Here is a 128,651-nt window from a genome sequence, read left to right as displayed (position 1 = left end):
TGTTGCTATGGTGACTCATTAACAAACTTAGTGCTGACCTCAGCAGGTTGGACTCGAATTGAACCTTGAACAGAACAACAAAAACTATCACAGCACAATATGTCATTACTATCAGGCAATTACAGTTCAAACTAGACGTTGTCATAGCAATGAGGAGCATCCCAGACGTGACATGTAGTTATATGTAGCAAGTTGTACAAATGAACAAACTTACCCCAATACAATATGTAGTCAGTTTTGACTACACGGGCAATAATGTTACTGAAATTCTAAGTAGAACAAGCAAATTCGTTGAATTGATATCCCCCACCAAAATGCTTCTGGACACAAAAGTGTTATATTTGACACTCAAAGAAGCATTTTTTCAAAAGGGCCGTAACTCCGTTATTAACAGATGGTGTACAATGCCATTTGGCGTGCATCATCATCTTATCCATATATATACTCACACCAAGTTTCAAAGAAATCCGATAAAAGGAACTTCCAAGATATGGCTCCGGACGGAAAGACAGACGGACGGACAACGCCAAAACAAAACGTCAAAAGTGGAATGATTTGTAAGGTAGGACGATACGAATCCCACATGCACAATAATTTAATGTGTTTTTTTTGTTGTTAAAAAACTGACATACGATACTTACAGCCATGGGGACTCCAGTAAACCCTCTTTTACTTGGTAACAATATTGTATGCAGTGATGTAGCAATAAGCAACTGCCAAAAATGTTTCAATCATGTATATTTTAAGTCTCAAAATTAAACACCAAGGGAAATACTGATAGGTTTAAGATAAAATTTAATGTAACTTTAGTAACCAGTTTATTGCCAACAACACTTTACAGTTAATTTTTTTTTTCTAAATTTGCTGTTATTCCTTCCAATATATCATCCATTTATAATAATCAAGATAACCCCACACAGATAAAGAGACTGTACCATTACGTACCACATCCTGCTTATTCCTAGCAGTCTTCGTTGTGTCATTCAAAGCCACTGTGATTAGCTCCTGATCGTTATTCATGAAGTGTAACTCTGACTGCGCCTGCCATGACAGAGTTGTCCCCCTGTAAAGACTCTTCTTGGTGTGAGGTATGAATGCTGCACTTGCCACTGCACTCTTACTTACAGCAACATGGCAAACAGTGGTGTTGGGTCAGAGGGGCGAAAGACAAACACTGAAATTATCATAATGACTTAAATGACCAAAACAAAAGTTTAAACAAGGTCTACACCTTACAATTGTTTGTATATCACTTATAAAGGTTGATGTTTTATATGCCAACATCAATATCAATATAACGACAGACATCAGTACTCGACAACTAGATGACAAGATGATGCCACTCTTTGGCTATCTACAGTCATGAAAATATAAACTTTTTTCAAGTAATGTAATATACCAGTCGTGATATTTTAATCAATATAAACAAATTATTGTAAAAAAATACGGTATTTTAGAACTTTTCTTTTTTTGTCGTTTGCGGTTGACAGTCCCTTAAACAATTAATACAAGAATGTTTGTTTCTATTAAAAACAGTTTTGCAATGTTATGTCTCCATGACAAAAAGACAGCATAGTTATTTGTCTGTGTGTCAACTTACAGTCCTTGTTTGCGGTGAAGAGAGCCATGACATCAGACAAGGGATCCTGGGCCACACACTGCACGCTGATATCCACTGTCCATAGGACTGCAAGCAAACCATCAACACACTGTTAGGAGCTGCCTGATGAGAAAATAAAGCTTACTGCATGAGCATAAAGTGTCGTCCCTGATAAGCCTGTGCAGTCTGCACTCTCTACTTAGAGAGCATTTTCGTTTAGAAGAGACTTCCCTTAAACAACAAATTCCATAAAATGGGAAATGTCATCCTCACAGGCTTTTTCAGGATGACCCTTTATGCCCACACGTTAAATCATCTTTCCCGGAGCACGACTCCAATCAACCCACTGCTTATCGCTCAATGACTTACATTCATTATGTGATTTCTTAGCGAAAAATCCACATGTGGCAACTATATGAGTTTTTGAACAAACAATTAAAAACTTAAGTATCCGTTTTCTTCATTTTATTTGTCGAACATTAAGAAAACATACCTACCACAAGAAAAGAGCATTCAGTTTCAACTAAACAAAATAACACTTCATTATGAAAAAAATAAAACATATGAGACTTAAGTATAAAATACTCCTAGAACCACATTCATTTGTAGCTAATATCATCTAAATAATTTTATTAGTAAAAATATATCTTGTGAATTTTCTAAATAAATATGAGCCTCAGTTTTTAAACAAAAGCATCGCATAACGGGTGCCACGCTCTGCTGCGGGTGCAGATTTGAATAAATGAAAGGCTGTCAGATTTTTTTGTTTTTTTAGAGGTCACAGTGACCTTGACCTTTGACCTAGTGACCAAATAAGGGGTGTGGCATGTAGAACTCATCAAGGTGCAGCTACATATGAAGTTTCAAAGTTGTAGGTTGAAGCACTTTGATTTAAGAGCCAATGTTCAAAACCTTAAAATGTTAAGGTTTTAGCACGACACGGACGTCGGACGACACGACAAGCTGGCTATAACAATACCTCGGGTTTTCTCCGAAAACAGCCGAGCTAAAAAGAGATTTAATGCATGTGCGTACAGTGCTGTCCCAGATTAGCCTGTGCAGTGCCCGCATGCTTATTAGGGCTGACACTATATACCTAGACTGAATTTTCATTAAGATGAGACTTCCTTAAAACAAAAATTCCATAAAAGTGGAAAGAGTTGTCCCTGATTAGCCTGTGCGAACTGCCATTGCTCATAATCTGTGAATATTTTTACTAAACATGTTTGTAACCAAGGAGTTTTCACTCACTTCCACATGTGATGAGACTCCACACTGTGAGATTGTTCTGTGTGGTACTCAACAGGTACTGGCTGCAACCATGACGACCAAACATCACGTGTCTGAAATGGAACACATTTTATACAAGTACTCCAACATCACATGTCTGAAATGGAACCCAGTTTATACAAGTACTCCAACATCACATGTCTGAAATGGAAACCCAGTTTATACAAGTACTCCAACATCACATGTCTGAAATGGAAACCCAGTTTATTCAAGTACTCCAACATCACATGTCTGAAATTGAAATCCAGTTTATACAAGTACTCCAACATCACATGTCTGAAATGGACACCCAGTTTATACAAGTACTCCAACATCACATGTCTGAAAAGGAAACCCAGTTTATACAAGTACTCAAACATCACATGTCTGAAATGGAAACCCAGTTTATACAAGTACTCAAACATCACATGTCTGAAATGGAAACCCAGTTTATACAAGTACTCTAACATCACATATCTGAAATGGAAACCCAGTTTATACAAGTACTCCAATATCACATGTCTGAAATGGAAACCCAGTTTATACAAGTACTCCATTAACCATTAACACTCAGATACGTATTTGACTCATTTACAGTCGCTTAGAAAGTCAAATCAAATTTAAGAGCTTTCATATTAGATTTATGTTTTTAGACTTTATTTCCATCCAAAAGATACTGATGAGCAGCAAACAAAATTAAACAGACTGTAAGTTACTCCCAGACATGATGCAATTTTCACTTTGCTTCTGAAAGCATTATACAAGTTTTCCAATAACCAAGAAATATTTTCATTGACAATGCTGCTGTACTCGCATAAAACATAAATTGAGAAAACTCCTGAATATATAAAACTATAGCATACAATAATTTAATTGTGATTGAAGTTCGAACTTACAACAGTTATATAATCTGTGTTATACAAATCCCTGATTTACATCATTTAATGTTTAGTTTATGTTACCTTTCAATACCCATTCACTAACATTAAATAATACCTATGACACAATGCAGTGTTGGGAGGGAGAAATAAACAATCATTCTCTATCTAATCAACCTAAGCAATTCCCTAATTCTTACTTGACACAGTGTGAGGAAGTGTTGGAGACCAGGGTGTGCCTGAGGAGATTATTGTCTGGTTCCCACAGTGTGATGCAGGGCCCAAACATAACAGCCAGCAGGGAACCATCGTCCGAGAACTCCACACTTCCAGCTGCCAAGTCTCTATAGAAACCCACAGACTCGCATGTCCACTTCGTGTTGGATCCTGCAAACATGGCATTCAATGAGCTTCTTTGAAAAACTGTGCTAAATCAATGAGTGAAGTGATTAGCCTTTTCAATAAGCGCAGGCTAATCTTGGACATTTTCCATCTACACTTGATTTCTGCTGAAAAGAGACTTCCTTCAAAGGAAAAATACCATAAAAGCAACAAGAGATGTGTTTGTCAGAAACACAATGCCCCCTACTGCGCCGCTTTGATACATGTTTTTTTACCCTTGACCTTGAAGGTTGACCTTGACCTTTCACCACTTAAAATGTGCAGCTCTATGAGATACACATGCATGCCAAATATCAAGTTGCTATGTTAAGGGACATAGAAGTTATGAGCATTTTTCGAAACGTAAATGCGAAACCTAAATGCAAAAAGTGACGGAAAGACAGACAGACAGACGGACGGACGGTCCGATCACTATATGCCCCCCTTCGGTGGCATAAAAAGTGTCATCCCAAATCTTGGTGTACACACCAAGCTGACAGCTGACCCATTTCAAATCTAACAAGAGCACCGCATAACGGCTGCGGCTGCAGTTTTGAATAAATGAAAGCTTGTCAGATTTTTTAATTTTTTTAGAGGTCAGTGACCTTGACCTCTGATTAAGTGACCCAAAAATGGGTGTGGCGTGTTGAACTCTTCAAGGTGCATCTACATAGGAAGTTTCAAAGTTATAGGTGGAAACACTTTGATTAAAGAGCCAATGTTAAGGTTTTAGCACGACGCCTACGGCGGACGACACGACACGCTGGCTATGACAATACCTCGGGTTTTCTCCGAAAACAGCCGAGCTAAAAGTCACATATGGGAACAACTATAATTATTTGACTGAAACTACCAGTGGTAAACAAAATTTGCCAGCCCTGTTTGTAACTACTGATAAGATGAATTTCCAAAATTCTGGAGGTCTACATAACTAAATGAAAAAGTTTATATTGCAGAACAATACAGACTACTCACAAAACATTTTATGTGCATTATCATGATATATCAAATTATCTGCCTCAGCAGTCATCGCATTTTTGTTAGTATAATAGCAATTATATTCATTTCTAGCTATGATGCTCATGTACTTGTTTGTAGGCTATAAAGTCATGTGTATGCTTTTATTCTCACACATGTTTCCCACTCAAACCCACCCACTTACTGTAGATATCAGTGACGTAAGTCACCCACTTACTGTAGATATCAGTGTCATCAGTCACCCACTTACTGTAGATGTCAGTGTCATCAGTCACCCACTTACTGTATATAGCAGTGTCATAAGTCACCCACTTACTGTAGATATCAGTGTCATCAGTCACCCGCCACAGTTTGAACTTTCCATCAACGCTTGCAGTCACTGCCGTGGCCTTTAAACCCTTGACCTCTGACATGACATGTGACCCCTTGACCCCTGACCCAGGCCTCATGTTCAGTGTGTGCACTGCCTCCATGTGTGGTGCCTCCACTGTTGTGTTCAGTACATAGCTGCAATCAGAAGGTATTGGTCTTCAAAGTCCCTTATAAAAGAACTAGATAACTGAACACATTTAGTCAACTTTACAAGGTCGTTGTGGTGTAATGGACATGGTGTCTGCCTAGTGACCAGGAGGTCACAGGTTCGATCTCCACCCTGATAGCGTTGTTTAGATCTGCCAAAAAGACACCAAGTACTGGTTCTAGGCCCAGGCAATTGACTTGAGAGCGTTACAAATAAGTAGCAAAAAACATAGATTTAAACTAAACTTAAACTACATATGAAATACTAGATACCTGAGCGCAGCTACTTTAAAGTACTCCATAACTGAGCACAGTTATTTCCCTTATAATGTACTACATAACTGAGCCAAGTTTAACAAACCTTTAAGGGGTTCTTAAACTAACATGCTGTTAACTTAAGATATTAAATAATAGAACATGTTATACATCTGAGAAAATGTGAAGCAGTTGATAATGTTTTTAGTATACCTTATATATTGAAGTCAATGCATAGTTTTGTCATTTAATTCATAACAATTATTTTTTATATTTTTTATTAAAATAGTTCAGGTAATTTAAAAAATGCTCGAGGCTGATGGCACAATATGTCTTATAGCCTATTTATTTTAGCTCGATTACATCAAAAGCCTAAGGTTTATTGTGAAACTCTCGATTCCGTTTCCTGGGAAGAACCAGTACTTGGTATCTATGGAGGAGATAATGAGAACGCTTTCCGAGTAGGGATCGAACCCACGAACTCCTGATCGCTAGGCGGACACCAAATCCATTACACCACCGCGACCTTCAATTATATTGTATATTATTGAAACTATTGCAGTATTGCTCTCTCATTATACACTAACATGTGGTCCTTTATTTATCGCAAGTGACCAATGGCCCAAACCGCACTGCACGATTAAAGAAACAGCATTGTACAATACAAAACAACATGCAAACATAATCAAATAAAGCTGGGGTCACCGCCTACTGGCATGTGCTTTTTCTAGCTCTTGTCATTTTGCATGTAAATAAATGAAGTATATTTACTGCTGGCCTCGTGCAACACAATTAAAGCATGTGTTTTTTCTAGCTCTTGTCATTGTGCATGTGAATAAATGAAGTATATTGACTGCTGGCACCGTAAAACACAATTAAAGCATGTGCCTTTTCTAGCTCTTGTCATTTTGCATGTGAATAAATGAAGTATATTGATTGCTGGCCTCATAAAACACAATTAAAGCATGTATTTTACCTAACTCATGTCATTTTGCATGTATATATATATATATATATATATATATATATATATATATATATATATATATATATATATGAAGTATATTGACTGCTCGTGGCCTAAAACACAATTAAACGTTATGTTTCTTCTAGCTCTTGTCATTTTGCATTTGAATAAATGAAGTAAATTGACTGTTGGCCTCGTGAAACATAATTAAATGATATGTTTTTTTCTAACTCTTGTCATTTTGCATGTAAATAAATGAAGTATATTGACTGCTGGCCTCGTTCAACACAATTAAAGCATGTGTTTTTTCTAGCTCTTGTCATTGTGCATGTGAATATATGAAGTATATTGACTGCTGGCACCGTAAAACACAATAAAAGCATGTGTTTTTTCTAACTCTTGTCATTTTGAATATGAATAAATGAAGTATTATTGACTGCTGGCACCGTGAAACACAATTAAAGCATGTGGTTTTTCTAGCTCTTGTCATTGTGCATGTGAAAAAATGACGTATTATAGTATTGACTGCTGGCAGCGTGAAACACAATTAAAGCATGTGTTTTTCTAGCTCTTGTCATTGTGCATGTTAATAAATGAAGTATATTGACTGCTGGCACCGTGAAACACAATTAAAGCATGTGCTTTTTCTAGCTCCAGTCATTTTTCATGTGAATAAATAAAGTATATTGACTGCTTGCACCGTGAAGCACGATTAAAGCATGTTTTTTTTCTAACTCTTGTCATTTTTGGACTTTGATGTTCAATGCAAACGACTTTGCGACACCCTTTGCGACAAAACTCCTAACTCTTGTAGTTGTGTATGAGCGAGTGCCTAACTATTTACAAATAACGCTAACCCAATTTTACTTCCGCTAAAGTTGTTGTTGTTATACTGTTTAAAAAAGTTGGATTTTCAAGTCATTAGAGTACATCGGTCTGTGTTTAGAGCGATGATAAATGTTGAAGACAACATAAACGTTTGATGAAATTTTGTTCAAATTCGACGGAAACCTCTGAAACACGTCCGCTACGACGCCATTTTTAAGGTGATTTCTTTGGAGTTAAGGGAGGTGTCTACGTCCCTTAACTTTTAAGGAAAAAACGGTGAACCTAAGGCGTATTTCTAAGGTTAGGAGGTTTGTGAATATGACTTAAGGCATTTCCTCAAATTTAAGGGAAAAACGGTAAAAACCTAAGGCAAAATGACAACCTTAGGTTATTTTTTTTCCCTTAGGTGCTTTATGAATACCGGCCCTGGACAATAATACAACACGACAGAAACAGTACACTGATTAATGCATGGATCACACCATTAGATGGTCATGGCAAATCATGTGGGAGTTTTGGCCGGCTTAATGGCGCGCAAAGCCTCACACGTAAAATCACACGTATACCAGTCATTTTCTCATCAGGAACACTACGCAATATACAACATAACAAGGGCCAAACAAACACATGATATTCTGCGATATATCAAAGGCTTTCGACCGAGTCTGGCATCATGGTCTCATCACAAAACTTTCGTCTTTTGGAATATGCGACTCTCTACTTGACTGGATTATGTCTTACCTGTCAAATTGCAAACAACGCGTTGTGTATGCAAATTATACATCATCCTGGTGCCATATACAAGCAGGCGTCCCTCAAGGCTCCATCCTTGGCCCCTTATTCTTCCTCGCCTATATTAACGATATCGTTTCTGCTGTCAACTCAAACATCCGGCTCTTTGCCGACGACACCAGTCTCTACATTATTGTAGAAGATCCAATAACTGCATCAACCACGTTAAACAACGATCTTGTATCCATACATTAGTGGTCCCTGTCTTGGCTTGTATCGTTTAACCCTGAAAAAACTGAATCTATTATTTTCAGCAGAAAAAGGAGTAAACCGCAACACCCACCTTTAATAATGAATTCACTTAATATCGAAGAAGTTTACACCCACAAGCACCTGGGTCTTAACCTTTCCTATGACGCAAAATGGAACGCACATATCTCAATTACTCTGACAAAAGCTTGACGACTTATCGGTATTCTCAGGTCGCTTAAATTCTTCCTAAACCGCTCCTGTCTCGAAAAAATGTATTATTCACTTATCCGCCCTACACTTGAATACTCTGATGTTGTCTGGGACAACTGTAGCGAATACCTAAAGCAAGAACTCGAATCAGTTCAAGTGCAAGCTGCCCGCATATGTACAGGAGCAACAAAATATTGCAACATCCAAAAGCTACTGAACGACATCAAATGGGACACACTCTCAAAAAGAAGGTAACAACATATCCTACTTCTATTTTACAAAATGGCACATGGATTCTCTCCACCCTACATGACAGATCTAATTCTACATACTAATCAACCCCAACCAGACGGATACAACTTAAGACATATTCGACATGCCAGAGCACGCACGCAAGCATATAGTTTATCCTTCTTACCCAAAACAATACGTGAGTGGAATCAACTGCACATAACAATACAAAATTCACCAGATGTATAATCATTCAAAAACGTCCTAAATAAAGCTAAAAAGAAATCCTCTCCTCTTTTTAACTGCGGTTCACGAACTGGACAAATCCTACACACACGTCTTCGACCCGACTGTAGCGGTCTGAACCATGATCTGTACAGAAGGTCTCTAGTAAACTCCCCCTTATGTTCCTGTGGATCTTCAGAAACAATCGAACTTTTTCTCTTAAGATGTCCACATTATACAAACCTCAGAACCCACTGCTTTGCCGATATACGGTGCCCTATTACTACAAATAATCTCGGCTATGATCGATTCTCTCTTGCAGAAAACGAATTTCTGCTCCGCGCTGTACAGCGATATATCATAGCAACGAAACGTTTTGCGACATACGTTTAATCGGCTCTCTACTGCTCTACAACAGACCGTGTAACAAGCTTACATATAAAATAACGTTTTTTCTTGTTTGTTTTTTTGCTTTCCTTTTTTTTTTTAAATACTTCTCTTAGATATTGTCTTCTCCTACCCTTTTCACATGTAATCTAAACACTTACAGTTCGACTTCTGACCACAATGATTACAGTCGCAACTCCACACAAACGGAGAGGAATTTATATAAGTGCCACATCGACCTTGTTTTCCAATCACATTTCGAATAATGTTTACATGTGTACATGTTTACATGCACTATTTGCTTGAAATAAAGTTTAAACTAAACAAACACATATACCATACATAATGTATTATAGTGTCATATTATTTTAACCGTCAAAGCAAAAAACAAATTCGGGGGCTTAAACCGGTTTGATGGTGCACCGAACCTCTCTGACCCAAGTGTTTGATTTAACCGTAAGGTCATATAATAAAGCAACACAGTAGAATTTAAATCGGTGTTATTGCATTTTAATTTATCACCGGTTTAGTATGCACACGAACAAAATAATAACAACTTTCTGGGAAATGGCACAATACAGTAAGTACAAATATGAACTATAAGCATTCTTGTTGAAAAGACGTGAGAAAGAAGCATCATAATGTAACAACTCCCATACGATCTTAACGCATCTACGGACGAAACTTTAATGCCAGTTTGCCAAAGGACCCAACCAACTAGCTCCAAATATATCAGAATGAAAACAAATATAATACCATAACCTTTTGAACAAAAAAAACACTAAGAAAAATATAGTGTTGTAATCCAAAACACTACTCTTAGAAATTTCACACTGGCATTCAGTGGAAATCACGGCGGACAGTTTCTCACGGGAAAAAAACATCTAAAAGATCAGAGGCTACATCGAAGAAGAAAGGGATTGTTTCTTTATTTATAACATTCATACCGACACGTAAGTATTAAAACATGTCATTTAAATTGTGGATTACACATTCATACCCTAAACCATTGCCGTGGGTGCTTATTATCAAACTGGCAGCATTTAAACTTTGTGTAAGAATTCCGAGGTTGCGTATTTGTAGCCTCTAAATGAGCAAACACAACCCTATCAAATGTGAATAAAACACATTTTACTTACATGTGATCGGTTCCAATAAATAACACGAAATGTAATGGTCCTGATTTGCAGATTTATTAGCAAACAATACTTACACTAAATATTTTGGCTAATAGCGCCAATACATTAGCCCAAAAACATATTTGATGTGCGTCTTGGAAAAATAAATTAAATACAAACTAAGCAAGCCTTTTGAATTTTAACAGACAAAGCATTTTCAATGCATACAGAAGAATTAACAGCATTTATGCTCTGAAACAGGTTGTCATGAGATCTCGAAGACGTTCGAAATGTTATTCGCATATCAATGTCTGATAAGAATTATCAGTCTTCATGCATACCACGGCCTGTCGATTGAAGTGATGAACTTCCTTTCCATCAGGGTGAAGCAAGCATCAGTCTGCATGTGATGGTGGGTGTTATGTTTCAACGAAATGTTTTGTATGCAGAACTCAAATCACCCCATGACAGTCACAACAACATATATAAATACTATTTAGCTCGTCTTTTCGAAGAAAAATGAGAGCTATGCTACTCGCCCCGGCGTCGGCGTTGGTTTAAGTTTTTTATTAAGTCAAAACATTTTAACACAATGAAAGATAATTAACTCAAACGTGGCATACTTCTTTAAGGCAACAATACCTTTGTGTAGGTCAAGGTGCATAACTCTGTCAGCATTATTTTTAGAGTAATGTCCCTTTTTATACTAAGAAAAGTGAACATTTGGTTAGTTTTGTGTTTAGGTCCACTTAATTGCTAAAGTATCAAAGCAATTGCTTTCATGCTTACAACACTTACTACCTATCATAAGGGGACTGTGCAGGCAAAGTTATGTAACTCTGACTGGCATTTTGACAGTAATTATGGCCCCTTTTTTGACTTTGCATATTTTGTTAATTTTTTGTGTTTAGATGCGCTTTACTCCTGAAGTATCAAGGCTATTGCTTTCAAACTTCAAATACTTTCTTACTATCATGAGGGTACTGTACCTGGCACGTTGAATTTTACACTGACCTTTGAATGACCTTGAAACTCAAGGTCAAATAAATAATTGTTGCTTTAATTGCCATAACTTCTTTATTTAGGATCATATTTGATTCATACTTTGACAAAACAACACTTACCTGACATACCAGAATGGACTCCACCCAAACCATCCCCAACGCCCCAGCCCAGAATCACCCCCTCCCCCCAAAAAAGGTTTTCCTTTTTATGCCCCCAAAGGAGGGCATATATTGATCGCACTGTCCGTTTGTCCGTCCGTCCGTCTGTCCGTCCGTCTGTCTGTCCGTCACACTTTGCATTTAGGTTTCGAAAAATGCGCAGAGCTTCTATGTAGCTTCAGATGTAACCTTCATATTTGGTATGTATGTGTATATGGACAAGGCCTTTCCATTCGCACACACATTTTGACCCCTTTGACCTTGACCTTGAATTAGGGTCCGCGTTAAGGTTTCGAAATCTGCGTTAAGGTTTTGAAAAATGCTCACAACTTGTATCAAAACGTTTATCGGGGGCATATGACATCCTATGGAGACAGCTCTTGTTTTTTTTTCTTATTTTTGAAATATCATCTGATAAATGACCACACCCTCACATTATTCCCCCTTTCCACCCCCACACACAAAAAGAAATGTGTATGCCCCCGGATCGAATGATCGGGGTATATTGTATTTGGTCTGACTGCCTGCCTGCCTGCCTGCCTGTCTGCCTTCCTGTCTTCCTGTCTGCCTGCCTGCCTGCCTGTCTGCCTACCTGCCTTCCTGCCTGCCTGCCTGCCTGCCTGTTTGTCTGTCTGTCTATCTGTCTGTCTGTCTGTCTGTCTGTCTGTCTGCCTGCCTGCCTGCCTGTCTGTCTGTCTGTCTGTCTGTCTGTCTGTCTGTCTGTCTGTCTGTCTGTCTGTCTGTCTGTCTGTCTGTCTGTCTGTCTGTCTGTCTGTCTGTCTGTCTGTCTGTCTGTCTGTCTGTCTGTCTGTCTGTCGTTGTATGTGTTATTTGTTTGTTTTATGTCTTTTCAAATGATCCATAGATTGTGGAAAATGTACCTGAACTCAGAATCGTCTATAATGTACCACTTCTTTAAAACATAAGCGATCAATATGTTTCGAGTATGGTCATCTTCCATTTAGAATATGACTATATTACAATGTAGATTGACCATATTGAATATTAACAATATCCCCATGATGGCTAACGTTATACTATCAAGCACTCGAAAAGTCGAGCGCGCTGTCTTCTGACAGCTCTTGTTGTATATACAATCTTACCCAAGCAATTTTCACAGCCCGATATAAACATTTAGGCATTTTAACCTGGAATATAAACGGACTATTGAAATATAAAAATGACGCTGAAGTCAAGCACTTTTTAAATAACTACGATATTTGAGGCTTATTAGAAACTTGGAGTAATCTTACTGGGGAATTTGATACTTTTCTAAACTCGTTGTCCACTTTGATTCTGTTCGATCCAAACCTGTAAATGCTATTCGAAATAGTGGTGGTGTGAGTGTTTTTGTTAGAGAACATTTAATCCAGTCAACTTTGGTGAGAAGAATTAATAATGATATTGTTGATGGTATTGTTTTATATATTAAGTCGAGTATTTTTCATGCCATACATAATAGTATTTTATATATAATATGTTTCCCCTGAAGGTTCTCCTATATATTTAAAAGAAAATGAAAGTAATGGTATTCTATTGCTTGAAAGCAATATTTCTCTTTTAAAATCTAGCTATCCTGAGTGTAACTTGTATTTGGCGGGAGACTTTAATGCAAGAACAAAAGATTGTCTAGATTATATCCCTTTTGATACATTAAAGCATATTTTTGATGTTGAGGTAGAGTATGACGAAGATTCTTTTAACATGCCTAGGGAAAATAAGGATAATATGTATTATAAAAATTTTGGAAAAACATTAGTTGACGTACGCATAATATTCACATTTTAAATGGCAGGTTGCATTCGGATAAATTTGGAAATTTTACATGCGTGGCCAATGGGGGCCACAGTGAAGTAGATTATCATATTGTTTCTACAGAATTATTTCCATTTGTTTCTAACTTTAATGTAGAACCATATGATATTTCTTATCATTTTCCTGTATACTGCCAATTACAGTTTAAAGGCTCCCTTAATCACGAAAAGCATGATGCCGATTCTTGACCAAACGATACTCAAAACTATGACACTTATAAATGGACTAAAAAACATTGTGATTCATTAAAAAAAATATTGACAGAAAACTTACAAAGATGCCGCGATTATATTTTAAATTGCATAAATGAAAATGTAAACGATGCTGTGCAAACGATTATATCTATTTACAAAACCGCCGCGGAGGATATGCACACAAGAAGGCGCAATTTTAATAAATACCAAAATAATCCGCTCTGAGGGGATAGCACGTGTAGTAAGGCCAAGCGAGAAAAATATTCGTTGCTCAGGCGTTTTCGTTGGTCGAATGAACCGGTCGATTTTGATTTGTACAAATATGCACGTCGGTCTTTTAAAAACTTATGTAATGCAAAAAAAAATTCTATACCAAAATAAAAAACGTAAAGTTTTAATTGACTCCCGTAAAGATCCGCAGTATTTTTGGTCGGTTATTAAAAAAAAGGTTTTCAGCAACAACTCATGCACCTATCAATCCAAATGAGTTGGTTAAATACTTAAAATCTTTGCTATTTAAAGAATCAGAAAACCCACTACTAAATTTTGATGTACATGCAAATGCGTATAATAATGACCAGGCCGATTATATATTAAATTCGCCAATTACGGACGATGAAATAAAAACAAGTATCAGTAAGCTTAAACGTGGAAAATCTCATGGTAAAGACGGGATCGGGGCGGAATTTTACATAAATACTAAACACGTTATAACTCCTATTTTAAATGTACTTTTCAATAAGATTTTATCTTCCAGCAGCTTTCCTGATGCTTGGAGTGAAAGTATTATCGTAACTTTATATAAATCGGGTTCGCGAAGTGATCCTCCAAATTATTGAGGTATATCTATAGTTGACGTTATGAACAAGATATTTTCAGGCATCATAAATAATAGATTAACCAGGTTTGCAAAAGAATTAGATTTAATTGATGAGGCGCAAGCTGGGTTTAGAGCAGGATATTCGGTTACCGATAATATGTTTATTTTACAGAGCTTGGTGCAAAAATATTTCTAAGCCTGGGGGGAGATTCTATGTGTTATATGTGGATTTTTTAAAAGGCGTGCGATTCCTTGGTGCATCATAAACTGTTCATATGCTTTATGCGTAAAGGAATCCAGGGCAACGTACTTAAAGTCTTGACCTCAATGTATTCTAAAGTTATGTACGTACGAGCCCCGGTGCTATTTCGAGCCCGTTTACTTGTAATATCGGCACTAGACAGGGCGACTTGTGCTCGCCGATTATTTTTATTTTATATATAAATGATCTGTGTTCATTTATTCGACAAAAGTGCGATACTGGAATATTTGTAACAAGCGATATCCCTGACATCTTTTGTATACTTTTTGCTGATGATATTGCAAATTGTGCAGATACTGATGTAAATCTTCAGTTGCAGATAAATGCTATTGCAGAATTTTGTACCTTAACAAGCATGAATTTAAGGGTATTTAGAAATGGGGGTTCATTACGTCACTATGAGAAATGGTATTTCAATAATTGTCCAATAAATAAAACGTCCGTCTATAAATATATGGGCATCCTATATACCCCAAAGTTATGCTGTTCGGCTGCAAAAACTAAATTAGCCGCTCAGGGGCGAAAAGCATTATTTGCCATTAAAGAATACCCAATTCCGTTCGGATATTTCTGCTGTACAGAGTTCTTTAAATTATTTGATTCCATGGTTACACCCATACTTACATTCCGATCAGATAGTGATTCAATAGAGCGTGCACAAATTGAAGCTTGCAAGTACTTTCTGGGCGTAAAAACTACGGTCAAGAACTGTGTAGCTTTAGGAGAATGTTGGTCATTTATCACTCAAAATGTATAAAATACTGGTGTAAACTTCTCCAGATGTCTGATAAAAGATATCCAAAAAACTGTTATAAAATGTTAAAGTCATTAGATGATATTGGAAGGCGAAATTGGGCTACGGATGTAAAGGAGCTTCTTTTTAAATATGGGTTCGGCTTTTTTTGGCTCTCACAGGATGTTGGTGATATTGATTTATTCATGCTCCGTTTTAAACAACGCCTGACTGATTGTGCAACTCAAACCTGGCACGAAAATATAAATGACTGTTCAAGATGCGATACTTACAGACAATTTAAAAGTTTATTAAACACGGAACGATATTTAGACATAACAATGCCATTTCATTGCAGACAAGCGTTCGCGAGATTTCGTTGTTCAAGCCATAGGTTTCAAATAGAGTTAGGTAGACAATTAGGAATACCAAGAAATCTTAGAATATGTGCACATTGTCAATAAGAAAATGAATCTGTAAAAACAGAGGATGAATATCATGTATTTTTTTAATGCTCCAAATATGCTGACATTAGGCAAACATATTTGAATAATTGGTATCATGGCAGGCAAACTGTTTCTAATTTCTTTGATCTGTTATGAAATGAAAATGAGTTTGTTATTCAAAAATAGCCTTTTATGTTTACCATTTAATACGTTCTTCATATGGAACGTAATACTTGTAGTTGAAGTATGTTTGTTCGTATTTGTTTTTTTGTTTTCTCCATTCAATGATATTGTATATATATATATATATATATATATATATATATATATATATATATATATATATATATATGTAGGGACAACTCTCTGTATTATCTGTATATATATATATATTGTAAACATGATGTATTATGGGCCGGAGGCCTTTGTTTTCAATAAACTTACTTACTTGTAGTGTAACCTCTAACCTAGTTTAACCGGGCTTTCGGTGTGGCTCGTTAAAAATTAAAATTTAAAGTTTTTTAAAGCATATTTTTAAATAAACTTTAGTGCAACTGGATGCAGAAGAACGTAGTTGAGCTTCTATAATCGGTAACTCAAGATAAAAAGTACACAAACAGTCAAATTTTGACAATTTGTGTAATTTTCAAATGTGATCAAGTTCACCAGACGCTTGGACTAGAAATTACACGTCTGAGTGAGACTGACACAGAATCAAGCGCCTTGTTGAAAACTGACTGTTGCTGTCACTTTCATCTTTTAACAATGTAGTAAAAGTAAGGTCACTTCCAACAGCCTTGCTGTTGGGCTAGCTCTTAAGCGACGTGATTAAAGTGTCTGACTACCACTCTGGAGGTGGTAGGTACAATCCCCGGCCTGAGCTCAGTATTTTCACAATAATGGAATATTCACCCAGTAGTACTTGGCTTCTGGACTGGCGAGAAATTCCTTCATCAGGCTCTTTTCCCTTTAACAGCCACTCGATAATAATGGTCAAATCTTTATCCTTGCTCTGCTCAACCTGTAGTTCTTCCAGGTTTTCTTCCAGGGTAAAACCCCAACACGTAGGTATTTCTGCAGTACTTTCTTGCATCGCCTTTACATCACACACTTTTACGCCCTGATTACTCACGTTGATGATATCAAAATGGGCATCACTCAATCCTAAATCCTCACAATGGACTAAAACATTGTCTTTTACTTGCGCACTGAAACTGGAACTTGTACTTGATACAGTTTCCACCAAAACCTTCTTAACCTGGTTATTTGCGAAATTTGACAAATTAACTGCATCCTCCACATTTTCAGTGAAACTACCCCATTGCTCATCCGCACGTTTGCAGTAATGACAAACCCCACATGGCAAGTGCTCTGGACTAATACCCGCTACGTAAAACGAACAGGGAACCAGATCATCAGGCCTTCGGGATAAACTGTCTGCATTACCGTGTTTCTTACCCGGCCGATGTTGAATAACCATATGGTATTGGGACAACTCTTCAATCCATCTAGCCAACTGTCCTTGAACTTCAGTAACCACGTCAGACTGGAATGATCTGTTCGCACTGTAAACATTTGCCCCAGCAAATAATACCGAAAATGACTGGTAAATCTTACAATGCTCAATAGTTCCTTTCTGGTTGTGCAATACTTTCGCTGTTCTGGGGTTAAAGACAGACTGCTATAAGCAATAACTCTTTCTTCCCCGTTTTGCAACTGGATAAGTTCAGCACCAATTGCCACGTCTGAAGCATCTGTATCCAAAATAAATGGATCTTTACTGTTTGGAAGGCTCAATACTGGCGGATGAGTAAGTGCCTTTTTTAATGCCTCAAAAGCCTCTTGTTCTTCCTCATACCACCGAAATTTATTATTTCCTGTTAAATTGTATAAAGGCTGAGCCAATTGTGCAAAGTCCTTAACAATTGAACGATGGTAATTAGCCAATCCAAGGAACCTTTCTACATCATTCGATGAAACTGGAACGGGCCACTCAGCAACTGTCTGTATATCTTTTGAAGTCATCTTCAGCTGGTTACTGGTAACTGTCCGGCCCAAAAACTCCACTTCCAGTTGAAAGAGAATACATTTCCGGGGCTTCAACTTTAAACCGTTTTGTCTGAACCGACGTAAAGTGTCTACCAAGTTTCTCAAATGACTATCGAAATCTTGACCTAGGACCAGAACATCATCTAGGAACGCAAGCACCGTCTTCCATGTAAGCCCACGCAACACCAGGTTGATAACCCGGGAAAATGTGGCGGGAGAATTGCTCATTCCAAAACCCATACGCGCATGTTCAAACAACCCATATTTGGTCACAAACGCAGTCTTTTTTCGATCTTCAGGATTGACCAGAACCTGCCAATAATCGGAATTTGCATCCAATTTTGAAAACCACAGGTTTCCCGCTAGGGTGTCTAGGCAATCATCAATCAACGGTAACGGAAATGTATCTTTTACGGTCACACCATTCAAGGTTCTGTAGTCGATACACCACCGGACCGAACCATCTCTTTTCAGTATGAGAACTGGCGATGACGCCCAATCAGAAACAGACTCTTGAGTAACGCCTGCATCTAGCATTTTTCTTAAATTCCCTTTTCCTCATTTACAAAACAAGCCGGTGTGCGTCTCATGCGCTGCTTAATTGGCTTTGCATCTCCGGTATCGATTTTGTGGTCGATTCCCGTAAAAGGTCCCAAATCGAAATCATTTTGTGCAAAGACATCTTGATATTCCGATAAGCATGCATACAATTTCTGGCTTTGTTCTTCATTGCGGCATGTAATGGATGACTCATAAAGGCCTTTAAGATGTTCTGGAAGGCTAGTTTTAGATTTCCCATCTGTTTCTGGTATTGGGAGCTGAGAACAAGATTTCTTCATCTCCCCTAACTGGTTCTCACTTACTGCGGAGACATTTAACCCTGAGTTACTATAAGAAACATCAGGTTCTTGTGACCCTTCAAGGTAACTAAATACCTCACAAGCCATTGTAATCAACGTGTTTTTCCTCAATGTTGCAAAAGTCTCTTTAACATTGATAAAACACACCAATGGATCCCTGTTGGCTGCCATAACTGTCCTTGGCATCAGAACTTTTAGTGTCCCCAACGATTCGACAACGTAGTCACTGGGCATGGGTGCATCTAACTTACAAGGCAAGCGTACCACTGAATAAGGTGGGACCACCACTTTCTTTTTCAACATCACTCTAGCCACCGTCGGCTTCCCTTCTTTAAAACTAGGGTTAACTGGTATTCTTTCCCCATCCAGTATCAACGTGTCTGATTGCATATCTAACAATACTCCAAGATGAAGCAAAATGTCGTGCCCTAAAAGCATTTCATCGACGATATGAGCCACATAAATCCTTTCTTTGAAGCAACGGCTGCCCAATTTCATACTTATAGATGCTGTTATGAACCCTTTAAGAGCAGTTTCTGCGTCAGCCATCTGCATTACTACATCTTGGACCTTTTTCGGAGCTTTCTTCAACTTATCATACATTCTTGAAGAAAGAATCGTAATTTCTGCCCACGAATAGAACTTTGCATTCAGTAATAAATCACCAACCGTGATTTGCACTACAGAAGAACCTGCCTGTACCCGGCATATCTTTATTGAGTCACTTGGCCCTCCGGAGCTTGTCCCCTGCTCAGTGGAATCCTTATCTTTACCGTCATCACTTTGACTCAAACTTGACTGTACTTCCTGTTGACTCTATGTTTCCTTCTGCATTTGCTCTTTCCTTGTAGGCGAGCCACAGGCCCACCTACAGGAATTCTTACTGAAACTGGCGGAGTATACTGTGAGCTATTCTGACTGCTCCCCTCTTCTACCTGTTTTGGTACTTCTAACATGTTTGGCGAGTCAAAGACCCTACCGCATGAATCTGTAACAGCTGATTGATTCACTTGTGGTCCGCAGTTAACTGGTCGTTTAGGAACATCAACGCTCTTTATACTTTGTTGTTGTTTTTTTGAGATCCATTATTGTGAACATACTGAGCTCAGGCCGGGGATTGAACCTACCAACTCCAGAGTGGTAGTCAGACACTTTAACCAGGTCGCTAAAGAGCTAGCACAACAGCAAGGCTGTTGGAAGTGACCTTACTTTTACTACACTCCTCCCCCTTTTAATGTTTCAAGGCCCAGACACGCCCGCTACAGCATGTCTTGCTACCGCATGGCCCACCCAGAAACCATTAAACAGCTCAGACCAGTTCCTGCATTCACAGTATCTCATCCTCATCGCCATTATTTTGAAAATACTGAGCTCAGGCCGGGGATTGAACCTACCACCTCCAGAGTGGTAGTCAGACATTTTAACCACGTCGCTAAAGAGCTAGCCCAACAGCAAGGCTGTTGCAAGTGACCTTACTTTTACTACAACAATACAACTAAGCGTCCTGTAATAGGTAGACCATGGACACATATTGGTTCCAGCGTCGCATTTTAACGCTAACAATTCTCGTACATATCTACAATGTCTCACAAAGGGAAACGTACTATTTGAATACAGTTCCAGTAGATGAAAAATATCAAGTATCATTCAACAGCCTGAACATTCACGTTAAGAGGAACAAAAATAATGCTTCTTTTGCAAATCACGATGAATCATTATTTCAATGTATTAGTCAACCTGGAAATTAAATATCTGAACAGTATATATATAAACTCAATAGAACAACTTTAGTTTTCAACTTGTTTGACAGTTATAACATTCTACTGTCACGCAGCACTTTCAACTGTGATAGATTTTGTGAACTATACTTTCACGTAAAATATTCTTCAAGACCGCCTAGTGCTATAAATGCTGGACAATTAACACGTTTTATTATTCTCCTGGCGGGGGATGTGGCCATGAACCCAGGTCCGGTGCAGAACTCTGGCATCAACAAATCTTCAAAAACAAGAACGCCAAAGAACCCGTGTCCAGTGTGCGAGAAAAGAGTGATACGAACCAGCAAAACCATGGACTGTTATGATTGTGAGAAAAGAACTCATATTAAGTGTGTAAACAAAAAACTGTTAAATGTAAAAGAACATAAACATTTTAAATTTTTGTGTAAGTTGTGTACTTTAAAATGTTTACCATTTTATCAAATTTTAGATGAGCCATTTTATGAAAATAAGATTTTAAGACCGATTTCAGTGAAGTAAATGATATTTCCAATTTGCATGACTTTAACTCAACTTATTATGATTGGTTTAAAATGCGAGGTATTCATTTTGTACATTTAAATGTGCGTTCATTATTACCTAAACTCTCCGACATTAATTTTTTTGTTAATAATACAAAAATCTCTATGCTTGCCATATCAGAAACATGACAGCTCAGTAACAAACTCTGAGGTTTCTGTGGATGGTTTCAATATTATACGAAGAGATAGAGATAGACATGGGGGTGAGGTTTGTATTTATAATAAGAGTGATTTGGCTTTCTCAGAAAGAACTGATTTACAAAATGATAGCCTTGGAGTTTGTTGGATAGAACTATATTTTCCTAAAACAAAACCAATATTAGTGGCAGCATGCTACAGACCTCCAAATCAAAATGATTTCTCGGATTTACTTGAAGAGGTTTTGTCTAAAATCAGGACAGACATAGAATGGTATTTGCTTGGAGACTTTAATATTTGTTTAAAACAGAAAAGATCTTTTTTATTTAATAAGTTTGAGGATATTTTACGCCTTTTTGACTTGAAACAAATTATTACAGAGCCCACTAGAATAACACCCGTGACATCCTCTATTATTGACCTGATTTTATGTAATCATCAAAATAAGATTTTTCAGTCTGGAACACTTTCCTTTGGGGTTAGTGATCATTTACCAATTTTCTTTACTCGTTTACCTGTTAAAGGTCAATTTAGTGTAAGTAAAAGAACCACAATTAGGTCTCTTAAAAATTACAGAAAAGAAAGTTTTTTGAAGTTATTACAGGAAACCACGTGGGATAGTATTTTTACTGCCAGTACTGTGGAGTCCTCCTGGGATAACTTAAGAAATATTTTCCACAAAGTTTTAGACTCAGTTGCTCCAATAAAAAGTGTAAGACTCAAACAAAGGACAGAACCATGGCTTACTTCTGATATTCTTTTATATTAATTAAAGAGCGTGATCGCCTTCTATATATGTTCAAAAAAGAAACATTTAAAAGATCTAGGCTATAGCTCCAAATCTCAGTCTTCTGCAAAAGTTGTTTTAAACATAGATGATAAAATCTGTTTTGATGACAAAAAGATTGCAAATTATTTTAATGACTTCTTTACCAATGTAGCATCAATGCTTGTTAGCAAACTACCGGCATTCCCAAATGTATTTAAAGCCCCATCTAGTATCTTTAAAGAATACTATAGTAACAAGGTTCCATCAGAGAAAAAATTCTATATTAAAACAGTCAGTGAAGAGTATGTTTATAAAGAACTATGTTCATTAAATCCTATGAAAAGTACTGGGTTAGACAACATTCCAGCACGGTTTATTAAGGATGGGGCAATTTTTCTATAAATACCTATTACCTTTATTATAAATAAATCAATAGTTGATAAAGAAGTTCCAACAGAGCTAAAAGCTGCTAGAGTAAAACCTCTTTTTAAGAAAAATATCCAGACTGATGTAGGTAACTATAGACCTGTCAGTATTTTATGTATTGTTAGTAAGGTACTAGAAAGGTGTGTATATAACCAACTTGAATCTTTTTTAGCGAAAAAAATATAATTTATCAGTTTCAATCAGGTTTTAGAACAAATTTTTCAACTGAATCATGTTTGGTACATTTAACAGATTTCGTCAAATCGCAAACTGCTTAAGGGTTATACACAGGCATGATTATGCTCGATTTACAAAAAGCATTCGACACAGTAGATCACACTATACTGTGTGAAAAACTTAAGATCATGGGGGTTCAATCTGTAGAATGGTTTCACTCATACTTAACTGGGAGAAATCAAACAATGCATGTAAATGATACTTTTTCAGACTCGGAAACAGTAACATGTGGTGTCCCTCAGGGTAGTATTTTAGGACCTCTTCTTTTTCTATGCTATGTAAATGATATGGAAATAAGTATAAGCAAAGATTGCAAACTACTTTTATATGCTGATAATAGCGCCATAATTTTCTCACATCAAGATCCAAATGTCATAAGTAAAAAATTAGGATGTGAATAAGCAAACTGCAATAACTGGCTAGTTGACAACAAGTTGTCTCTTCATATAGGTAAAACAGAATGTATACTTTTTGGAAGTAAGCGAAAAATTAAAAAGGTTGAAAATTTCTCAGTCATATGTAATAATCAAACTATAAAGTCTCAAAAATTGGTGAAATATTTAGGTAATGTTCTAGATAACACCCTGTCAGGTAATACATGTGCAAATGACATCATCAGTAAGGTAAACTCGAGACTTAAGTTCATGTATAGACACACCAGTGTTCTGGATTTTAACACTAGGAAAACCCTCTGTAATTCACTAATTCAATGCTTATTTGACTACGCTTGTTCGGCCTGGTATAATAACTTGGGGAAAACTCTTAAGTCTAAATTACAAATTACACAAAACAAGGTTGTGCGATTCATTTTAAATGTTCCACCAAGAACCACACTGACCTGCTCAGATTTTTACAAACTAGGAATATTAAAACTTAATGATAGAGTTAAACAACTGAGTCTAAATCATGTACATAAAAAAATTTATGATAAATGTCTAGTGTTTATGAAAGAAAACTTTATAAAGAAATCTGATGTTCATAGCTACTTCACACGAAAGAGCAAATGTAATTTCTATGTTCCTGTCACAAAATCAGCGATAGCTTCAACTTTTTATTATAATGGTGTTTTAACCTGGAATGCTCTTCCAGAATCTATTCAATGTATAAATAGTCACTTCAAATTCAAAAAAGAAGTCAAAAAACATTTTCTTAACAAGTACCTTTAGGTTTTGAGCATGGCAGACGGTGTTGTTTCTTTTAAGTATTTAGATATCCCATGTCTTTGTTAAGTAACGAGTTTATATAATCATGTGCTCGCTCAAATTGTTGAACGCATATATACATTTTGTAAATTTTAGATATGCTAACTAAAGTATAAAATAATTCAATAACCATTTAACATAATATGACTATAGCTAGCTGATATCTAGTTTATGTGCTGTATGAAGCAGTAATGTAAAGGACCCCTTTAGAAATAAGTCGCAAGAATTTCAAGGGCTTTCCTGGCAGTACATGTCCGTATATCAGACTAAAATAAACTATAAGTAAACAGTCTAATGTAAATGTACCTATAATTGTATACCACATGAAGTCAATTTAATCTGTGATATTTTTGTGTTCAATGTATGTGATTGTCTTAAGCTGAATTTGGGTTAAACTTCTTTGTCAAAATTGTAAATTTTATTAAGGTATGTAAATGTACCTCAAATTTTTACCTCATTGAGTCAATTTTAATTCTGTGATGCTAAATATATGTGTTTTTCTAATCTAATTTTGTTTTAAGCATCTAAGAAATTGTATTAAGGTATTGTAAATGTAACACACATGTATACCTTATGATTTCAATTCTATCTGTGATATTTTTAGTGCTCAGTATATGTGTTTGTTTTAAATTTATCTTGTTCTTATGCAAAATGTGATAAATTGTTTATGTTATTATTTGACATGTATATGCCGAATAAATCTATCTATCTATCTATGTACTACTAATTTTCATAATCAATGTGGACGATAAACCAAAACGTCCTTGTACACGTCCTGGCATTTAAACCTTTGTATGCACTTCACGTGATTTTACAAGATGCTATCATGTATGTCATGAGGTGATGTGAAGAAAAGATAATTTAAATAGTATCTGTAATACAGCTGTTGGTTTTCCATTTATAGTACATGGGATGATTAGATCAAATTGCCCTTTCCCTAACATGTTATATACAGACAAAGGGCAGGCTGCACAATATTTTCACAGTCAGCATTTTGTATATGTTTGCACGTTTATTTAACTTTTTTTTATTTGCATTATACACTTGACATAGTGATTCCACGAATAGTACCAACTAGAATTGTATTGAGATGAACGTTGAATGACGACTCTTTCCCACGGGATTCGTAGTTCACAATTTTGCTACAAGTAACTTGTCTGACCAGGACAGTTTAATTCCTCAACCATTCGCAAAATGGCATTGCTTTCTCATAAATGTTCACGGTTGTTTCAAATAAAATTGTATTTCAAGCTGTTTTACCATGAATTGTCAATCACCGAATTTTTGTGAAAGTCGTTCGCTCTTTTGACAAACTTAAAAATTATGCCATTTCCAAAAGAATAAGAAAAACGACACATGTTCCAATATAAATTTTGATTGGAAGACGACTTTGTTCGTGAATGATTATTTTCGCACGCTTTAGTTTGTTCAGGACAAACGATATAAACAACAAATTTTATATTTGTTGACATAATTAGTTAACATCACGTGACCAATGCAACTCTGAAATGCGTTCCAAATAACACATGTAATTATAGGTTTTAGAAAATACTTAGAGGAATAACGTCTTACTTGGTAGAACAATGTTTAACATATGTATATAACGTTTAATATTAGATGCAACCACACAAAGTATGTGAAGAACATGTTTTTACATTAACTGTGCTTATGAATATATATTTACATGAAATACCTGACAATATTTATTGCGATCCTTGGATCCCAAAAAACGCGATCATTAGTGTATTTACATATAAATAAATTAGTAGAAACCATATAATAAATGAACGTGATTTTGGTTAAGGCTTGTTTTCATGTTTACTCGTCGCCTGGAATCCAAGCTGCCCTTTTATTAGTTAAACAAACCCGGTGCACTGTTTTTCGGCACAACTAAACACAAAATATTATACATATAGCCGTATTGCGTAAAATAAAACGACTTACGCGACATTGTATGTATTCAAGTTTTAAACACGTCAACTGATCCTGAAAATGTGTACGTTTTTGCGATGGACAACGCCGATATAGTCCGCATTTTAAATATGTTAGTTGATATAACCCAACGAAAAACTTCAACCACTTCTTGCGTGCGGTGTCTATTGACACAACATGTACCAATAAACCTATTGCAAGGATACTACTTACATAGAATGTTTCCTTATTCAAACCACGCGTTATTAACTATAAACTTTTGACTCCCGGACGATCAGACGCTATGGTTAACTATCAATTACAAAATCGTCTAAAGATCTTTCAATCAATGAGCATGACACCAATTACAATTCATTTTATTGAAAAAAGAATACACAGCAGATGATTTTTAAATTTTCAGTTTTAATATACTTAACTGGTAAAAATTTTGAAATTATTCTTATTGTCTATTACATGCTTTATATTATATTCCTGGTAACAGTAACAGAAGAATCCACCAGCAATTAAGCGGTCCAAGGGTAGCCCCTGAATTGACCATAATTACTTCAATTATTGTCCAATCCAATTCAACACATTTCACAAAGAGCAGGGTAACTGCTGAACACAACTCGCAAATGTCAAAGTAAAATGTTCATCAAATGTATCTAAAACAATTTGGATAGTCATATATACAATAAATGCTGTAGAAATCAAAAACCACTTCATTCTATTGTGCTTCGTTTTTAGAGATTATGCAATCCAACTGGTCTAACGTTACTTAATTTCACATATTTTAGATTAAATAAAATTTAATAATGAAACATGTCGCCTGTTTAATTGTAGATGCTTTGAAATTCCGAGAGGAGTTATGACACTCAAGAATTAGCATGTTCCGAACTATCGCGATTCATGTCGTTTTTATGATTTGCGTAATCGATGTCGAACATACGGAAACAAAGTGAAAATATTGTTCCAATCCATACTAAACCGTCTATAACAGTCTGGGAGATGACGAAGTTTCCAAAGTGAACTTTCCAGTTCGGATCGGCTGAATTGCAGGTTGACTTCATTTCTGTATAGTATCCTGAACACCAAACAATTTCTGCAATAGATGTGTAGCATTTACAGGAAAATCAGTTTATTACTATTTACGTGTGCATTTGTTTTTCATATCTTCAATATCAAATATATCTTTATCTTTTGTTAAGCTTGTTCCATTTTTAATTTTCTGATAGATAAATGCTTTCTTTGATCAGATATATTTACAATCTGTAAAACAAACGTTTTAGCTTACCCAAAACAAGTAGCACAAACTCTGTCAGCGTAAATACATAGACATATATTTCGAAACAAGGGTTGATACTGGCACGTTCAACCATGTCAAAAAATCGGAAGATCACCAACGGTGCCCAAAGCATGATCAATTCTATAAAACCCTTCGTGACCAAAAGTATTGAGGCGTATTTTTCGATGGTGCATAATGTCGTGCTAACCTCCACCAAACCTAAAAAGAAATGCCTCGTTACTTTAGATTTAAGTGTTACATTTTATACACTATACCATATATTCGATTTAACAAACAACACATCATTTTACGGAACATAACTTCGAAAGGTTTCGTTCGCTATTTTTTAACCAAAAAAAATGTTAAATACAATAAACGTAGTCTTCAAAACATCAAAGAAATTTGATGTAAGGAGAACCCACGCAAAATATACATATTTCTGAATATTGAAGTTTTAATGAACATGTACATATAACATAACGGTGCACGGTCTTACCATATGTCAGTCGAGTAATTGCAAATGCAACACCAAAAGCTATTACCAGCTTATCTGGAAACAGAAAAGCATTACATTTTCTTAAATACAGTCTTAAACGTTGTTAACATTTATCTGGTTTGTTTATCGGTTAAATTATTTGTAACACCTGAATCAATTCAAACTTAAAATTGCGACATCACGCAAAGTTTTGAAATGTTTGTTTTAAAAGTTCTTTTTGTTCTTAAGAAAGTGCGCAAATAAGTGTCAAATATGACGGACAGATCGGTGCACGAATGATCATGGTTGATAATAGATGCAACTATTGTCATAATTGTCGATTAGAACGAACGTGCAGAAGCAGCATTTTAATTGTTTACAATACGTTTTGAACAAGTGCTACATACGAGAAAAGAAGTCCTCTAAGAAATAGTGGTACACGTTCCTGGGAGAATTGATCGACGGACATCTGGAAACGTTGAAATATTATCAACCAGAAACATAAATTACTACATTAAAATGCCAGTTATTTACGACACCGTGTAAAGAACAACAATTACTTGGCGGAATTTTGCACATAAGGAACGCTTTTTACTCTGAAATCATCGTCCATATGCTTAAATACCTCTCTTTGCTATTCCTTATTTAAACTCCCTCAAATTCAGACTTTGAAGTTATTAGAAAACAGTATTAATACACACAATTATTTCTTAAATGCTGTTCTCAAACATTAAAAACAATTTAAATATATAACATCATTCAAAACGGAATTTCTTTTTTGGTACATATCTACATCTCAATATAAAATTATGTTATGTTATGCACAAAGTTGAATTTGATGATCAATCAGAGTTGACAAAATATGTTTTGAAATACACACCCTGCCATGTTGTAGTGATTGCTTTTTCGAGTTTAAGCTATTATATTGTTCTGAAATAAGACACCAAACAATATGTTTATACATCGAACTTCAAATTCTTTGCATGTGAAGGTTTCTTTTGATAGACTTGTTCACATATATTTATGCATATCTTGAAGATTACCACTAACATGAAATTTAATGATGTATTCTAAATATTCAAAAATAAATTATAAAGAGCTAAGTGTAAATAAAAAATAGCATATTATTGATATTACAAAACAACGGAAGATACTAGTCACATTACAATTAAAAAATAAGTGGAAGAAGAATTATTGTTATTAAATTATAATAAGAATTATTATTATTATTATTATCAATTTTTATTATTATTATCATTATTATTATTATCATAATAATAATAATAATAATAATAATAATAATTATTATTATTAGTAGTATTATTATTATTATTATATTCATATCACAAAGAGCTTTATACTCAAAAATTGAAATAAAACAACATAAAATAAGTGAAATACCTACAATCTCATCTAACTGACTCTCATGTACTGAACATCCTAAATCTAATCACTGCAACTATCCGTGGTTAGACTTGATTGTGATAACCCAAAATCTTATCATAGCAGCTGCATACTTCTTGCAATTTAGGTTAAAGGGGCATTTTCACAGATTTTGGCATGTATTGAAGTGTCTCATTATATGCCTTATATTGATAAATGTTTACATTGAATCTAAAAAGATCTGTTACAAACAAGAATAAAATATAAGCAATCCTTGTAGTGTCGCATACTATAACGACAACAACATAACTCTCCAAATTATTCAATCGTTTCGCGTTGCAACGCTTTATAATTTTCAGGTTTTTAAATCGTCAAACGATGCATATAATCGATATTTGAGAGCATGGTAAATGTTCAGTAGTATTGTTCCTTCACAACATCATAACTACAATGAACATTTACGAATTTGAAAAATATCAACTTTGTCAATTAACCTAAAACGTGAAAAAGTTCCTTTAAATGAGCATAAATTTTACCGCAGTAGCCGGTAGATTATAACATGAACCCTGATATAACCAAAAAAACTGCATAATCCATATAAACTAGTAACAAAAAGATATATTATTCTACCATCCTCGCCCAAGTTCAGTATTAAATGCGGAAATGATTGTCACGTTGAATGTTTGATTTCATCATCGTTTCAAATCTTTGAATAACAAGATCAATATTAAAAAAGCAATTGTTAAAAGTCATAATCCCTTATCGATCCCTATCAATTTTGAGGTTACTGTCAACTCCAAGCGAAGCAAGCTTGCGAGCAAGCCAAGTTTTTTTTATTCGAAACGATATTACTATCTTTTTGAAGCTGTTGAGAAATGTACAAGGTGTGTAGTTTAAACTCATTCCATTGTTTAACCTTCGTACTGAACATGATATCAAATACTATTTTATCAACGTTTACAAGTGTAATATTGTGATAGTTGTCCATTAAAATTTGATAATTGTCTTTGGTGCAGCCAAAAGCGTCAATAATAAGGTTTTATGTAGGTAATATTAGTAATATACTTAAGATAAATAACATACTGCACTTATTTGATCAAATATTTTTATTTTTTTTTTAATTTGAAACAAGCGCACAAGAATTTCTCGTGAAATACATGAGGAATGAAATTTTACAAATTAATAAGACTTTCTTGTTTAAAACTAGAATTATATTTTCATCACACGTTATATCTTGTTTTGTTATAATAGATCTACAGTCAAAACTGTTTTAAACGTTTTAACTTCTACCATATATTATTACGCTATGATTCAAAAAGAATAATATGAAATAATACCATCTCAGTAAACATAATTTTTATTAATCAGATCATTGTTAAATGCGTTTTGCTTCGTTGTTTTTGGAAGGCATGAGCCAGAAATTAGATTTGATATGATCTTTTAGCAAGATGTCATTAGCTGCTTTTACCGTCAATCTTGTCAGAACTAAAAACGTGCGATTAGCATTTGCGATGATTTTTAGTGCAAAACAAAGAAATGAAGAGTGTTAAGCTATCACATAGCATACATTGAGAACAAATCACTTCTTTTGATATATTATTGTTGTTTTTATTTACCTATATCAAGTTATGACGAAAACAATCAGTTTGCATTTGTGACAGCACACGTTTCTGGTTGTTCGCGCATAAATGCACGTTTGGGTTGAACGGTCATGACAAAGCGACTAAACCACGTAAATTGCACGGGCCAACTGTCTGCATTCCTATCATGAGAGAATAAAACTTGCGATAACACGTTTTGATATATTCTGTTTTATTTAAATAACTATACATTATTAAAGTGAAATAAATTGTGCTTAGTCACCAATTGTTTATTAAATCATTGCCTTAAACAAGTTCTGTTTGGGTATGTTCAATATGCAATTAAGTTACGGAGTTATGTTATGACCTATTGATCACGCGCCAATTATAGTTTTGATCAAATATTTGTAAATGGGTGGGGAATGTGATGAGGTTTAGGGTTAATATTTGTTTCATGAAGTCATATAACCATATCTAGCCAGATCCTATTAAAAAAGAAACATAAAATAGTTTTACATCTACATTTAAACCATTTACGTACACGGAGAAATTTGATACTGCCACTCTGTGTCGATGTTGGTTTAAATAATCGTTATGATACATTCCGCATCTTGCAATGTTTAGACAGTGAAACTGTTATTTTCTTCCGCCTTGTACTTGCGATTTCTGAAAATTTACGTACAGTTATAGGAAAAGGATTAGATTTGAAAGTGGAGTGACTTGTATTACTTGTATTCTAGATGTGTGGGATATACTCGTATCTATTGAAATCGAAAGGTTTGAGTTGTGGTTAGAACTTGTAATCAACAATATGGCTACTTGTAGCAGTGACGAGGTCAGGTTGTCGACCACAGAGTTGTGTGATCCCTGCTTTTCTAACTGTAAAGAAATACTTGCAATTCTGTACTGTCTAGATTGTGATGAGAAATTGTGTGAAGTTTGTGGCACTTGTCACAAGAAATCCAAATTGAGTAAGGGTCACATTTTGTCAAGGGTCGCAGAAGCGCCCCCTGGGAAAATTGTTGAATTGCTGAAAGAACTCACCACGTGCCCAAACCATCAGTCCGAAGAAGTTGTAAACATCTGCATCGATGAAGACCAACTCTTCTGCAACCAATGTGCAAATACGAGGCATAGAAAGTGTCGGCAGTTGGAAACAATTGAGCAAAATATGGTAACCGTAAAACCTGAACAAACTACTACGCATCAAATGAGTTATGCACCACAAGAAAAAAGTGAGGTGGAAGAGAATCACGAAAGGAGTTCTTATGATTCTGGTGGTTCTTTTTACAATTCGCAAGTGACACTAACCTTTCCACAAATGCACCAATTTGAAAAAACCAATAGGGAAACAAAAGTTCCAAAGAATATATTACCACAGAAAACTATTAATAAAAACACTGCAAGGCTAAAGTGTCGGAAGTTGGCAGAGATCAGGCACGGAGTTCTTATTATTCTTATGGTTCTTATACCAATCCGCAAGTGACGCGAGACATTCCACATATGTACGAATTTGAAAAATCCGATGGGGAAACATATGCTGCAAAGAACATATTACCAGAGAAAATTGTTGATGAAAAATTAAATCAATTGGATCAACAATTAGCAGAGATTTTGAAACACGACGCAAATGAACGCTCCTTGGTAGTCGAAAGCGTTGTACGAGTTACTGATTACCTTCAGAATTTTCAGGCCATGCTGGAATCAGTGGTCAACTTCCTTAAGACTGAAGTTATTTCTCAAAGTGAAATGCAAAATTGTGTACTTTTGCAAAACTTCGACACTCGACAAACAAGTATCACTTATCTACGAGACCAAATAAGCACTGATCGAGACAGTATCGATGCAATAAAACAACATGGGAACGATAGACATGTTTTTCTACTGCGTCGTAAAATAACGAAGGAAATACGAGATATCGAAAGCCGTACTCAACAATTGAACCAATCCAAGGTAGCGTCAAACATTGAAGTTGTGGAACCAACTCCTGTGGACAATATCGCCCGAACTATCAAAGGCGCTCTACGAGTACAGACAAATGTCCGCGGCGCAGAAGACTACGGTTAGCAATCAAAGGAAGAATATGACGACGATTCCTAAAAAGTGCATTTAAATAAATACAAACAAAAACGGAGAGTAATAAAAACATTGTGAAAATATATTTGTCGTATGATATTCAGCAGAAGAAATTGTGAAGTATGCATGTACTGCCCCAGATGTAAAGCAGCTTAACTAATTAGTTCAGTCAATTACTGCTTTCCCTTAAGTAAACAAGACAGTTTACCAACAAGAAAGTCGAAATATATCTATTAATTCTTTGGCTAGAATAGACACAAGTTAATGTGTATTTAAAAATATATAACCTCATGCGTACATATTTTATTTCAACATCGGTTCCTCTGTTTCTTCAAAATATCGGCTTATTCCAAAAAAACAGGACGACTTGCGCTTGTAAGGTGACTTCATGTAAACTACATTTGGACTCAAATCGAACATCAAATCATTTCTGTCTTCCGTTGTCAAAACACCTATATACTGTTTGATTCCAATAATGTCGCTTTAATGGAATTACCATTTGTATTCATTTGCTTCTTAATATTAAATCACGTAAACTTGTTTTATTAGTAGCACAGCCCCATTAATAATTTTATTTAGGACTGCCCTTGGAATTTGTTCACGTCATTATGTCATTATGGATTTTTGTGACGTCATACGACCGACTTTCCCAGTTGTAATCTACATGCATAGGTCATTGGGTTTATAAAGTTCCATTTTATTTATATTTTCTCTCTGATAGGCGTTTCTTGCTTGATTTAATTATTTTTAATTTGTTTAGCAGTCACATAAACAACCAAACTATGTAATATGGAATTTTTACACCCATTATTGCTGCTTCTTCCTGTATTTGCGCGATGATTATCTGAGATATTAACACTATGATTCTACATTCTCAAATCTTTTCTGTAAAGAAGGAATGTAGTTGACAATTGTTAATAGTTTTATTTGATCGTTCGTCAAAAAGTTGTAATTCTGTTACTCTTGTATCTTCAATGCAATTGAGTAATTAAATAGTAATTAAATTGAATGCGTTTTAATTCCCTTTTATTACTGTTTAATTTGAGTTACAATGCTATGACGTTAAATTTTATTTACACTTAAATGTATTATGAATATTGCTGGGCCAAGTGTGAGGTTGAGCGCTTTATAACCAGGTTTAAACCCCCAATGCTTTACAATTGACCGTTCCAAGGCGGTGACCCCAGCTTTATTCATATTTTGTGCTTATGTTGGTTTGTATTGTGCTGTATTGTGCTGTTTTGTACTGTTTGGGCAATCGGTCACTTGCCTTAAATAAAGGACCAACTAATTGTTTTTAATGAAAATTCAATACTGCTCCAGCAGCTGGAGTTTCACTTCTTTATATTATTATGGACGGTAAGGGTCGCGCTTTGGGTAAACCTAACATGATTTGTATCGGCCGTTTCGTTTGGTTGTGCCGAGCCTTCATTAAGGTATTTGTGTTTTGTTTTATATATTGCCTGTATCGCTTATTACCAGCTGACTCTGACAATAATTAATATCCGGATACCGTTTCTAGAATGATATATTAGCTACATTTAATCTGAAGTCACATATGTTGTAGTCCGACAATTGTTATTTTAGCCATCTCACCGTTGAATCTGATGTGTATTTGTATTATAGAAACTGCAGCTATCGAATGTATAGACAGACTACTTTAAAGTTATTTGAACAGGTTGTTTGTATGCAAATATTCATTTCTGTCATGCATTGTACATTTACTGTGCAGTAAATGTTCAACATTTAATTTCATCTTTTTTTTTTATTGTTCAATGAGACATTCATCAACGATTTTTAGAAAGTGATTAAACATAAGTTTCAAATTGATGTTCATCGACATATAGACATGATTTTACTAATTGTAAACACAGATGATATCCTGTGAGATTCGATAAAAGCTGCTCTGCTAGCATTGGGTATGTGTTACCCACATTGCTCTGTACGAATGATTGTGTGTATTGTTGATGCTGAGAAATTATGGGATGTAGTGTTGATGCCTGCCAATAAGGGTGTTTATTGTAAATGGCAATTGATGAGATGAATTCTTGATGTTTGTCAATTGGATGTATTGTTCATGCATGAATATCCGCACATTCCTAAAATATTGCATTTATTACATGTAGATGTTTTAAACGTTTACAAAACTTACTTTGTGTGAAATATGAATGTCGGTATCAAGCCATAAACATGTGTAAAATACACATGTTGGTCTTATATGTTTGGACTTGATTTTGTATATATTAAAGATATGGCTGGTATCTCGATCTAGCCTAAAACTATATTTGCAAGATTTCTGTGAAGTTCCGTCAGGTTCTTCCCAGTGGTACAGGTGATGTTATGTAAGAAGTTGACTAACGTTACGCACACACAGACACAGACAGACAGACGACGGGTATAACGATATCTCACCACACGGTGAGGTATTGGGATTCTGCTCAGGTGAGCTTTAAAAAAAGAAACAATTAATCTAATATTTGTAGACATTTGGATATATATATGAACGACAAAGGTATCTGCTAGATTAATGTATTAAAACCTCTTACTAGTATTTTGAAGCTTGCAAGTTTTGGACTGGTTTAAAAACCCATTGCTTCTGTAATGACCGCTCAAAGGCGGTGAATCGAGTTCTGGCCATGTGTATGAGTTTGTTATGTAAACGTTTTTCTTGTCTAGTTAACCTGTTTTGTATCTCACTGTTTGGCAATTAGTTCCATGCCATAAATGAAGGACCGTTTTGCAGTATAAGGGTTTTCTCTCGTGCAGCTAATGCTTCACTTTATGTGTATGAAAGTACTGAAACTAAAATCATTAAATATAAACGTCACGGACCTTGGCTTGCTATCACATTTAGGGTGTCTGGTGTGTAGTTTATTATCTATGACAATAAAAAGAAAAGCTGAATACGTATGAAAATTCGTTGTAACGAAATGTATACACATATATAGGAAAGGACCTTATTGTCACGTGAAAAAGAAGTAGCGTATCTGTTTACAAAGGTAAGCTGTAAACATACCTTTTATGTTTTCGACCGACCTATTATCTCCTTGATATCTAGTTACATCAGTTTGTATTCCTATTTCAGCAGTTAGTTTGTTTATTGTATACTAATTGTTACATAATATTTGCACGAAAAGAAAACATGCCTCTGAAACCCCTCTTAAACATCGTATGAGAAATTTAAGTTACGATATAACATTTAAATAAGAAATATTGCTCATCACCAAACTCAATGATAATTACATTTAAGCAATTGTATTTCTATTCTTTCAATATTTCAATACTTCGCATATATTTCACAAGTGTTAATATGTTGCAATAAAAAAAGATTACATGGTTGTTTATCCATCTTGAATTAAAACCATTGTTGTGTTGTTAGATTACAACATATTGTTAGATCAGAGGCGCTAACGCGAAAGTCTTGTACCCGTCAGAAAGACACCACGATAACAAAATCGTTATTTCGCTGATTGTTTTTGGCGTGTTGGACCTCCTAGTTGTCGTTCGTGAGTGATGGGTTTTAAAAGCGACAACACAAGAACAAGCCAAACAACAAATCGGATACCCGCCAAAATAAGTTGGTCGTTAATGTTGTCGTTTTGTAACACTTTAAAACTGTCAACAGGACAAACGAAAGAACGACACATGTCATAGTGTTCTACTTAGCAGGTATCATAAGTACCCTTAGGCTTTTTATATTCTTTTGTTGTCGCTTTTAAAACCCGACACGCCATCTCGATATATTAGAAAACAGACAGTTGAGTTTACAATATGTGTCATATAGTTGGGTTATTCATTGAGAAAAAATGTAAAGAAGGTAAACTATCATGTTTGAAATTGTAAGGTTTTTCGCATTTTAATTACAGTAGATGATATACGTACCAAAATATTAATCTGACAGTTATGTAATTGAACTATATTTAATCAATATAACCGTACCGGATGATTGCGCGATGTGTAATTATAATATCATGCGTAGTGTGGAAAGATATACAACTCGACCTCCTGCTAATGGCGTTAATCAGTCTTAAGACGCAGTTTTTGACGATGCTGCGAATCAGCTCGTCTAAGTTATCATACCATGAAACAATTCTTCACAATGGCGACCTATGTAAAAGACCGAGCCAGTCCGATTGAGATAGCTCGATTTTTCTAATCGGCATACCTTGCTGATTATCATTGATGGAGGTATAGGAAGCTCAGCTATAAATAGGACAGCATATTCTGGGGAAAAGATTTAATAATAGTTTGAAAACGTTTATTTTAAATCAGTTACATTCAATCCGTTATATGTTTATAGATCAATGAAACTATGCATTTTCTGTATTGTATTTGACATTTGTCGTGATTCAGTAAATAAATTGCGAATTACAACGTGTATAATTAACTTTCAACGCGATCATGAGTGTAAAGAAAACGAATTATTTCGAACCTGCCATTTGTAAACGTTGTAGAGACTATGGTATATAAACAGCATAATAGATGTATGGTATTTGTGAAACTCACTCTTATGCGTGCTTTCTCATTTTGCATATTTAATAAACTTTTCAAACAGAAATTACAGAGCCACATCAGTGCACATACTATGTTTGATAATTCATTCGTTTTTTGGATATTGTTTGCTGTTTTAAACACATATTAGGTCATATCGCGGAGATTTAGTTAACCTTACCATGTGTTCATGAGAGAACTCACGTATTCAAGTGCTCTTACGACTATGTGCTCATACCTACTTTCGGGAATCATCATGAAATTATTGCATGTGAAATCACGGACGTACACATAACATCATTAACTTAGGAAAGGAAACAACGAAATATAAAGTTTGGTATGATATACATGTGAAATTAAAGAGGATGGTGTAATTAAAGAGCATGTCAAGTTTGAATTTATATCCTGAAACGTAATGTTATAACCCACAAACGTTTTACTGTAACAGAACGTTTTTTTAAGATAAGTGGTACAGAAAATACACGTCGAATATCTTTTTAAAGATATTTCTTGTTATATTTGATCGAGCATATAACCCGCCTCCCAGTTGCGCTGAATGCATCAAGTTCAGCACGGGTACTGCTTCCCCGTACCCCCATTTTTTTACCCTACATTTTTCGTACGCAATTTTATTCGTACCTATTTCTTTTCGTACCCAAATTTTTGCTCGTACCTATAAAATTTTTCGTACCCAATTTTTTTTCCTACCCAAATTTTTTTTCGTAACAAAATCTTTTTTCGTACCCAATTTTTTTTGGCATATTTTTTGTACCTAAAATTTTCGTACCCATTTTGTTCCAACCCAAAATTATCGTACCCACATACACAATTGTGGTGATGTAGATAAACTTAAATAGATGCTTTTATATCAAACCACTCAAAAGCATCGTCACACCAGTACTGTCCAGTACTTTGATTTAGGACAGGATACTCAGCCCAAAGCTAATTGTCATAATAAGAGTATTAGTTGCAGCGTGATCATGAAAATCAACCTCCTCCTTACACTGTAGCATGAACCAACAAGGGAGGCAAACCGTAATGTCACAATTTGGCAGTGTTCAAAAAGTGGTACTTAATTATCTCGCTCAACATGGGTCTAAATTACGTTTAAAAGCTATTTTCTGATTGGATGAAACAGTCCGAAATCATTCAATAAATAAAGTCGAGATATTTATCTTGCGGAACATTTAATGCCATGCCGCATGCAAGCTATTTAGAAAGTAAAAATCGTAAATCAAAAAGTTTGTTATGTTTTTTTTCGCGGTCATGGACAGTATTCCTGGCTGAAAACGATGCAATATTACTTTTAAATCATTCATGCATTAGTATTTAGCAAGAAAGATGTAGAATATTTGTGTAAAACATAAGAATTTTTATTTAAACTTTTGTCTGCTACAATTAAACGAGTGGTTACGGAAATTACCGATTGTACAGATATATCGATATTCATATGCAAAACGACAGAATAGCTTGCATATTTCAAGTTTATCAGCCTTGAAATCACCAATTAATCAAATGAGAATCGAAATCATTAAAATATAAACCAGTAAAGGTCAGTAACACCAAAATCTTTGAGCACAACCATCGTATTTTCGGAAACCGCGACATATTGTTTTTCAATCGGAACACCTCGGACAATTCCGCCATATCGGCGATCGTCTCTCGGGTGTATTTGGTGGAAGAATATGTCTAACGCCTCTAGGCGGAAGATATTACACCGAAAATATAGTTCGGGTTACACACGAACAAATTTGCACTAAATCAACCGATAATATAGATATATCAAAGCGCTGAAGGCACTGAAGATGTTCGCTATTGCATAATTTAACACGCAATTCATTTTTCAAAATCAATCGCAAGTTTGAAATGAACACACGCCATTCAACTTTAAAAAGTGTGTGTCATAGCGCACGGGTCGAGTTTTGTGTGCACTTTTTATCATCCTTATTATTTTATAGAAATAACTAAGACAAAATAAAAACAGCATGCTTTTTTGGAAGTTCTGAAAGCAAAGAAAGTATGATGAAAATGGTAATGAGAACTTAATATAAAGAAAATTTGCAGTCACCATCATATTAAAGGAATATTTTTTCTAATATCAAATGACTATCTCACCAAGAATATAAATTCATAATGAAAGTTCCGTGTACAAAACTTTTGATTTTTGACACCATATACAAATTCAAAATATACAATAATCTTCGTATCTTGTATATGGAGGAATAAAAGTATATAAACATTGCTGTTTATGCTTTACTTGTTACCCGAGCAGTTCACACGGTGTCAACAACGCTAACATAAACATAGGTATAGAGCACTAATGCGCTTTTAGGCGAAGCTGTTTCAGTTTTCATCTTAGTGACTTTAACATAACACCAACAGACACGCATGAATATTTTCGAATATTTAATAAGCTGAATCGAGATACAACCTCTGAATTTTTGCTACATCACTGCGTATGTGCTCAATTCAAAGGATGTAGCACTGTTCAGTGTAAGGAATTCCGGACTACTCTCTGTATGCTCAAACGACACAAATTGTGGCCCTGTTACAATTACGCGTTACAATCCATCTCGCAGAATTTCAATTTCGCCTCCAAGATGAGAAAACAATCATTAGCGAAATAGTATAGTGTCACGATAAGAGAAAATCGTTTAATTATCATACCACAATGTTTGCCGTACTTGGTCAGCACGTCTGGAAATCATTCCATAATGCGTCGATAGGCTGCCATTATTAACAAGTTTGCTATTTTGAATTCAATTTTGTATCAAAAAGCATTGTTTTTAAATGTGGGATTTTCAATTCGCAATGAGATTTGTAATGACCCTCGTCATGCGAAAATGGGTCTTATTCCATATGCGCCCATCATATAAATAGCCCACTCAGCTATCCCTCCTTCTGGTAAGGAGAAACATAACATATTGAGTGATTTTAAAGCGAACAGCGTCGCCTATGGCCTGACTGCGCAAGAGCACATGTTGGGTTTAACAAACTTGCCGAAACGCATAAGACCCATTTTCGCATGACGGCGCTATTGGCGTGTGATTTAAATGTGACGAAAGAAAACTGCGTTTAAATCAAATATAAACATACGATATATTTCGATAATGAAGAAAGATACTCATAACAAGGCATATGAGGACACATATGAAGTGCTCTCCCGTAGTATATTTTTTATTTACTCACACTAATGTGTGGTTTGACAATGCTAACACACATTTCATGCGGTGAATATGCATCTTACAAGTGAAAAACACAACACAATAGTTTAACTTTTGTTTAATTGTATTCAATTATTTAGAAAAGTAAATTGCTAACTTTATTTCAAAGTCGGCGTATACGCCGACTACATTTTTAAAATTGTTATAAATATATTTAATATAATATATTTAGTTGTTTTTCGGTTTTAGCGATTATAAAGCATTTTCGAGGTTGCCTATAGTATGCCTGAGTAATTGATGAACTCATATCCAACTGTCAATGTATTGAGAACTGTGAATATAAACAAGCTAAACCTTCTACTAAGCTTCTACTATTGCGTTGCTAGCACCCGTAAATACAAAAGATCGCCGCTATGTGTTGAGAACCAAGAACGCTTTCCAGAAATACCCGATGTAGTAGCTTCAACGAGGTTATGAAACAGGTCATTCGTATTATTATTATAAATTATTTGTTATATTCGGGTTAAGCGATTATGATTTTTTTAGTCTATCGTATCGCTGAAGTTATTGTTGAACTTATGTTCAACGTTTTATAAATTGAGAATATAAATAAGCGTCAACTTTTTCCCAAATCTCTCAATTTACGACCTGTACCACGTCATTGAGTTGTATGTGAGAGCGTAACCTATTGCGTTGTTATCGCCCGTAAACTTTCCTTTGTTTATCGACAGGCGCATCTATTAATAGCCTCATATCATGAATGCCAAAACACCCGCGAAAAAGAACCACGTGACCAAATAGGACGCTAAACGCAAATACCATGCGACTACGACTTTAATTATGTAAGAACGCTCCGCAATTCCTCTGAAGCCGGGGCCTTGTGATTGCTTTTACGTACAGAATTGACCTCTAACTGAAGTAAGCAAAGGAAACGCAGCACCTAATTGACCCGACCCATTCCTTCTATGTGCGAAGGCAGATTGAATTTTACTAATGTATGGTTTGCCTATTATAACACACATTAAAATGCGGTAAATATGCGACTAAAAGTAAAAAACACTATAATTAAACTTTTGTTTTTAATTAAGTTATTTAGAATCCAAAATTCCAAACCTTATTTCAAAACAGCAAGACTACATTTTAGAGAATATTCTTGTTATATTTAAATGTTTTTTAACAGTTTCAGCGATAATGAATCATTTTTATGTTGTCTATCGTATCCCTGTAATAATTGTTGAACTCGTGGTCAACGTGTTATTAATTGAGACCTGTGAATATAAACAAGCGTAACCTTATACTAGTGCGTAATTCTCACCCGGACTCCCCTTTGTTTATCGCCAGCCTCAGATTTATGAATGAGATGAGCGAAAATACTACGTCACGCAGACGCAGCAGAAAGTGGACTATTTTAATCATTCATAAACAATCTCCTCCGCGACACGTGCAATACGATCATTGTTTTTTTTATTCTTTTCTATAAAACACCATTCGAAACTATTGCATTTAACACGATATTAATATAATGTTTCCATTTGTGAATAAACATAATTGGAGAACTCAAACCTCTTGCATAAATTATACAACTCTTTCTTCGCGCGTAGTGTAAGCGGGAATTGGGCTAATCATACCCAGGCCGTATCGACCTGAATTTTACATCAAGCACATTAGACGGTCGCTAAAGCGACCATCTAATAATGACCAATATCTGTAAAGAGTAATATAATAGTATATTTATTAATGATATCGTTTAAAATTAGATATTATTGCATGCAAAATATTCAAATTTTAATAAAATGTTAAGAAAGCAAAATAGTTGTTTATTGAAGTGAAAACATCAACATTATTCAAACTTAAGAGAATCAGTATTTCTTAAATTATATTCATTGCAACATTGCTGATGTTCGGCTCCAGGCGACAAACTTTGAGATTTAATCAATATGTTTATGTTCTATACCATAAACAATCGTACAACACTGTACAGTGGTACAGAGAAAACTCTTGGATGTAATTTAAGAAATAGTAAACTCCACATTGGTCCCAATGGCATTATAGTGACCAGCCAGGCAGTCACAAACTGTATATGGACTATAGCCATACAGCCCTCAGTGGGGCTATAATCAGTATTGAGACACCTGAAAGGTTTCATGGAATGGAATGAGTGGGGCTTGATTGAATTTGAAAAAAACGATTATTTCTGTACATTTGATGATTGCAACCATACAGTACTTCTGGCAGATATTGTTTATATTTTATCATAGGCATTTTAATTCCAGATGTTGTTATAATCCCGGCCAGGCAACTAGCTTTTCAAAGCCTTAAACAATCCAGTGCCATTAAAATTAGGGACAGCCTGTTACAATGTTCAGTTTGGTAATATTATTAAATTAAGGCATAACTTTGCCCTTGGAAATGAACTCAATTCAGAATGACCTCTCAAAATAAGACATACTGTATTGGAAATGTTAAAACTGAGCAGTGGTGTTGTAAAAATTTATATTATTTATCTTTTAAGAATCTTTAAGATACATATCACAGGCATGCCCATGGTTTTGGGTCAGTACTCTTTAGATGGGAAACAAAAACACTAAATATGGTTGACAGTGCCGGCAACAATTGTAAAAAGATATTTTCCATCCCTGACTGCCATTACTGACATGAAGTAATTTAACTGTAATATGTCTGGAAACAGTGTCAGTCACACTTTTCTAAATATTGATTTATTCATGCATATGTATATATATGTCATACAAGTACAGATCATACAATACATTCAATTTACAACATTTAATAATTGGAAAACAATTATTACAGGTTTTGGATCACAATGCATTGATATATCACATTTTGAATATCAAAGTCAAAGTTAATCATTTAAATTCAGTTACAAGTAAATAGTAAGTGTATTTAGCAGAGATCTGAAATAACAAGTAGTTACAAGATGTTGAAATCAAGACATAATATATATACCACAGGATGTCTCATGAAAGGTTTGCAACTTATTTCCAATGGGGCCATATAGATGGGTGGAAAATGTACAAAAATGGTGGCATTAATACACATACAAATATCATTAATTTAAACTTGAGACTATAGTCTTGAGATCAAATAGTAATTAGTATGTATTATTAGAGAGCATTAGTTACACAATGTATACTACTATCTTGTCATCACATTTAAATGTACATACAAATACTTTATTGATGACTTATTTGAACAACAGTAATATATATATATATATATATAACAAACCAATCACATAAACATTAATTTAAACAATAAGACTACTAGTAACAAATAAAATCAGCATCTTCTTTAAATTTCAATCATATTGTCTGTGAGAGAAGTTTTCACTCTGTTTTCAAAATCATATTTATTATTTTGTAATGATTTTTACATCAGCAGGTAAACAGTTCCAGTCTTTGATCGTTTATAATTAAAAGTAGTGCTGGTAAAACCATTCACTTGAGGACATTGAGGTAAATCAAAGTTATCTTTACTATGTCTACTGTTATCACTATGTATATCAGACACTAAACTAATATTATTATACAAAAAGGGTCATGTTAGAAGGACATTTCTTGTTAACAATTTTATAAACATGGTTGAGTGTTATTTGCTTAACTCTGTTTTTAACATTTAACCAACCAATACTACTAAAATCTTTTACTTTCAAAGATGTTCTAGAGTCATATCCATGAATAAATTTAACAACTTTATTCTGTACAACTTGTAGTCTATTTTTTAACTGTTTACTTATACCATTGTACTATGAAGAGCTAGCATAGTAAAAATGGCATTGAAGCAATGAGTTACATAACAATTTTCTTAATTCCATATTTGAACAGTGGTTTTGTCTATACAAAAACAGGGTGTAGCTGCTATTACGCACAGCAGGCAACTTTTTTTGAAACATGAAAAAATTAAAATTGCTTCAACTTCGAAAAATGCGTTAAAATGTTGACCCTGAAGGTGGTGAGGTGTAAGAAATCTGCATTTCATATTGACATGATCCTCAGGCAATGGATTCCAAAGGACATATCTTCCAATAATCAACTTTACTTCTTTCTATATAGACATGCAGACAGTATTATTGGAAAGAATTCCCATGGTTTGACTTGTGAATAAGTGAGTGTTACAATTTTAAATGTTTCTCTGTTCCATATTGTTTAAAAATTTAGTTCTTAGGTATAAAGATAATACAGTAAAATTTAGTTCTCTGACATTTAGATAAAAAAGTAAAATATCAAAAAAAATACAGACCAAAGTCTTATATTTTCTTACCTTATTATTTGTCTAGATATGCTTTAAATCTTACCACAGGCGTTATAGGATTTAAACAATTTCCAGGGGGGTACCCCGCACACACACCCTGTTTTTATGTAACATATTCGGGCCTACAGCTCAAAAAATGCTAGCTACGCCCCTGAAGAATCTTATTCTTGAGTTCACCTTTTTAATAATTTTATTAACAATAGATGTAGCAGAAAGATCAGTGTCGCATATTGAACCAAGGTGTTCAACAGATGATTGAGAAACAATAGTGTGATCATTACATTATACATTAAAATTATGAAGTTTAGATTTCCTTTTGGAACCAAACACTATACATTCAGTTTTTCCAAGGTGTAAAGACAGTTTGTTATCCACTAACCATTTAATACAATTTTCAAGTTCTTTACAAAAAACACTACTGATGATACTAGGATCTTTGTGAAAAAAAAGGATGACACTTTCATCAGCATAGAGAATAAGTTTACATAAATACAATAATAAAAAATCACTAATATCCTATATCAGTGTTAAGGCATTATGAAATGGAAATGGGTGTGACAAGCAACAAGAACCCTACACATTTACATCACAAAACATATGATATCAACAATTACTGGATATAATATATATGTTGAAAGTTAATATAAAGAGGGCAATACAAAAGAATGTACAAAAGTAGTAATAAAGACAAAACAAGCAGTTTACAATGTTAAGATTTATGCTGTTGTTGGCAATAAGAGAACAATTACCATTCTTTACTTTGAAATTTGCAAGTGTAAATACATGTATATAAATCAGAACACAAGAATTTGTTTCCCGGTCACTTTGAGCTATATAAGTGCCCAATGTTTACACTCAGTGAATTTGTAAAACCAACTTATATGTGCTAACTGTTTGTCCGAAAACTTAAACATTTCCTATAACTTTTGCAATATTGAATATAGCAACTTGGCATACATGTGTATCTCATGGAGCTGCACATTTTGAGTACTGAAAGGTCAAGATTATCCTTAAAGGTCAAATATACGGCTTCAAAGCGGCGCAATAGGGGGCATTATGTTTCTGACAAACATATCTCTTGTTTTTACATGAAAAACCACAGACATTGTTGGAATTTGCTACAAATAAGGCATTGTGTATACATTTTTAAACTCAATTTTCCACACAATGAAACAACTTTTTTAAAAAGGCACCAACAAATGTTCCTCCATCCCCTTTGCACGCTAAACAAAGAATCAGTTTTTAGCTCCACTGGCTAAATTTGTTCAAATTATGCCCCTGGGTCAAATTTGACCCTGCCCCGGGGGTTACAAAATTGAAAATTGCTTATTTAAGGCATATTTTGTGAAAACTTTCAAAATCTTCTCGTCCATAACCATTGGGTCTAGGGCTATCAAAGTTGGTATGTAGAGACATCTAATAGTCCTCTACCAAATTTGTTCAAATTATGCCCCTGGGGTCAAATTTGACACTGCCCCGGGGGTCACAAAATTAACATATGCGTATATAGGGTCTATTATGTGAAAACTTTACAAATCTCGTCCATAACCATTGGGCATATTGCTACCAAATACGGTACGTAGTGGCATCTTATAGTCCTCTACCAAGTTTGTTCAAATTATGCCCCTGGGGTCAAGTTTGACCCTGTCCCGAGGGTCACAAAATTTAATATATGCTTATAAAGTGCTTATTTTGTGAAAACTTTAAAAATCTTTTGTCCATATCTATTGGGCCTAGGGCTACCAAATTTGGTATGTAGTGACATCTTATAGTCCTCTACCAAATTTGTTCAAATTATGCCCCTGGGGTCAAGTTTGACCCTGCCCCAAGGGTCACAAAATAGAACATATGCTTATATACGGCCTATTTTGTGAAAACTTTAAAAACTTTTTGTCCATAACTGTATGGCATAGGGCTACCAAATTTAGTATGAAGTGACATGTAATAGTTCTCTTCTTAGTTTGTTCAAATAACGCCCCTGGGTCAAATTTGAAACTTCCCCGGGGGTCACACAATTGAATATAAGCTTATAAAGTGCTTATTTTGTGAAAACTTCAAATATATTCTTGTCCGTAGCCATTGGACCTAGGGCTACCAAATTTGGTATGTAATGACATCTTATAGTCCTCTACCAAGTTTGTTCAAATTATGCCCCTTGAGTCAAGTTTGACCCTGCGTCGAGGGTCACAACATTGAACATATGCTTATATACAATGTATGGCCTATTTTGTGAAAACTTTAAAAACTTCTTGTCCATAACTGTATGGCATAGGGCTACCAAATTTGGAATGTAGTGACATGTAATAGTTCTCTTCTTAGTTTGTTCAAATAATGCCCCTGGGGTCAAATTTGAAACTGCTCCGGGGGTCACAAAATTGAATGCTTATAACGTGCTTATTTTGTGAAAACTTCAAATATATTCTTGTCCATAACCATCCGGCCTAGGGCTATCGAATTTGGTATGTAGTGACATCTTATAGTCCTCTACCAAATTTGTTTGAATTTTATCCCTGGGGTCAAATCTGACCATGCCCCAGGGGTCACAAAGTTGAACATATGCTTATATAATACCTTTTTTGTGAAAACTTAAAAGAAAATTCTTGTCCATAACCATTAGGCCTAGGGCTACACAATTTGGTATGTAGTGACATTGTATAGTCCTCTACTTAGTATTTTCAAATTATGCCCCAGGGGTCAAATTTGACCCTGCCCTGGGGGCCACAAAATCGATAATATGCTAATATAGTGCCTATTTTGTGAAAACTTTAAATATCTTCTTGTCCTTAACTATAAGGCATAGGGCTACCAAATTTGGTATGTAGTGACATCTTATAGTTTTCTACCTAGTTTGTTCAAATTTTGCCCCTTGGGTCAAATTTAACCCTGCCCGGGGGGTCACAAAACTGAACATACGCTTATATGGGGCCTATTTTGTGAAAACTTTAAAAATCTTTTTGTTCATAACCATTGGGCCTAGGGCTTCCAAATTTGGTATGTAGTGGCATCTAATATACCTCTACCAAACTTTTTCAAATAATATCTCTGGGGTCAACTTTGACCCTGCCCGGGGGTCACATAATTGAATAAACGCTTATAAAGCGCCTATTTTGTGAAATCTTAAAAAATCTTCTTGTCGAAAACCATTCGGACTACGGCTAACAAATTTGACCCTGACCCGCGGTCACAAAATTGAACATTATATACGCTTATATCTTGCTTATTTTGTGAAAACTGTTAACATATTCTTATCCTTAACTTTAGGACCTAGGGCTACCAACTTTTTTTATGTAGTGAGGTATAGTAGTCCTCTACAAAGTTTGCTCAAATTATGCGTCTGGGGTTAAATTTGGCCCAGCCCAGGGGTCACAAAAGTGTGCATGTGCTTAAATAGGGCCTATATTTAAGTATTTGCACATGCCGAGAATATTTATTTCAGCCTTTTTTCCAGCAGTGGAGCGATACAGGGCCATCGTGGCCCTCTTGTTTATAAGAATATGTCAAAATGGGCAAAAGTCAGGGACAATACTGTCTAAATGCCCTTTTAACAACTCTGGTGACATGCGGCTGTAGTATATTTTCTCTGTAAATTTACAGCCAAACACAAAATGTCATCATCATAAATGTATACCGGGTAGCTTACATGTATATAAATATGATACGAGGTCTTATACAAATTAACCTTGATATTTATGAAAAACACCATCTCCCTGTAAAGTGTAAAGAGAGAAGGCATTTATTCACCAGTAACATTATGTTCAGTACTGGTAAATTGCAAGCAACGAACATGAAAAATTCAGTTCCCAATTTGAGTTTTTAAAAAGTTCAACTTTGCTTAGGTAATAATGCATCAATGTTGATTCTAAAGAAAAAGAGTAATCATTTAATGATTTATGCCTAAACTGTTCTGCTGTCCAGAAGCAAGGACGTCATACACAAGCTTTACAACATTTATAGTTTTAGTTACTAAACAATCTAAAATGAATGTCCATTCTAAGTTTGCTGTCTTATTCTTCCCTCAAATCATACATGTTTCTTGAATAATTGAATGTTCATGTCCATGGATCACAATGTATATTGTAACAAACATTATTTTGAATTATCTTTCACAGTTATATATTTAATATTAGGTTAATTTTGGGATACAATAAAGGAAATATTAACATTTGTCTCAAAATGAATCATCCTCTGAAGCCCCCGATGGGATTCAAACCCATACCTCTTTCCTCTGGAGAGGAAAGTATTCTATCTTAAAATACAAGGGCATGTAAGAGGAAAACTAGCAATTTCAAAGGGACATTTTCACAAATTAGACATGTATTGAAGTTTGTTATTAAATACTTTAAATTGATAAGTAAACATTTTAGCAAAATAACTCAATAAAAAAAAGAAAAAAAGAAAGGAAATCTCCCTTAACTGGGCTCGATCCACTGACCCTTGGAATAAAAGCTTAAACAGATGGGCCATCAGTGCTCCCATATAGTCAGTGGTTTATTTTATACTTTATTAATATATAAGCAATCCTTGTAATGTCACAAAATCTAACTATACCATAAGAACTCCCCAAATTATTTTTGTCATTATAAACTCTATGCTATATTGATAAATGCAAACATTGAATCTAAAAAGCTGCAATAAAAAAAGAATACAATTGAATAAAAATATAAAAGTAACCCTCAAATGGGCTCGAACCATTGACCCCATGGAGTAAAAGTCTACCGTTTGGATCAATCGGCCATCCATGCTCATACAATGAGTGATGTGTTTCATACTTTATCAAGTTTATGTAAGCAATCCTCGTATCTCACAAAATATAACAAAAACAGTCGATTTAATTTTTAAATTTACTTGATGTCAATATTATAAGTACTCCTATCAGTATGTCAGTAATGGCATCTTTAAATTTTAACAAGTTTTTAGTACGTTGTGGGAATTCACAGATCTACATTAAATTAGTACTTAAAGAATGTAATCTTGAAAAAGACGAGCTAAAACACACATTTCAATTTTTCCTCTTTACGAGGGGGCCTCCATCTTGTTTTCTAAAGTAGTTCCAAATCCAATATGACGGCCGCCTACGTACATCAGAGAGACGGTGTGGTGTAGCCCACTGTCCGATGCGTTCAGATTGATTGTTTTTCGGAAACCGACGATCGGTAATTTCCGTAACCATATGGAAATTTCATCACTGACAAGTTTCGTTTCTAATGTTTTTCTCAAATATTCTACCACAAAATTATTGTATACCATTACACAAATGAATAACAAGTAATACTTCCTTTATTTTGGGGAGGGAACTGTCTATAAATGCTTATAAATACGCATTAAGGCTAAACTTAAGTGCATAAAATATTGAAAAAAAAATCATAATTCAATTGTTCGTTCCATCCGATAGCTTCATTAATTCACATAGCTCAGTCACTCAATTATATTGGAAATTATTACGAATATCTGATAAAACTTTTATTATTTATTTTTATCTTTAAACTTCCATTTCATAAATGTTTTTTTTTATAAAAGTCGTCAATTGTATTTAGATTTCTCTATGGTTTGAAAAACATTCAGGCAAATATTACGCATGTAAGATAAAATGCAAATAATTAATAAAATATTTCCTTTTAATCAGTATGTTGGTTTATCGGTCAATAACAATATCGCTTTGAACATTGAATTATTTATAAGTAATAATAAACAGTAAATGTTTTCCGAACAAATGATTGATGACACATATAACAGATTGATATGAAGATATTAACAAATCAAGGTTGCTAGGTTTCCCGCCTAGAATGGTCAGGTTAGTATGGAAGTACTATATATCTAAATTTATTAGCCTTTGTGTGTTGTAAAGACATGAAATATTTAATGAAATATCTCAAAGTGTACAATTATTTTTCATTTAGTAAAAGAAAGGCGACATATAACCCATAAGTGGCTGAGAAGAACTTGTGGCTGAATACAAATAAATAGAGGCTATATGCTTTTTGAAAAAAATAAATGTAAACATCATTATATATGAATTTTCTGATAAAAAGTGTTATTTATAGTGAATAGGAGAAATACATTTTCAAGAATAAACAATATAATTATAAATGTTTTGGTGAAGTGCATCATAGTATTTTATCCCATTTTTATACCGACATTGACGGTTTAACACCTTTTATTTAATGCTTTCCGGTGGTTTATAGAGAAATATCAGTGAATTAAAACTGATAATTTCACTGTTTCAAACAGTGAAAAATATCAGTGAGAATTATCGATAATTTTCATTGTTTACTGTGAAATGACGTCATTTTTTTGACGAAATGACGTCATTATCCCAGCAAAATTCGTTAGTTAAACTCTTGAACAATGTATATAAACTGTGAAAAATGCATTAAATAAAAAGAAAATTTGTTGGATTCGGTGGATTATCGACTTTAATTCACTCGTGATCATAGAAAACATATATTTTCACTCGTGGCTGCGCCACTCGTGAAAATATTATTTTCTATGATCACTCGTGAATTAAAATCGATAATCCACCGGATCCAACAAATATCCTCTATTTATCCTGCCTCTGTTGCAAACATTGACCAAATAAAGCAGGGTCGGATAACTAGTTGATATCCGGCAGTGCAACACGTGACCGTGATCTAACCGTAAGTATGTAGTCCTACGCGCCGATTAACATGTTCTAATATTTGACCTTTGAAATTTATTGGGACGCACCATGAATGTTATCGTTATAGTATATATCATCCTTTTTTTGTTCTTTAAAATATATTACCGAACCAGCTTTCCGTATTTATCATTTACTTGATTACGCAATTTATGACGTATCTAGTGTGACGTCATTTCTCAGACAAAACATACTATCTAGTTTTTCTCAGGATTTTATGGACACAATTTTGACGTGGTAGTTTTAACAGTATTTCTTTTAAATATTTTAAAGCATGGAACGAATCATAAACGTATTTTGGATTGTGTGTTTGTGTTTCATAAGTGTTAACTTCGATAGAAATAAAATAATTCGCTACGACAGGATTACGATTTCGTAAATCGGGTTTTGGGTCAGAATGGTTAGCATTCGATACAAACGCTATCAAAAAATAGTGTGGTTTAAAATACATTTCGTTAATAGAAATGGAAAAACAGAAATGGAGTTCGACAAACTTTGAAAGGGATGGAAGAACAGAAAATGGATGTGTATATCGTTGTAAATTTATTGTTATAAGCAATGGATTAATGTTGTCATTAAGGTAAATAAAATTTAGTTTTTGTTTTGCTGCTGCATATGTTTTCCTTTTTTACCAAGAAAAATATCACATTCTCGATTCTTTTTTTTTTATTTCTTCTCATTTTTTAATAGGAAAGTATTAAAAGGAACAGTTTAATGTGGGACTATTTTTTACGTGACACAATCGGTAGTTATTCGGTCGTCAGGAATGTAGGAGGCCCGACAAGAATAATTATATTGTTATGTAAATTAGTCATTTGTATTTGATAAAATGTGTCAACGGCATGAAGCAGGATAAATCGAATACATGGTTGGCGCCGAGGTGGAGAAAGTTTATCCGGTTTGGCCCGAAAAAGAAAATTAGGGCTCGCTAAAGCTCGCCCTATTTTCTTTTTCTAAGCCTCACCGGATAAACTTTCTCCATCTCGGCACCAACCATGTATTCTCTATATGGAATAAACAAACCTGTATCGCACCTTGTTGAATACACCTGTCGCGTGCACGGACTACTTTTTATTCTACCACTGAATGATTTTTCATAACACGTCTCTAGAGTCGAGAAAACCCTTGCTTTAAAATTATACGACCTTCAATGTTTAGATCTAGTCAAGGGACATAATTTTTTGCCATCCGTATAATGAATAAGCTGATTGATGGCGTCATAAAATGACATACTTATTGCGTCATTTTCCAAAAATATGTGATGTCATATTTTGTTGTACACGAAACAAGTATGCGATGTCTGGGAATAAAACATTGAAGACGCTCATTTTTTTTTCGTGTAAATTTATCCTGAATGTAATTATGAAAAAGTGCATGTTTTATGGACTACTTACCTCGGATGGAACCGGTGAGACGAAGGATTTAGATCTACAGTACATGTAGATCTAGCTTATTCGTGTTGTTGATGTTCAAAATGTGCATTTGAATGTGAATTTGTGTGTGTAGAACATATTGTAATGACCCACCCCCACACCCATTATATGCTTAAATGCTTTATTGTTTACTGTTATACTTACGTGGAATGCAGTTTCCAAAGTTATACTACTAATGATTATGATGATGATGATGATAATTGCACGTACCTTGTTATTCGTGTAAGGCTTACAATGTCCATTGTTTACATCCTTTTAACACAATAATCCATTTCATTTCCATGACTTATTCCGTAATACCACGAATTATTAACTGCACTAACAGAACTATTAGTATTATGTGTATTGTTTCCATTTCGATCCTGTTGTTTATTGACAAGCCATATTTATGCATTATTATGTAAATGTTATGCATAAATCTGACCTGTCATGGCCGCTATGACACAGAATTTGCCAGCATCATTGTGGATTCTGACAGCTCAGGCTGACGGATTCTGATTGGATGATTCCCGAGCTGTCAGAATCCTATTGGTTTATTGTTATTATGCTGGCAGGCTGTCATATGGTCATTGGTCAGTTAAGGTCACGTGGGCACTTTCCAGAAAGTATATAAGGGCGCTAGAATTTGAATTTAGCAGCACAACTTCCATCTTGGTAGCTCCACTTGTCTGGGCAGTAAAGTGAGTAAAAACATCTTGGGTAACTAAAAATAACTTGTAACGTATTTCCGAGAAAGTGTCCACCAAACTTGTCTAATTTTGCAATAACATATTAAACCTACTAAATAAATATATTATTTAAACTGCTACACGTCCTGTTATAAGAACATAATACCCTAAAAGCTAAAAAAAACCATCCTGACGGACGCCACAATATTGATGGGTGTATTTTGGTTCAGTAGTCTATTCGAATTGTTTTGCTTTTGGATTTAAGGTAACGTAAGGGTATTATCTTTAATGAATAAACTTTGTCTTTGTTATTTTATCAAAGAAAGTCTATTCAGTAAGAATAACCCGTTTGCAACATGTGTTTCAAAGTTTAATAGAGTTATGACGGATTATCTTGTGTTGGGTCACAAACTACAGGATGTGAAGGCTAGATCTAGACGCCATCAAAATCTGCAACGTCCATGAAAAAATAAGGCGAGTATAGTTGTTTGATAATTTATGTTTAGAACGACTCTTTGTGTAAATCTACATGTACATGTATGTTGACATCGACATCATTTTGCTAGGAGCAATCGCCGCCATATTGGATTTTGATCATTTTCTTGAAAATAAAATGAATTCAAAATCTCCTTTTGTCGGTCGTAATGTGTTAATATTTGCATGCTGCGTAAAATTGAATCGAGGCTTATGGTGATATTTTTTCTCGATTTACAGTTTTTGTGTGAAATTGTTCAAGACTATTTTGCATACCAGAACAAATACATTATATATCACTACGCATGGTTACTTTCGTTAGATTTTAAGAATGAATTCAAATTATTGTTAAGGTTATTTTATCTATTTATGTTAAATGTCACGTTGAAAAAACACCAAATGGGATAAATAGAATACTAGGATTAGCGTTGAATACAGAGAAGTTTATGTTGCTCGGCTTGAACACCGAAAGCGCTCGCCAAGGCTCTAGCTCCCGGCGTTCTAAGCCTCGCAACATAAACTTCTCTGTATTCAACGCTAACCTAGTATTCTCTATATCATACAACCAGTTTTGGTCGAAAAATCCAATAACATTTTTTAAAGTTGATAACCCCTGGTTGCAAAAAAAAAATCATGAAAAATAGAATTGTCAGAGTAACCTATTAAAATAAAATAAAAAATGCTTTATAAGACCCTAGATATTATCTTTGCAATCATTTTTCATCAATTACATATGTTTTAAACAATTATTGTTTCATGCTACTCATGGTACCAGTATTTTGTCAGAAAATGTATTACATTATTTTAAAATGCGTTACCCCTTGTTGCCAAAAAATTCATAAAAAATATAATTTTCTAAGAAATCCTTTAAAACAAAAAGAAAATGCTTTCTTAAACCTTAAATATTATTCATGCAAGCATTTTTTTACATCAATTATTTATGTTTGAAAAAATCATTAGTTCATGCTTAAGTTACAGTGGGGAGAGAAGGCATTAAGCGCAGTTTGTGAGGACATGCAACTAATTGTACTGCTGATGTTGAAGTTCGTGGTTCAAGATCAGAGTGTGAGAAACTGTATATCAGCTCCTTGCTGTAGATGGTGATAAGGACAAAAGGCACATGATGAGGGGACGTGTGGACGTATGCACCCCCCTTCATATGGTGGAGATAAGGGTGTACGGCGCAAGTTGAAGAGCATGTTACTTAGCCTCATGCTTATTTGGGGTATAACGGAATAACGCACGGACTGCACTTGCTTCTCTGTTACGATACTTCACGCACCCGATTTTCAAAGATCGAGGCTACATTACTTTATAGGACTATCGGTTCATACAAAGGGTAATGTGGACATGTAGACATAAAAGCAATAACAGTTATCAAAATCGTTGATATAGTTACCATTTCGTGCCTACAGAAGATATCGGTAATTTTAGCGAGTCACGTCTTAAGTAAATACAGACTTCACAGCGACACATTTGTTCTTTAACAATGTCCGTCAACATAAAGAATAATGACTTCATTGGAGAACTTGAAAATGTGCTTACACGTTAGTGTCTGAAGAACTGTTAAATCGTAATAAGAGCTGAGGTGCGACATTAATTTTTTTTAATTTGTTACTGCAGATTTCAAGCTTAACAAATCCCCAGTGCAAGGTCACTCTGGCATAGTGTTAAAGTGCCCATGACATATTTATTTGCAAATTTAACGGCCATATGAGCGAACGGCTTATAGACTGAGTCCCATTCAAGTATTTTGTCAGAGTCCTCTCATAGGGAGCGATATCAAGATCCTCCTTTCCGACACCTGAAAGAGACACTAGGGTGACTCAATAATCCTAAAATGCAATCGAGTAAATAGGTTTAAAGTAAAATTGACCAATCGAATGAAACTATATAACGCAGGTTTACAACAAACGATATTGTTTTTAGTCAAGTATCAAGAGTTAAAGGATTGTGAAGATATTTCGCTCTTTGCTCATTTAACAATAACCAACCTATCTGCGTATGTAGAGTTATATGATAATCATAGCTCTTGCGCCAATATCTTAATTTTGTTATAATACTTAAAGCAATTAATTGCTATGATGTCTTGTTTTAACAATTTCGTTTCGACATGGGCCTTATTTTGACTAGATGTTTACAGAGGAATTATCATTAATATGCGGTTATCGGTTTCGTGGTATTTAAGAGAAATATTTTCTTTTTAACGTTAAAATGTGTTGAGTATTATTAGAAGTAACATTTCAAAAGAAGAACACTGTATTGGATTGTTTGCATAATCGTCAATTCCTTTAAAAAGATAAGTGGATAATTTATAGATTTGTATCTGAAATAAAATCAACTTGGATCCGTGCAAACCTTTTCCCGTAAACCAATAAAGTAACGTTCGAGAACTCAATTGAAATTCGGCAATCATTTTAATCATTGCAAACAGTCTGATTATAGAGTTGTATATTGAATAAAATCGGCTAGGATGCGTGTAAAACTTATCAAGGGCGACAATACATGTTTGTAAATGTTTTTAAATGTTTCGGGCGGCGGGAAATCTTTGTCTTGCGAACACCTTTATTAAGAATGGATTATTTATCAGTAATATTATAAGTGGGGGTGTACACTTAAAAACCAAACAGTCAGAAGCGATATGCCGTAAATTTTATTTTATAAAATAAACATACAGTATATCGGCTTTAAAAAATAGTTCTTAAATTTTGTTTTGAGCGTTCACAACATTATCACCATATTAAAGTTTCTTTCATATTGTCAAATGGAAAACATTTCGCACATTGGCCCGACACATAAACGAAAAATAGTTAACAAATTAGAAGTATTCTACTTTTTTCAACAAATGCAAAATCGTATTTCGATGAGAATCGAGTGAAAAAATATTTATGCGATTTATTTGGCAAAAAAAATCAATAACTATTTGTATCGAAACGTTCGACCTACTCTCATGTACGCCTTTTTTAACTTTTCGGAATTTAAAGTGTTATGAATCTATAGTTTACTGTGATTACTTTTTTTTCATTGTACTTTATAGACATTTTGATACCTGTCATTCAGTGAATAACGTAAAAAAGTTTATTTTCGCTTAAACAATGTTTGTGACACACATATACAACCACATTAAAAAATACAGCACTTTGTACATAGCCACTCTTGAAAGTGTTATAAAGACATTAAGATACAAACATATAATTAGTATACAGCTTAAGGAAAACCCCATGAAAAAAATGGAAACATACAAGACTGGTGTGCACGCGGAAAGGGTGAAAACACATATCATTACACAAACTGTAAACTTGTAAAAGTAAGTATTATTAGGAAGAAAGAGGTTATTTAGATTATTTCTACACTTTAGATTATCTACATAATTAAACGATCAATTACAACGATCAACGTTACAATGTGTCTTTACTCTTCCGTCTTCGATGAACACAAACACATACACCGTGTCGCTACTTCGGCGTGAAGTATAACACTTTGGCTTTGTGTCAATTATAGATAATGGGATAAAGAAACATGACTTTGTTTCATACTTTAATAAAGTTTATATTTACTGCTGCCGCGATTTGTTGATTATTGGAACTTTGTAGATACTTACATATCTGATAAAAATATAATACGGCACATGAATAATTTAAACCTAAAACTATCCTAATCAGATCGGTTGTTATTTCAGCAACGATGTGTGTTCTGTTTTATTAAAAACAATGGCGTCAGATAATTTGAGTTATTCGCGGACTAGTAACGTTGTAAAAACTTTATGTGAGCCGTGCATTTCCACCGGAAAAGAAAATGCCGCTGTTTCATATTGTTTGGACTGTGACGAGAAGTTTTGTGACATATGTGGGAATAATCACACAACATACAAGGCGAGCAAAAATCATAGACTGTGTAAACTAGCGAAAGCGCTACCTTCAGATGCGGTCCATCTAATGAGAGAGCTCACCGCGTGTGCCAGTCACCCGTCTGAAGAGGTTATATTCATTTGTATAGACGAAGACCAGCCTTGTTGCAACAAATGTGCTGTTACCAAACACAGAAAGTGTCGGCAATTAGAAACTATTGAACAATGTTTAAACTATGACGCTGTAAGAGATGACCAGCGCAACACAAGGCCATCCATAAGTTGGTATGGTGGTGTCAAAATTCTTGTTAGATCTAAGAATCATGCTTCACGGGAACATATGGATGTTGCAAATGCAAGAATTTCTGAAAAGGGAAATCAGCTAGAAAAACAGTTGGAAGCACTTGTCAAAGACGAAGCTCAACATATGGTGTTTGTGGCAGAAAGTCATGACAATTTAAAGGAATACTTGCAAGAAGTACGCTCGAAGATAGATTCTGCATTCAATCAACTTCATACACAACTTCCGGCTCAGTATAATGCTCAAGCCCAGGCGCTCAATCAAAGGATTCAGCAACAGCAAACAACAGCAGATTCTCTCCGTGATAAAATTCAGGAATATCAAGAGAAATTGAGATATGTTAAAAAACATGGACAAGAAAAACACATGTTCCTTCTTTGCCGTGAGATTGATCAAGCTATGAAAAGTGTAGAAGAAGATGTCAGGACACTAGAGAATAACAAGACAACTTCGACAATTGATGTAAGAGAGTATATTTCAATAGATACTATAGCGAATAATATTATAAAGTCGTTGATAGTTAAGAAAAACAAACCAGATAATCGTAGAAAAGTAGAAAATAGAGAGTCAGTAAAAGTACGTAAGTTAACAGGGGAACAGCCTGAGAACAACATGTCGGACGATTGTGATTGTTGGTATTATTGTGAGTAATATGGTGTATCTGGTTACCTCTTATTTCGTTTACATAAGTTGAATGTATCTGCGAAATTATTCATTATTCTAGCGTGGTTATTAAATCAAAGTTACCTCGTGCACTTGTAAACTTGCAAACATACCATTGTGGAAAACGGTAGACAGTGTTTAGTGCTTTGAAAACAATTAACATAAGGGATTGGATACTCGACTTTCTTATATTCTTATGAGGAATTTGATTCTCGACTTTCTTATATTCTTATGATTGATCAAACATGTTTTAATATTTGTGCCTGTTATCTCCCTCCAATGGGGTCATCACGTTATGTAAATGCAAATGAATTTTTTATCAATTGTTAATTGACGTATACGAGTATCAAAAAAGTGTTCCTTTCTACATTTTAGGCGATTTTAATTCTAGAATTGCAGATATGCCGGATAACATTGAAGGTATTGATATTCTACCAGAAAGAAATTTTGTTGATTATACAAAGAATTCATATGGTGAACTATTTTGTAACTTTTTAATTGACTGTAATTGTTGTATAGTAAATGGAAGAAACTCCCAACTCAATGACTTCACATGTGTGTCAAATAAAAGTTTGTCTGTTGTTGATTATATTGTTGTCCCCTATGAGAATATTGATATGTTGTCAAACTTTTAAGCTGTCAGGGTGTCTGATATTGCTGAAAATTGTACAGAAAGTAGACTTATGCCAGATCACTCTGTATTAATGTGCGATGTTAAATTAAAGAATGTAATTGTTTCAAATGAATGTTGTAGGGACAAAATCGGTAAAGTTAATATTACAAAGAATAAAACTATATATGACACTTGTACAATGCCGCCAAATTTTTGTGAAGGCGAAAACGTTTTGAATGAGGTGGTAGAAAAGTTTAATTGTGTTTCAAACAAATGTAGATGTTCAAAAAAATGTAGATAACATGTATGATATTTTTTGTGCTGGTGTCAAAAATTAAATTAGTTTGAAACTCCCATCCAAGACCGCAACCATAAATTTCAAACGTAGTGCTAAAAAAAGAAAAGTAAAAAAAGATTGGTGGAATGAGGAATTGCAAAGGTTATGGAATAACATGAGTGAAGCAGAAGGTAATTGGGTGAAATGTACCACATCTTGTAAGTCAATCCGTAAACATAATTTTGTTAAAAAAAGGAAAATGTTTGATAAAAAGGTTTAGAGAGCAAAAAGGCGTTACTGGGTAGAACTTCAAGAAAAACTAATAGATCAAGCTGATAATAATAAAGTACATTTTTGAAAAACCATTGGTAGAATATGAGTCAGAGATAACCGAAGTAATGGTATGTCTTTTGAAGTAGAAGATGAATCGGGTTATTTAACAAGTGATGTGACTAAAGTTTTTGACAGATGGAAAAATGATTTGTGTAACCTTTTGAATCTTGTCAGTGATAAAACGGCAAACCATGTTAGCCAGGTTGCCAATGTTATTGTTGAAGATAATGTGTCTGTTGATAATCACTTTTTTTTTGATTATTTTTCAATGTTAGATGAAAAGAAAGCTATTTTAGATGTAAAGAATAATAGAGCAGTAGAGTATGATGAATTACCAGCAGCTGTCTTTAAAAATGATACTGCTGTATACTGTCTGTTCAAGATTTTTAATTACTGCTTTGGAATAGGGAAAATCCCCTAAAGCTGGGGTAAGAGTGTCATAAATCCTATACCGAAAAGTTAAACCAGCAATATCTATGGCGCAATGTCATACAGAGGTATTACCATTACCCCTATTGTATATAAAATCTATTGTTCTTTACTCAATGATAAGCTTAAAAAACCAAATAGAGTCAGAAAAAGTATTGTTTGAAGGTCAGAATGGTTTTATGAAAACGAGGAGTACAATTGATCACTTGTCAACTCTTACGAGTATTATTGATACTAGAAAAAAGAAGAAATTATCAACTGTGTGTGCTTTCATTGATTTAAGTAAGGCCTTCGATTCTGTGAATCGTCACATTGTATGGAGTAAACTCGAAAGTATTAGAATTAATAGTCATTTACTGAAGGCTATTCGGTCTGTGTATGATAATGGTATATGCTCAGTTAGAATTAATGGTTTCCTTACTGACTGGTTCTCTGTTAAAACAGATCTAAAACAAGGATGTCGACTCTCGCCAATGCTTTTTAACATCTATATTAATGATCTAGCAACAATGATTGATGCCCTTGGAAAATGGGTTAAGGTAGCTGATCAAACTTTCTCGATTTTACTTTTTGCGGATGATATCGTTTTATTAGCAGAAAATGCTGATGACCTACAATGTATGTTGAATGAACAGGATGTATGGTGTAAGAATAATGATATGTGTATAAATAGTAGAAAATCTAATATTGTTCACTTTAGAAATGAGTCAGTCCAAAGATTTCAGAAAGTTTTTATGTGTGGTAATAATCCATTAGAATATGTGGCACAGTATAAGTATTTAGGTCTTGTTCTTACTGAACACTTGAATTATGCAATTACAGCAAAAAATGTTGCTCAGTCAGCCAATAGAGCCATTGGACTGCTTATTGCCAAATCCAAATCTATTGGGGGATTCCAACTCCAAGCATTCACAAAATTGTTTGAATCCACTGTTCTTCCAGTCATAACTTATGGAGCTTCAATTTGGAGCAATGATGATAACAGTTGTATAAATGCGGTTCAGCATAGAGCGGCTAGATTTGTTCTTAATGTTGGTAAATACACACCAAATTCCGCAGTAAATGGGGATATTGGCTGGCTACCAATGTGTTGTAAGAGTAAGAAAAGTGTAACATATTAGTGGTGTAGACTTGTTAATATCGATAGAAATAGATTAAATAGAAAGATTTTTGAATGGTCATACCTATGTAAAGGTAGGAATTGTAGAAACTGGTGTTTTAAAGTTGGCAATATGGTTGAAAAGTATGGTATGAATGGGTGAACTAATATTGAGTACTTTCTTAGCAAGCGAGAAATTGCTGGTTTTGTTGAAAACAAGATTTTTGAAGACTATAATGAGTTATTGTTACAAGATGTAAATAGAAAAAGAGCCCGTAGTGGAGGTGGACAAAACAAACTTAGATTTTATAGAATTTTTAAGCAAATGTATGAGGTTGAACCATATTGTTTACTTGTGTATAATAAAAGGCATAGAGTGTCTTTGGCAAAGTTTAAAAGTGGTACTGCTCCAATATATATATAAATTGGAAGATATACAAATACACCTCAGGAATTAAGAAAATGTAACTATTGTAAGAGTATAGGTATAAGTGTTGTGGAAAATGAAAAACATGTACTGCTTGATTACCCATTATACAACGGGGTTAGACGAGAACTCATGACTGAACTACTATCTCAGTTTCAAGGCTTTGATTATTTTGATATTGATGATAAGTTAAAAATTATCTTGTCAGACAATAATATAGTTAAATTAGCTGCCAAAACCTGCTTTCTGATATTAGAAAAATGCAAAGAACACTTCTTTTGTGAAACTAACTGATTTTACCTTTTTTACTTACCGGTATCTAGTGTTTTATTATAGATATCTGATGCTTTTTATGATCCACTGTGAAACTAACTGATTTTACCATCTTCTTACGTATCTAGTGTTTTACTGTAGATATCTGATGCATCTTATGAACATGTATTTTAAAGGAATGAATCTTTTTTATGTTTTATCTTCTAGATATGTAATTAACCTTGCATCACGTAAAAAAATTAGCAAATGTATTTAATGTTTATAGAAATCAGGTGATATTAGCATTGTATTTATATTGCCTATGTGATGTACTGTTTCCTATAATTCTTTTATGAATGGCCATGTGTACTTATTTTATCATGTTGTAGATATTATGTTTTGTAATAAAGTACATGTGGATGAGACAATAATAAATGAATAAAATAAGTAGTCTTAGATTATAGAGATGCTTATTACGGCCAAGGTAGACAAACAGGCAAATACCTTCACCAAAATTGTTGATGCAGTAACATAATCTGGTTAACAGAGTGAAAACGTTGAGTCGTTCAAGGCAATAAAGGCGACTGAATGACATAAGTTATTTGATCGTCGAAAATTCGAGCCAACATCAAAACAATATTTAAATTATTGAAGAAGAAAGCAATGTGTAAAAATATTTTGTCATTAAAGTTCCAAATGTTAATTTTATGAAAAGTAAATTGTAATAAACGCATCATTGCAAACATAAATGCCATAGTGTTTTGTTTCCCGTTGTTTTTAAATAATGTAAGTATTTTTAAGTAATCGGTGAATGTAGTATTATATTTTGGAAATGAATCTATCTATAACGTTGACAGGCTGCTAACTGAATTGGTCTTACAATTTTGACCAACCGAGTCCGGAGCTCTAGCCCCAATTCATAGAGCGTATTCAATATCTTCTCTATTATCACACATCTCCACAAAACGGACTCGATATTGTCTCAAAAAGCCTAAAATTCAATATAGGTTTAAAATGTGTAAACTGAAGTTACCAAAATTAACATAACAATGCCCGCTTACAGCGTTGGGTACTGTTTCAATTAATTTGTTTTGGAGTTATTAAAACGTGAATATCAATATCATTATGTTTATTTTTTTTATATACTGTCAAGCACGACATTGATATGATAACTTAGTATAACATAAATACGGGCATTTCATTAGCAATATTTTTTGTGTAAGACGTTTGGACGTGTTGAACATAACATCATTTGTTTTAACGATTTCTATGAAGTAACATTAATGGGATATTCGGCGTTAAAAAAAAATGGCAGGTATCGTAAACATCCAAACAAAGTTTTATTTATACAAGAGAATAATTGGTAGAACTGTCTCGTGAATAAAGTCGACATTGATCCTTAAAGAGCTTATACATGAAGCCAATATTGTGACGCTCAATTGTGAAAAAGAAACTGGGTAAACATTTGAAAAAGCACACATTTATAGTCTATAGACATTGAAAAAGACAATGTATGTTCATCTCTTAAAAAAATGAGCTATTGTTTAACAAAACTTCAAACAAGGCTTCTTATCCCATGATCTTAAAAACAATTTATTTACTTATGGTCACAATTCCACGTCTTTATGTTGAATTGTTTGGTTCATAATGTTATCAAACAATCGATTTGTTGTTGTTGTTTTCAAATAACATGGCAAAAGCGATCACTATGATGAGACTCCTTTGAAAGAACCAGGTCATTAGTCAACGATTGCAATTAAATGTCGCCAATCAAATTGAGCTGTTTTCACATGCAAATGTTATTTTCCAAAGTGACCTGCATGATGAGATGGAGTGTTGCGCATGAAAAGCAGATCCCACGGTAAAGGGTAAAGGTCACCAATAACAGCCAAAGGTTACGGCGATTTAATTGAGACTTTATCTAATCTTAAAGAACACTTTTATTGACACACGTGTTTTGTGATAATGACACTTGTTTACTTGTAAGTTTGCTGGATGATTTTAATTCCATGTAGCTTTAAAATATATTAACAACGAAGCTACCTAAAAATTGCAATTTTTATCCATAGGCTGATATTAAGATAAGATAATATTTTATTATAGTTACATGTGTTTACGTACAAGTCTATAAGTCACCTTAACAACAGTGTAACATATAACGTGATCATTATTACACAAATGGACAATACAATATTTGAGCAACATACTGAGTTCAATTCAATGAATAAAATATAAATAATAAATTCAGGTTATTCCAAGTTAGATCAATATAAGAATAATTTATGCAGTAGGAAAATTATCCGATTAAGAAGGCATATTTCTGATGTGTATAGTATATATTTAGAAACTCATTTACATAAGTATATAATTTTAAAGTTTAAACTGACACAACAGCATACAACAGATATTTTTTACTTATATAACATACTGCTTCTGATATAAAAAGCATTAACAACAAATTTCGCACACTTTCTAGGATGACATTTAACTAAGAGAATTAATTTATCTTTATTTGATTGACATGTAGTATATTCTTCAGAGTTCAAAATATTCCCAAATATAACTGATCTTGTTTTTCATAAAGAGCACATTCAACAAGAAAATGGGTTTCATCTTCGACCAGTCCACTATTACACAACCTACTATTATTAAACATGCAGATGTCAAGCAGGATAAGAAAATGATTTTTTTGAAGAAATTAGCACCTGCACGTTAAAATGTTATTGATTATTTGTAAGCTTGTTTTTAACGCATTAATTATCCATTCGCACTATATTACTGTAATTGTAAGTGACCTGTTTTATCATAGTGTCACGCGTGGCAAAGCGAACATTCGCTCAGACATCACGTGTCAAACCGTGAAAACTCGTCCGTCACAACGTGTCAAATTACAAACAATATAAAAACGTCCACGATTAGATGAGTTTCCATACTGATTCAAAGTATCTTACAGCGAGAGGAGAGCAGACGAGATAATACATACACAAATGGACAATGATCAGCGGGTTCCACTTCTTGAACAGTCATTCGATCTCCGTTACATAAATCCGGGGTTTCAAGATGATTGTGACGGTATATAAGATTCATTACTAGGGAATTGTAATTAAAGAATAACTAATTGAACATGAAAACAGTGTATTGAAAATTGATCAAATAAGTCATATATTTGCTGAAATAAATAAAATATATTAATATCGACTAGAATATAAGGATATATATATATATATATATATATATATATATATATATATATATATATATATATATATATATAAGATTTAAATTAAAATTGAACATGTTCTTAGACATTTTATCAACGAAAATGATATATTTGTTTCAGATACGTCTTCCGGTTACTGCTCGAGTGATTACTCCGATACGCAATCACTGACATCAAATGAGTCAATAACGTCATTTTGGTCGAGTACGTCACGTAACAAACGGGGTAACCGTATGACCTCTAGCGACGAAGAGCAGCACATGAAATTCCAGACTGCGCATGCGTTATGCGAGAGCATGAAGTTAATCATCGAGATGCCCGAGATGTGTGACCTCACGTTTCTGGTTGGACCACGTGACGTGCACGTGTACGGCGTTCGGGCCATAATGGCTACTCGCAGCAGGTTTGTGGTTAATTTTCTAAGAAGTACAATTGTACATTCTGACAAATGAATTCTTAATAACCAATCGTTCTCTCGCAGGAGCTTTGTATTTGTATTGCTCATCTTTACGTTACGATATTGGAAAAAACAAATTAATCTATATGCCTGGACATCAAACAGGCTGAGTATAGAAATTATAATTATATTTAAAAAGCATTAACAATTTGTGTTTACAGAATATTCTACGATCTGATCAGGAAACATATGTCCATTAAAAATTCCGAAGAGAAAGTGCAGAGTAAGAAAGGAAAGTCTAAAGACACCGCACCCGCAGGAATTTCGTGGCCCTCGTCGGAGAAACTCGTGATTCCTGTCCGGAAATACGACGCCGAAGTGTTCCGACTGCTGGTGCAGTTCGTGCATTGCGGTACAGTGAACATAAACGAGGACACGGTGGTTGGTCTATTCTGCGGAGCCAGTCAGTTTGATCTGCGGGATCTACAGCGGGCCTGTCTTGATTTCCTGGAGCGATGTGTAAAACTCGGCCGTACAGAGAAGATCCTGCGTCAAGGACACGGTTACAATCAGCATTCGGCCGCAAGGAAAATACTTGATAAGGTTGGTGCTACAATATTAAAATTGTTGTCACATAAAACTTGTTAATGTCAGTATTGCAACTATTTTTGCTATATTCAATTATGTATTTTAGGTTAAATTTTCTTTGACCAATCGCATGACGGTATTTTGACGTAATGTCGTCGTCAACGTTTAATGACATGCCGTTGAAGTATTTTTTGAAAGTATGGGGGGGGGTCAAGATGCAGTGTGGATTCCGTAGTAGCATAGTATTAGATAATTCATATTTATAGTTTTATAAATATTGTTCTTCCCTTTATTGCTTACCTTTCTTGAAAGTATGTTGTTTTTTCATTCCAGGTTTACAGCATTCGAAGTGAACTTCGACAACAGACGTTCGTGTAACATTTCTCGACTTAATAATTCACGTTTATAAATCTGTGCTTTTATTGTTTGTTGTGCTTAAAGTAAACAGTTTGACATATATTTTACTCGTTTATTGTTATTGTCGTTAACCGAAATATTATATTTAATGCTGATTATTGTGATAATACTTTGCACAAACCCGTTTTAAAAAAAAGAAACTTTTTAATGTGAAGTTTCGTGAAATATGTAAAAATATCATCATACAATGTTTCTTAAACTATGTATAGGCGATTAAGGCCATCAATGAATTGTTAAATAATCTTTTAGCATTATATTACTAGTTTGGAGAAGAAAATCTGAGCTGTATGAAGCGCATTGTTGAATATCAAACTTTACGCAATATGCCAAATATGAAGATAGTTTATATACATACGCTGCCTGAAACTGTAACATGTAAATATAAATCTAAAAAAAAAATATATATGAATGAAACATATCATCTGACATGAATTGAATTCTAAATGTCTAGTTCCCTTTATTACGATTCACTTCACACGAATATTATCTTCAGTGAATGTCAAAATAAACTTAAACAGTTTCATATCACATGTTAACACCAATCTTCTTTCAATCATTTAATGCGCATAAAATGGGTAACAATCAACAAAATCTTTTAAGACAAATAGTAATCGGAGTTGTCGCCCATGGTCAATACGCCATTTCGCCCAGCACTGCCAGCATGCTAGAAAATTCCGTTAATCGATAAACACTCGCACCGCGCTACGATGGCAACTTAATGTATGTAATTTATATCAAAATGGATTGAGTGCGTCATAGCAAAGCACTATGGTATTGATTCAAAGAAAAATTCTTGGAGTTCCGCCATGTTTTAGTGAGGAAGTTAAGTGAACGCGGGTAAATGGTGAGCCGAGAGGCGATGGGCCGGGGATTAGATCGGGTACGAAGAACTCGGACAGTTACTTGGACTTGGTATTAATGATTTTAAAGCCGCATATGGCTGGTTACGAGTTTTACGATGCCGTTCTCAACAATGAGTTGACAACCTTGAAAAGAATTGTTGCGCAGTACAAGAACGACCTGAACGCGAAGTTCGTCGAGGTGCGGAAGAAGAATCACGCGGACCTGTGTCCCATCCACCTAGCGGCATACCGGGGCTACACGTACATGCTCCAATATCTGATAGAGTCAAAATGCGACGTGAACAAGACGACCTCGACGTTACGGCGGACAGCGCTACATTTCGCCGTTCTCCGACACAAGATGGCGTGCATGTTGCTACTCATCGCTGCCGGGGCCAAGCTGGACACGAGGGATACCTTTGGGAACTCCCCGTGCCACTACGCGGCAGACGACGGTTACTGTCAGTTCTTAGACGTCCTGATTCGTCGCGGTGTCAACGTTGATATTCAGGTAAATACAGGTTAATCGGTATATCGCGGTGTATGTCGTTAAAAAAGTCGCACCGCGGTACGACGATGCCGCACCGTTTTTTTTTTAAATCTAATTATTCTTGTATGAACACAGATGGTAAATACATTATTTATTAAGATATGTATATCGTTTCAAGTTCTATAAAGTTTATTACGTTGTGCTGATAACCTTTTCACAGGTTATAGTCAGAAAATGATTGTTCTTATTAATTACAGTTTCTAGTCATACCATGATACCAGTGTTTTCAGATTATTGAGGCTAATAAAGTTGTAAAACCTGTTATTCTGCTGTTTTCTTCTCAGATATACATTCTGTAAAATATCGCGATGCAGTGTTGCCGTATCACGATATATCACGATACTCTCACGGCGTTTCGTGACAGCCGTTTATATAATAGTTCTTTACACGAATACCTTAACAACTGTTTTCTTAAAATTAAAATCCACAGGTTGAACTCAAACGTTAAAACGGTGAAAAAATAACACTTCTTCTAGTTATTAACCCTTAAAGCGCTGGAGCTGAATTTTAAAGGCCTTTGCAAACAGTTTGGATCCAGATGAGACGCCACAAAACGTGGCGTCTCATCTGGATCCAAACTGTTTGCTATTCTGATAGTATTCTTTGAAAAAAAATCGAAGAAAATGCTAATTTTAGAAATTCAGCAGACGACATTTTAGCAGACGACAAATTTCCCAGCATGCAAAGGGTTAAAATAATGAATTCATGAAGTTGTGTCTGAACAGAAATGCTTGATGTTACTAGTGTACCGGTATGTATGTCTGAATAGAAATGCTTGATGTTACTAGTGTACCGGTATGTATGTCTAAACGAGTGCGAGTGAAAGAAATCAAAGTCAGCGAGTCCCATGAAATGTGAATGCAATTGAAATAAAAACATGAATGATAAAGAAGAGAGAAGTAAAATATGTTTTTGATATTCAGGACATAACGTCAAAGACGCCGCTAATGAAGGCCGTCAGGAACAACAAAACCGACGCCGTGCTTCGCCTGCTCCGCGGTAACTGCAACATCAACATCACGGACCGGAACAGCGACATGGCGCTGCACTACGCGGCCAGGAACGGTTGTGCCGACATCATTGATATCCTCATAGCGTCCCACAGCCAGGTCACTTATTTGTTTGACAAAAATTAAAGCCTCTTATAAGCTGTTTCCAAATTACAAATAGTAACTGTTTTCCAAATATCACCAACATTTCTAAAAAAAGATGACAAATTGTTCCAATAAACGTAGCACTTTATAATATAAATTTTAAAATGCATTTTAATATGCACATATAAACATTTGAAATACTGTTATTTATAATAATAATAATAATGTTTCGTTTGTTCCCTATTGCATGGTGTATCGCGCTATTCTGTCCTTTCAAAAAGGCACAGACTATAGCTATACTTTAAAGCAAAACAATGATTGCAGGTTGACGTACAAAATTACTGGGGACGGACGCCTCTGATGGAGGCAGTCTGCTACAACCACAGGGAGGCCGTCGCCAGACTCATTCGCGCCAAGTGCGACCTCAACCGACGAGAGTTCAAGACCGGCGACACCGCTCTCCATATTGCCATCAAGCGGAACTATACCGCGGTGGTGGAGTTGCTGCTGGCAGCGGGAACGCGCCACGATATTTACAACCATCAGGGTGAAACGGCCGCTTACGAAGCGGTGATTAGCAACAAACTTGATGTGATAAAACTCATGGTCATCTACAACTGCGACCTAGAGCAGCCGATAAAATACTTTTGTACCGGCGTGTATAAATCGCTATTTCAATTGGCAGCCGAGAAGGGTCATTTTGATATTTGTCGTCTGCTTGCTACATACGGGTATGTTGACTTCTCCGCGCGCGTGCATTTCTACGCGGGATATGTCCCAACGCGCGCCGGAAGTGAACAAGACGAGGTGCTACATTGGCTTCGCCGGAAGTTGCAGACGGCAACTTCCCTCCAACAGCTGTGTCGTAAAGTGATACGGAAGCGTATCGGTCACAACATTGTCAGCAAAATTGAAGTGGTTAATATGCCCAGGGCACTCAAAGAGTATGTTCTCATTTCGGACTTCACCGAAACGAACAACCAGTTTCTAAACTTGAGTATGTGTTAAAGCTGACGTTCTATATTAATTTGTAATCTAACTGACTGGTTGAGTCCTAATTTGTATTTGTAATAATTAAACTCTGACATTAATTGCATTCTTGTTTTGAAAAACAACGTTTATTTTCATCATGTTTGGTAAAAGTTAGATCGTATAGCCGTATTCTTAGAGCGTTGAATGCGTATCCAAATGTGATACCAGTTTGACTCTGATGCTATTTAAATAACATTTAATAATTTTAGACCTAATCAGTATCAAACCATCGTCACATTATCGTAACCATGACGACGCTTATTACGACAAGCACTAGCAATCAACCATACGTCCATTCCTCTACATACAACAAGGTTACACGGTTACAGTTGTTTTATAGTCTTTTAAAATGAGCGTGAACACCGGTTATAATAGAAATACCTCGGATGAGGAAAATACATTACCAACGCACATAACATTATTCACCAAAACTTTTAAGTTTTAAAATGAAACAACTTAGCCAAATAAAACAAATTTTGTCATATGGAAAAAAACACATGATTGTTTTCCTAGAAAATGAACAGAAAGTATTATAACGTAGAAAAAGACAGTACATGTATTTAAAGCACACAACAGTATCATATTTCATGTATTGAATTCCAGCAAAAAATCTTACTTTGATCTATTTTCTTAGTTTTTGTGATCAGCAAAAACGACTGAGTTTCAATTATGTTCTTAGTGTTTTAAATAATAATTAGATTTAAGGGGTGACTCATGACTATTATTCTTAAACAACAAACCAAAAAATATTTGCTGTACACATTACAATGAGGAAGTGAATCTTAAAGTATGTACCAATAATTATTTCTGCTATTTTTGTAAGAGTCCATATAGTAAGAGGAATAGCTAAATTATATGTCATTGTTATTTTATTTATTGATGTAACATGCACTACTTCAAATATATATATATATATATATATATATATATATATATATATATATACTGATTCAACTGCTTACTGTTAATGTTTTCATGGTGTGATGAGGTGACTGGTTTTTCAGTACCCAAAATGAGCTATTTATAAGTGTAAATTACATACCCTCAAACATGATAGAATTGTATATAAAGACATGCGATTTCATATTTCCAGGCTTGATGAATATGAAAAAAATCAGCAACATCTTTTGTACATTCCCAAACGTATGTCGTAATAAACTAAAATAAAAAAGGAAAGACACATAAATATAATAAATTTCTTGTCAACTAATATCTTTCTGTTATATGTTGGTTGGTATTTATTATATAACTGCCACTACACCTTTGGATGTTATTTTAAACTTGTAATAAATATCTAGATACATTCTCTATAAGTTTAATAAGATCCAAACTGATGTATACGAATTGAAATTCAATTCCAGACATCATACTAAATTGAATGTTGATGAAAGCAACTATAATCATCTATAATCCGAAATGTGCTGAGCTAGAACCTGTACATTTTTTAAATGTTTCCGATATTTACTTACTTTACTTATATTAATTAACAAGTCATAACACAGTGTGTGTGTAAAGGTCATGCATGCTTTATACCATGTCTAAACAATTAAAACAGAATTCCTCTGTATCATTCATATAACAAATGTTGACATTTTCATGTACCTTTACATTTAATATCTTACATATTCATGAATGGTGTATCTGACTTATGTTATGATATAAATAGTTGTCATGTAGTTGTATCAGTTATTTCTTGTTAAATGTTATTCCTCAACTGTTATATATGAAAATATAAGTATATGCCTGTTGATATTTGTCAATAAGCCTCAATCTTGGAAAAAACGGCCTAATGCATATGCTTAACCCCTGGCATGCTGGGAAATTTGTCGTCTGCTAAAATGTCGTCTGCTGAATTTCTAAAATTAGCATTTTCTTCGATTTTTTTCAAAGAATACTATCAGAATAGCAAACAGTTTGGATCCTGATGAGACGCCACATTCTGTGGCGTCTCATCTGGATCCAAACTGTTTGCAAAGGCCTTCAAAATTCGGTTCCCGCACTGAAAGGGTTAAAGATTTGTCCCAGTCTAATCAGGGAGGGATGGCATCTCCGCTTTTCTGTCATTTTTGTTTAACCATTTACCACTAAGATACGTATTTTGACGCATTTGTAGTCCTTTAAAAATGTAAAATTAATTAAAGACCTTTCTTACTAGATTCAAGTTGTAAAGGCTTCATTTCCAACCCTTAGATACTGATGACCAGAAACAGCATATAACCTGATCAGACTGCGAGTTTCTTGAAGGCTGTTCTGGTTTTATTATGCTGTTTGCACATAGCCATTTTCACTTCTTAGTGGTAAAGTGTTAAACCCTTTCAGTGCGGGAACCGAATTTTAAAGGCCTTTGCAAACAGTTTGGATCCAGATGAGACGCCACAGAACGTGGCGTCTCATCTGGATCCCAACTGTTTGCTATTCTGAAAGTATTCTTTGAAAAAAAATTGAAGAAAATGCTAATTTTAGAAATTCTGCAGACAACATTTTAGCAGACGACAAATTTCCCAGCATGCAAAGTGTTTAAGAAGGTCTCTTCTAAACAAAGTTCCTTTCCAGGCCGAAAGTGTTGCCCTTGATCAGCCTTTGCTGGATACACAGGCTAATCTGGGACGGCACTTTACGCACATGCATTAAGCCCTGTTTTCCCAGAGCAAGGCCCAATTGTTTTTATTGTTATGGATGTCCATGATTTATTTACAGTAGATAAGTAATTGTGTAGAACGATGCTGACTCTGTTGTTTCAATAACCTCTTCAAATAATGAAATAAAACAACTCAGATCTGTGTTTGAAAACTTGGGTGACTTCAGAAATCATTTCAAGACCCAAGTATTTGTATGATGAAGGTAAATGTGTTATATGGTCCTCCAATTTCATAGGAGTGCCAGGTACATACCAAAGTACCAATACATTTTATATCAATCAAGAATAACACTTCCGTTGACCAATCATAAGTCTATATTTGTAAATATGTTGTAAGGTGGAATTATACGGTAACATTCTTGTTTAGCCAGGTAAATACCATTTTTGTATCAAATGTCCAACGTAACTATCAAACAGGGTATGGGTCAGACCCAGGTTTAGAAAATAACAAGCCCAAAACTTGATACAAGTATGGCGTCATCTTTGTATACGTATAAATAGAAAAAAATATATAATTAATATCTCATTTTAAAAGTACATTTCACTCAATGACAGCTTTGTTATGTACTTATCATATTAATAATATTTATTTATAATCATATGAGCATGTGTCAACTATTTTGTTGTGGATTAAAAGCTCTGTTACCCTTTCAGTACTCTTTAAAAAAAAGCTTAACACAAGAACTATTTCTTAAATTGTATTTAAATAAGCAAACAAATAAACATTACCTTCATTTAGAAATGCAACTGACATTACTACAACATGTAAACAGTAAATGTAAACAGCATTCTTTTTGGAATTATTATGCAGTTCTTTGTTTTTATTAATACACACAAATGTTTATATGAAATCAAATCTTCTGAAACCCAAGTAGAATCAGTACACATCTTTATCACAAATATAAGTAATATATATTTTGTTTAATAAGTTTAATTATAATCTTGAACCTTACTAGCAGCTGACACTATGAAACCATGTCATATTTACAATCATGCAATGCATTATGTTTACAGACATATATGTCTTCCAAAACGTCCCCCTAGAACATCTCACAGGTTTAGGACAACTTCTTGGCCTTGTTGTACAGGGCGTCCACCACCTTGCCCATATCATGTATGGTGTCCAGTGCGTTCTCATATGTCTTGTCGGAGTTGGTCTCATCAAACACAACTAGCACCCCTGTACCTTGGTCCAAAATACCTGTGCAACAAAAAAAAATAATTAAAAGTTTAAAAGTATTTATTTAAGCTTTATTGGATTGACAGCCTAACACTTATAGAAATGCTCTCGAGTCCGTTTCCCTGTGTAGAACCAGTACTTGGTGAAAGATCTAAAGAATGGTCCCACAGTGTGGATCTAAACCTTGAGCTCTTCCGGTTGCTAGATATACACCATATCTATTGTTGCTAGATATACACCATATCTATTAAGTCATTTACATCACTCTGCATATGAGTGCATACCAGTGCCATAGAAAAATTGCATGAGTACGTGTAACTTGCTTTCTTATGGAATGGCCAGTTGCTCTTAAGTAGTGATTTTCAAGATATCCTCAAAATATCTTCAAGAGAGTTAACTAAGTTTCAATATAGCCATATGATTAAAACTTCCACACCCACCTGGCAGCCATGTTTTTCAACAGACTGAAACCAATTTGAACTCTACCCAGATATAATTTGAAAAAATCATCTGAGCAAATTTTATGGTGATTAAACGAAAAGGTGTTAACAAGGTTTAACTATCGCCATATAAGGAGAACTGCCCCACCCATTGAAGACCATGTTATCACAGACTGAACCCATTTTTCGACTTTGGTCGAGATATTATTGAAACAGATGTTCTGACCAAGTTTCTGGAAGATTTGACTAAAATTGTGACCTACTGAGAGTTTTTCTTTAATTTGTGCTAAACTAGTGAGCTAGTTTTTTACTTCAATTGGCCAAGTTTCCAACACGACCAAGATATAAATTATTAGAACCAACAGTCTGACCAAGTTTCAAGAATATTGGAAATAATTTTTCCTGTTGAGTGCTAACAAGCTTAATGTTGACAATGCACAAAATATAATGGATATACAACCCTGTGCTCAGATAAGTTAAGCTTGTGTAAGTTATCCCGAAAGAGTCGTGCAACAAAACCGTTTCAAAAGAGCTTAAAAACAGGCATAACACAAGACTCCTTATCCTATGGCAGAATCAAGATTCTAGTTTCTGTAACAATAGGAATCACAATTTTGGTCTTACAAAAGAACCATAATAACATGCATTTTCCCTATAAGGCGTTTTTATATTTGTGTTAACATAGCAACTACAATTTTTGTCAAAATGAGTTGTGTTCTGAGCAAACTAGCCATAATGCATGTGCGTCAAGTGTCGTCCCAGATTAGCCTGTGTAGTCCGACTATCAGGGACTAGAAAGCCGACAAAATATCCATAAGATCGAAACAAGCTTCAGCTTGCAGTGGAAGTCAACAAAGTGCCTTTAAGACCATGTGCTAGCTGGTGCTTACCATGGAATTTCCTGTCTAGAATCATCTGGGACAACTTCTTCTCTACATTGGCCTGAAATGTTCCAGAGACATGCGTGTGAAACAATTAAACCGCGCTCTAGGAAAACCAGCTAAATGCATATGCATAAAGTATTGTACAGTTTGCACAGGCTAATCAGGGATGACACCGTCAAGACTGGATTTTTGCTAAGAAGCAAATTTCTTTAAAAAAACAATACCATAAAGGCAGAAAGTGTCGTACCCGATTAGCCTGTGTAGACAGCGCAGGCTGATCTAGGATGACACTTTATGCATATGAATAAAGCTCTGTATTCCCAAAATGTGGCTCATTATTATTTGTTTACCTGATTTATTTTTTTTCAATTTTTTTTTTTTTCAATAAAATGAAGTTTTGAGATGAATGGTTAAAACAACTACATATTTTCATTAAAAAAAACTAAAAATGTCACTTGGTTGTTGTTGTTTTGTTGGCTTTTATAAATAAAAATGATTGTAAAACATACTTCGTTAAAAGTTTTGTTGGCTTTTATAAATAAAAACGATTGTAAAACATACTTCTTTAAAAGCAAATTATTTTCAGTTTAATAATCCAACTTTCACCAAATAATCGGAAATTCATTTTTTACACAATTGTACAATTACATCAAAGATATGTGTACTAATATCCAGTCATAGACACAGTGATATTTCAGTATCAGATATCTGTTTCACACATGTAAGTGAAGTGTGATTGTGCTTACAATTTACAGAAAAATTATAGGACTACTTACCGTTGGCAATTTGATCAGATTGGCAATGTGCTGCACCTATTAAAACAGTAAAAGCAAAGTACTAACAACATAGTGCATACAAGTAAGGCATTCAAGTATTGATAAAAGGGAGCTGAGAATATACATTTCAACCAAATGTTAATTATCATCAAATTAATTTGAAATGCAATTCTAGTCCTGTACGTTAATGCCATGTTTTCAACTACATGTGTATAAATGTGTTTCAAAGGAGCATATCTACATTGTATGCCAAGGAGCATGCTGCAGTGTGTTGATTTTTGATAAATTAAAAACAATAAAAACTTGTTTCATATTTAAGAACTCTACCATTTTAGCAAGCTTGGGTAGACTTGAATACATGTTCAAAGTGTTACTAGACTTGAATACATGTTCAAAGTGTTACTAGACTTGAATACATGTTCAAAGTGTTACTAGACTTGAATACATGTTCAAAGTGTTACTAGACTTGAATACATGTTCAAAGTGTTACTAGACTTGAATACATGTTCAAAGTGTTACTAGACTTGAATACATGTTCAAAGTGTTACTAGACTTGAATACATGTTCAAAGTGTTACTAGACTTGAATACATGTTCAAAGTGTTACTAGACTTGAATACATGTTCAAAGTGTTACTAGACTTGAATACATGTTCAAAGTGTTACTAGACTTGAATACATGTTCAAAGTGTTACTAGACTTGAATACATGTTCAAAGTGTTACTAGACTTGAATACATGTTCAAAGTGTTACTAGACTTGAATACATGTTCATGCTAAACACGTAAGTGGACTTGCAAACTGTTCTGGTTTCCTGCTTGTTGAATATTGAAGATCATGCTAAACACGTAAGTGGACTTGCAAACTGTTCTTGTTTCCTGCTTGTTGAATATTGAAGATCATGCTAAACACGTAAGTGGATTTGCAAACTGTTATGGTTTCCTGCTTGTTGAATATTGAAGATCATGCTAAACACGTAAGTGGACTTGCAAACTGTTCTGGTTTCCTGCTTGTTGAATATTGAAGATCATGCTAAACACGTAAGTGGACTTGCAAACTGTTCTGGTTTCCTGCTTGTTGAATATTGAAGATCATGCTAAACACGTAAGTGGACTTGCAATCTGTTCTGGTTTCCTGCTTGTTGAATATTGAAGATCGTGCTAAACACGTAAGTGGACTTGCAAACTGTTCTGGTTTCCTGCTTGTTGAATATTGAAGATCATGCTAAACACGTAAGTGGACTTGCAAACTGTTCTGGTTTCCTGCTTGTTGAATATTGAAGATCATGCTAAACACGTAAGTGGACTTGCAAACTGTTCTGGTTTCCTGCTTGTTGAATATACTCAATTTCACTTTGCTTCTGCGCCGGGAAGGGTTAAATGCTGTAAGATGTGCTTATAGATTTAATCATTCATCTAAGGATGTAATTCTGAAAATTTGTTGTAATTTTTTATTGAAATACTGAACTTGACCTTATTGGTGTATGCAGTACCATTAAGTGCATGAATAAATAATTGATGGGATTCCATTATTTCTTCAAATGCAAATTATACAAATTATAATAGAAATTCAGTATTTACATATATATGGATATATCAAGTACCCTTTTTTGTAAGAAAAAAGTTTGTAGAAACCTCTTAACACTTTTAACAACTTGTATATAACTGTGTTCAATCTGTAATTCTTCAATGAGGATTTTGGAATTTTGATCGGATTAAAAGGTGAGTTATCGAACCAAAACTAATAGCCGAGTCCTGCTAAATGACATCGAAAATGGGGCTTAATGCATATGCTAGTCAGGGACGACACTTTTTGCCTTCACTGGAATTTTGTGTAGACGAGACCTCCTTTAAATAAAAAAATTCATTAACCCTTTCAGTGTGGAAACCGAATTTTGAAGGCCTTGGCAAACAGTTTGGATCCAGATGAGACGCCACAGAACGTGGCGTCTCATCAGGATCCAAACTGTTTGCTATTCTGATAGTATTCTTTGAAAAAAATCGAAGAAAATGCTAATTTTAGAAATTCAGCTGACGACATTTTAGCGGACGACAAATTTCCCAGCATGCAAAGGGTTAATGCATATGTGTATAGTGTTGTCCCAGATTAGCCTGTGCAAACTCCACAGGCTTATCTGGGACAAAACTTTCTGCCTAAACTGGATTTTCAAACCTGAACTGACTGCGGGTTACTCACTGGCTGTTCTGGTTTTACCGGTATGCTGTTTGCACATAGCCATTTTCACTTTGCTTCTTTTGGAAATAAGGGTTATATCAATCTGAGGAGGGAATATGGCCGTACACATAATTTCAGGACCAATAACGTACCACTCTGATTTGTACTTCAGTTCTCTGACAACTTTACAAGCCAGCTTTGTTAACCACATTTTGGTTATGTTACAAGAATTAAATCTATTAATTTTAAATCAAGTCATGATTTCTGCATCAAATTGGTTGGCATTCAAAGTAAGCTGGTTACATTTCCACTAGCTGGATTATGTACAATTATTACATACAGACTTAACATTTTGAAGTTTTGGACCCATTTATTTAACACTGATTCAATGGGATCAGAATCACTGTGAAATGGTCACCCTGTATATAGCTTCCTCTTACTCACCATATCGTATTGCTTAATTAACCATATATAACATTTTAATTCTTTTACCTTTAAATATAGTATTTGCTCTTTTTTAGAGAATTAGAAATGTGCCATTACACTGTGAAAGTGTGAACAAGATCCACCCAGTACAGATGAAAGTGGAAACACAAAATTGTGTGACTACTTATTGTATAGTGGACATACAAACGGCTATATTTCTGTCCAAACTTGTCACCGTCAAAATTTATTTTTTACAATCATAAACAAATTTATGTAATTCAAATGTCAAAGTTTGAGCAAGATCCACCCAGTAGTTTGACATTAATGTAAAACACACATATTTACAATTATACATTATATAGTTGAAATACTGACAAAGACATTTTTCTGTACGAAAACATGCAATGCTCAATAGCTCCAACTTCAAAGGGTCATAATAATGTACTATGGAAATTTAAGAATACAAGAGCACTGCATAACGGGTGCCAAGCTCGGCTGCGAAAGCTTGTCAGATTTTTGTTTTTTAGAGGTCACAGTGACCTTTACCTTTGACCTAGTGACCCAACAAGAGATGTGTTTGTCAGAAACACAATGCCCCCTACTGCGCCACTTTGAAATAAAATTTATATTTATCATTTTGCAGGTGTAGACATCATCTCCCTTTAAAGCTTTATTACTTCCCTTGGAATTTGTCCAATCCAACCGGGGGGGGGGGGGAGGTCTGTAGACAGTCAAAAATGACTAAGTCAGACATCACTGACAACCAAGGCCTATGGTTTATCAAAGAGATCATAGCCATAGTTCATCATGTCTGTATGGACATAAGTCCACTGGTATTTAATGAAAACTAGCATTCACAAATTAGAACAGGTAAGAAATGATAATTATATCAAGAGATGTGTTTGTCAGAAACACAATGCCCCCTATTGCGCCGCTTTGAAATAAAATTGCTATTTATCATTTGGCAGGTATAGAAATCATCTCCCTTTAAAGCTTATTACTTCCCTAGAATTTTGTCCAATCCAACCGGGGGGGGGGGGGGGGGGGGGGGGGGTCTCACAGTCAATTATGACCATGTCATCACTGACAACCATAGCCTGTGGTTTAAAAGAGATCATAGCCAGAGTTGATCATGTATCTATGGACATAAGTCCACATGTATGTAATGAACATCAAAGAAATTATAATTATATCATTTAAAAAAAAACACTTTGACAAATCAATCATTTGAGTTATAAATAATCAAAATAATAAATCTGTACAGTAACTGTGAAAAGAACTTCAATTCTTGGTAAGGAAATATATAATATGAGATTTATAATTATACAAGGGACAAAATTGTCACAAAACCAGGTTTTCATTGTGAAAAAAAAATCTGATAAAGGGAGAAAACTCAAACTGAACTTTTGAAATGACCAAAAAAAATTAACCCCCTTTGTAAGTTTTTTTTTTTTTTAAATCTATTTTTAGTCGTGGCGACCTTGACATTGGAGATATTGACGTGATTCTTTCGTGGGACACACCGTCCCATGATGGTGAACAAATGTGCCAAATGATTTTAAAATCTCACAATGAATGACATAGTTATGGCCAGGACAAGCTCATTTATGGCCATTTTTGACCTTTGAACTCAAAGTGTGACCTTGACCTTGGAGATATCGACGTAATTATTTCGCGCGACACACCGTCCAATGATGGTGAACAAATGTGCCAAATGATTTTAAAATCTGACGATGAACGACATAGTTATGGCTCGGACAAGCTCATTTATGGCCATTTTTGACCTTTGAACTCAAAGTGTGACCTTGACCTTGGAGATATCGACGTAATTATTTCGCGCGACACACCGTCCAATGATGGTGAACAAATGTGCCAAATGATTTTAAAATCTGACAATGAACGACATAGTTATGGCCCGGACAAGCTTATTCCGCCAGCCCGCCAGCCCGCCAGCCAGCCAGCCAGCCAGCCAGCCCGCCAGCCAGCCAGCCAGCCAGCCAGCCAGCCCGCCCGCATTCGCCAATCTAATAACCAGTTTTTTCCTTCGGAAAACCTGGTTAATAAATTACTTCCCTTGAAAATAATTGTCTCTAACAAATCACTATTTTTAGTAGCAAATAATTAAAAGCCACTTCCGTGACTGTGATTGATCACTGGAAATGTGCAGCTCCATGAGATACACATGCATGCCAAATATATAAAGTGGCTATGTTCAATATTGAATAATTATCTCCCTTTTTAACGCTTATTACTTCCCTTAAATTTGTATTTTTTACCGTAGACCGTAAAGGATGACCTTGACCTTTTACCACAATGTGTTTGTCAGAAACACAATGCCGCCTACTGCCCCGCTTTGATTTATTTAACAAAAATATATACATGGGCAGGTCAGATAACTATGTCCATTTAAAGCTTATTACTTCCCTTGACTTTGTTTTTTCGACCCTAGACCTTGAGGATGATGTTCACCTTGAAATTTTACACTCAAAATGTGCAGCTCCATGAGATACACATGCATGCCAAATATCAAGGTGCTATCTTCAATATTTAAAAAGTTATGGCCAATGTTAAGGTTTGAGCACGACGCCTACGGTGGACGACGAGCTGGCTATGACAATAGCTCGGGTTTTCTTGGAAAACAGCCTCGCTAAAAATGGGGCTTATTGTGTGTGCCAAGTGTCGTCCCAGATTAGCCTGTGCAGTTCACCAAGGCTAATCAGGAATACTTCCCACTTTCATGGAACTTTTCATTTAAAGGAAATATTTTCCTTAAAAAAAAATCAGTTTAAGAGGACAGTGTCTCTAATTAGCCTGTGTACAGTAGTGGAACTGCACAGGCTTATCAGAGACAACGCCTAAGGTACAAGCATATAACCCCATTTTCCCAAAGCGAGGCTCATAGAATCTCAGTCAACAAGCCCTTTAAAGCCCTGTATACCTGACTGCAGATCCAGAGAGGCCTGTAGTTTAGGAGGACAGTAGATGCTGTATTGTGTTTACCTGACTGCAGGTCCAGAGAGGCCTGTAGTTTAGGAGGACAGTAGATGCTGTATTGTATTTACCTGACTGCAGGTCCAGAGAGGCCTGTATTTTAGGACAGTAGATGCTGTATTGTGTTTACCTGACTGCAGGTCCAGAGAGGCCTGTAGTTTAGGACAGTAGATGCTGCATTGTGTTTACCTGACTGCAGGTCCAGAGAGGCTTGTAGTTTAGGAGGACAGTAGATGCTGTATTGTGTTACCTGACTGCAGGTCCAGAGAGGCTTGTAGTTTAGGACAGTAGATGCTGTATTGTGTTTACCTGACTGCAGGTCCAGAGAGGCCTGTAGTTTAGGAGAACAGTAGGTGCTGTATTGTGTTTACCTGACTGCAGGTCCAGAGAGGCCTTTAGTTTAGGAGGACAGTAGATGCTGTATTGTGTTTACCTGACTGCAGGTCCAGAGAGGCATGTAGTTTAGGAGGACAGTAGATGCTGCATTGTGTTTACCTGACTGCAGGTCCAGAGAGGCCTGTAGTTTAGGAGGACAGTAGATGCTTTATTGTGTTTACCTGACTGCAGGTCCAGAGAGGCCTGTAGTTTAGGAGGACAGTAGATGCCGTTGGCAGTGGTACGGCCGGAGGTGAGGGCAGCCCGAGCCTTGGGCAGATTGGACAGGGCGTGGTAGACCTTGCTCTCCAGTAGCTGTACCTCCACCAGCAGGGCCTTGTCATCCAGCTTCTTCAGTTCACGTAGCAACGACGAGGCTGGAGTAAATGTAAAGAATAATGTGAATTGTGACTGGACATAATTGAAATAATCTGTCAAATCTTCTGTTTGCAATATGTTGACACTTGTTTTAAACAGGCTGCTACACATTTCTGATTTTGGTGGATAAATAAGTTATTGTTTGTTTGTTCTGTGTAATATAATAAATATCAAATCCCATAGAGGGTGCTTTAACATATTCTAAACACTCGAAACGGTTATGTTAACCTTGATTCACAATGTTGTATCATCCTTTACAAGATTAGATATTTATAAATTATACTGCAACATTAATATATATAATAATTGTATATATACACACGAAACATCAAGGAACCATGTTGTTTTTTTTCAATTATTTAGCTTAATTGACAACCAGACATGGCAATACTGATCAGTATACTGCAAAATCTTATACACTGTTTACACAGGAAATATCCAGCTATGTTTGATACACTGTTTACACAGGAAATATCCAGCTATGTTTGATACACTGTTTACACAGGAAATATCCAGCTATGTTTGATACACTGTTTACACAGGAAATATCCAGCTATGTTTGATGCTTTGGAACAAAGATAGTGCTGGTAGTAGAAACACAAACGCCTACAAAGGTTGCATTTTCTAATTTAAAAGAATTACTTGAAGAATAGTATTTTAGTTGTGTCAACATGAAAATCTCTATTTATTGCCAGTATTAAAATCCATAAATAAAAACATAAACAGGTAAATGTATGCAGCAATTAACGAGCTTGTCACAGTAGTACCAAATCTCCGCCAAAATGTGTTTGCTTGTATGACAACATTTGTTTTAGAGAGTAGAATAATATTTGTAAAACATGGCACCTGTGTCATCTATTTATATTTCAAGGATCAATTAGTTATATAGTGTTGGAGTTATGCTATTTTAAACTTATCATTTCAGGGCTCGAAATTAACACTCGCACACTCGCAAAATGCGAGTAAAAAATACCGATTGCGAGTTAAGTTTAAAGCCACTAGTATTTTTTTGCGAGTAAATAAATGGTGAAAAGAAATGAGTAGGTATAATGCTGCTCGACGTCATGATCGCTAAATCTTAAGTCAATTTATAGAACGCCCAAGTACCCTTATGCGTAAGCGCGCACCTTGTATGTAGACTGGTATATACAGATACGCGGATGGTATTGGTACAAAGGAATTGAAACAGTCGACTTTTCACTTTATAACCACAGACGGAAATAACACAAAATATACATAATGCAAAAGATTAAGCAAAGTTAACCGTTTATTTAGAAAAAACGGATTTTAAATCCTTCTACGAAAACAGTGAATTAATGGGAAAAATACCTTAAAATAAGACTAAAACTTGTTGTAGATGAAGATGGTCAATCAACCTGATGTGGGTCCTTATGGTCCAAGGAACTGATATCTTTGTATGGTTGCAGAAATAAAATGTGTATACATGTTAAGTACTTTTATTTTGTTTAAATAGTACTAAACTAATGTCCAAGGTTTTTGTATGTTTCCATCAAATTTGCGAGAATGCTTTTGATTTTGCGAGTTGGTATTAAAGCTGCTCGCAATTTTTTGCAAGTAGAAAAAAAAAGTTAAATTCGAGCCCTGCATTTTACAGTGAATACTTCAGTGTTCAAATTAAAATATTATTGTAAAATTAGATAAAGGGAGATCTTATAAATTGAAAAGCTAAAATATTTTCTATGAAATTAAATTAAATACAATTTAAAATTATAAATAAATAAAATAAATATAAAAAAAAAGAATAAAAAAAGGGAGATAATTAAAAAACTATGGACGAAGGAGTTATTATTCATGTTCACTGCACTTCTCCTAGTTGCCATCTGTTTATATTTCTAGTTTCAAGTAAATCCCTTCAGTAGATTTAGAGTTATGCTCTGGACGAACATTTACCTTAAAATTAAATAAAGGAAAATAATTCAAAAACTAAGGTAGATAGAGTTATGGTTCATAGTCACTGCACTTCTCCTACTTGCTATCTGTTTATATTTCAAGTTTCAAGTAAATCCCTTCACTCAGTAGATTTAGAGTTATGCTCCGGACAAGAATTTAGTTTGAAATTATATAAAGGGAGATAATTCAAAAACTAAGGTAGATAGATTTATGGTTCTTGGTCACTGCACTTCTCGTAGTTGCCATCTGTTTATATTTCAAGTTAAAATTAAATCCATTGAATAGATTTGGAGTAATGCTCTGGACAAAGTTTCGGACGGAAGGACGGACGCACAGACCGGACCAATTACTATATCCCCTCCGAATTTTTTTTGGCGGGAATAAAATAAACAAGGGCTGTTTGTAAAACATGCATGCCCCCCATTAGGCTGTCCGTTGTAGTGGCAGCCATTGTGTGAATACGATTTTTGTCACTGTAACCTTGACCTTTGACCTAGTGACCTGAAAATCAATAGGGGTAATCTGCGAGTCACGATCAATGTACCTATGAAGTGTCATGATTCTAGGCAAAAGTGTTCTTGAGTTATCATCCAAAAATCATTTTACTATTTCGGGTCACCCTGACCTTGACCTTTGACCTAGTGACCTCAAAATCAATAGGGGTCATCTGCGAGTCATGATCAATCTACCCATGAAGTTTCATGATCCTAGGCGTATGTGTCTTGAGTTATCATCCGGAAACCATTTTACTATTTCGGGTCACCGTGACCTTGACCTTTGACCTAGTGACCTCAAAATCAATAGGGGTCATCTGCAAGTCATGATCAATCTACCCATGAAGTTTCATGATCCTAGGCGTATGCGTTCTTGAGTTATCATCCGGAAACCATTTTACTATTTCGGGTCACTGTGACCTTGACCTTTGACCTAGTGACCTCAAAATCAATAGGGGTCATCTGCAAGTCATGATCAATGTACCTATGAAGTTTCATGATCCTAGCCCCAAGCGTTCTTGAGTTATCATCCGGAAACCACCTGGTGGACGGACCGACCGACCAACCGACCGACATGTGCAAAGTAATATACCCCCTCTTCTTTGAAGGGGGGCATAATAAATGACATGGAATACATTCAAATCAGCATACACCAACATGTATGCGTTTGAATACATGATATTAAAATACGAGGCACTTACTGAGTACAAGGGCTTCCTGGTACTTCTTAGTTTCAAAGTACAATGCTATCAGTCTAGCCTGCAAATGGAAAAAAAACATTAATGATGAAATAGCTTGGTTGTCTTCATGACTATGAAATTTTAAACTATGAAAAAGGAAGCTATTAATGTTGAGACTAAAATTTAAAATAATATAAAAAAGGGCTGTTTGTAAAACATGCATGTCCCCCATATGGGCTTTCAGTTGTAGTGGCAGCCATTGTGTGAATACGTTTTTTGTCACTGTGACCTTGACCTTTGACCTTGTGACCTGAAAATCAAAAGGGGTCATCTGCCAGTCATGATCCATGTACCTATGAAGTTTTGTGATCCTAGGCGTAAGCTTTCTTGAGTTATCATCCGGAAACCATTTTACTGTGTCAAGTCACCGTGACCTTGACCTTTGACCTAGTGACCTGAAAATCAATAGGGGTCATCTGCGAGTCATGATCAATGCATAAAAACCGTAAATTAATAAATCATTATTTTGAACTGTTTTTATTATTTTATTTAATTAGCAAGATTTGTTGGTTATTGTTAAATTGGGTTTTAAACTCTGATAGACTCTCACTGGCATTGTGACTTCATGGGACAGCATTGCCGGGATGGTGACCTTCCCTCCTAGAGGACTCAAGTCAAATTGTACTCAGTGATGCTGAACTTTAGTCGGAGTTAAATGTAATTTCATGAGCAAACAATAAGGATGATGCACCCTACCTCTAGATTTGTCAAACAGTAAAGTCAAAATTATTACCACAATTTACTTTTAATTAAGTCAGCAAGATTTTGATTCGGGCAATTTCTGCTAAGCTTTTATTGACAAGCATTTTTAAATTTGAATTGTATACTCCAAACAAAGCTCACTGGCAATCCGACTTCATGAGACAGCAAGGACGGGATGGTGACCTTCCCACGGACATACAGGAGTTCTGGAGCCCTTTTGTCGTACGCGGCGCTAACAAGGTACTTCCAGTCTTATCACGTCCTGGTGTAAAAGAGCCATCAAGGTAAGGATTGAAGTGTTCACAGAACTGGATTATGCTGTTTGAGTAGCTACGCAAGCTTGCCTAGCTTAATCCACTGAGATCAACTGTTCAAAGTAGACAGGACACCTGACATGTACTGGTTCAAGCCAAGGGAAGTTCTCTCAATAATCCTTAGGTATTGTACGCAATGAAGATGATTTAAGGAAGTTTAAACTCGAATAAAATCAAATCAAATCACACTCGATCAGATGAGAGAATTTACTGGGCTTTCGTTAAGTTTTGAATTTTTGAAAAAAAAAGTCGTTGGAACATCGTGGGCTCGACTTTTTGAAAGTTTCACATGTTTGTGTCTACGTACCAAATACTCCGCCGTGCAGTTGTATTCACCTGGTAAATGGTCATTTAACAAGTTGGTGTGCATAATACATTGATACAAAGCTATTCTGACTGCTAACTTGCGAGAAATTCATTGTGTCTTTCCTCAATCGGCCATATTTGGCGCGCGCTTGTTGTTGTTGTAGGGCTATGTACTACTATGTTGAAAGGGCTGTTGTCGACATAGCGAATAGCGCGTATGTGGGGCATTTGATGGCACTGGTTTTTTAGAAGAGCAAAGATATAAGCCAAGTGATTTAGTACGTTGTTATTTCTGTATTTATTCTATGTGTGTGATATGTTGCTTTGTTAATTTGCGTGCGTATGTGAGCGTGCGTCATGTAATTGCGGATTGCGCCAGTAAAGTGAAACTGAAAGCATCAGGCTCGTGAAAGCAAAAGGAAAGTAGAAGTGGATGTGGAAAGTAGTTCGAAGCGGATTTCGTATTGTGTTTTGAGTGATTTGTTATTGAGCGGTGATGACTAGCGCAAGAGATAAATGAATGTATGTTGTGTGCACTGTAATGTAGCATCAATGCACTTGCGAAGAGACTCAGAGTTGCTGTGTATGCGGACTATGTTGTGGGCATGCGCGTATGTCTGGTTAATTATGAGGTTAATTATAAAAAGGTTGAATGAAGAGGTGTCCGTGCCATATAGAGTGATAATTGAATGACATACTACACATATTAAACTAGTACTCTCAATTTGTCCTTTGTGTGTGTAATTACACATGTTTATATGAACAGTTTCACAGCGCACTTGTGAATCATGTTTGCATTGCGCTAAATAGAAAACCGTTCTTGACAAATAGCATTCATTCATAGCTCAAAATGGATCTTAGCTCAATTGTGTGTGTGTATCATTCTACGTATCATTCATATAACAAATGTTGACATGTTCATGTACCTTTACATTTAATATCTTACATATTCATGAATGGTGTATCTGACTTATGTTATGATATAAATAGTTGTCATGTAGTTGTATCAGTTATTTCTTGTTAAATGTTATTCCTCAACTGTTATATATGAAAATATAAGTATATGCCTGTTGATATTTGTCAATAAGCCTCATTCTTGGAACAACGGCCTAATGCATATGCTTAACCCTTTGCATGCTGGGAAATTTGTCGTCTGCTAAAATGTCGTCTGCTGAATTTCTAAAATTAGCATTTTCTTCGATTTTTTTCAAAGAATACTATCAGAATAGCAAACAGTTTGGATCCTGATGAGACGCCACGTTCTGTGGCGTCTCATCTGGATCCAAACTGTTTGCAAAGGCCTTCAAAATTCGGTTCCTGCACTGAAAGGCGAAAAGAGTTGTCCCAGTCTAATCAGGGATGGCATCTCCGCTTTTCTGTCATTTTTGTTTAACCATTTACCACTAAGATACGTATTTTGACGCATTTGTAGTCCTTTAAAAAGTTAAAATTAATTAAAGACCTTTCTTACTAGATTCAAGTTTTAAAGGCTTCATTTCCAACCCTTAGATACTGATGAGCAGAAACAGCATAAAACCTGAACAGACTGCGAGTTTCTTGAAGGCTGTTCTGGTTTTATGCTGTTTGCACATAGCCATTTTCACTTCTTAGTGGGAGAGTGTTTAACCCTTTGCATGATGGGAAATTTGTCGTCTGCTAAAATCTCGTCTGCTGAATTTCTAAAATTAGCATTTTATTCGATTTTTTTCAAAGAATACTATCAGAATAGCAAACAGTTTGGATCCTGATGAGACGCCACGTTCTGTGGCGTCTCATCTGGATCCAAACTGTTTGCAAAGGCCTTCAAAATTCTGTTCCCGCACTGAAAGGGTTAAGAAGGTCTCTTCTAAACAAAGTTCCTTTCCAGGCCGAAAGTGTTGCCCTTGATCAGCCTTTGCTGACAGCACAGGCTAATCTGGGACGGCACGTTACGCACATGCATTAAGCCCTGTTTTCCAAGAGCAAGGCCCAAATGTTTTATTGTTATGGATGTCCATGATTTATTTACAGTAGATAAGTAATTGTGTAGAACGATGCTGACTCTGTTGTTTCAATAACCTCTTCAAATAATGAATGAAACAACTCAGATCTGTGTTTGAAAACTTGGGTGACTTCAGAAATCATTTCAAGACCCAAGTATTTGTATGATGAAGGTAAATGTGTTATATGGTCCTCCAATTTCATAGTAGTGCCAGGTACATACCAAAGTACCAATACATTTTATATCAATCAAGAATAACACTTCCGTTGACCAATCATAAGTCTATATTTGTAAATATGTTGTAAGGTGGAATTATACGGTAACATTCTTGTTTAGCCAGGTAAATACCATTTTTGTATCAAATGTCCAACGTAACTATCAAACAGGGTATGGGTCAGACTCAGGTTTAGAGAATAACAAGCCCAAAACTTGATACAAGTATGGCGTCATCTTTGTATACGTATAAATAGAAAAAAATAAATAATTAATATCTCCTTTTAAAAGTACATTTCACTCAATGACAGCTTTGTTATGTAATTATCATATTAATAATATTTATTAATAATCATATGAGCATGTGTCAACTATTTTGTTGTGGATTAAAAGCTCTGTTACCCTTTCAGTACTCTTTAAAAAAAGCTTAACACAAGAACTATTTTTTTAAATTGTATTTAAATAAGCAAACAAATAAACATTACCTTCATTTAGAAATGCAACTGACATTACTACAACATGTAAACAGTAAATGTAAACAGCATTCTTTTTAGAATTATTATGCAGTTCTTTGTTTTCTATTAATACACACAAATGTTTATATGAAATCAAATCTTCTGAAACCCAAGTAGAATCAGTACACATCTTTATCACAAATGTAAGTAATATATATTTTGTTTAATAAGTTTAATTATAGTCTTGAACCTTACTAGCAGCTGAAACTATGAAACCATGTCATATTTACAATCATGCAATGCATTATGTTTACAGACATATATCTCTTCCAAAACGTCCCCCTAGAACATCTCACAGGTTTAGGACAACTTCTTGGCCTTGTTGTACAGGGCGTCCACCACCTTGCCCATATCATGTATGGTGTCCAGTGCGTTCTCATATGTCTTGTCGGAGTTGGTCTCATCAAACACAACTAGCACCCCTGTACCTTGGTCCAAAATACCTGTGCAACAAAAAAAAATAATTAAAAGTTTAAAAGTATTTATTTAAGCTTTATTGGATTGACAGCCTAACACTTATAGAAATGCTCTCGAGTCCGTTTCCCTGTGTAGAACCAGTACTTGGTGAAAGATCTAAAGAATGGTCCCACAGTGTGGATCTAAACCTTGAGCTCTTCCGGTTGCTAGATATACACCATATCTATTGTTGCTAGATATACACCATATCTATTAAGTCATTTACATCACTCTGCAGATGAGTGCATACCAGTGCCATAGAAAAATTGCATGAGTACGTGTAACTTGCTTTCTTATGGAATGGCCAGTTGCTCTTAAGTAGTGATTTTCAAGATATCCTCAAAATATCTTCAAGAGAGTTAACTAAGTTTCAATATAGCCATATGATTAAAACTTCCACACCCACCTGGCAGCCATGTTTTTCAACAGACTGAAACCAATTTGAACTCTACCCAGATATAATTTGAAAAAATCATCTGAGCAAATTTTATGGTGATTAAACGAAAAGGTGTTAACAAGGTTTAACTATCGCCATATAAGGAGAACTGCCCCACCCATTGAAGACCATGTTATCACAGACTGAACCCATTTTTCGACTTTGGTCGAGATATTATTGAAACAGATGTTCTGACCAAGTTTCTGGAAGATTTGACTAAAATTGTGACCTACTTAGAGTTTTTCTTTAATTTGTGCTAAACTAGTGAGCTAGTTTTTTACTTCAATTGGCCAAGTTTCCAACACGACCAAGATATAAATTATTAGAACCAACAGTCTGACCAAGTTTCAAGAATATTGGAAATAATTTTTCCTGTTGAGTGCTAACAAGCTTAATGTTGACAATGCACAAAATACAATGGATATACAACACCGTGCTCAGATAAGTTAAGCTTGTGTAAGTTATCCCGAAAGAGTCGTGCAACAAAACCGTTTCAAAAGAGCTTAAAAACAGGCATAACACAAGACTCCTTATCCTATGGCAGAATCAAGATTCTAGTTTCTGTAACAATAGGAATCACAATTTTGGTCTTACAAAAGAACCATAATAACATGCATTTTCCCTATAAGGCGTTTTTATATTTGTGTTAACATAGCAACTACAATTTTTGTCAAAATGAGTTGTGTTCTGAGCAAACTAGCCATAATGCATGTGCGTCAAGTGTCGTCCCAGATTAGCCTGTGTAGTCCGACTATCAGGGACTAGAAAGCCGACAGAATATCAATAAGATCGAAACAAGCTTCAGCTTGCAGTGGAAGTCAACAAAGTGCCTTTAAGACCATGTGCTAGCTGGTGCTTACCATGGAATTTCCTGTCTAGAATCATCTGGGACAACTTCTTCTCTACATTGGCCTGAAATGTTCCAGAGACATGCGTGTGAAACAATTAAACCGCGCTCTAGGAAAACCAGCTAAATGCATATGCATAAAGTATTGTACAGTTTGCACAGGCTAATCAGGGATGACACCGTCAAGACTGGATTTTTGCTAAGAAGCAAATTTCTTAAAAAAAACAATACCATAAAGGCAGAAAGTGTCGTCCCCGATTAGCCTGTGTAGACAGCGCAGGCTGATCTAGGATGACACTTTATGCATATGAATAAAGCTCTGTATTCCCAAAATGTGGCTCATTATTATTTGTTTACCTGATTTATTTATTTTCAATTTTTTTTTTTTTGAATAAAATGAAGTTTTGAGATGAATGGTTAAAACAACTACATATTTTCATTAAAAAAAACAAAAAATGTCACTTGGTTGTTGTTGTTTTGTTGGCTTTTATAAATAAAAATGATTGTAAAACATACTTCTTTAAAAGTTTTGTTGGCTTTTATAAATAAAAAACGATTGTAAAACATACTTCTTTAAAAGCAAATTATTTTCAGTTTAATAATCCAACTTTCACCAAATAATCGGAAATTCATTTTTTACACAATTGTACAATTACATCAAAGATATGTGTACTAATATCCAGTCATAGACACAGTGATATTTCAGTATCAGATATCTGTTTCACACATGTAAGTGAAGTGTGATTGTGCTTACAATTTACAGAAAAATTATAGGACTACTTACCGTTGGCAATTTGATCAGATTGGCAATGTGCTGCACCTATTAAAACAGTAAAAGCAAAGTACTTACAACATAGTGCATACAAGTAAGGCATTCAAGTATTGATAAAAGGGAGCTGAGAATATACATTTCAACCAAATGTTAATTATCATCAAATTAATTTGAAATGCAATTCTAGTCCTGTACGTTAATGCCATGTTTTCAACTACATGTGTATAAATGTGTTTCAAAGGAGCATATCTACATTGTATGCCAAGGAGCATGCTGCAGTGTGTTGATTTTTGATAAATTAAAAACAATAAAAACTTGTTTCATATTTAAGAACTCTACCATTTTAGCAAGCTTGGGTAGACTTGAATACATGTTCAAAGTGTTACTAGACTTGAATACATGTTCAAAGTGTTACTAGACTTGAATACATGTTCAAAGTGTTACTAGACTTGAATACATGTTCAAAGTGTTACTAGACTTGAATACATGTTCAAAGTGTTACTAGACTTGAATACATGTTCAAAGTGTTACTAGACTTGAATACATGTTCAAAGTGTTACTAGACTTGAATACATGTTCAAAGTGTTACTAGACTTGAATACATGTTCAAAGTGTTACTAGACTTGAATACATGTTCAAAGTGTTACTAGACTTGAATACATGTTCAAAGTGTTACTAGACTTGAATACATGTTCAAAGTGTTACTAGACTTGAATACATGTTCAAAGTGTTACTAGACTTGAATACATGTTCAAAGTGTTACTAGACTTGAATACATGTTCAAAGTGTTACTAGACTTTAATACATGTTCAAAGTGTTACTAGACTTGAATACATGTTCAAAGTGTCACTAGTCAAAGCAAGCAATAATTGCCAGGTTGATTCCAACTCTAGAAGACTCCTCTTAAATTGTGTTCAAGACACCAAGTACTGGATCTACCCTTGGGGCAGACTTGAGTGTCTTGGCAAAGCCTTAGAAGTTTTATTCTATAAGCTCAACTTAACATATTTAAATCTGACATACTAAAGATTTGTCTCAAACAGTTAAAATTACTCATACCCCCAATCATTATGAAAGCCATGTTCAAGGGCAGATCACTCATTTATGAGTTGATAAATGAAATAGTGTCTTGAACAGCTGCACTTTATGATAATGATATATTTTAGGTTTAAATTCAGTCGCTTAAGCTCCATAAACGTTCACGGACAACTGGACCAAATGATTAAAAAATTCCTCCTATCAAAGGGCCATTAAATAAACCATGGACCGAGCCAAGTCCTACCTGAACCTTGGAGAAAGGCTCAATGATCCTGCACAGGTTCTGCTCTAGCAGGTTGTCATACAGGGTCTTGAGGTGGGCCGACACGATGGGGTCATCCTCCAGCTGTCCTTTGTACTGGGCCAGCGTCTGATATTGGAATATATATATATATATGGGCCGTGATTTGTGAAAAAGGGGTTAAATGCATGTGCATAAAGTGTCATCCCAGATGAGCCTGTGTCTGCACAGGCTTATCAGGGACAACACTCAGTCTTAATTAGATTTTTGCTAAGAAGTGACTATTTAAACGAAAAATACCATAAAAGCTTAGTGTTGTCACTGATTTGGGTGCGCAAACTGCACAGGCTAATCTGGGACAACAATTTACGCACATGCATTAAACCCCCTTTTTCACACAGCACGGCCCATATATTGAATGCACAACTTCTTTTCTGTATGAGCTTCTTTCTGAGAAAATTGGGTATACTGCATAAATCAAATCAAATCAAATTTTATTTTAAGTCGGTACATGTGTAACAAAGAAACATTAGCTATGAAAAGCTATTAACCGACATTTACAATAATAACAATAAATAACATGCATATTTAAAACAAAAACAAAAAACTTGCATGTGCAAGGAGTGTTGTCCCAGATTAGCAGTCCATGCAGGCTAATCAAGAACAATACTTTACCTACTTTACCATCAAATCCAGTTTTCTCAAAGTGGGGCTCATTTGGCATTCTCAGCCTAGGTCATGAAGGTGTTTTACAAAAAAAGGTTACCATAACACGATTCTCTTTGGGATGATCAAACATGGAGAACATTAATTTAAATATCAAGACTTTTGCTCCAAAGTATAAAAGTAAACGGCACTATTTGGTCAACTACCCTCATTTAATAATTAATTCTTAATAAGTGGGTGGTGAAAAAGACGTGTCATTATCAAAGAATAACTAACCAATTTTGACCTGATGCAAAACAAATTCAGTAGGGGTTCTACAGTAATATGGTTAATACATGCATATGTATTTAAAGTTTTAGAAAAAAAAGAATGAATGTCAAACAAATTCAAACATTTACTTTGAACAGCTCTGGGTAAGTAATTGCAAGTCTCAGAGTTAACCATTGCCCACTAAGAAGCAAAGTGAAAATGCCTAAATTTAACAAGCGTACAGCCAGAATAGTCTGTTCAGGTTTTATGGTTTTATACTGTTTGCTGCTCATCACTATCTTAGGGTTTAACATGAAGCCTTTTTAATTTGAATCTAGTTAAAAAGGTCTTTTATTAAATTTTGATTTTATAACAGACTACAAACACGCAAAACTGCGTATCTGAGTGATAAATGGTGAATAATTCACCATCCCTCTCACATATACAGTAAAAACTCTCTATTGACCACCCCGTCATCAGGACCAACTCGCTACCCAGAATTTTTCCTTCTATACTTAAATGGTCATTACACTCACTGATCCATCCAAACCCTTAACTGCTATAACCACCACTTTAATCAGCACCAATCAATGATATTGCTTTTAATTAACACCTGCCAAACAATCAGTAACTTTCAAATCTTACTTGACTGCAGTTGTGGTTTAATCAGGTTTGTGTACGCAGCCATTATGACCTAATAAACGAGAACGGAATTTGCATTAACTGTGAGGTGTTGAATTTTCATCCCTTGTTTTAATTTTAAACCCTTGATTGATAATTACCTAATATGATGGATGTGTAACAGTGTAAATTGACAATTGGTACACGCTTAAAATTAAAGACAGCCAATCATTAAGTTAGGTTAATTGAGTAAGAAGTTTTTTGTTCACCATTTTGTTCTCAATGTATATAAAAACTGACCTGTATGCCATATCGTTATTCAAAATGGATAAACGAAAACGGGAAGAGTTGAGTTTAAAAGAAAAGGTTGATTTAATGAAGGCAAATAATTGGAAATCTCAACGTAAGTTGGCCAATTATTTGGCACTGGAAAGACACAGGTGTTTTTTGTTTTTTCTGTCCCGCCGAAACGTTATTGCTCAGCTCTGTTCTGTCATTTGATAGTTATTTATCATTTGTATTAGATTGTTTTTCTGCAGGTCATAACATATTGACAACCTTGTGTCAAAAAAATTATTTCCAATATTCATTATTTTGCATATTTTTCCTCAACAGCTGAGATTTGTGACTCAGTGAAAGACAATAAGATACACAAGCTCTAGAGACTTTTAAGTCTTATTGAAGATCTAAACGCCGATAGCATAAAAAGACTGTGAGCAAGAAAAGATACATAAAACATCATATTGGTTAAGACCTTCTGAAAGTCTGCGAGAGAGCGTTTGTGACTGGCCGTGGCGATGGACTTCATGGCTTCCACAGCGGGACCCGAGTATTTGAGGGCCAACTTCCCACTCACGATAGCCTGCACCTCTTCAGCACTGTCGTACATACGGACAAAACGAAAAAGGTTTTAGTTCATGTTAATAAAGTGTCATCTAAGATAAGCCTTCAAGTCCGCATAGGCTAATCAGGGACGACACTACCAGGCTTATCAGGGACGACACTACCAGGCTAATCAGGGACGACACTACCAGGCTTATCAGGGACGACACTCCCCACATAGGCTAATCAAGGACTACACTACCCACATAGGCTAATCAGGCACGACGCTACCCACTTTAACCCTTTGCATGCTGGGAAATTTGTCGTCTGCTAAAATGTTGTCTGCTAAATTTCAAAAATTAGCATTTTCTTCGATTTTTTTCAAAGAATACTATCAGAATAGCAAACAGTTTGGATCCTGATGAGACGCCACGTTCTGTGGCTTCTCATCTGGATCCAAACTGTTTGCACAGGCCTTCAAAATTCGGTTCCCGCACTGAAAGGGTTAATGAATTTTTTATTTAAAAGAGGTCCGTCTACACAAAATTCCAGTGAAGGCAAAAAGTGTCGTCCCCGACTAGCATATGCATTAAGCCCCATTTTCGATGTCATTTAGCAAGACTCGGCTATTAGTTTTGGTTCGATAACTCACCTTTTAATCCGATCAAAATTCCAAAATCCTCATTGAAGAAATACAGACTGAACACAGTTATATACAAGTTGTTAAAAGTGTTAGGAGGTTTCTACAAACTTTTTTCTTACAAAAAAGGGTACTTGATATATCCAAATATATATAAATACTGAATTTCTATTATAATTTGTATAATTTGCATTGGAAGAAATAATGGAATCCCATCAATTATTTATTCATGCAATTAATGGTACTGCATACACCAATAAGGTCAAGTTCAGTATTTCAATAAAAAATTACAACAAATTTTAAAAACACATTTTCAGAATTACATCCTTAGATGAATGATTAAATCTATAAACACATCTAACAGCATTTTACCCTTCCCCGCGCTGAAGCAAAGTGAAATTGAGTATATTCAACATGCAGGAAACCAGAACAGTTTGCAAGTCCACTTACGTGTTTAGCATGATCTTCAATATTCAACAAGCAGGAAACCAGAACAGTTTGCAAGTCCACTTACGTGTTTAGCATGATCTTCAATATTCAACAAGCAGGAAACCAGAACAGTTTGCAAGTCCACTTACGTGTTTAGCATGATTTTCAATATTCAACAAGCAGGAAACCAGAACAGTTTGCAAGTCCACTTACATGTTTAGCATGATCTTCAATATTCAACAAGCAGGAAACCAGAACAGTTTGCAAGTCCACTTACGTGTTAAGCATGATCTTCAATATTCAACAAGCAGGAAACCAGAACAGTTTGCAAGTCCACTTACGTGTTTAGCATGATCTTCAATATTCAACAAGCAGGAAACCAGAACAGTTTGCAAGTCCACTTACGTGTTTAGCATGATCTTCAATATTCAACAAGCAGGAAACCAGAACAGTTTGCAAGTCCACTTACGTGTTTAGCATGATCTTCAATATTCAACAAGCAGGAAACCAGAACAGTTTGCAAGTCCACTTACATGTTTAGCATGATCTTCAATATTCAACAAGCAGGAAATCAGAACAGTTTGCAAGTCCACTTAACGTGTTTAGCATGATCTTCAATATTCAACAAGCAGGAAACCAGAACAGTTTGCAAGTCCACTTACGTGTTTAGCATGATCTTCAATATTCAACAAGCAGGAAACCAGAACAGTTTGCAAGTCCACTTACGTGTTGAGCATGATCTTCAATATTCAACAAGCAGGAAACCAGAACAGTTTGCAAGTCCACTTACGTGTTTAGCATGATCTTCAATATTCAACAAGCAGGAAACCAGAACAGTTTGCAAGTCCACTTACGTGTTAAGCATGATCTTCAATATTCAACAAGCAGGAAACCAGAACAGTTTGCAAGTCCACTTACGTGTTTAGCGTTATCTTCAATATTCAACAAGCAGGATACCAGAACAGTTTGCAAGTCCACTTACGTGTTTAGCATGATCTTCAATATTCAACAAGCAGGAAACCAGAACAGTTTGCAAGTCCACTTACGTGTTTAGCATGATTTTCAATATTCAACAAGCAGGAAACCAGAACAGTTTGCAAGTCCACTTACGTGTTTAGCATGATCTTCAATATTCAACAAGCAGGAAACCAGAACAGTTTGAAAGTCCACTTACGTGTTAAGCATGATCTTCATTATTCAACAAGCAGGAAACCAGAACAGTTTGCAAGTCCACTTACGTGTTTAGCATGATCTTCAATATTCAACAAGCAGGAAACCAGAACAGTTTGCAAGTCCACTTACGTGTTTAGCATGATCTTCAATATTCAACAAGCAGGAAACCAGAACAGTTTGCAAGTCCTCTTACGTGTTTAGCATGATCTTCAATATTCAACAAGCAGGAAACCAGAACAGTTTGAAAGTCCACTTACGTGTTTAGCATGATCTTCAATATTCAACAAGCAGGAAACCAGAACAGTTTGCAAGTCCACTTACGTGTTTAGCATGATCTTCAATATTCAACAAGCAGGAAACCAGAACAGTTTGCAAGTCCTCTTACGTGTTTAGCATGATCTTCAATATTCAACAAGCAGGAAACCAGAACAGTTTGCAAGTCCACTTACGTGTTTAGCATGATCTTCAATATTCAACAAGCAGGAAACCAGAACAGTTTGCAAGTCCACTTACGTGTTTAGCATGATCTTCAATATTCAACAAGCAGGAAACCAGAACAGTTTGCAAGTCCTCTTACGTGTTTAGCATGATCTTCAATATTCAACAAGCAGGAAACCAGAACAGTTTGAAAGTCCACTTACGTGTTTAGCATGATCTTCAATATTCAACAAGCAGGAAACCAGAACAGTTTGCAAGTCCACTTACGTGTTTAGCATGATCTTCAATATTCAACAAGCAGGAAACCAGAACAGTTTGCAAGTCCTCTTACGTGTTTAGCATGATCTTCAATATTCAACAAGCAGGAAACCAGAACAGTTTGCAAGTCCACTTACGTGTTTAGCATGATTTTCAATATTCAACAAGCAGGAAACCAGAACAGTTTGCAAGTCCACTTACATGTTTAGCATGATCTTCAATATTCAACAAGCAGGAAACCAGAACAGTTTGCAAGTCCACTTACGTGTTAAGCATGATCTTCAATATTCAACAAGCAGGAAACCAGAACAGTTTGCAAGTCCACTTACGTGTTTAGCATGATCTTCAATATTCAACAAGCAGGAAACCAGAACAGTTTGCAAGTCCACTTACGTGTTTAGCATGATCTTCAATATTCAACAAGCAGGAAACCAGAACAGTTTGCAAGTCCACTTACGTGTTTAGCATGATCTTCAATATTCAACAAGCAGGAAACCAGAACAGTTTGCAAGTCCACTTACATGTTTAGCATGATCTTCAATATTCAACAAGCAGGAAATCAGAACAGTTTGCAAGTCCACTTAACGTGTTTAGCATGATCTTCAATATTCAACAAGCAGGAAACCAGAACAGTTTGCAAGTCCACTTACGTGTTTAGCATGATCTTCAATATTCAACAAGCAGGAAACCAGAACAGTTTGCAAGTCCACTTACGTGTTGAGCATGATCTTCAATATTCAACAAGCAGGAAACCAGAACAGTTTGCAAGTCCACTTACGTGTTTAGCATGATCTTCAATATTCAACAAGCAGGAAACCAGAACAGTTTGCAAGTCCACTTACGTGTTAAGCATGATCTTCAATATTCAACAAGCAGGAAACCAGAACAGTTTGCAAGTCCACTTACGTGTTTAGCGTTATCTTCAATATTCAACAAGCAGGATACCAGAACAGTTTGCAAGTCCACTTACGTGTTTAGCATGATCTTCAATATTCAACAAGCAGGAAACCAGAACAGTTTGCAAGTCCACTTACGTGTTTAGCATGATTTTCAATATTCAACAAGCAGGAAACCAGAACAGTTTGCAAGTCCACTTACGTGTTTAGCATGATCTTCAATATTCAACAAGCAGGAAACCAGAACAGTTTGCAAGTCCACTTACGTGTTTAGCATGATCTTCAATATTCAACAAGCAGGAAACCAGAACAGTTTGCAAGTCCACTTACGTGTTTAGCATGATCTTCAATATTCAACAAGCAGGAAACCAGAACAGTTTGCAAGTCCTCTTACGTGTTTAGCATGATCTTCAATATTCAACAAGCAGGAAACCAGAACAGTTTGAAAGTCCACTTACGTGTTTAGCATGATCTTCAATATTCAACAAGCAGGAAACCAGAACAGTTTGCAAGTCCACTTACGTGTTTAGCATGATCTTCAATATTCAACAAGCAGGAAACCAGAACAGTTTGCAAGTCCTCTTACGTGTTTAGCATGATCTTCAATATTCAACAAGCAGGAAACCAGAACAGTTTGCAAGTCCACTTACGTGTTTAGCATGATCTTCAATATTCAACAAGCAGGAAACCAGAACAGTTTGCAAGTCCACTTACGTGTTTAGCATGATCTTCAATATTCAACAAGCAGGAAACCAGAACAGTTTGCAAGTCCTCTTACGTGTTTAGCATGATCTTCAATATTCAACAAGCAGGAAACCAGAACAGTTTGAAAGTCCACTTACGTGTTTAGCATGATCTTCAATATTCAACAAGCAGGAAACCAGAACAGTTTGCAAGTCCACTTACGTGTTTAGCATGATCTTCAATATTCAACAAGCAGGAAACCAGAACAGTTTGCAAGTCCTCTTACGTGTTTAGCATGATCTTCAATATTCAACAAGCAGGAAACCAGAACAGTTTGCAAGTCCACTTACGTGTTTAGCATGATCTTCAATATTCAACAAGCAGGAAACCAGAACAGTTTGCAAGTCCACTTACGTGTTTAGCATGATCTTCAATATTCAACAAGCAGGAAACCAGAACAGTTTGCAAGTCCACTTACGTGTTTAGCATGATCTTCAATATTCAACAAGCAGGAAACCAGAACAGTTTGCAAGTCCTCTTACGTGTTTAGCATGATCTTCAATATTCAACAAGCAGGAAACCAGAACAGTTAGCAAGTCACCTTACGTGTTTAGCATGATCTTCAATATTCAACAAGCAGGAAACCAGAACAGTTTGCAAGTCCACTTACGTGTTTAGCATGATCTTCAATATTCAACAAGCAGGAAACCAGAACAGTTTGCAAGTCCACTTATGTGTTTAGCATGATCTTCAATATTCAACAAGCAGGAAACCAGAACAGTTTGAAAGTCCACTTACGTGTTTAGCATGATCTTCAATATTCAACAAGCAGCAAACCAGAACAGTTTGCAAGTCCTCTTACGTGTTTAGCATGATCTTCATCAGCAGCATGTACTTTAGGGCCGTCACAGCTTTGGGACTGTCGATGGAGTCATAGCCCTCAAACGCTTCATAGAAATATGAGTAAGCCGTCTTGAAATCCCTCTCCTCCGCAGCATGCAAGATTCCTGAATAGCAGTATTATAAATATGAGCACCATTCTGAAGAAAAGGGGTTTAATCCTTTCAGTGCGGGAACTGAATTTTAAAGGCCTTTGCAAACAGTTTGGATCCAGATGAGACGCCACAGAACGTTGCGTCTCATCAGGATCCAAACTGTTTGCTTTTCTGATAGTAATCTTTGAAAAAAAATCAAAGAAAATGCTAATTTTAGAAATTCAGCAGACGAAATTTAAGCAGACACCAAATTTCCCAGCATGCAAAGGGTTAATGCATATGGGAATAGTGTTGTCCCAGATTAGCCTGTGCAAACTCCACAGGCTTATCTGGGACAAAACTTTCTGCCTAAACTGGATTTTCAAACCTGAACTGACAGCGGGTTACTCACTGGCTGTTCTGGTTTTATGCTGTTTGCACATAGCCATTGTCACTTTGCTTCTTTTGGAGATAATGGTTATATCAATCTGAGGAGGGAATATGGCCGTACACATAATTTCAGGACCAATAACGTACCACTCTGATTTGTACTTCACTTCTCTAACAACTTAACAAGCCAGCTTTGTTAACCACATTTGGTTATGTAACAAGAATTAAATCTATTAATTTTAAATCAAGTCATGATATCTGCATCAAATTGGTTGGCATTCAAAGTAAGCTGGTTACATTTTCACTAGCTGGATTATGTACAATTATTACATACAGACTTAACATTTTGAAATTCGGACCCATTTATTTAACACAGAATCAATGGGATCTGAATCACTGTGAAATGGTCACCCTGTATATAGCTTCCTCTTACTCACCATATCGTATAGCTTAATTAACCATATATAACATTATAATTCTTTTACCTTTAAATATAGTATTTGCTCTTTTTTAAAGAATTAGAAATGTGCCATTACACTGTGAAAGTGTGAACAAGATCCACCCAGTACAGATGAAAGTGGAAACACAAAATTGTGTGACTACTTATTGTATAGCGGACATACAAAGGGCTATATTTCTGTCCAAACTTGTCACAGTCAAAATTTATTTTTTACAATCACAAACAAATTTATGTAATTCAAATGTCAAAGTTTGAGCAAGATCCACCCGGTAGTTTGACATTAATGTAAAACCCACATATTTACAATTCTACATTATATAGTTGAAATACTGACAAAAAGACATTTTTCTGCTCCAACCTGTTTTAGCCAGAACTCCTACACGTTCATGGTCATTCAATGGTGGAAGTTTAAGAGTGATCCACCCAGTAATTAAGAACACATACCTTCTGTTACAATCATCTAAACATCATATAACTATGAATGTTTGATCAAGATCAAGTAAAAAGTTAAGGAAGAAATGACAACACAAGCTTCAGGATGTACGTAAGTACGGAAACATGCAATGCTCAATGGCTCCAACTTCATAGGGGCAAAATAATGGACTATGGAAATTTAAGAATACAAGAGCACCACATAACGGGTGCAACGCTCGGCTGCGAAAGCTTGTCAGATTTTTTTTTTTTAGAGGTCACAGTGACCTTGACCTTTGACCTAGTGACCCAACAAGAGATGTGTTTGTCAGAAACACAATGCCCCCTACTGTGCCACTTTGAAATAAAATTTCTATTTATCATTTGGCAGGTATACCCATAATCTCCCTTTAAAGCTTTATTACTTCCCTTGGATTTTGCCCAATCCAACCGGGGGAGGGGGAGGTCTGTAGACAGTCAAAAATTACCAAGTCAGACATCACTGACAACCAAGGCCTGTGGTTAATCATAGAGATCATAGCCATAGATCATCATGTCTGTATGGACATAAGTCCACTTGTATTTAATGAAAACTAGCATTCAGAAATTAGAACAGGTAAGAAATGATAATTATATCAAGAGATGTGTTCGTCAGAAACACAATGCCCCCTATTGCGTTGCTTTGAAATAAAATTGCTATTTATCATTTGGCAGGTATAGAAATCTAGAAATCATCTCCCTTAAAAGCTTATTACTTCCCTTGAATTTTGTCCAATCCAACCAGGGGGGGGGGGGGGAAGGGTCTTATCTTCAATATTGAAAAAGTTATGGCCAATGTTAAGGTTTTTATCATGACGCCTACAGCAGACGACGAGCTGGCTATGACAATAGCTCGGGTCTTCTCCAAAAACAGCCTCGCTAAATATGGGGCTTATTGTGTGTGCCAAGTGTCGTCCCAGATTAGCCTGTGCAGTCCACCAAGGCTAATCAGGAACACTTCCCACTTTCATGGAACTTTTCATTTAGAGGAAATATTTTCTTTAAAAAAAAAAAAGTTTAGCAGGACAGCGTCTCCTCTGATTAGCCTGTGTAAAGTAGTGGAACTGCACAGGCTTATTAGAGACAACGCCTAAGGCACATGCGTATAACCCCATTTTCCCAAAGCGAGGCTCATAGATTCTCAGTCAACAAGCCTTTTAAAGCCCTGTATACCTGACTGCAGGTCGGGAGACTTTTAGTTTAGGAGGACAGTAGATGCTGTATTGTGTTTACCTGACTGCAGGTCCAGAGAGAACTGTAGTTTAGGAGGACAGTAGATGCTGTATTGTGTTTACCTGACTGCAGGTCCAGAGAGGCCTGTAGTTTAGGAGGACAGTAGATGCTGTATTGTGTTTACCTGACTGCAGATCCAGAGAGGCCTGTAGTTTAGGAGGACAGTAGATGCTGTATTGTGTTTACCTGACTGCAGATCCAGAGAGGCCTGTAGTTTAGGAGGACAGTAGATGCTGTATTGTGTTTACCTGACTGCAGGTCAAGAGGCCTGTAGTTTAGGAGGACAGTAGATGCTGTATTGTGTATACCTGACTGCAGGTCCAGAGAGGCCTGTAGTTTAGGAGGACAGTAGATGCTGTATTGTGTATACCTGACTGCAGGTCCAGAGAGGCTTGTAGTTTAGGAGGACAGTAGATGCTGTATTGTGTTTACCTGACTGCAGGTCCAGAGAGGCCTGTAGTTTAGGAGGACAGAAGATGCTGTATTGTGTATACCTGACTGCAGGTCCAGAGAGGCCTGTAGTTTAGGAGGACAGTAGATGCTGTATTGTGTATACCTGACTGCAGGTCCAGAGAGGCTTGTAGTTTAGGAGGACAGAAGATGCTGTATTGTGTTTACCTGACTGCAGGTCCAGAGAGGCCTGTAGTTTAGGAGGACAGTAGATGCTGTATTGTGTTTACTTGACTGCAGATCCAGAGAGACCTGTAGTTTAGGAGGACAGTAGATGCTGTATTGTGTATATCTGACTGCATGTCCAGAGAGGCCTGTAGTTTAGGAGGACAGTAGATGCCATATTGTGTATACCTGACTGCAGGTCCAGAGAGGCCTGTAGTTTAGGAGGACAGTAGATGCTGTATTGTGTATACCTGACTGCAGGTCCAGAGAGGCCTGTAGTTTAGGAGGACAGTAGATGCTGTATTGTGTATACCTGACTGCAGGTCCAGAGAGGCCTGTAGTTTAGGAGGACAGTAGATGCTGTATTGTGTATACCTGACTGCAGGTCCAGAGAGGCTTGTAGTTTAGGAGGACAGTAGATGCTGTATTGTGTTTACCTGACTGCAGGTCCAGAGAGGCCTGTAGTTTAGGAGGACAGAAGATGCTGTATTGTGAATACCTGACTGCAGGTCCAGAGAGGCCTGTAGTTTAGGAGGACAGTAGATGCTGTATTGTGTTTACCTGACTGCAGGTCCAGAGAGGCCTGTAGTTTAGGAGGACAGTAGATGCTTTATTGTGTTTACCTGACTGCAGGTCCAGAGAGGCCTGTAGTTTAGGAGGACAGTAGATGCCGTTGGCAGTGGTACGGCCGGAGGTGAGGGCAGCCCGAGCCTTGGGCAGATTGGACAGGGCGTGGTAGACCTTGCTCTCCAGTAGCTGTACCTCCACCAGCAGGGCCTTGTCATCTAGCTTCTTCAGTTCACGTAGCAACGACGAGGCTGGAGTTAATGTAAAGAATAATGCTTGCAATATGTTGACACTTGTTTTAAACAGGGCCCGTATTCACCAAACAATTCTTAGACTTAAGTCTAAGAATAAAGAAATCTTTAAATTAAAATATTCAAGAATTTCTTTAATTTTGATTCAAACTCTGCAGTAAACATCTCTATCTATATTATTCTTCGTATAGAACATTTTGTTAATGACATAATCACCAGTGGAGGCTTGTATATATTCAAACAATGAACACATTTTCTTGATTTTAAGTCTATTCTTTATTCTTAAGTCTAAGAATCGGTTGGTGAATACCGGCCCAGGCTGCTACACATTTCTGATTTTGGTGGATAAATAAGTTATTGTTTGTTTGTTCTGTGTAATATAATAAATATCAAATCCCATAGAGGGTGCTTCAACATATTCTAAACACTCGAAACGGTTATGTTAACCTTGATTCACAATGTTGTATCATCCTTTACAAGATTAGATATTTATATATTATACTGCAACATTAATATATATAATATAAATAATTGTATATATACACACGAAACATCAAGGAACCATGGTTATTTTTGTTCAATTATTTAGCTTAATTGACAACCAGACATGGCAATACTGATCAGTATACTGCAAAATCTTATACACTGTTTACACAGGAAATATCCAGCTATGTTTGATACACTGTTTACACAGGAAATATCCAGCTATGTTTGATACACTGTTTACACAGGGAATATCCAGCTATGTTTGATACACTGTTTACACAGGAAATATCCAGCTATGTTTGATGCACTGTTTACACAGGAAATATCCAGCTATGTTTGATGCACTGTTTACACAGGGAATATCCAGCTATGTTTGATGCACTGTTTACACAGGGAATATCCAGCTATGTTTGATACACTGTTTACACAGGAAATATCCAGCTATGTTTGATACACTGTTTACACAGGAAATATCCAGCTATGTTTGATGCTTTGGAACAAAGATAGTGCTGGTAGTAGAAACACAAACGCCTACAAAGGTTGCATTTTCTAATTTAAAAGAATTACTTGAAGAATAGTATTTTAGTTGTGTCAACATGAAAATCTCTATTTATTGCCAGTATTAAAATCCATAAATAAATACATAAACAGGTAAATGTATGCAGCAATTAACGAGCTTGTCACAGTAGTACCAAATCTCCGCCAAAATGTGTTTGCTTGTATGACAACATTTGTTTTAGAGAGTAGAATAATATTTGTAAAACATGGCACCTGTGTCATCTATTTATATTTCAAGGATCAATTAGTTATATAGTGTTGGAGTTATGCTATTTTAAACTTATCATTTTACAGTGAATACTTAAGTGTTCAAATTAAAATATTATTGTAAAATTAGATAAAGGGAGATCTTATAAATTGAAAAGCTAAAATATTTTCTATGAAATTAAATTAAATACAATTTAAAATTATAAATAAATAAAATATATATAAAAAAAAAAGAATAAAAAAAGGGAGATAATTAAAAAACTATGGACGAAGGAGTTATTATTCATGTTCACTGCACTTCTCCTAGTTGCCATCTGTTTATATTTCTAGTTTCAAGTAAATCCCTTCAGTAGATTTAGAGTTATGCTCTGGACGAACATTTACTTTAAAATTAAATAAAGGAAAATAATTCAAAAACTAAGGTAGATAGAGTTATGGTTCATAGTCACTGCACTTCTCCTACTTGCTATCTGTTTATATTTCAAGTTTCAAGTAAATCCCTTCAGTAGATTTAGAGTTATGCTCCGGACAAGAATTTAGTTTGAAATTATATAAAGGGAGATAATTCAAAAACTAAGGTAGATAGATTTATGGTTCTTGGTCACTGCACTTCTCGTAGTTGCCATCTGTTTATATTTCAAGTTAAAATTAAATCCATTGAATAGATTTGGAGTAATGCTCTGGACAAAGTTTCGGACGGAAGGACGGACGCACAGACCGGACCAATTACTATATCCCCTCCGAATTTTTTTTGGCGGGGATAAAATAAACAAGGGCTGTTTGTAAAACATGCATGCCCCCCATTAGGCTGTCCGTTGTAGTGGCAGCCATTGTGTGAATACGATTTTTGTCACTGTAACCTTGACCTTTGACCTAGTGACCTGAAAATCAATAGGGGTAATCTGCGAGTCACGATCAATGTACCTATGAAGTGTCATGATTCTAGGCAAAAGTGTTCTTGAGTTATCATCCAAAAATCATTTTACTATTGTGGGTCACCCTGACCTTGACCTTTGACCTTGTGACCTCAAAATAAATAGGGGTCATCTGCGAGTCTTGATCAATCTACCTATGAAGTTTCATGATCCTAGGCGCATGAGTTCTTGAGTTATCATCCGAAAACCATTTTACTATTTCGGGTCACCTCGACCTTGACCTTTGACCTAGTGACCTCAAAATCAATAGGGGTCATCTGCGAGTCATGATCAATCTACCCATGAAGTTTCATGATCCTAGGCGTATGCGTTCTTGAGTTATCATCTGGAAACCATTTTACTATTTCGGGTCACCGTGACCTTGACCTTTGACCTAGTGACCTCAAAATCAATAGGGGTCATCTGCAAGTCATGATCAATCTACCCATGAAGTTTCATGATCCTAGGCATATGCGTTCTTGAGTAATTATCCGGAAACCATTTTACTATTTCGGGTCACTGTGACCTTGACCTTTGACCTAGTGACCTCAAAATCAATAGGGGTCATCTGCAAGTCATGATCAATGTACCTATGAAGTTTCATGATCCTAGCCCCAAGCGTTCTTGAGTTATCATCCGGAAACCACCTGGTGACCGACCGACATGTGCAAAGTAATATACCCCCTCTTCTTTGAAGGGGGGCATAATAAATGACATGGAATACATTCAAATCAGCATACACCAACATGTATGCGTTTGAATACATGATATTAAAATACGAGGCACTTACTGAGTACAAGGGCTTCCTGGTACTTCTTGGTTTCAAAGTACAATGCTATCAGTCTAGCCTGCAAATGGAAAAAAAACATTAATGATGAAATAGCTTGGTTGTCTTCATGACTATGAAATTTTAAACTATGAAAAAGGAAGCTATTAATGTTGAGACTAAAATTTAAAATAATATAAAAAGGGCTGTTTGTTAAACATGCATGTCCCCCATATGGGCTTTCAGTTGTAGTGGCAGCCATTGTGTGAATACGTTTTTTGTCACTGTGACCTTGACCTTTGACCTTGTGACCTGAAAATCGATAGGGGTCATCTGCCAGTCATGATCCATGTACCTTTGAAGTTTCATGATCCTAGGCGTAAGCTTTCTTGAGTTATCATCCGGAAACCATTTTATTGTGTCAAGTCACCGTGACCTTTGACCTAGTGACCTGAAAATCAACAGGGGTCATCTGTGAGTCATGATCCATGTACCTATGAAGTTTCATGATCCTAGACGTAAGCTCTCTTGAGTTATCATCTGGAAACCATTTTACTGTGTCAAGTCACCGTGACATTGACCTTGTGACCTGAAAATCAATAGGGGTCATCTGCGAGTCATGATCAATGTACCTATGAAGTTTCATGATCCTAGGCGTAAGCGTTCTTGAGTTATCATCCGGAAACCACTTTACTGGTTCTAGTCACCGTGACCTTGACCTTTGACCTAATGACCTAAAAAATCAATAGGGGTCTTCTGCGAGTCATGATCAATACCTATGAAGTTTCATGATCCTAGGCATAAGCGTCCTTGAGTTATCATCCAGAAACGATTCGGTGGACGTACCGACCGACGGACGGACCGACCGACATGTGCAAAACAATATACCCCCTTTTCTTCAAAGGAGGGCATAATAAGTAAAACAAGATCCCTATAATTTGCGGCAATGGCTATTCACGCATCTTTGTGAAGAAGTGTGAGCATGTATCTAATCAGGCTTATCACTTTCTGCTTTTATGGAATCTTTTTAGTCTCTTCTAAACAAAACTCCAGTTTATGTGGACAGTGTCATCCCTGATTAGCCTGTGCTCAGACTAACCTATGACGACACTTTAAGCACATACATTAAGCCCTGTTTTCTCAGAACGCTGCTCAATTACGCACTGATGCCAACATGGCCTCATACCTCTAATGCCAACATGGCCTCATACCTCTAATGCCTGTCGCACTGATGCCAACATGGCCTCATACCTCTAATGCCAACATGGACTCATACCTCTAATGCCAGTCAGTTATGCCAACATGGCCTCATACCTCTAATGCCTGTCACTTATGCCAACATGGCCTCATACCTCTAATGCCTGTCAACATGCCAAATTGGCCTCATACCTCTAATGCCTGTCGCAGACTTATGCCAACATGGCCTCATACTTCTAATGCCTGTCTAATGCACTGATGCCAACATGGCCTCATACCTCTAATGCCTGTCGCAGGAAAGTTCTTTTCTCATCTTTTGCCCAGTCGATGCATTCCATACACAACTCCACCTGGAATAATATTAACAAACATGAATAAAATGACAGATTTGGTCTTTTCTAATGAAAAAAAATATTGGTACATGTTTAGACTATTGGAGTTAACAAATGCTTTAAGCCTATTTATACAAATGTGATCAAAATGCGTCAAATTAATAAAAGTTCTTACAAAATATAAAACAAGAGATTGTCAAGCAATATAGTCCCCTACCGGTGAAACTCCACCATTGTAAGTATTTTTTTATATATAAATATATATATTTGTTGCCATAGCAACCAGAATTCTTAATGTAGAGGAACAAAATGAATTGATGTGCATAATCTCCATATTGCCATTTGTCCATGTTTCAAGTTTCATGAAAAAATATTTAGAACTTTTAAAGTTATTGCAGGATCCAGAAAAGTGTGACCGACCGACTGACTGACAGACAGACTGACAGACAAAGCGCAAACCATAAGTCCCCTTCGGTTTCACCAGTAGGGGACAAAAATAACAAACTGGAACTTATCTCTAAAAGACAAAAGAAGTCATAATCAAAACCATGAGTGTTGGTCTCTTATACAGTTCCTGAAATATTGAAGCTGAATTTATATAAATCTCATGCAATTGATGGGAAAGTCCTGCCATAATATTACATGTATTGTGAAGATTGGTAGACTGAAGGGTATCAAATCATGGTCGAAACAATAAATATAACATATGTTTTTTTATTCTCTGAGTTGGTGTTGTTGTTTTTTCACTGAAGAAATTATGCCCAAATAGAAACGCCATTTTATGATATTAATTGTTCTTGTAAAGATTGGATTATTGAAAAAGCATCACAGAAATTCTTCTCTTGGCTTATTACTATGATGTTCAAAGTATTTTTTCTGGCCATATTTTAGGCAGAAATTAGGCCTCATTCTGATGATCAAAAAGTACCTACTTTTCCAAAATTGCTGCCTTAAATTCTCAATTAAAGATTCCGGGTATTAAAAAATGCAATATTTATTTCATTTCCCTATCAAACTCTATAAGTTCAACCTTAGTAAATATAATATTGAAAAAACTTGTATTCTCAATTTTAAAGTATTTGTTAAAAAACAACAACAACAATTTCACAATATTTTAATTGAAAAAAACAACACATTTTTCCCAATGTAAACTACACCATCTTCATTCCTAAGTGGTGGGAAAAAAACACTGCTAAAAAGATCACCTCTTTGCCTGTGGCTGCCTCCATATCCAGAAACATGTCAACCAGGGCTCTCACCAGCTTGGCTGCCTTTGCCTTGCTCACCATCCCCAGGAATGGGCGAGTAAACTTGATCAGACCCCCTAGTTCTGCAAACAGGCGAGTCAAAGGGAATGGGCGAGTAAACTTGATCAGACCCCCTAGTTCTGCAAACAGGCGAGTCAAAGTACTACTTAGGGCTCCCCCTAGCTTACAATATTCATTCACCATATTTACTTTAAAATAAAACAAGAGCTGTCAGAGGACAGCGCGCTGGACTATTCGAGTGCTTGACAGTATAACGTAAGCCATCATGGGGAAATTGTTCAAATTATTCAATAAGGTCAAGGTAATAGTTCAGGTATATTTTCCAACATCTATTGAACATTTGTAAAGACATAAAACAAACTAATAAGATTTTATTTCAAGTTTGATAGCAATAGCTTGGGTGGAAAGTTTGGACGGTCCTTCAAAAATAAAGTAAATAAATATTTGATTGTTTTTTTAACCATGTTTCAAAGAAAAAAATATTCCTATGGTGTTTGGTAGGGGGGGGGCTGAGAGGGGGGGGGGTATAATGTGTAATCAAAAAAGGGAAAAAAATAAATCATTTTGTTCAGGGGGGGGAGGTGGGGGGGGGGGCAGGGATTCTGGGTTGGGGCGTGGGGTATTGTTTGGGTGGAATCCATTGTGGTATTCAGGTAAGTGTTGTTTTGTCAAAGTATTAATAAAATCTGATCATAAATATAGAAGTTATGGCAATTTAACTTAAATTTATTATTTTGACCATGAGAGTCAATGTCATTCAAAGGTCAAGGTCAAATTGAACTTGCCATGTACAGTACCCTCATGTTAGTAAGAAAATATTTGAAGTTTGAAAGCAATAGCTTTGATACTTTAGAAGTCAAGTGGATCTAAACACAAAATTTAACAAAATATTCAGTTACTAAGACAAAAAAGGGCCATAATTCTTACAAAATGCTTTATACAGTTGTCTGCTCTTGTTTATACATCGGGGTCATGTTGGTTAAGAAGTTTGCAAAATATGAAAGCAATATGACAAGGGACATTGAAAGTATTTGAGGTGGTACGCAAACTTTAACATAGATTTATCAATAATATGCATATTCTAAATGGAAAAAGGGCCATAATTATTACAAAATGCTTGATACACTTGTCTTCTCTTGTTTATAGATTGGGGTCATGTTGGTAAAGAAGTATGCAAAATATAAAGGCAATATGTCAAGGGACATTGAAAATATTTTAGGTGGTACGCAAACTTTAACATAGATTTATCAATAATATGCATATTCTAAGTGAAAAAAGGGCCATCATTATTACAAAATGCTTGATACAGTTGTCTGCTCTTGTTTATAGGTTGGGGTCATGTTGGTAAAGAAGTATGCAAAATATTAAAGCAATATGTCAAGGGACATTGAAAATATTTGAGGTGCTACGCAAACTTTAACATAGATTAATCTATCAATAATATGCATATTCTAAGTGAAACTAGAAATGGTGCGGCAGAGGCCGACGCGTATCCCCAAGGGCGCATGTTTTGCCCAGGGGGCACCCCAGGATTGGTAATGGGCCATGCATACTTCAGATTGTCATAAGAGATGTTCAGTATCAATTGGAAGTGAATCGGTGTAGAAATGAAGAAGTTAATGTAAAATAACATATAACAAGAGATGTGTTTGTCAGAAACACAATGCCATCTCGTGCACCACTTTGATTTATTTAAAAAATATATATCATTTGGCAGGTTCATTACTTACCTCCCTTTAAAGCTTATTACTTCTCTTGGATTTGTTTTTTTTACCTTTGAGTTTGTCAGAAACACAATGCCCCCTCCTGCGCCGCTTTGATTTAATTAATTTTTTTAAATCATTTGGCAGGTTTATTACTTACCTCCCTTTAAAGCTTATTACTTCCCTTGGATTTGTTTTTTGACCATTGAACTTGAAGGATGACCTTGACCTTTCACCACTCAAAATATGCAACACTATGAGATACACATGCATGCCAAATATCAAGTTGCTATCTTCAATATTGCAAAAGTTATGGCCAATGCACCATACTGGGGGCATAAAAATGAGTGAAAATCTCTGACCTGGCCCTACCCCAATCCCCATAACTTTTGACTCAGGGGTCAGATCACAATTCCAAATAGTGCAGGGTCGCACATATGCTCATAGCTACCATGTGTGTAAGTTTCATGGTTCTAGTGCTTATAGTGTAGGAGGAGATAGTGGCCAGTACGGACAGACAGACAGACGGATGGCGGAGATAACCACAATATAAAAAGGACCATAATTCTTACAAAATGCTTGATACAGTTGTCTGCTCTTATAAAAAGGTTGGGGTCATGTTGGTAAAGAAGTATGCAAAATATTAAAGCAATATGTCAAGGTACATAGGAAACATTTGGGGTGGTATGCAAACTTTAACATTTGCATGCTCACGCCGACACCGGGGTGAGTAGGATAGCTCCACTATGTATATCATAGTCGAGCTAAAAAATCCTCTCATTTTGCTTTTTTGGGGTATTTTATTAAGAAAAACGGCTAGCAAAGTATACTTTTCTTTAGCCAAATTTGTAAGTTGTAACAATCTGCTACATTTGTAATTTGGCGAATGGCATATTAACCCTCTTACTTTACGTTTAAATACTGTTTAGTGTTTTATCCATGCCGTTTTAGCGTGGCGCGGCGCCACGCCGCTTTTTTGAAGCGCCTCGCTGCCCCTTTCAAAGCAAATCAGCACCACGCTGCCCTTTTCAAAGGCCGCCGTCCTGTTTTCCGCCGTGCGTGACCTTATTGATAACATCTTAATTGCCTCTTAACCAAGCTTCTAAGCCGACTATTATCAGCGAAGATTTGCGCGGTTGTGAATACGTCATGCGTGAATAACCATGTGTCAATATCAATCGATAATTTCAGTGGCTTTGTAAGTTGTAACACTAATCGGTCCGGATACAATCGTGCACAGTTACTTAGGAGACTTGATGAAAACCTCGATGTTATTCACGTGGAAATTGTGCATTTCATGCATAATTCAGTTATATCAAAACATTTATTTTTACGCGTAATTAAATTTAAAAAAAAAACACCAGTTGTATCTGTAAAATATTGATTTGATTTCAATTTAATGCAAAACAGTTTTAAGTTAATAAAGAATAATTTACAGGGCTTGCACTAAGCGGCGTACGGCCGTATATTACGCCCGATAATTGTTTCCATACGCCGATTACAAAACCCCATGACGTCCACTGTACTTCCTGAAAATTGGCCGTACGCCGAAAATAGCAACCCGTGACATATTAAAGCTTTCGATTAAAATAACGCTCCGCCTCCTATCCAATACAATTGGCGCAGGCTCACAGTAGATGTGTGTTGATGAATTGTAGCAGACGACACTCTTAACACGTTTGCTTTTCACGGTTAGGCAGACCGCGCTGAATTGGAGCACGTGCTTGTTTATTGTCACGATGTTTTGATTACAATAACGTGTGAATGTCGGCAAAGAAGTTGATACCCCGTCTTGGACCCTGTTTGGCCAAAAGTTGTTAATTGTTGTAACAGTAGTAGGCCTGCACCATTGGTTCAATTAAGAACATTATGACCCGTTTGTAACTTGTCAAAATATGTTAATTGGCAAACACAGATATGAATTTTACAAAAATATTGAACTTGTTCCACTTATCATTCGTGTTTAGAATGTCGCAACGTACGCTTTCCGATTTTGGCATTCCACTTTCGACGAAACGTAAATTAGAAATTGATGCAAATTGCTTTGTAAGCAAAACCAGTTTATATCGAAGACCAATTAACGTGTATTGAATTAATTGACAATGAACAAAAGACAGTACGGCGCCGTTCCTAGTTACACTTTTTGCGAAATAAAATGTACACAATACAACACGTGGTCATGAAAACAATGTCATTACGCAGAACTTTCTGACTATTCAACACAGTGTTAGTGTTTGTGAATCTCCATTTAAGATGCATATAAAGGACTTGTTTGTGCAATGTGTGTAACGTTTTAAATATAAATAATTGTTTAAGAGGGTAACTCATTTAACAGTATTTAAGACTTCTTTGAAAAGCTATAGTTTGTATAAGATATATATCCTATGGTGTTTAATCTTGTTTCTTATTACTACATGAAAATATAAAACACATAATAAAATATACATTCTGGATTTTGTTGGTTTAATTATTCAACAATAAATCTCAAAACTATACATACAATGTTTGTGTGCAACAAAGCTTGTTATTAAGTCACTATACAGATATATTTGTGCCCTTTTTATGGATGTCGCGCGCTAAAGTGCCCTTTTTTGAAATTTTGCACCACGCCCTTTTTCCTTCCTGTATAAAACACTACTGTTTTTTGACAAAAATAACTATTAAGTGAAAAGAATACATATCATTTTTATATTCAATGAAACACAGAACTTATAGGTGTCTGCTGACATCATTTTACTATATATTGAGCACATAAAGATCAGAAACTAACATTAGTTTCCAACCTGATTCTTTCAGCTGGAAACATACAAGGTTTATTTTAAACAAGAGCTGTGTTTGTGAGACACAATGCCCCCTATTTCTCCGCTTTGAAGCCATATATTTGATCTTTGACCTTTCATTACTCAAAATGTGCAGCTCCATGAGATACACATGAATACCAAATATCAAGTTGCTATCTTCAATATTGCAAAAGTAATGACAAAGGTTAAAGTTTTGGGACAGAATGACAGACAGACCAAGAACAATATATCCCCATCCTTCAATCCGGGAGTATCAAAATAGGGGGCCCATCACCATCAAGGCCAATTCGACTGTTGTTAATTTCAATCTCCACATATAAAAGCCGTGTTCTGGGAAAATGGGGAAATCAGAGCCCTCACACTACTTTGGGGGAAGGGGTCCGCAGCCCTTAGGAGGGGGAATTTTCGCAGCGTTTCCCTTTTTGGGGGATTTTTTACCTACTCTTTCATTATTACATTTGTACATGTTTGAACTATATTCATTGCATTTTTCATAATTTAGTATGTTTGAAAAGATTAAATTGAAATAGAATTGAGATATAATAATCATGAGACACATCTTTCTATAAAATAAAAAAAATAAAAAATAAAATATTTATTTTTTGGGGGGGAATTTTTCCCCCCAAAAGGGGAAAAAAGTATGCTTTTCAGGTGGGGGACTGCCGCCGAAATTCGGCGGCAGATTTGAAAGATTGAGGGCCCTGGAAATGCTTGTGCATACTATGTAATTCCAGATGAGCCTTAGCAGTCTGCACTGGCTAGTGTAGGACATGTTATTTTGTTATTTTATAATTAGCCTGTGCACATCAGGGCCCTCAATCTGTAAAATCCACGGCCGAAATTCGGCCGTATTCCCCCCCCCCAGAAAAGTATACTTTTTTCCCCTTTTGAGGGGAAAAATTCCCCCTTAAAAAAAAAAAAAAAATTATAGATAGATGTGTCTCATGATTATTATATCTCAATTCTATGTTAATTCAATCTTGTCAAACAAACTAAATTATGAAAAAAGCAATGTATATAGTGCAAACATGTACAAATGTTATAATTAGAGAGTAAGCAAAAAATCCCCCCAAAAGGGAAACGCCGTGAAAATTCCCCCTGCTATGGGTAGCGACCCGCTTCCCCTAAAATGGATTGAGGGCCCTGCACATTGCAAACACTAATCTGGGATTAGTTTTTACGTACAAGCAATAAGCCCACTTTTCCTTCAATACAGCTCATATACACAGATTGAGAATCCTGCAGATGACTCACTCACCCTCTGCCTGGTTGGTGGAGGCCAGCAGCTGACCCAGTTCCAGGACAGCCTGCTCCTTCACCTTCACACTCTCCTCATTATTCATGTCTACATCACGCTTCACTGAAATGTCATACAAGAAGTGTTCATGTCTACATCACGCTTCACTGAAATGTCATTCAAGAAGTGTTCATGTCTTCATCACGCTTCACTGAAATGTCATAAAAGAAGTGTTCATGTCTACATCACGCTCCACTGAAATGTCATACAAGAAGTGTTCATGTCTACTCACGCTTCACTGAAATGTCATACAAGAAGTTCATGTCTACTCAGGCTTTACTGAAATGTCATACAAGAAGTGTTCATGTCTACTCACGCTTCACTGAAATGTCATATGTTCATGTCTACTCACGCTTCACGGAAATGTCATACAAGAAGTGTTCATGTCTACTCACGCTTCACTGAAATGTCATACAAGAAGAGTTCATGTCTACTACCGCTTCAGTGAAATGTCATACAAGAGGTTTCATGTCTACATCACACTTCACTGAAATAGCATACAAGAAGAGTTCATGTGTACATCATGCTTCACTGAAATAGCATACAAGAAGTGTTCATGTCTACATCACACTTCACTGAAATGTCACACAAGAAGTGTTCATGTCTACATCACGCTTCACTGAAATGTCATACAAGAAGTGTTCATGTCTACATCACGCTTCACTGAAATGTCATAAAAGAAGTGTTCATGTCTACATCACACTTCACTGAAATAGCATTCAAGAAGTGTTCATGTCTACATCACGCTTCACTGAAATGTCATAAAAGAAGTGTTCATGTCTACATCACGCTTCACTGAAATGTCATAAAAGAAGTGTTCATGTCTACATCACGCTCCACTGAAATGTCATACAAGAAGTGTTCATGTCTACTCACGCTTCACTGAAATGTCAAACAAGAAGTGTTCATGTCTACTCAGGCTTTACTGAAATGTCATACAAGAAGTGTTCATGTCTACTCACGCTTCACTGAAATGTCATATGTTCATGTCAACTCACGCTTCACTGAAATGTCATACAAGAAGTGTTCATGTCTACTCACGCTTCACTGAAATGTCATACAAGAAGTGTTCATGTCTACTCACGCTTCAGTGAAATGTCATACAAGAGGTTTCATGTCTACATCACGCTTCACTGAAATAGCATACAAGAAGTGTTCATGTGTACATCATGCTTCACTGAAATAGCATACAAGAAGTGTTCATGTCTACATCACGCTTCACTGAAATGTCATACAAGAAGTGTTCATGTCTACATCACGCTTCACTGAAATGTCATACAAGAAGTGTTCATGTCTACATCACGCTTCACTGCAATGTCATACAAGAGGTTCTCATGTCTACATCATGCTTCACTGAAATAGCATACAAGAAGTGTTCATGTCTACATCATGCTTCACTGAAATGTCATACAAGAGGTTCTCATGTCTTCATCACGCTTCACTGAAATGTCATACAAGAAATGTTCATGTCTACATACGCCTCACTGAAATGTCATACAAGAAGTGTTCATGTCTACATCATGCTTCACTGAAATAGCATACAAGAAGAGTTCATGTCTACATCACGCTTCACTGAAATTTCATACAAGAAGTGTTCATGTCTACATCACGCTTCACTGAAATGTCATACAAGAAGAGTTCATGTCTGCATCACGCTTTACTGAATTGTCATACAAGAGGTTCTCATGTCTAAATCACACTTCACTGAAATGTCATACAAGAGGTTCTCATGTCTACATCACGCTTCACTGAAATGTCACACAAGAAGTGTTCATGTCTACTCACGCTTCACTGAAATGTCATACAAGAAGTGTTCATGTCTACATCACACTTTACTGAAATGTCACACAAGAGGTTCTCATGTCAACATCAAGCTTCACTGAAATGTCATACAAGAAGTGTTCATGTCTACATCACGCTTCACTGAAATGTCATACAAGAAGGGTTCATGTCTTGAATGAACAAATATTTCGTACAATATTTGAAAAATAAAGTTAACACATAAAAAATCAATGTTCCTTATAGCCAAATTTCAACGTTAGATGTGATCTGGCAACATAGATTTAACGCGATACAAAATGCTCGTTTTTGTTTTTGTGTCACAATATATTCCTTGTGAATTTTCGGCTACAATATCCGAACATTTACGAGCAAATGCGAGATCCGCTTTGGAAGCATGATGTTATCCTCATGAATACGTCGATCTTCCGACACTTTGTCACGCATAAAAGGGTGCTCTCTCATTAGCCTCAGTGAATTTTTTAACCAAATGGGAAAAAGTACAGGTACCAGTTGAATTGGGAAAATTATGCGCGATAAACCCTGAAATTGGGAAAATTTGTGTTGTTAAGTCTTCATATTGGGAAATTGGAGTTAGTGCTGCAACAATACGCCAAAAACCGTATTGCAATATATTGTCAGTTCAAAAACCCAATATATTGCTAACTTGTACCAAAATTATAACTTGCCAATTACCCGATAATCCCATAAATTCCAATTTTAAAGCAAATTCTGGTAAATATTTACTATAAATGTGCTCAAGAATAATAAGAAACACAAACATTCGCAAATTGTCTTAAGTATCAAATACATTTTTGCAATTGTTACTATTTAAAGATGTGATGAAATAACGTCCAACCGGGGCGTTTTTCCCACTGAACACTCGTAATTCAGCTGACGTGATGTTCCTGTTTTTATACAACACAAAATACACCCATACTTTCCATGCGACGTTCTACATGTCTGTATAATTTTCGTGCGCTTTTTATTGAGACATAGGAGAAAGCACTTTTTATTTGACGCTATAATTTTTTATTGTCGCGTTAGCATTCAAATTTGGAAGCGTGTTTCCGAAATTCGGATTACAAATAATGCTCAAATCAGAATCGAACGAAACATTTACAGCTGTGCGCAATTAATTCAACGATAATCTGTTCAAAAGCATCGAATGAATGCTCCCATGTAACAACGCTACTCCGTATAATACACTTTTTAGAATGCTATTTTTACGTAAAAAATAATTTACACTGCTTTGTTTTGTTTACCTTTTTATCATTATTTCGGATGGCTTTTCTGGACGAAATGTGAATGAATTTTTGTAAAATTTTCGTACCGGTATGATGAAAATCATATCGCAATACAATATGCGGATTGCGATATATACCGATATACCGGTATATTGTTGCAGCCCTAATTGGAGTATTCTATTTTTTGCTCCCAAACACTTTAAAATTGATAATTAAATGTTGTCAAGTTGTCAATATTATATTTACTTAGGTTCAAGCAATAGAGTTATATAGGGACTCTGATTTCGAAATTCAAGCGCCCGGACCGTTAAATGGCCTGTGGTAAGCACTGGTCTCCACCAGAATAAGCGCACTTGACGATACCAGAACATAGAACACAATTCTGGATCTGGATGGTTATGTTGAAGAAACAGCTTCTGGCTTTTACTTGAAAGAGCAGATTAGTCGATTTAACATTATTGATATTTAGATACACCTTGATGATGTCTTTTGTTGAGGAGTTCACAATGTTGTCATTGTGTATACACCTGTCTTAATGACCTGTGTACTAACACGAAAGGAATTGTTGGTAGCACTTCTTTTATGAGTGAAAAATGAAAGCGAAAGTTTGTCTGGTAATCGGGCTTTTGATAATAGCTATCAGTCTTAATAGAGATTTAAAATCACATTTAAACATAATTAAATAACATTTCCTTAAACAACATTCTGTTTTAAACACACAATAAAAAACAATTTTTCTTTCATTATCCCCACGCTTTTTGAAAAGCGTGGGGATATTGTGGTTATCTCCACCGTCCGTCCTGGCCACTATCTTCTCCTACACTATAAGCACTAGAACCTTGAAACTTACACACATGGTAGCTATGAGCATATGTCCGACCCTGCACTTTTTGGAATTTTGATCTGACCCCTGGGTCAAAAGTTATGGGGGTTGTGGTGGGGCCAGGTCAGAGATTTTCACTCATTTTTTTATGTTATTTTACATTAACTTCTTCATTTCTACACAGATTTACTTCAAATTGATACTGAACATCTCTTATGACAATACGGTCAATCTCAACTATGCATGGCCTCATTACCAACCCTGGGGCGCCCTGCCCACATAGACCATGCCCACCCAAAATTGCCTTTTACTATAACTTCTTCATTTCTACACCGATTTACTTTAAATTGATACTGAACATGTGTTATGACTATATGGTCAATCTGAACTATGCATGGCCCCATTACCAACCCTGGGGCGCCCTCGCCCACATAGACCAAACCAGGGGAATGTGATGTGTCTTAGAATAGATGTGACAATAATGTAGTGACGTCACCATCTATGAATAGAATGCAATGTTGTAACTAAGTTTGTTTAAATCAATCACAGTGTTAACAAAGAATGAATTTTTATAGATGACAGTTTTTGCTGGAATAGTTTCAAAGCATTTAGAATAATTATTCACTAGGTTACGCATGTTGTTTTGGATGGATATAGTCCTTGTATTTCTTAGCCCTAATGGTATCCTCGATTACCGTAAATTCGCAACCTTAACATTTAATGTCAATATTAAAATAATAACGCATAAAAAAACAACAAAAACAAACATTAACCTTTTAAAATAAATTCATTCTTTGCTGATTTGTTCCATTGTGATTTCCAAACAATGTTTTTAAAGCTCTTAAATGTCAATATTGTTGACATAAGTGTAAAGTGTCAGCTATTTCGTTTTACTACCCTTGATTCGCGGGCAGTGTCCGACAAATCCATTGCCCGGAGCCCGGGGGCTACCGAAATTTTTCATCGGGCTACTGAAATTTTCCAGCTGACGCCCGCCGGGCTACTATAAATCTATAAGAGCGGTAGCCAGTTTTATTGACAGACATACGTAGAATAAACACGCTGACCATGTGTTTCTATAATCCGACAACAAAGTGCAATCAATTATCTTATCAGTCACCGATCACTTGCGGTAATGTCGTAAACAGTAACAGTGTATTTTAATCATTCAATCAGAATCAACATTTGTCGTCTGCTAATAATATAATGAGAGCCGGTTGGATAGTTGGCGCACATGATGGAATTCTTTGTTAACCGCAACAATGAGTAAGAGCGACAATGTTTTTGATGTCGTTAAATATCCAAGGATGCCGAACATTGAATAAATCAAAGCAATAGCGGATTCTTCAAAACAGTAACGAAACCGAAAATGAATATTAATAACAACGCGGTTAACACCTGCTAATTAGTTTGCATTGTCAATTAATAATTGGATTGATCGACTGTTAATCAATAATCCCATATATGCCCAATTTATTTTTTTTAAACCAAATTATGGGAGGGTAATATAGACGATGAGAGTCATAAACACAAACGTTTGAAATTTTCTAAAGTGTCAAATGAATTTCGGCATATGATTCTATTTAAAGATATGATGAAATAAGCTCCCAATCAGGACCGTTCAATTGCAACATGCGTAAATCACCTGCGACGGTCCAGATAAAAAGCGCGCAAAAATTGGCATGGGTGTATTTATTTGTAAACAAAATTTCGTAGCGGGTACAACATTGAGATCATTTAATTTTCATTAAAAGTTTCGTTGTGAATTTCAACTAAAGTACCAGGGTATCTCGCAAATTATTTTGCATTGACATTTCCTCTTAATAAAATATAATGTAAACACGCTGTATCGTTACCGTTACACTGTATCAGTTCCTTCATTATTGAAACAATTATTGTATTGTATACTGACTGCACACTAGTGTTGTAACATACGGATGCAATACGTAAATTCGGACAGAACTTTAAGTCGGACACAAGTAAATAAATGATTTAATACTCTTGATTTCTTGAAACTCGGTATTTGATGTTAAAAAGGGCAATTGCATTGATTAACACCATACGAGTCAATCATATTGATCATCTAAACGCTTTATTTACGTTTCCAACTTAACGTGCTGTCCGAATTTAAGTACACCTACATGTAATATCTACATGTAGTATATGATTTTCTTTGGTACATTTACATTAAAGTACACGGTGCCTGTACTGTATCATTAATTAACGATATTGCCTGTGTACATTAGACTTCTTACTGTATTATGTATATATATGTATACATATTATGTATATATGTAAATGAAGAAATAAAATTAAGATGAAAACCTGCCTCTTATCATTTTGTAGGAAAATTGTATGGGCTACCAAATATTTTTATTGGTAGCCCAGTGGGCTACCTGAAAAATAAGAAATTTGTCGGACACTGTTCGCGGGTATGACGTCATACAAAAATTCATTGCAATGTCGAGTAATTAGACCAAGCTAACTTATTTTTTAACAGTTTAAATTGGTTTATGGTGCAAATGAAACATTTAACAAAAAAGTCAAACACGAAATAACAATAAAATATTAACATATGAACAGGGTAAATTGCATGGAAAACGGGAGCAGCTAACATAACAACTGTGTCTGGTTGGATTTGTTCAAAGACCCTGTGAAAAAATGTATTTTTAGGCAATCTGTATAATTTTAAGGCTCTTAGAACGGACATATTCTTCTCCTTAACAGCTTTGTAAGCATTTATCAAGGAAGTTGGTGAATAAAGCCTATACTTCTTGCGACAATGCTTAGGGATGGCCTTAAAAACAAAAAATAAATAGAAATTAGCTTAATTGTCATGGTCTAAGAAACACACAATAAATCATGTGTTGGAATTACTCATGTTTTCAAAGCGAAACATTTCCATATATGGCAATGCTACTACAACAGCAGACGACAACAAAAAATCGTGATATCTGATTTTTACTTAATATATATGAAATTCGATAGTAGGGTATTATTGGTGTTAAGAAAATATGGAATTTTTGCTATTTGATTCTAATTCACACATTTTACTTGTTTAAAACGCATTATTTTTCACAAATCTTCAATTGTTCCAATCGAGTAAACATTCATTTGCATATCGCCACGATCAAGAATGCGCAGAAACAATTATTGGTACCGGTTACGTGACGAAAACAAAATCCGCGAAACTAGGTTAGTCACGAATTTCGGTGAGTCGACGATCTGTTCAGGCCTTAGTGGCTTAATGTTGTGTTCAATGGAAATGGCCGGTATGTGCCCTTTCACCAAATAAAATAAGAGTTGTTTTAGCACGTTATTTCTGAGCATTATGTTATCTGTTTCTGTACACTATCTCAAATACTATAACTGCAGTACATAATTCAGAAAAAAAGACAAATGGATTGTTAATTTTTGTTTTATTCGCAGTGAATCAGCTATTTTATAACTATCGACATAATGCTTTATTTACTTTATGGAGTGTGTTAATTTGATTTAATATCAGCAATTTTAAAAAGATAGGCATACCAATACTATGAAGAATGTCTATAGCGCCAGCTTTATTAACTGACTTAATATCAATTGCTTTCTGGAGCTCTTCTTTCATGTTGCCGGTTTGGTATCGCGAAAACATGTGAAAACAGTCAAAATATTTTCTAGTTGTAAGAAATAACTGCAATACGGGTATGACTAGATACCGAAAACAGTACTGTTTTCGCGAAAACAGTAAATGTACCGAAAACAGTTAGATATCCCACCTTTACATCGTGATAGTGGCGTTAAACTATGATTTAATGAATGTTTAGATGCTACTCCAGTACGCATTTAAAGAATGCTATATATTAATTATTTCTTTTTTTACAAAAAGCATTTTATTCCTGTTTAAAAACGGAAGCATTATATAATAAGAGGACATCTACATCTACATCGTACGTCGCTGCCGTCAAACTTGACAATTATGCGACGGGTGGTGAAGAGATAAAGTAAGAATGGGAAAATAGTAAAGTGAGAAGAGTTTGATAGTTAAAAGTCAGAAGGACATTACAGATGCGTCCCCAGCTACGTTTCATCCCTCTACCTCATGCCTCTCCGGCTACGGTGGCCGCAGAGTGGATTGAACCTCAACCGGCACAGCCATGAGGTGTCATTGGGGTTAACTTTGTAGCTGGCGCTGACGACTTGATTAGAAACTTAAGTTTGCTAGTCCCTGCTTGAAGGATACCAAGTCAGGGGATTCTGCAACAGCGGCTGGTAGGCTGTTCCAGGTCGGTATAATACCGGGGAAAAAGCTATGCCTGTAGTAGGATGTCGATGTGGAGATAGGCAGGAACTTGATGTCATGGCTTGATCGGGTTCTGCTTGAGCCTGGGGAGAGGTATTTTGCTGCTGGGATGTCTATGAGATTGTTTGATATCTTGTAGATCATCGTCAGCTGGGCCTTTGTCCTCCGTGACTCCAGGGTTTCCCATTGCAGGTGATCACGCATGGATGTGACGCTGCTAGTGTTATGGTAGCGGTTCGTCACATACCTGGCTGCCCTTCTCTGGACCATCTCCAGATCGTGAATCTGGTCCTTCTGGTATGGGTTCCAGACCGTGCTGCAGTATTCCAGGTGTGGACGGACGAGTGAAAAGTAGGCAGCACTTTTTACGTTCTCGTTGCCAATCCTTAGATTTCTGCGGAGGAATCCCAGCGTGCTGTTTCCTTTCCGTGTTACGTTCTGGATGTGAGGTTTCCAGGACATGTCTTTCGTCAGTTCCACTCCGAGGTACTTTGACGTCTCTTCACTGGCGAGTATATGGCCTTTGAGGGTGTAGTTGTGCAGTAATGGGGATCGTTTTCTGTGGACTCGCAGGATGCTGCACTTTTCTGGGTGGAATGACATTCCCCAGAGTTTCTCCCATTGCCACAACCGATGGAGGTCTTCCTGCAGATGGTCGCAGTCGCTATCTGAGTCTATTTGTCTGTAGACCACGCAGTCGTCCGCAAATAGTCTTGTCTTGGATGAAACTCTAAGGGGGAGGTCGTTTATAAATACCAGGAAGAGGATCGGTCCAAGCACACTCCCCTGAGGCACTCCGCTGACTACTGGTGCATGGTCTGAGGTAGCACCATCTACAACAACTCGCTGCGTTCTATCGGTCAGGAAGGCTTTAATCCATTTCAATGTCTGGCCGCGTATACCGTAGTGGTGCAGCTTTGTCAGCAGACGCTTGTGGGGGACCTTGTCGAACGCCTTACTGAAGTCCAGGATGGCTAGGTCGTGTTGTTTACCTTTGTCTAAGGACTTCAGTAGTTCATCTGACAAGGTTAGGAGTTGTGTTTCGTGATATGATACCGAAAACAGTTAATTTACCAAAAACAGTTAGATTTCCCACATTTACATCGTGATAGTGGCGTTAAATCATGATTTTAATATATGATGACTTCAGTACGCATTTAAGCAAAGTTGAAAATATTTTAAGACGGTACTTGTAATAAAGTCAATGTTAATAGAAAAGAATACATTATCAAAATATATATTTTATTACTTAACACATTTTTAATATTGGTATTTCTGGTAGACAAAATTAAATTAAACGAACATAAATGTTAAACATAAAGACAATCTGGAAAAAAATAACATTTCATAATAAGATGCATAATATGCCGTTCGGTATCGGATCGTGTTTAAAAGTTTAAAACATGTGCTGATCGCAAACGACAATAAAGACAACAACTTTAAAGTCACAAGCCTATAAATAATCCCCGCATAAGGGAATAATAATCACAGCATAAAGAAATACATTTCATTTAGATGCATAAAGTGTAGTTCAGGATCAGATCGTGTTAAACATGTGCTGATCGAAAACTACAATTAAGGCAACAGCCTAACGTCAATTTTTACATTTTTCTTTTAGCGGATGGCGTTCTTGATCGCTCGGCTCGTTTTCTTTTTCGTTGGCAAGGGTTTTTTTATCGGTAGAAGGTGTTTTAATCAGTGTTCTTAATCCATCGGATCGGAAACATAGCGCAATTCCTATAAGTATTATAAGTGCATATGTCAAATATTTTAAATTTTGATCTGCATATTCTTAAGAAATGCCAAGTCGCCTATTGCCAGTTAAGAAACTTGCGGTGAAGAGGACTCAAGTAACATCCCAAAGATGAGTGGTACACCATACCCTTCAATGGCAACCTTCGACATCGGAAATGAGGGTGTACACAAACTCTTGCGGAATCTGAACCCACACAAGGCAACAGGACCTGATGCCATCCCTACAAGGTTCCTTCAAGAATTTGCGAGTGAACTCTCACCTATGTTGACCCTCATCTTTCAGGCCTCTCTGTCACAAGCCTGTGTGCCTGATGACTGGAAGCAAGCACTGGTGGCTCCAATATTCAAGAAGGGCGACAAAAGCACACCTGCCAACTACAGGCCTATCTCCCTAACCTCTGTCTGCTGCAAAATCATGGAGCACATCATGCACAGCCAGATAATGCAGCATATGGAAGACCTGAACATTCTGTCAGACGCACAGCATGGGTTCAGGAAGCGCCGGTCATGTGAGACGCAACTACACCTGACCCTACAGGACCTCTCGTCAGCTCTTGACTACTACGATGAGCAGATAGACGCCATCTTACTTGACTTCAGCAAGGCGTTCGACAAGGTTCCGCATGAACACCTTGCTGTGAAACTGAAGCACTATGGCATCAGTGGAAACGTTCTCACCTGGATTAAAAGCTTCCTCTCAAACCGAAGTCAACAGGTAAAGGTCGAGGGCGTACAGTCAAAACCAGCACCAGTAACTTCAGGTGTCCCTCAAGGCTCGGTGTTAGGACCCTTGCTCTTCCTAGTGTACATCAACGACATGCCCTCCAAAGTTCAATCCACAACAAGGCTATTCGCGGATGACAGTCTTCTTTACAGAAAGATTAAGTCCCCAGAGGATGCACAGATACTGCAGAATGACCTCAATGCCCTCCAGGAGTGGGAAACAACTTGGAAGATGTCCTTCAACCCAGACAAATTTGAGGTACTGAGGATCACAAGAAAGCGAACCCCGACTCAAGCAGACTACAGCATCCACGGGCACCAGCTGGCCTTAGTCAAGACAGGAAAGTACTTAGGCGTGACACTTGCCAGTGATCTTTCCTGGAAACCACACGTGGACAGCCGCACTAAGTCTGCCAATAACTCTCTCGCCTTCCTCCGCAGAAACCTCTCAAGCTGCCCAAAAGACATAAAGTTGCAGTGCTATAAGTCACTAGTCAGACCTGTCCTCGACTACGCATCAGCAGCTTGGGACCCTCACACACAGGCATGTATTCAAGAGTTAGAGGCTGTACAGCGAAGAGCAGCGCGATTCATCACAGGCAACTACAGGACTACAAGGAGCACTAGCCAGATGATCGCAGACCTTGGGCTACCTACCCTAGAACTCCGCCGCCAGCACTCTAAACCCCTGATGATGTATCGGATCACATATGGTCTTCTCGACATTCCAGCCACCGATCCTCTCCGGCGATCCATCACATCTACAAGAGGACGTGGTCTCGAAGACATGGATGGTGCAGTGGTCCGTTACTGGATACCCTACTGCAGAACAGACACCTACCGCCACTCCTTCTTTATCTCTGGAGCTCGATTGTGGAACCAGCTACCAAAGCACCTCACAGTTCTACAGACCCCAGAGTCATTCAGGGAAGGACTGGCCGGCCTCCAATTCAAACATTGAGCTTTCCTGACTGTACATA

At 35.8% G+C, this 128,651-nt stretch overlaps 6 protein-coding genes across 14 annotated transcripts; 3 read left to right on the top strand and 3 right to left on the bottom strand.

Annotated features, from left to right (window-relative positions):
- Positions 1-25,829: 25,829 nt before the first annotated feature.
- On the bottom strand, positions 25,830-29,377 carry LOC127858276 (uncharacterized). Of its 2 annotated transcripts, none has more exons than XM_052395268.1 (6): positions 29,320-29,377; positions 28,795-28,844; positions 28,322-28,383; positions 27,936-27,989; positions 27,449-27,658; positions 25,830-27,256 (listed from the first exon to the last, which is right to left on the bottom strand). In XM_052395268.1, exons 2-6 carry the CDS (start codon positions 28,800-28,802, stop codon positions 27,030-27,032), a joined length of 561 nt encoding a protein of 186 aa, XP_052251228.1. In that variant the 5' UTR covers positions 28,803-28,844; positions 29,320-29,377; the 3' UTR covers positions 25,830-27,029. The 2 variants fall into 2 exon arrangements, with proteins under 2 accessions (XP_052251228.1, XP_052251229.1); XM_052395269.1 differs by having other exon boundaries at positions 29,316-29,354.
- Positions 29,378-51,705: 22,328 nt separating this feature from the next.
- Positions 51,706-67,015, top strand: LOC127857128 (serine-enriched protein-like). Of its 3 annotated transcripts, none has more exons than XM_052393491.1 (5): positions 51,706-52,115; positions 65,305-65,423; positions 65,692-65,974; positions 66,190-66,571; positions 66,890-67,015. In XM_052393491.1, the coding sequence occupies exons 1-5, from the start codon at positions 52,000-52,002 to the stop codon at positions 66,932-66,934; spliced, it is 945 nt and encodes a 314-aa protein (XP_052249451.1). In that variant the 5' UTR covers positions 51,706-51,999; the 3' UTR covers positions 66,935-67,015. The 3 variants fall into 3 exon arrangements, with proteins under 3 accessions (XP_052249451.1, XP_052249453.1, XP_052249454.1); XM_052393493.1 differs by having other exon boundaries at positions 51,744-51,769; positions 65,161-65,423; XM_052393494.1 differs by lacking the exon at positions 51,706-52,115 and adding an exon at positions 52,602-52,943.
- Positions 55,100-58,909, top strand: LOC127857127 (uncharacterized). Its single transcript, XM_052393490.1, has one exon. It carries the CDS (start codon positions 57,821-57,823, stop codon positions 58,907-58,909), a length of 1,089 nt encoding a protein of 362 aa, XP_052249450.1. The 5' UTR covers positions 55,100-57,820.
- A 250-nt stretch (positions 67,016-67,265) lies between the features above and the next one.
- On the top strand, positions 67,266-71,418 carry LOC127857126 (serine/threonine-protein phosphatase 6 regulatory ankyrin repeat subunit B-like). The gene is made up of 3 exons (XM_052393489.1): positions 67,266-68,326; positions 69,289-69,474; positions 69,784-71,418. The coding sequence occupies exons 1-3, from the start codon at positions 67,892-67,894 to the stop codon at positions 70,465-70,467; spliced, it is 1,305 nt and encodes a 434-aa protein (XP_052249449.1). The 5' UTR covers positions 67,266-67,891; the 3' UTR covers positions 70,468-71,418.
- A 2,396-nt stretch (positions 71,419-73,814) lies between these two features.
- Positions 73,815-124,604, bottom strand: LOC127857124 (26S proteasome non-ATPase regulatory subunit 11-like). Of its 6 annotated transcripts, none has more exons than XR_008038346.1 (13): positions 124,440-124,604; positions 117,024-117,125; positions 111,199-111,380; positions 109,940-110,011; positions 108,489-108,546; positions 105,339-105,533; positions 101,456-101,600; positions 96,008-96,131; positions 93,721-93,846; positions 92,451-92,486; positions 91,680-91,731; positions 90,118-90,370; positions 73,815-74,077 (listed from the first exon to the last, which is right to left on the bottom strand). XR_008038346.1 is itself a non-coding variant. In XM_052393485.1 (13 exons), the coding sequence occupies exons 1-13, from the start codon at positions 124,543-124,545 to the stop codon at positions 90,228-90,230; spliced, it is 1,338 nt and encodes a 445-aa protein (XP_052249445.1). In that variant the 5' UTR covers positions 124,546-124,604; the 3' UTR covers positions 89,853-90,227. The 6 variants fall into 6 exon arrangements, 5 of the variants coding, with proteins under 5 accessions (XP_052249445.1, XP_052249446.1, XP_052249444.1 ...); XM_052393485.1 differs by lacking the exon at positions 73,815-74,077 and adding an exon at positions 105,153-105,187 and having other exon boundaries at positions 89,853-90,370; positions 105,377-105,533; XM_052393486.1 differs by lacking the exon at positions 73,815-74,077 and adding an exon at positions 104,533-104,567 and having other exon boundaries at positions 89,853-90,370; positions 105,377-105,533.
- LOC127857129 (26S proteasome non-ATPase regulatory subunit 11-like) lies at positions 81,089-87,386 on the bottom strand. The gene is made up of 3 exons (XM_052393495.1): positions 87,220-87,386; positions 85,858-85,915; positions 81,089-82,750 (listed from the first exon to the last, which is right to left on the bottom strand). The coding sequence occupies exons 1-3, from the start codon at positions 87,280-87,282 to the stop codon at positions 82,461-82,463; spliced, it is 411 nt and encodes a 136-aa protein (XP_052249455.1). The 5' UTR covers positions 87,283-87,386; the 3' UTR covers positions 81,089-82,460.
- Positions 124,605-128,651: the final 4,047 nt, after the last annotated feature.

This window comes from Dreissena polymorpha, chromosome 14 (genome assembly GCF_020536995.1).
Source record: "Dreissena polymorpha isolate Duluth1 chromosome 14, UMN_Dpol_1.0, whole genome shotgun sequence".
Classification (NCBI taxonomy): Eukaryota; Metazoa; Mollusca; class Bivalvia; order Myida; family Dreissenidae; genus Dreissena; species Dreissena polymorpha.
The sequence above is the reverse complement of the archived record's forward strand: the minus strand, read 5'-3'. Positions and strand labels throughout refer to the sequence as shown.

Excerpts from the sequence above, each read along its gene's own strand:
- LOC127858276 (XM_052395268.1), bottom strand. Across the intron at positions 27,659-27,935 it reads AATTACTCGACTGACATATG|GTTTGGTGGAGGTTAGCACG; the intron begins GTAAGACCGTGC and ends ATTTCTTTTTAG. Across the intron at positions 27,257-27,448 it reads GTTTGTGCTACTTGTTTTGG|AAATTGTTTGGTGTTCAGGA; the intron begins GTAAGCTAAAAC and ends CATCTATTGCAG.
- LOC127857128 (XM_052393491.1), top strand. The coding sequence starts at position 52,000 with ATGGAAAAACAGAAATGGAGTTCGACAAACTTTGAAAGGGATGGAAGA. Across the intron at positions 65,424-65,691 it reads GTTTCAAGATGATTGTGACG|ATACGTCTTCCGGTTACTGC; the intron begins GTATATAAGATT and ends TATTTGTTTCAG. Across the intron at positions 66,572-66,889 it reads CAAGGAAAATACTTGATAAG|GTTTACAGCATTCGAAGTGA; the intron begins GTTGGTGCTACA and ends TTTTCATTCCAG.
- LOC127857127 (XM_052393490.1), top strand. The coding sequence starts at position 57,821 with ATGGCGTCAGATAATTTGAGTTATTCGCGGACTAGTAACGTTGTAAAA.
- LOC127857126 (XM_052393489.1), top strand. The coding sequence starts at position 67,892 with ATGATTTTAAAGCCGCATATGGCTGGTTACGAGTTTTACGATGCCGTT. Across the intron at positions 68,327-69,288 it reads GTGTCAACGTTGATATTCAG|GACATAACGTCAAAGACGCC; the intron begins GTAAATACAGGT and ends TTTGATATTCAG. Across the intron at positions 69,475-69,783 it reads TCATAGCGTCCCACAGCCAG|GTTGACGTACAAAATTACTG; the intron begins GTCACTTATTTG and ends CAATGATTGCAG.
- LOC127857129 (XM_052393495.1), bottom strand. The coding sequence starts at position 87,282 with ATGCACACCAACTTGTTAAATGACCATTTACCAGGTGAATACAACTGC. Across the intron at positions 85,916-87,219 it reads ACTGCACGGCGGAGTATTTG|GCTAGACTGATAGCATTGTA; the intron begins GTACGTAGACAC and ends TTCCATTTGCAG. Across the intron at positions 82,751-85,857 it reads CCAGGAAGCCCTTGTACTCA|CCTCGTCGTTGCTACGTGAA; the intron begins GTAAGTGCCTCG and ends CATTTACTCCAG.
- LOC127857124 (XM_052393484.1), bottom strand. The coding sequence starts at position 124,545 with ATGTTTTCGCGATACCAAACCGGCAACATGAAAGAAGAGCTCCAGAAA. Across the intron at positions 108,547-109,939 it reads TCCTGCGACAGGCATTAGAG|GCTAGACTGATAGCATTGTA; the intron begins GTATGAGGCCAT and ends TTCCATTTGCAG. Across the intron at positions 105,534-108,488 it reads CCAGGAAGCCCTTGTACTCA|CCTCGTCGTTGCTACGTGAA; the intron begins GTAAGTGCCTCG and ends CATTAACTCCAG.